Below are 128,042 nucleotides of genomic sequence, written 5' to 3'. Positions count from 1 at the left end.
GACTGCCTGTATTACAAAGCTAGAGTAACAATATCAAATGGCACTGGCATAGAAATGGGTTTATAGACCAATAGAACAGAATTGAAAACCCAGGGATGAATCCACACATATATGGTCAAGTAATATTTTTAAGGGAGCCAAGGTTAGTCTCTCAGTGAATGGTGTTAGGAAAACTGCATGTTCACATGCAAAAGAGTGAAATTGGAGCCGTATCTTACACCACTCACAAAAATTACCTTGAAATGAATCAAGGACTTGAACATAAGACCCAAAACGGTAAAACTCCTGGAAGACAACACAAGGAAAAAGCTCCCTGACATTGATCTTGACAATGGTTTTTTAGATATGACACCAAAAGCACAGGCAACAAAAGCGAAAATCAGCAAGTGGGACGTCATCAAGCTAAGCAGCTCTGCACTTAGAATCAACAAAATGAAAGGCAACCCACAGAACGGGAGAAAATATTTGCAAACTATACATCTGGTAAGGAATTAATATCCAAAACATATAAGAAGCTCATTCAACTCAAAAAAAAATCAAATATCTAATTAAAAATGGGTGAAGAATCTGACTAGACATGTTTCAAAGCAGACATACGAGTGGCCAACAAGCACAGGACAAGGCCGTCCACGTCACGGTCACCAGGTGAGATGTCACTTCTCACCTGCTGGAGTGGCATCAGAGACACCAGACAGCAAATGCTGGCCAGGACGTGGAGAAAAGGGAGCCCTCGTGCACTGCTGGTGGGAATGTAAATTGGTGCAATCGGTGAAAACACCATGGGGCTTCTTATAAAATAATAAACCAATTAATAGAACTACCATATGAGTGAGCCATCCCACTCTGGGTATGACGTATGAAGGAAACAAAATCAGTGTCTCGAGGAGCTGTCTGCACCCACATAGTCATCGCAGCGTTGCTCATATCAGCCAAGATATGGAAGCAGCCCAGTGTTCACTGACAGAAAAATGAATAAAGGAAACGTGAGCTACACACACAACACACAACAGAATACCATTCAGCCACAAGAAAGATTCAGTCACATTTGTGACCAGGGGATGGACCTTGAAGGCATTATGCTAAGTAAAGTGAGTCGGACAGAGAAAGAAAAATACTGTATGATCTCATATGCGAAATATTAACCAAACTCATAGGAACAGTAAATGCAATTGCCAGGTGCTGGGTGGTGGGGGAAATGGGATGTTGGTCGAAGGATACAAACTTCCAATTTCATAAGATAAGTAAGTCCTGGGATGATGTACAACATGGTGGCCATAGTTAATAGCATATTGTATACTTGAAAGTTGTTAAGAGACTAAATTTTAAATGTTCTCACCACTGTCACCACAATAAAATAATAGCAATTGTGTGAGATGATAACAAACCTATTGTGGGAATCACTTTGTAATATAGATGAGTATCAGGTCACCACATTGTACACCTTAACCTTACACAGTGCCATCTGTCAATTACACCTCAGTAAGCCTGGAGGGGGACAGTGGTGTGGTGCTGACCTGTGGGTTTACTTACAGGGCTAGAGGCATGTAAGGAATTTGGGGTTAAGATGCTTATTGCTGTGGCTGACATAGGGGCAATATTCAAGGTTCTGAGGCTTCCCGGACCCAGAGGTGTGTTTGGAAGGTCGAGCAACCCAAATGCTAGCAGGTGGGATCTCAGTGGGGCCGGGAGGGGTTCCTATTGCAGCCAGCCGGAGCGGGAGCAGCCTCTCCGTGGGCTGACTATACGCAATCTATACATCCCGGCGGAGGGCAAGTTGAAAGCCTGTTGATATAATCCTGACAACATGTAGACCATAATAAATGGGGCAGGCCAAGTAACCAAGGCAAATAATTCTACACCTGAACTTGAAAAGCATATCTTACCTTATAATAGACAAATATGCAAATTGACCGCACCTTCGCTATGCCCAAGCCACGCCCACCAACCAAGCCACGCCCGTCAACCACGCCCACCAGGAAACCGTTGCAGGGACGCTGGGGTGCGGTGGAGCCCAAGGCCCGGAAAGCCGCCCGGGGCTTTCCGGGCCTTGGACGCCAGCCGGGTGCCTGCTCCGATTGCAGGAGCGAGCCGGGTCGGCTCGCTCCTGCGATCGGGTCGCAGGGACGCTGGGTGCAGCCGAGCCCAAGGCCACCGCCCAGGGCCAAGCCGGGACCCTGAAAGAAGGTAGAAGGCGGTGGCCACAGCTAAGGCCTGGGTCCCCAGTGCCGGCAGAAAACTGGTGCAGGCAGCCAGGTGAATGAAGGTCTATTGCACGAATCTTCGTGCAAACGGGCTACTAGTTCTAGGTATATAAACATACAAAATACACATGTTTATAGGACTGCAACAATGACAATAATTTACCCACTTTTCTTGAGGACTTAAGAAAATAAATTGGGTCATCTTTCGTGTTGTTTTTGGTAAACATAGATGTGCATAGATAAATATACAAGTATTTGCGGCAATTTGAGGTTTGCTACAATAGTCGGACTCTGTAGAACTTACGGTGGTTCTGCCTCGAGGGCGGCATATTTACCCTGAGATGGTGTCTACAGGAATGCATCGGCGGGGGGTGGGGGTGTGTGGGGGTGTGTGGGGGGAGGCAGGGGAGCAGCATATTCTTCAATAGGAGGGACGCCACCCACTTGGCCTGGCTCTTAGGTGTGTCGGTTCTTCCCGAGACTGGGGACATGGACCCGTGAAGCCCTCTTCCAGGGCAATAAGAGCCCTCTCGCATGTGATCGTCTTAACAGCTGTCACGTTTGGAGACGCCATTTAAGACAAGTCTAATAGAGCTGGTTTGACCCAGTTTCCAATAATGGTAGAAGAGTTCCTTGGAATTCATGTGGTTCTTCAGAGAATTAGTCTGTTTCTCTGTTAACTCACTTTCTGTGGATTACCCAGTATTTCACTTCTCCTCTAAAACCTTTGAGAAGTTGTCCCTGATGTGTATCCTCTATCAGCATGCTCATTCCCAAATGAGGTCGACCAAAATGAAGAGTCTGAGGTCAGCTTCACTCGAGTCTAGGCTCTGACTGCACCAGCAGGTAGGAAGGACCAGGGCCTACAGAGAAGGTTTGGTTTAACTGCCTGAGTCTGCTGCTGGAAGCATCAAGCCAACCAGGCCTCCGTCCCCATTGGAGGGACCGTTGCCTCAGGGTAGACGCGTCAGGACGAGGATCCTGTGTGCAGAGCTGAGGACTGCAATGCCCTGGCTTTCCCCGGGCCTGGAGCCCATGCTCTCTAGGGAGGAGGAAGCCCAGGGATCTGGGAGGTCCTCGGTGGGGTTCAGGGTTCTCTCTGGATGCACGGAAGTCGACAGTCTGATAAAGAGTGCTCACTTCTCTTGAGAGACCCAGCGTTGCCTTGTCTGGCCTCAGTCCTTTAGAGCAGGCGTCCTCAAACTACGGCCCGCGGGCCACATGCAGGTGTTTTTGCTGTTTTGTTTTTTTACTTCAAAATAAGATATGTGCAGTGTGCATAGGAATTTGTTCATAGTTTTTTTTAAAACTATAGTCCGGCCCTCCAACGGTCTGAGGGACAGTGAACTGGCCCCCTGTTTAAGAAGTTTGAGGACCCCTGCTTTAGAGTCAGTGCGCAGGGACGATTGACGAGCCTGCTCTGAACCTTGGGTAACAGGCTCCCAGATAAAGCTGATGCCCGTCAGGAGTCTCTCTTACGGCAGCTCTTCTCGCTGGTCCTCTCACCTGCGGAAGGCTTGCTGTCCTCCCTGATTCTGTCCCTGCTGGTCGGCCAGCTGGCGCCTCTGTCCTGGGCTACAGCCTGTCCGGGACACATGCCCTCCGTGGACCAGCTCATCCAGGTGGCCTCGATGGGCGGGTCAGCTCTTTTGGATACTTTCAACCTAACAGCTTCCGCGTAGCTCTGAGTCCACCCTTGACTGACAAGGGGTTGAACCAACCAAAAGGAAGAGCTAAAAATTCATCTATAGGATCACACTCAAGGATGTGAATAAGGTTTCTCAGTTAACTTAAAACACACATATTTTCACATTACAAAGAAATTATTTATTGTCCTCTAAGGGAGAAATTCTAGATTGTTCACACTCCTGAACATCACTGGGTAAGGATAACCAAAGGGGAAGGATTCAGTAGGTCCCTCTCAGCGGCTTCTCTGGGCATCTTCAGTCACCCCACTGCCTCCTGAGAGCTTGTTCCCAAGGAAACACTGCAGGGATGGTCATGCCTTCAATGCTAACTTACCTTGAGGTTGCCCACACGAATACAGCCACCGTGGAGTAGAGAGCTTTCTCCTAACAAGTTTCCATTTAGTGAGTGAGGGAAGAAAGGCATTTGGTAATTGCTAGTCTGGTTCTCATGAGGTCTAAACCCTTGAGCTCAAATGTCCTCTTCTTACCTCACATGGTCTCTCTGTTCTGTTTTGTTATGAAATGAAGACTGTGCTAATGAGCTTCTAATTGTGGGGAAGTTCCGTGACCAGTAGGGATGTAGAAATGGCTTTGGTAGCTCATAAGAGTTCTTATTTATAAAGCCCGAGCCTGGTGCCGACAGAAGTCCTCCCTCCACCCGTCTCCCCACAACTCTGGGAGGGGTCCTGTTTTCTCTGCTATCAGCCAGCCAACTGCGGCCCAGAGCAGATAGAGAGAACCTCGGCGGTTGGATAGCTGCTGAGTGGCAGTCACGGGGTTAGACTCCTGGTCGGTGCCAGAGCCCAAAGCCTGTGTCCTTACCCCTCTCCTTGTCGGTTAAGCCATCACTCCCCACAAGTAAGCAGGGAAGAGCCCCCAACCTCCCAGCCCGCAGTGTTGTGGCGGCCACATGGATGGAGTTAACGTGGCTAACCTGGAGTTTGCCAGGGCCGGGGCACCCCTCACAGAAGAACCCCCAGCCAGGGAGCGGAAGCGTTAACGGGAAGAACATCAGCTCGAGGAGGTTTAAGAGCGACGATGAAGATTCCTGTTTGGAACCCAGCACGCTGACACATGGTCCTGGCTTCAGGCCCCTCCCCAGTTCCCACATGGCTGAGGCTTCTTCAGCTGCAGTGACCACGTAGAGATTTGCCCTGTTCCAAGTGCACTGTGAAGTGGAAAGTGTGTGGGACCCTCCCCCGCGGCCCCCCTGCCCCGCCTCATCCCCATTACCTCCCTTTTTCCCCAGTCCTGGCCCAGGACATGGGCAGGCGTCATGGCCACCAGAGCCAGCGGGTATCTTGCCGGGGTGGCCGTGGGCAGAGGCCTGGGCTGTGTGAGAGCCGCGGGGACGTGGGGCGGGCCCAGTGGCGTGGCTGGCTTCTGCGCCCTTGCAGACCCTTCGCTCTTTCCTGCCTTCACACAAGGCCTGCCCGCCGTCAAGCTTGGATGCAAAGACACAATGGGAGGAGAAGATACGAACAAAGCTTAGCTCCGGCTGGGGTCTGGCTGGGTCTGCCTTCTCGCATTCTGTGGGGAGAGAAGCCACTCACTGAGGTTCAGGCAGGAATGTGCCTGAGGCTGACGTGCAGAGTCCCTGGGAGGTGCCGCCAGGATTTGCTTTTCTTGCTGAACCTTCACTTTGCTCTAAGACTCATGTGTGTTTGTGAGATTTCCGTTCTCAGCATGTGTGTCCTATAAAGCCCACCTCACCTGTTCCCAGGCTCGCGGGGGCTTCTCTCCAGGGTCCTGGTGCCCCTCCTCCCGTGTCCAGTCCAGCCGTTTCCTCGAGTTCAGTGAACCCGTTCACCTCTGTGACTTCCTGCTTGTGGTGCCCAAAGACTAAACACACAGGAGAGAGAGAGATACAAGCATGGACATCAATAAAAAAATACGACGTTTTCAGTCTTTAAGGCTGGGTGTTTTTGCTCCCCAAAAATGAATATTCTGTTCTTGTTATTGTTGTCCAGTTAAGGTAAAAACCGAGATTCAAGTGTTTCCTTATTCAATCAACATATATTCAGCATGTCAGCCTGTGTTCTGCCCGAGGACACGTGGACACACGCCCGGACTGGCCTGGAGGGGGAACACACATGCAGGCAGTAGAGGAAAGGCATGCCAACAGGGAGCCCGCGGCCGAGGCTCCCAGCAGCGCCCACCCGTGTCCGCGTGCGCCCCTCCGCCAAGAGGTGGGACCGTGTCCTCCCTGACGCAGGGCTGCTGGACTGGCCGGACCCACGGGCGGTGGCAGAAGTGATGACGTGCTCCCGCTGAGCCTGGCCCTCAGGGCCCCCAGCTTTCGTCTGCACCCTCTTCGAAGCCAGCTGCCAGCTTAGAAACTCAGGCCAGACTGTGAGTGGTGAGAGGTCACAGGTCACAGGGAAAGAGAGGCCCGTGGATGGGAACTGAGCCACCGCACTGACACCACGTGAGGGAAGATGTAAGCTTCTCCGACGGGTGAAGTCCTGCCCACACTCCCCAGGCACGGGATCGCGGGCAGTGAGGCGGCTGGGGTTTTGAGCCCCTGAGTTTTGGGGGGTTTGTCATTGAGCAAAAGATGACGGAAGCAACAAAGGTGCTGACCTGTAAATGCGGAGCGAAGAGAAAATGCAGCTAAAGCTGCTGCAGCACCCGGGGTGGCGGCAGAGGCTGTGTCGTGACAGAGAACCGCCTCCTCACAGGGTTATTCCCGAGCGCCCAGCTCAGGGGACAGGCTCCTGTGCAGCCACAGGGACACCCGCGTGACGCTATTCCACGCCAGACGCTGCGCCTACACTCACTGACTCTTCAGCCTCACCACCAACTTCTGAGGCGAGGGCGCTGTTCCCAGCGGGGAAACTGAGGCTCAGAGGGGTTGAGAAACTTGTCCAAAGTCGCACAGCCAGTGTGTGGCGTTCTGTCAGTGGCCCTCCAGCACCCGTTTGGGCTTTCGGCCTCCACGTGTCTCTCTGCCGGGAGCCAGGGTCAGGGAGGAGCCCGGCTTGGTCCCTTAACTATTAGAATACTGTTGGGGGGAGGTTTGGCTGATGAAGACGCTGGGAAAAGCACAGCCAGCTGAGGGATCAGCAAGGTCTGGCTTCTGCAATTAGATTGGCTGCGCCCTTGGACCCGACCACCCCCCTCCCTGAGCGGAGGCCTCCTCTCCCCCCTCCCTTTCCCACGCCGGCCTGGCCCGTGTACAGCCGGGTCACCCAGTGTGTGTGGCACCCTCATGTAGGCAGGAGTGGGGACTAGGCCTCTGCCAGTGATTTGACCTTTACATATCCCACCAAACCAGGAAAGAACCGTGGCTGCATGCAGCCCTATTTTGTATTTTGAAGTTTTATTCAGATTTTTCCAGGAAAAGGTAATTTTTAAAATTTAAAACATCATTTTAAAGTTGTTACATGCTTAGAAGTTTACTTTTAATTATTCAGGGACCATATCCATACTGGCCTGTACAGTTAGATAAAATTATTTACTTCTGAAGATCATACCGACTCCACGGAGTGAGGCATCCCCACGCACACGTGTGTTCTCTATAGTTCACACCCAGTAGAGACCCTGACTCAGCTGAGTGCAATCGGCTACACAGCTTTCCTTTCTCCTCGTCGCCTGGAGGCGGGTCCTCGGGGAGACTGCGGCCCTGCCTCGCCCGGGGACCAGGGTTGAGAGGCTCAGTCTCATCTGAGGCTGGTCAGGGGCCAGGCAGCCCGGGGGCACTGGGGTCAGCTCTGATGCCAACCCGGGTCAGGCCTCCTTGCACACACACGTGAACACCGCCCCCTTCTCTTTAGGGTCCCCGCCTCCTCCCCGCTCTGGTCCTTCCCCCACGTTCCTGCGGCGATGGGCCGTGTCCTGTTCCCCATTAGGCTGCGGCCGGCGGCCCTCAGATCCTCGCCACCATCTCTGCAGCGAACCAAGAAAAACAAACCTCGGTTGGCCCCGGGCCGGACCTGGGCTCTGGAAAGCAGTCCTGATCATCTGACCCTTCACAGCATGAAATTACCCTCCTGCTTGCCTCAGAGTTTCCTCCTACACTGTACTTTGTTCCGTAGTCACAGGCCACCTTCCGTTTTCTTTCTGACGAGTGAGCCTGGTATGTCTTCGTCTAGACTTTTACTTATAACTTAGTCGTGTCTTTATTATTAAAGCCTGTCTCTTGTAGACAGCGGGGAGTTTGGCCCCACAGCCTCCGCCTTGCAGTGCGGCGGGTCCCTTCTGAGTACTCGACCCAGTGCCCGAGGGGCGGACAGGGCCCGAGGGGGGACAGGGCCCGAGGGACGGACAGGGCCCGAGGGACGGACAGGGCCCGAGGGACGGACAGGGCCCGAGGATGGACAGGGCCCGAGGACGGACAGGGCCCGAGGATGGACAGGGCCCGAGGGGCGGACAGGGCCCGAGGATGGACAGGGCCCGAGGGACGGACAGGGCCCGAGGGACGGACAGGGCCCGAGGGACGGACAGGGCCCGAGGGGCGGACAGGGCCCGAGGGACGGACAGGGCCCGAGGGGGGACAGGGCCCGAGGGACGGACAGGGCCCGAGGGGCGGACAGGGCCCGAGGGACGGACAGGGCCCGAGGGACGGACAGGGCCCGAGGACGGACAGTGCCCGAGGGGCGGACAGGGCCCGAGGGGCGGACAGGGCCCGAGGGGGGACAGGGCCCGAGGGACGGACAGGGCCCGAGGGGCGGACAGGGCCCGAGGGGCGGACAGGGCCCAAGGGACGGACAGTGCCTGAGGGGCGGACGTGGCCAGTGGGGTAGAGAAAGGGCTTCCTTACACATCCGGTTAACTCCGGGCGCTCTCCTCGCATCGTTTTGGAGCTTCTTTTCCTTGCCTCTTGTATTTTTTCACCTGCACGAGTTGATTCGTTCTTTGCTGAATACTCAGGCATACTAGTGCTCTGCAGACCTACTAGGTCTCTCTCTTTCTCTCTCTCTCTCTGTGAAGTCCTCTCTCTCTCTCTCTCTCTCTAGTCCTCTTTCTCTGAAGTTCTCTCTCTCTCTCTCTCTGAAGTCCTCCCCTCCCCCTCCCGTCTTGCATTTTCACTGTGAGCTCTCCCTGCCTTGATCTCCCTGGACTTGAGCTCCAGCCTCTTCACTCGGGCTGGCTCCCAGCCCCATCCAGGCTCCCCTCCCTGACCTCCATTCTGGAGACCCGGGCAGTCAGCTGGGGCAATTGTAGGCCTTTCTGCCTTTGTTTCCTATTTCTCAAGGGTCACTGTCTGTCACTGCCCGAAGCCCAGAGTCCTGGAAAACATTTTCATATGTTGTTTCTGTTTATTAGTTGTTTGAGGCGGTGGGTGAATCTGTCCCTGTGGATGTGGGCATCCCGAGACAGGGCGGTCCCTCCCCCTGGAGTGAGCAGAGGCCGAGCGCAGAGGGCAGATGGTGAGCCTGGGAGGGGTTGATGAGTCCCCACTCTTCAGCCGTGAAGAGCATATGCTCTTACTTTTTAAGCAAGTCCAACGGATTTATAAATTAAATTAGGCCACTTAGTTATTAACTATTGCCTTTTCTTAGGCTTTTCACTCTCTGATTTCCTTTTCTGTGGAACTTAAAGATATAAAATCATGGGAAAATAAATTACTCTTGTATACAATTGCCAACAAACAAACTAATACATAAAACCTCAAGGGTATTGGGCAAACATGTGGGCCAATTCTGGGCATCTATTTTCACCTTCTAATCATGAGTCAAAATCATTTTTAAACTTGTAGAACTGCTATCATACCTCACAACAGAACGAATCGCCTCATATAATGCTGAAGTGAGGGGACATAACTCTGTTGTCAATTTTCTTTATAAGGACTACCTCCAAGTAGAACACATACAGCTAAACCTTTCTGCAGGAATAATAGAAACTAGATTTGCTGCGGGTTTCATTCTTGAAGGAGAATGAAAATGTTTCATGATTTTACCAGCCTGCCACTGACAAGGTCACAGGACCTCTCAGACCAGGGAGGCGTCAGGCTACAGACGCTCCACAACCTTCTTGAGAGGCCAGACAATATTCCAGTGAGAGAATTCCGAGGTCAAGGAAGGAGGAGCCTGAGACATTGGAAATGAGGAGAGTCTGTATTGGAAGAAGTGACAGGAAACCCGAGAAGCAAAGACTGAACTCTCAGAGGACTCCCGAGCTTGCTGATGGCAATGAGGCCCAGACGTCCGATCTCACTCACTCAGTTTCCTTTGTTGTTAGAAGAGAGACATGCAAACACAGTGTCTCTAAGGGTGTTTTAATTGCTCAGAACATGTGTTTGATTTAATGAGGCACCGGAACCCGGACATCTTCCAACAGCCTTCCACAGAGGATGCTGTTCATACCACGGATCTGGCTCACTCATTTCAGGCCCAGACAAAAGAAAAGATCAGAGAGTGGGTGGGACTCAGGGAGGTCTTTATCTGAGAGGGAGGGGACATGATTCCAGCAGGCAAATACTTCCTGTTATCTGTTGTTTATCAATATCCAAGACAACTTCCTTCCCTGCCCTACAAAATACAGCCAGAACTCTGCATTTGTAGAGGCCAGTTCTAGATAGAGAGGAAGCAGTTTTGGAGGGGTGCTTTACCTTTAAATCTTAAAAAACAAAACCACGAGTGGCTGGAACATTAAAATAACTACAGGGAATTAAAAAGAATCTGTTTGCGGGTAGATTTTCGATTGCATTAGACTCCTGGAAAAGTCTCTCTCTCTTCCTGGCAATAGTAGTATGTGTTACCTTGAGCTGCTCTATGCTGGTTCGGTAACAGTGGGGATTTGTAACCTACCCTACCATTTTTATTTATTTATTTAAATATATTTTATTGATTTTTTACAGAGAGGAAGAGAGAGGGATAGAGAGTTAGAAACATCGATGAGAGAGAAACATCGATCAGCTGCCTCCTGCACAACCCCTTACTGGGGATGTGCCCGCAACCAAGGTACATGCCCTTGACCGGAATCGAACCTGGGACCTTCAGTCCGCAGGCCGACGCTCTATCCACTGAGCCAAACCGGTTTCGGCTCCCTACCATTTTAAAAAATATATATTTTATTGATTTTTTACAGAGAGGAAAAGAGAGGGATAGAGAGTTAGAAACATCGATGATAGAGAAACATCGATCAGCTGCCTCTTGCACAACCCCTACTGGGGATGTGCCCGCAACCAAGGTACATGCCCTTGGCTGGAATCGAACCTGGGACCTTTCAGTCCGCAGGCCGACGCTCTATCCACTGAGCCAAACCGGTTTCGGCCCTACCATTTTTTTTTTTTTGAAATATATATATATATATATATATATATATATATATATATTTTATTTTTTGAAAAATATATTTTTATTATTGATTTCAGAAAGGGAGAGGGACAGAGAGATAGAAACATTAATGATGAGAATCATTGATCGGCTGCCTCCTGCATGTCCCACACTGGGGGTTGAGACCACAACCTGGGCATGTGCCCTCACTGGGAATTGAACTGTGACCTCCTGATTCACAGGTCAACGCTCAACCACTGAGCCATGCCTTCCAGGCCCTACCATTCTTTTGACACTGTTTCTGTAAATGTGGACTCTGACTAATATGTAGCTTGCAGATGAACATAAGAATCCTAGGAACTAACTTTAGAAGATGCAGGCTCTGACTTTCAGTCGCCCCCGTCCCAGGAGATTTGCTGACCTTCAACAGAAAAAGCAGGATGACCTTGGTTACGGCTACAGTGCCTTCAGAAAAGCTTCCAGATACACCTTGTTATGGCTCGCCCCCCACCTTATCTCCTCCACCTGCTTTTGCTCCTAAATGTTTGTCTGCAGAAGTGGTTAATCCACAGGCAACCACCTATCAGCACCACAGCCAGGCACCACCAGCTGCTCTCGGAAGCAGCGCTCCAGTAACTCCTGCTGAACTGGGCGAGAGCCGTGCTCGTCAGTGTAATAACAGCTCATTTATATCTGAGCAGTTCAGGAACGATGGGCCAGGCGTAGAGGTCCAGGAGGGAGAGCCCCAGGCGCCTAACGACGGACAAACTCCGAGCCCGTGCACAGCCACGCCCTGAAGCGTGAGCCCCCGGGGAGAGGAAGGCTTCGCTGCGTTTCAGCTCCAGGCCCAGCAGAGCAGCAAGACCAGGCAGGGCGGCGCTACGGCTGACATTAGGACCAGCTGCACTGACTAATGACCCCCGTGCCGACCAATCAGTGGAGACCACGACCCCGAGGAGACACGCCAGGAGAGCTGATGAATGTTCTATAAAAGCCCCACGAGGGCCCAGCTGCTGGGGGGCAGGAGGTCAGCCGTTTGACTCCCGTCAGGGTCCATGTCCGGCTTGGGGGCTGCAGCCGCTCGATGATTCTCTCTCATCATTGATGTTTCTGTTGCTCTCTCCCTCTTTCTCTCTGAAATCAATTTTTAAAAAATTTACCAAAAATAAGCCCTCAGGATGGAGGACCCAGCTTTCCTTATGGAACACGCTAGCGCCTTTTCCCCCTCCTTCTTTCCCCAGGGGTGCTCACCCCCTCCCCGCCCCTGCGACTCCCCAAACCTCTCCCTCCATCTCTCAAGGCCCATCTCTCTCCCTCCTTAGCTCCAGGGCCCTTCTGCTGAAACTTGTTCCTGAGCTGGTTTCCTCTACAGCTCACTTCTTCCTCTGTGACTTTCTAAATAAACTCTCTCTTATAATTTGCGTCTTGGCCCTGAGTTCTCTCTTAGCCAGAACTGAGAACTGAGGCTGCTGAACCGAGGCTGACAGAAGGGCTCCCCTCATTCCAAGTCTGAGCCGCTCCAAGTTCATCTCTGTCTAGACGGCGCTGGGCCCTTTAGCCCTGCCATCAGTATTTGTGCACGTGAATTGCTCTTACGAAATAGGCCTTGCCAATTATTTAAGTGTTTTTTAAAAGTAAAGTCTTAAATTTTAAGACATGTTTTACTTTTTAAATTTTAATACCTCATTTTAATTTCCCATCAAGCACCGTTATTCAAATGCCCGAACAGCCACATTTATGAAAAACTCACAGCACACTTCGTGTTGGTTTGCCTTCTGGGCCGTAACAAGCCGATACCAATGGCCGGCACGTGCAGTAAGCCGCCCTGGGCGCTGTGGGCAGAGAGAAACCTGCCTGCAGGCCCTGAACAGGAGCCCCCCACACGGCCCCGCACGGCCGCTGAGGTCCAAGAGGCCACCGAAGCTGGTGTGGGACCCTCTCTCCCGGCACAGCCGCCTGGCCGGCCGCAGGTGGGGGTTCTGGCTCCAGCAGCCGCGTTGGCGGGAAGTGGGGCCTCTGGGTGGGTTGAGGGGCCCCATGTAGACACGATCCCGGGGAAGCCCAGCGAAGAAGGCCCGTTGGGGGAGAAACGTCAGTGTGTGTTCCCTCTTCTCAGGCATCGGGAGGAGCAGGGGCCTAGAGGACCGAGGGTGGGAACAGACAGATCTAGAATGGAAGGAGCTGAGAGTGGAATCAAAGCCAGCGAGGCAGAGAGGGGGGGGAGGGGGAGCGGAGACCACCTGAGGCCGCCTGAGCTCTCCGGGCAGAGGTGGGAACCTGGGCGTGAGGGGATGGCACGTGGACCGGCCTGGGCAGGGCCAGAGCAGACAGACGGGGTGCTGTGCCCACAGTGCTTCTTGGTCCCCACCGGCCCTCCCCCGGCCACCCCCCACGTGGAGATCCTGGGCCCCAAGAGCTGTGCCTTGAAGCGCACTGTCTGGCGGTGCTGGGTGGGCCCGCGCTGTCCCGGGGAGCGGGGAGCAAAAGGCCTTCCTGCCCGCGGGCTCCGAGTCCCCAGAGAGAAGCAGAGCAGGCACAGCGCCCTCGTGGGTGAGAAGGTGGCGTCCGGGCGGCTGGATGGGCTGTGGGATGAGGGAGAACAAGGCCACGGCTCCGGGCCGGGGGCGGGGGCGGCGGAGCTGGCCTTGGGGGGCTTCAGCCACAGGCCCTTCTCAGGCCCCTGGTGCCCGGTGGGGTCGGCCCCAGAGCAGGCCCCGCAGTGACAGCCTCCCTCCCGCCCCGGGAGATGGCAGGAGGAGAAAAGCAAGACTGACGGTGAAGGAAGAAGCCCGTCAAGTGAGAGCGGCGAGAGGCAATGGTCGTAAAGAACCACTCAAGTTTTCCAAATCACGGGATACGCTTTCCACCCCTTCACACAAGCGTCCCCTCCTCTGGTGGTGCGACAGGACGTGTCATCGGCCCGGCTCAGCGGGCCACACAGGGCGATGCTCCCTGCCCCGAGGACCGAGCTCCTGCCTTGCAGCCGCCTCTCGCATACATCGGTGGCCCTGCCGCTGACCGCTCCTCCGGTGCCGCAGCCCCTCTCTCCTTCAGAAGCGCTCCCACCCTCCCCGTCCGCTCACACGCGCCTTCGCCCTCCCTGGCCGGGGTCCCCCTCCGGTCCGTTGGCCAGCAGTGTCCGGGGTGTGGCCTCCTGCATTGGAACACGGGCTCTGGGCTCCCCTGTCCCATGGCGCGGGCAGCCAGCGGCCGGCTAGGCCGTCCAGGGAGCGGGCGGTGGCATTCCGCTGCGAGTGGGGACCCCCAGTACAAACTCCCCTTCTCAGTGTCACGCAGCTCCTCAGAGATGCGCAGCTCAGCTGCAAGCCAGGCTCCTGAAAAGGCTCACACCTGCCAAAGCTCTCAGCTTTTATGCTGTTGTTTCTAATGGTTTGACCACTTACCCAGCACGTGATGTTCCTGTAACTCTACCCTGTGCCCCGAGAAGAGGGTGGAACATCTGCCAGGCCGTCAGGAGAGTCCGCCCGCTGCATCAGCCAGAGCTTTATGGGACTCACTTCCTGTTCAGGGGCCCACTTAGCACATTTCTCCTGTGTTCTCAGATTCAGACCCTTCTTTTCCCACTCCCTCCTCCCCTCCCTCCCTTGCTTCCTCTTCACCAGAAGATATGTGTTCATCGATTCTTAGAGAGGGTGGGAGAAGGCGAGAGAGAGAAACAAATGTGAGAGAGAAACATCAGTCAGTTACCTCCTGTATGTGCCCCCACCAGGGAAAGAACCTGCCCCCTGGGTAGGTGCCCTGACTGAGAATCAAACCCGAGACTGGTGCACGGATGACGCTCCAACCCATGAGCCATACCGGCCAGAGCAAGGCCTTTCTTTTATCCTGACGTCTCATTCCTGATTTTTCCCTGGGCCGGAGTACATGTAGGCTCTGACTACACAAGGCAGCGTTTCCAGAAAACATCTTTCTAGCCTCTGTTCATAGGGGGTCTCCCGCGGAGAGGCTCTGCGCAGGCTGCCGTCCATCCTGCAGGACGGGGGGGAAGTTCGAGTTGTTAGCAAAGTGACGGCCCCAGGAAAAGTGCATGAAGTTCTAGCAAATTCCAGAACTCTTTTCTCGGCTGCTGACCTCACTGTGCTCTTTGGCCAGGGAGGCTTGCTGTGCAATTACTTCACTTTTCTGTCCTTCTCAGACTAGAACCTGGAGCTCTCGGGTGGGAAAGCCAATTTCATTGACTTGACCTTAGCCCTTCAAAGAGAATCAGAAATACTGAATGGCCGCAACACGCTTCAGAATCAGTACTGGGGTTTTCCTTAGATTAGAGTGTTTTCTCACTTCCGTGCCAAAACTAAAACTTGATGGCGACTTATTTTGATTTAGAGGCATGAGTTCTTAAAGACAAACTGGTGCTTAGACTCCTCTAAAAGCAGGACTGGAACCCAACACTAACCCCCAGGCCCTAAGAGGCCACAGCATTCCCTGCCCCTGGCCTTGGCTCGTGCAGCTGCCTGCCCAGACCCTCCATCCGCCAGGGCAGCATCTGCTCGTCTTCCGAGGCCCCCTTTTGGTCCCACCGCATAGATTGGGTCACCCTGTCCATTGAGTCCCCACCGCGTCCCCACGATCCCGGTTCTGTCACATGCTAACACTTGATTGCACGTAGAGTCTTACACATGATTTCACTTTCCCAACCAGGGTTTCTCAAACTCGGCACTGTTGACATTGTGGGCCAGATAGCTCTTTGCTGTGGACTGTCCTGTGTGTTGTGGGATATTTAGCATCATCCCTGGCCTTTACCCACTGGATGCCCCCAGCACACCCCTCCCTCCAGGGGTGACAACCAAAACTGCCAGGCAGATGTCCCTTGGGAGGCAAATGGCCTCTCCTGAGAACCATTGTTCTAGACTCTAAGGTCAGAGGGTGGTGACAGGTTATATTACCTTTAACTTCCTAGCACCTAGCAGAATCCCTGCTCTGAGAATCAAGTGAACCAATACATGTCCATATGGTATTAATATTCAGTAAATGTTAACTATTCTATTAAACTCTGCTCTCATTGAGTTTTGGTTGAGTGAAGACAGATAATAACAAATAATCATGCAAATCTACAATCAGCCGCCAATTCTATAGCAAAGTCAGGGAAGGCTACCTGAGGAGGCAATGCTTAAGCTAGTACATCCTGAAGGACAAGTAGGAGTTCACTAAGCAAGTGTAAGCACACATAGGCAGCTTACAACTTCCTTCTTCGTAGGAGCTGCTGCAGAAACTCAAGTGCAGGAGGTCTGAGGCAGCCTGGGAGGGGGTTCCTAAGGCTCTGTCCATCGAGACAGCAGTCCATGGGGCTACAGCATTGTTAGCATTTCGGGGTGGAGTTCAGACAAGGAAATGCAAGTTAGAGAAAGTCTGATCTGTTCTCCAGGTCCAAAACCCTCTTCCTGAGCTGGGAGCCCAACATATTACGATTCCCTTGGACTCCTCTCCTTTTAAAGAGAATTCTCATTTAAAATAATTTCTAATGCTCCTCACCTCCAGCTCAAGTGAGTGCGCCTGACATTGGTTCCCAGTCCGGCTGGATGTTGGCTAAGCTTCTTTGTCCTCATGTTCTTTTTGCTGCTTACTAGGGTCTGTGTGAGGCCCTGGGTCCCCTATGAACAATCCACTTTCTTCAGAAACATAAGAGCTTGCAAAATTGTGAGTTTATACCAGAAGGGATGTACCAGAGAGGTCTCGTTAGCTATTTATGAGTGAGCGATCAAAAAGCAGGATTTTGTGAACTGATTTAACTTGTCTTCTTCACCTTGTGTGAGTTCAGTTTCAAATCCAGCAAGACTGAATCATAAATGGGATGGTGTAAAGAACCTGTAAACACTCTCCAGCAACCCCCTAGCTGGTCAAGGCCTGAGCAACTGGAGACCTTGAATGCAAGAACCAAATCACCAGACATCTCCTATGCTACCATTAGAGCACAAACCTTTATAAGTACACTAGAGGCCCGATGCACGAAGATCTGTGCAAGAATAGGCCTTCCTTCCCCTGGCTATTGGCACCGCCTTCACTCTGGCCAGAGCCCCCTTCCACCTCTCACCTTGTTGCGTCAATTTGCATATTCCCTTCTTATTGGCTGTGGGCACCGCCATCTTTGTTGTGGAGTTATGGTCAATTTGCATATTCTGTCTTTATTAGATAGGATATATAATTATATATGATTTAAAGGAGGTAGCCACACAGTACGTTTCAGAGGCCCTGACTCTTTGATGGCCCAGTGAAGTGCAGGATCCAACGAGTCTGTTTGTGGCATTATAAATACAGCCCCTGGAAGGTCTTCTAATTTGTTTTTGAACTGGTGTCAAGAAGAAAATGTCAAAATGCTAAAGACAGAGTGAACTTACAATCTGGCCTCCAAGTCCATTAGAAGATTATTCATTCCTCTGATTTAAATACACAGAGGTGACCGCAGCCTGTCACGCGCAGTGGGAGCAGAGGAATATGAAAACCATCAGATGGCTACACAGAAGGTCCAATATGGGGACCTCATGAGTGAGTGTGTGGAGGTGCGGGGCCCACAGCAAAGCAGAGGCCTGATCATGTGCTCCATCTGCTCATCTTCCCCTCAGACCCAGGAGTTCCGGAGTTTGTCATTGCCATCATGCCTGGCACACTGTATAGAGTCGGATCTAGCTGATTTATGTTCATTAACACATACAGAGTTGGAACAGTACTTAAAGAACCTCTTGTTTAGTTATCAAAATGTGTTCCTTAATTGCTAACATTCCTTGCAGAAATTCCAGAGGATTCCATAAGATTGGGGCGGGGGGGAGGCTGAGGGGAAGATAATGGGGGTCAGGGCCAGGCTCCAAGCCTCATCTTCAGCCAGACACTTTGCACTTTTATCTGTTATTTATATTAGGGTGCCGAATCCAGATCATTTATTTAAAAATGCTGTAAAAACATTACACTTCCTAACCCATGGTGAAGCTCAAGTGCACAGAAGGGTTGAGAATTGCCCAAGATCACATGATTAATTACTGGAAAAGTACAATGGGAGCTTGCTCATCTGAGTCTCAATACACTTTGCAGATTTGGAAATTACAGTCTCCATTTCAGATTTCAAAACTCTCTCATTAATCTCCCAAATGCCTCTTTGTAGTCCTGTGTATAAATTCATGCTTGTGAGTCGACTGGAAAAAATTCAGTAAAGATTCATTTTCTTCTAATTCATTCTCAACCATCAAATCCTTGAAATTACCAAGCTACTCTGTTGTCTTAAGCACAGAGCCTACAGACACAGGCCCAAGCGAAGTTCTCCCATTTTGGAATCCATCTGAGCATTTGTGTAATTAATTCCAGGGATCGGATAAGGGCCTCAGGTACCAGACCACTGCTAGTCGCTGGGTAATGCTGACTGAGGAAGATGCTGGGACTCCCCTGCCACAGAGCTGAGGCAGCGATGACCCGCAGTGTCTGCCATGGACATGGCGGGAGAGTGTGGTGAAGTTGCTCATCTTTATCGGCCCTGTCCTCTCCTCATCACGTGCTTTGGCTTAAAATTATCTTAGATTTCCCCCTCTTCCCACTTAGACTCTGAGTTTTCAAATTTGGGGACTGGGACTGAAATGCCTAGCAAATTGCTATATCTATAAATGTAGGTATTAATAAGTGTGATGGAATTTAGCTGAGTTGAACTAAATCAAATCAAATTGAATTAAATGGTTTATCTCCAATGAAACATCAAAGTAAACACTCAGCAGGGAACACACATCCACTCAGAGGCCAAAACTATTTGCAGCAAAAAATAAAAACATTCTAGAGTTGAGACTATCTCCCAACAAGTTCGTTTAAATTGGCACAGGGTTTCCAAAGAATTTCTGTCTGTAGGGTGTCAAAGCATAGGGCCTTGGAACAAAATGAAATCTAAGCAAAATGAAATGTATTCTGTGGTTGTGCTGTCCTTGGCTGCCGAGCTATCAGCATCATGAAAAGCTGGGAAAGATCATGAGAAACTGATCCTCAGACACTTGGAAATGGACGGTTAGAAACAGGAACGAATTAGCTCACAGAAAGGAGCTGGCACCACAGAGACCTGCAAGCACCCCGCGGGCGGGGTTTCTCTCCCCAAATGTCATTTTTGAGTTAACTGTCTCTCTCCAGAGCCTTCGCTCCCAGATCTCCTCCACAGCTTCCTCGTCTCCACGCAAAGCAGAGAGGAGAATGTTTTGGAGTCTGCTCTGGCTGCTCAAGCAGAATCCCATGGACCTGGGGCTTGAACATCAGACCTTTACAAGTATTTCTCACCGCCTGGGGGCTGGAGGTCAGGGTGCCCATGTGGTCGGGTCCTGGTGAGACCCTTTTCCTGGTTCAGCCGCCTTCTGACTGCGTCCTCGCATGGCAGGGGAGGGAGGGAGCAAGCCCTCTGGTGTCTTGTCTTCTAAGGGCTCCACCCTCATGAACTAATCACCCCCCAAAGGCCCCGTCTCCTGACACCTTCACCTTGGGGTTTAGGGGTTCAACATATGAACCCTGGGGGCATACCCACAATCAGTCCGTGGCCGAGTGTGGGAAGAGGGGCAGTCTAGCCTTCCTGGCTCTTTTGAAGAGGGGACATCAGCAAAGGAGCGAGGTGAGGTCGCAGAGCTGAGAGTTAATCACAAAAGTCCCTCTTGCCTCTCAGCTACCCCAGCACCTTCGCTCACTAATTCAGCCCTTAAGACATCGGGTCCATCCACTCCCATGTCACTCAGCGCACACTGTTGCCATCTGGTTACCTCTCTTACTTGGGTAACTAAGAATTGTGTTGGGGGAGCCCCAGGGATGGGCAAGTCTGTGACTCACTGTTCATGGTTTTCCTAAGTGTATCCGTCACGGTTGTTTCTGTTTCAAGTCTCAAAACCCTTCAACTTGATGCATGCTCAGAAGCTCGGTATTGACCTGCGTAACTGCAAATGTGAATCATTAAATGTAAGCGCCTAGAAAATTCTCCCGGTGCCCAGGCCCGGCTGAATGCGGGTTCGCAATGTTGAAAAAAGGTATACAGGCAGTCTTCACTCAGGGTTTCCTCCAAAAGACTTGTATACCAGCAGTGAAGTTGATTTTCCTGTAGAAACAGGCGTATGTAACGTTATAACTCCTATCTTATATGCATACACTTTATTCCCTCATGGAAGAAATTTAAGAAATCACTTTATGATGGTGTCACAATTCAGGGGTTTGCTTTGAGGAGGTCCCATCAGCCACATTTGGTGAGACATTGGGAAAGGCCTTGGAGCATCTTGGTGGCTTTTGGGGGGAGTGAATCTAGAGATGTCTGTATTTGCACCAGTTATCGTAGCAGAAACCAAGGAAGTGGGAATATTTTATAAACTGAGGGCTATCCCTTTAGGCCCAGGTCAGAAGCCCCTGAAAATTAGTGAGTTTAGAATTTCAGGCTGAATTCAGATTTTTGTTACTCCTCAGTTGCAAAAGTGTGGCTTTTGCTTTTTTTCACAAAGAAAAGACAGCCTTCTTGGCTCCAACTGAATGGAATCCTAGTCAATGAGATATAGAAGGATCATCAGGGTAGGGATCCAGTTTCTATTAGTAGGTGGATGGCACTGAAATTGCAGAAAGGGGATGTGTAAATGCACTTGAATTTTAATCAAACCCAGAGCATATGAACGATGTTTTCTGAATGATTCATGAGTCCATAACAGTCTAAGCAGTTCATCCACCATAACATGGCAAGTAAAGGAAACCGCATGCATTTATGAACATGTGGTCGGCTCTTCAAGACCAGAGAACTGAGATACACTGTCGTTCATCAGATACTAGTTGCAATTTATTGAATATTGACTACATGCAGGCACTAAGTACTTTAAACAAATTACCTTGCTCAATCCTCACAATGGTCTTCTGAGTAATTATCTCAGTTGCACCCCTTCCTGCTGTGTAACTCTGGGAGTGGATCTCTCCTGTGTTGGGTTTAGAGCATGCACATGGCCCAGAACGGAGTCTGGCATTCCCTGACCTGTGTGCTGGACATGGGTCCAGGCGCTCAGCACGCCACATCCCCGACCTCTCGGAGTTCCAATTTACGTGTCAACTTGACTTGGCTTTTGGCTAACATCATACTTGGTGTTGAAAGACCAAAAGCTTTCCTTCTAGAATCAGGAACAAGGCAAAGATGTCTTCTTTCATCAATATAGCGAGGTCTTTGCCAGAGTGATAGGCAAGAAAAAGAAATAAGATGCAAATGGATCAGAAAGGAAGAAATAGAACTGTCCTTTTACATGACCATCTAGACAAGGCAAAAACAGAGACAGAAAGCAGATCAGTTGATGACAGGTGTGTGTGGGGGGAGGTGCAGGGGAGGAATTTGTGTGTGAGTGTGTGGGGGTAATGGAACTGTTGTCCATTTTCATTATAGTGGTGCTTACATGACTATAAATTTGTCAAAATTCAGGAGTGTACACTATAAATCTTGTGGTACACACACACACACACACAATGGAATATTATTCAGCCTTTAATAAGAAAAATCCTGCCAATTGTGACAATATGAATGAACCCAGAGGACTGAGTAAAATAAGCCAGTCACAGAAAGACAAATATCACATAGTTCCACTTATCTGTGGAATCTAAAATAAACTCTGGAAGCAGCGAGTAGAATGGTGGTTGCCAGGGGTTGGGGAGGGGAAGGGCAGAGGTGTTTGTCTTGGTCATGCATGACGAGGAAGGCCTAGAGGTCTGCTGTACGCGCAGGGCCTGTAGCTAACAATGCTGTATCGCACACTTAAAACCTGCGCAGAGGGCAGGCCCTATGTTAAGTGTTCTTATCACGTACACACACAATAATACATTAAGAGGGTGGGAAGAAACTTTTGAAGGTAATGGGTGTGTTTCTGGTACAGATGGTGGTGATGGTTTCACAGGTATATACTTATCACATTGTACACATTGATTATATACAGCCGTTTGTATGCCAACCACACCTCAATAAAATGGTTGGTGTGTTTAATTTTTAAAAAAACACACCAAAGAGTGAATCTGTACTCAGAAGGGTCCCTGACACTTAGGAAGGACTTAATAGTTGTCTGTTACAGATGTATATACATGGATGCATTGATAATAACTGCCTTGTATTTGAACTATGAACTACGATACAGTTATTTTCCACTCCATCATTCCACGTTACTTCAGAAATCTCCCTGCTACAGAGAGAGCCCTAACTGTACACCGAGAGGATCTTCCTACTAGTCAACAAGTTCCGTACCTCTCAGACCACCATCTGTTCCTCATTAACTGGAACATTCCCAAAGGACAAACAGCATTTTCCAATTCAGCATCAAAAACGAACGGAGCTGTGGTCACCAAACAAATATTTCCGATACAGCGAGGCAACCAGAAATGCTGTGAACGGAACTGACCAAGTCTCAGAGCAGCTGCGCTCCGGTGAAGCCGGAACAATAGAGAGGCCAGCACACAGCGCAGCGCGCACACAAAGCCCGCCATGCAGGCCTCGTTCCCCAAGCTTTCCAACACGCCAGCTTCTCCAGTGCTGGTTTGGTGTAGGCTGTGACCGCTGAGGTGCACGTGGCTCTGCGTATTCCTCAAGTCCGCACGCTCCCTGGCACGGAGGCCACCGACAGCTGAGCACGTCCAGGAAGGGTGGAGAGACGCTGGGCCAGAGGAGAGCCTGCGTCGCTTCCAAACATCCCCACGTGCTGAGGGCACGAGCTGGCTGCGTCCACTCTCCCCACCTCCCCTCAGTCTGCGTCGGAGCCCACAGGTGCTGAGCCACACTGGACCCGTGGTGCCGGGGAGCTCCGTGCACCCCCCCACCCCCGCCGCCCTTCATGAATCTCGAATGTTTTCTAGAGCAGACTAGTTCCCAAACAGAGCTTTCAGATCCACCTTTGAATCGCCACCCCCCCTCAATGAAATCCTCCACTTTTTAAAAAAAATATATTTTATTGATTTTTTTACAGAGAGGAAGGGAGAGGGATAGGGAGTTAGAAACATCAATGAGAGAGAAACATCGATCAGCTGCCTCCTGCACACTCCCCTACTGGGGATGTGCCCACAACCAAGGCACATGCCCTTGACCGGAATCGAACCTGGGACCCTTCAGTCAGTAGGCCGACGCTCTAGCCACTTGAATTCCTCCACTTTTTTATCCTGAGGCATATCCATAAATTTCCAAACGTAACTCAAGTACGAGGAAAGCCAACATCTATGAAGTCCCATGTGATGTGATAGTCTTTAATTAGGACTTTGCTTAAACCGTCTTTGAAGCCCAGCAGAACGCTAACCTAAGGCTGGGCACACTTTCCCTCCCAGGGTGAGATGGTCAGTATTTCAGGCCTGTGACCCACATACGGTTTCTGTTGACCACCACTGGGTTTTTGCTTGTCGGTCTGTTTGGTTTCGAACCCGTTAAAAAGCCATTCCGGGCTCGCAGGCCCCGTGAGCAGAGGCCGCCTCCAGGCGCGGGCCCGGTGGTTCCCGTTCTCTGGCCTCTCGGTGCGGACACCTCCCTGCTCTCCCCGGAGGCGGAGGCGCGCTCGTCGCCGTGTCGTCACGTGTTCTTTTCCTTTCACTCCCACACGTGCTACTTCCGCCTCCAGAGCTGGCAGAGTCGCTGCTTCTTCAGAGCCTTTGAAATGGATGAAACGGCCCATTGATGTCCTCCTGACGCGACCGGAGTGGCTTTCAGGCCCATGGCGTTCCTGAAACGCGGCCTCCTGAGCGGACACGGGGCCAGGGCTGGATGTGGCCACGAGCACTCATGTGAACCGTGACGTAACCACACTTGGACAGAATTTGGTAATAATACCACCCTGGCTTAGAGCCGGTGTTTTTGTTGTGGCTGCTCTATCATCTGGGGTTTGTAGTAATTTCCATCAAAACTTGCAAACACTTTTTTGTTGTTGTTAATCCTCAACTGAGGATATTTTTTCCATTTCTTATTTTCTTTCTTTTTCAGAGAGTGGCAGTGGGGGAGAGTGGGGGGCAGAGAGGAAAAAAACATTGATGTGAGACAGACACACCTATCAGTTGCCTCTCACATATACCCCACCGCCGGCCAGGAATCTGCAACCCAGGAAGGTGCCCTTGACCAGGAATCAGACCCACAGCCCTTTAGTGCGCAGGCTGGTGCTCTGACCACTGAGCACACTGGCCAGGGCACAAGCACTTCTTTCTAATGAAAGTCGATTCCTATAATGAAATACAGCCTAAGGTATCACAGGGCTCGGTAGTCATGGCGTGAGTGAGGGCCAGGGATTCCATGTGTTTCTGAGGAGAGGAAGCCCTTTGGTGTGTGGCAGGGGCGCGGCACACGCCGTGGGGTTGTGAAGCGTGCGGATCGCCAAGGAGAGGCCTGCTCCTCTGTGCTGCCGGATCCCCCTCCCCCAGAGGAGGCCGGGGCCAGGCCGGCTGTGGGACAGCCCAGCACTCCGGTCTGGAGCGCACTGATGGCTAATGAGTGCTTCACACCCGAGGGAACACGCAGGAAATTGCAAACTGCGGGCTCTCCCAGGGGCCTCAGCTGGGAGCCTCTCTCTCTCCGATGGCGATGGTGATGGCCGGCTGGGGGGTGCCCAAACCAGTTACCTGCTTATTAGGAAAATTCACTTTTACTGAGAGATCTTTATTGACAGAAGTATGTTTGAGTGTCAATAAGAGTAAAATATAAGGTGTTTTTAGACATCCTTCTTTTGCAAAATCCCCCTTTCATATACAAGAGCCCCAAAAGCTACCTAAAGATTCCTGTCACTGCATGGGAGAACACATTTGCCAATGTTATCTCCAATAAGGGTTTAATCTCCCACATTTCCAGGGAACTCATACAACTTACCAAAAGGAAAACAACACAATCAAAAAAATGGGCAACAGACCTAAATAGATACTTTTCAAAAGAGGACATACAGAAGGCCAAGAGACATATGAAAACATGCTCAAAGTCACTAATTATCTGAGAGATGCAAATCAAAATAACAATGAGGTACCACCTCACACCTGTCAGAATGGCTATCACCAACAAATCAACAAACAACAAGTGTTGGTGAGGATGCGGAGAAAAAGGAACCCTCGTGCACTGCTGGTGGGAATGCAGACTGGTGCAGCCACTGTGGAGAACAGTATGGAGTTACCTCAAAAAACTGAAAATGGAACTCCCATTTGACCCAGTGATCCCACTTCTAGGAATATATCCCAAGAAGCTAGAAACACCAATCAGAAAGGGTATATACACCCCTATGTTCACAGCAGCACAATTCACCATAGCTAAGATTTGGAAACAGCCCAAGTGCCCATCAGCAGATGAGTGGATCAGAAAACTGTGGTACATCTTCACAATGGAATATTACGCTGCTGTAAAAAGGAAGGAACTCCTATCATTTGCAACAGCATGGATGGAACTGGAGAGCATTATGCTATTTTGCAAATGAACATGCGAGTAGCACGGGAGCTGGGCGTCTGGTCTGCCCTCCTAAGGAATTCTCTATTCTCCCAGCCGTCTGCGTGCTCACACCGTCTCTACTGTTGTTTACTGTGCAAAGGGGATGGTGGGAGCTGAGGGAAGCGTCCATCATCACAGCCCCATGCAGTGGCCTGCAAAGTTACTTGTTTGCTTGTAAGTTCGACCTTCTCGCCTACACGATACACCGGCTTCCCCTCAACACAGCGCCGGACCACACTGGTTGGCTCCAGGAGCCTGACTGCATCCCGAGTGACATCCTTCACATGAGGGTAACGCCAGTCCACCTCTCACCCATCCCCAGCCCTGCTTTTCTTACGTGTAAACCTGCACGAGACAAGCCCTTCATTGCCAGAGCTGCTGGGGACACGGAGGAGCACATGGAACAGACACCGTGTTTTAAATAAACTCACGTGTGCTGCGGCGAAGAGGGGTAAGGTGCTTTATTTCAAGAAGTCGACACTGAGATGGGCAGGAAAGGGAAAGGAGTTTCTTTAAGACTGGATTTTCAAATCATTTGGGACCTAAACTCTGAATCTGGAAACACATGAGGTATGTCCCCACAGAGACAGCCGTGCGTTTCCACACGGGCGTGGAAGAGAGAAGGCACTCGGTCTGCAACGAGTTTGCCATCCGTGCGGCAGTATCCCCGCCACTCACAGCTCAGCAGCACTCGCAGGAAGGAGGCGTGGCTTTCCACTGCCGAGTACGCATGCTCTGGACACTTCGGTAAGATGTTCGTAAACAGCACCTGTGCTCCACAAGTCCCACCCACGTTCATCTAGTAAACAGGTACAAATTTAGCGATTTCAATCAACGTTCTTGCAGACAAGTGGGATATGTATATGCATATATACATATATATATATCAAAATGAGAATTTACAAAGATTTGATACATTTGGTCTAGCAGTGGGTGAGTCCATGGGATAAATCTTAAGTGGGATATATTTCCTTGGGTGATGATTTGAGTAATCCAGTTCTACTGCATAGAAAGAGACCAGGAGCATAACGTCAGCTGGTCTGGGAGGAGTCCGATGAAAAAAGAAAGTGTGTAGCATTCCATGAAGCCAGCTTCTGCTGTTCTCTGGAGACACCGATGGTCTGGATACTGTGCCTAAGAAGTGTGAAAATCGCCCCGAATCAGCGGGCATCCCTGGTAGCCGTGTGCTTTGATTGTCTCTGGGATGTGCTATGATAAGCAAAACGTGTGGAGAAGCAAACTGAACAGCAACATTGAATCCCATGTGTGGTCCAGGCCAGGAAGTGGGCTGAGTCCGGACTGCAGACGCCCCAAATATCCAGTGTCCGCCTCGTGGCCTTGCTGACACGGGGCAGAGGGGCTCGGGACAGACACGTCCTCCTTCTCCTGCTCAGGCCGCAGTGCAAGTCAGTCAGGGGGCCGGGCAGGGCGAGCTTTCCGCATGCTCGTCCCCTGGTTACCACTTCCCTGGGATGGAGACGCCACACTCATACCAGCCCACGTAGTAATAGGGGGTCCCGAAGCCAATGTTGCCAAAGCGGACGGGCTCCTGGCGATACTGGCGGTAGTAGCCTGGAACAGGAAAAGGAAAGAGGAGAGACAGGTATCTGTGATACTGCGATTTACAGTAAGAAATACGTATTTGGTCTTCATCCCTGTTCCCGGCACAGAGTTCCTAAAATCCATGGGATTTCCTGAGTGCTAAGAGTAATAAAGGAGTCCTGATATTGGTAACAAACCCGTCAACCACACCTGAGGTGGTGTTAGTAAGGTGGTTTTGGAAAAGCACTTTTATACCCGTATAAGTGCTTACAGGGTGTCTCCCCAAAATGCATACATGTTTTAACAGCTGAGAGCTCGATTTTGAAAATGGAATGTATTTTAATAAACACTGCCTTTATAATTATTCAAAGTGTGTGTATACATTTTTTGGGACACCCTATATTTAGTATGTTTATTTTGATGGTTAATTTTCTGTATTCAATTTGGCTAGGGGCTATGGGACCCACATATTTGGTCAACTATTATTCTAGGTCTTTCTGTGAACATGTGTTTTTAGATGAGATTAACATTTAAATCGGCAGACTTTGAGTAAAATAGAGTACCCTCCGTATTGGGGGTGGGCCTCATCCAATCAGTTAAAGGCCCTAAAGAAAACGACTTACTTCCCGTGAAGAGGACAGCGTTCTGCCAGGGGACTCACACTGAAACACTGACTCTCCTGGGTCTCTAGCCTGCTGGAGCCCCTGCAGATTCGGGGCTTGCCAGCCTCTACAATCATATGAGGCAATTCCTTGAAATAAGCACCTCTCTCTCTTTTTCTCTCCCTTCCCCACACTGGTTTTGTTTTTCTGGAGAACCCTAATACACTTATTTTATTGTTTTGTGTATTTTATTTCTTTGAAAATGAATATCGTATTTTCCGGCGTATAAGATGACTGGGCATATAGAAGATTTTCCTGGGTTAAAAAGTCGTCTTATACGCCGGAAAATACAGTAATTTTGTACCATTTTCCCCCCGAGCTAAAAATGTCAATGGATCAGAAAACATCTCATGTCTTGAAAATGCCAGATTGCTGAGAACTGAGTGCATAATGGGAAAAGTGCTGACTCCGTTCAGTTCTGATTGTTTGTTTGTTGGGGGAGTAAGTAACATATTGCAAGGTGTTCACATTTGAGGTGAGTACACTTGTCTCACCTTACAACAGCCATAATCAAATAGCTGATACACTGTCTCCTGAAGCATGTCATGGTTGGTTGGCACTTGTTTATCTTCCTATTCTGTTCCTGCCATTCTCCCCCCGAAGGCCCTCCAGTCTGTGCGTGTCTAGGCCTCTTTTTGACTGTCTCTTCCGAAAACCTTCCCACAGCGCCCGATGGCTGGCCTCCCTCACACTCAGACAGTGGCTGTAATCTGCTCCATCACCTGACAACAGGACGACCATGTGACATAACTCTTGTCACTCTCTACAGTTTAAGTTGTACCTGTTAGTTGCCTTTCAGATACTTAGCTTCTCTTTCTGCTCATGGACCATCTTCCTGAGAGTAGGGATGAGGTCTTATATTCATTCCACTGTATCCCTACCTTCCCTAGGCTCACCCAACTCCAGCACACAGTAGGTGTATTTTGTTCATGTTTGATTGTCATGAGCTATAATGCTGCCAACAACCTGTCTTCAATCGGTACACCAAAGGCAGGCCCACAGCGAATTTTCTCCCCATATCAGCCCTCCTCTCTCACCCCCAGTGGAATATGCCAGGTCTGTGTTCTCATTACCTTGAATGCTGGGGAGGGCCTCTATGTAGGACTGAGGCCCAGTTCTTCCATCCAGATGTGAATCCACAAATTGGCAATGGTCTTCACCTCTTCCCCAGCTGTCTCCGATGCTGTAGAATGTGTCTTCACGAAGGAATAAGATAAGTCAGTGACTGTTCAAAAAGTGCCACAGCTGGTTTAGGAGTCTGCACGAGCTTTGGAGACTATTTGAAGTGGGTACATTACTAAACTCTGTGTGTCATACTTTCCGCGTTTGAAACCTGGTGATAATGGCGCCAACCCATAGGTGTTTAAGGTGTCAGAGATCATGTATGCTAAATACTTAACAAGTGTTCACTAAATGGAAACTATTAATATTACAGGCAGTTTCAGACTATAAATTGTATACTTTTTTAATCCTTGGTTTTTTAAAAAAGGACAGATGAAAATAATCTAGTCTAGAGGCTGCATTGTGAAAGGCACAAAGATCTATACAAATAGAAGAACCTATTTTCATGTATAACTAGCAGAGCGTGTGTGTCTGTGGCCTGAGGCACTGTCCGTGGTGCTGAAACACAGCTGCACAGTAGGACAAAGTTGTTTTTCTCAACCCTGGGATGCTGAAGGCTGTGCACCTCTCCTAGGAATTCGAATCACAGGAGAAGGGAGAGAGACACAGACAGTGAGTGTTGGGAGAGGCATATACACTGAGAAACTGCCAGAGTGGAGGATTGTAAGGAAGATTTTGTTTTGACATTATCTTGAAATGATACCACTAGCAAGAAAAAACAAACAACAACCAAAAACCATAATAAAATATAGACCAGATGAGGAAAAATTGAAAAATGTATTTACTAAAAACTGAGCAAATTTTGAAATAAAAAATATTGGGGTCTGGGTGGAGGCAGGCAAAGGGTGGGGAAGGGGACATCTGTAATAGTGTCAACAATAAAAAATAAAGGGAAAAACTCAAAAACAAAACCAAAAAAAGTAAATAAAAACAAATTTGCATAGGTGAATGAGGCAAAGCCAGCTGGGACAAAATGGCATTTTGAAATGTTTGTAGGTCAAGGTGTGTATGTTATCTTTTGTTTTAATCCCCACCCACGATGAATACAATGTAGTTTTTATTTGGACAGCGAACAAATGGTACTGATGATGTATGTTTACCATCTATGTCTTTTTCTCTGTAAAGTTGTGCCAGTAGCAGGAAATGAAGGGAATGTTCTCCTCACTACTTCCAGCTTATACTCATACCCGTTATTGAGTTAACAGCAAAAATTGGCCTTTAAATTTATGTCAGAATTTTGGACTTCATTTCTAAAAGGTAGGAGATTTAAAACATGTATCTTTCTGGGTGCCAGTGTAGGAACTAACCGCCCTAAAACAGAGCCTGCCAAGCTGGTTTGTATTTGAGCTAAACCTAAATATATCCTCACACACCTGCTATGTCAAGTGAGTAGCTCATACAATAAAAATTTTTCCTACCCTCCCACAGCCAGCCAGCCTCAAACACCTACCTTTCAGGTTGTCACTGAGGTAGATCTTGTACCGCAGTGAGTTACAGAGAATGACGCCCACAAACTTTCTGTACCACGTCCGCTTCACATACTGCCGGCCGTGGCAATCCGTGTAGTCAGGATTGTATTTGAAAGCAAATGGGATCCAGATGGGCTCCCCGCCTTGACAACAAAAACACACCAGGGCACGGCGTGCCAGTGTTTATTCTTGCACCAAGTACTAGAGATCTGACTTATCTGCTGGGCCTCCTTTTCTCAGGGCTTCTCTGAGCGAAGCTTTCCCACCTCCCACTGGGCATCCTCTTTCTCTTTCCTTTGCCTTCTTAGGACTGAAACACAGTTGTGGAGTTCCTTTCACTTGAACGTAGTTAAGAGATTCTCAGAGCAAGAAAAAGGCATCAGGCCTCAAGGGAAATAAGCTATAGAGGCAAAGTTAATCTTGCAAGGCATGCCATCCTACCCCCACCAGGTCCCTCTGCATAGACTCCTACTGTTCTTGTCATTTGTAAGACCCGTCCTGAACGTGAGCAATAGAGCTTTCTCAGGTTATTTAAAAACAAAGTAAAATTTTGTTACATGCTAATTCATTTTGCTACCTTTTCAGCAATTCAAAATATTCAAAAGGGGTTGAATGAAAATAAACTTATCTATTCTCAGAGATATTGGCCACCCATAATGGTTTTTTATAGATATTGGCTGCTATTAAAAAATTCCCAGATCACTTTTCCCTGGATTAGGATGAAGGGAGCAAAGAAACCACCGATGTTGTCATAATATTATAAAAATGCAAAAATGGTCCAGCACTTGTAATTGTAACAATCTCACAGTCAGTATTCAACATGATTACTAAAATATTAAGTTTATCAAGAAGACAGACTTACCCGGTGGCCTCACAACAAGCAGAGGGTTGTCTGTAGAATGAAAAAAACAAACAAAAAGACTTCATTATCACATTTCACAGCCATGAGAATACTTAAATGTTTATTATAACCAAGATGGCTAACCCAACTGGAGTAGCAAAGAAAAAATATACGGTTTATTTGTCAGAGGCCAACTTTTTTTTAGTTTTTATTTTCTGAGCACTTTCTTTTGAGAAATACTTCATTTGATTTTTATAGAAGTTGTGGGTCTCTGAAGATAATACTTTGACACTGGGTACCAAAAAATAATGAAATACTCATTATGTTTTAAAACGTGTCCATCGTGGGAAAACAGTTTGGTGGTTTCTTAAAAAGGTAAACATGCATCTACTGTACAATCCATCCTTTGTGGCCTTGAGAACTTATCCAAGAGAAATTAAAACATGTCCCGGCAAACACTTATTCATGAATGCTCACAGCAGCTTTATTTTTCATAGTCAAAGAGCAGATACAGCCCAATGTCTACCGGCAGGTGAGTGGAGAAGCTCACTGGTGCAGCTACTATGCAAGGAATGCTGCTGAGGAATAAACGAGAACGAGCTACACGTGTACCTTCCTACGCTCAGATTTCAGACATCAGGTTCTTGATAGACGCTTAAATGTGAATAATTTGGTTTTCTTCCTATAGATTTTCATGTTGATTCTGAAAGTTGCCAAAAGTCCATTTTCTTTTTAGGAAATGCAGCCATACACATAGGCACATTCCCTACGTTAGCACCTTAACCACTGATAATGGCTTCCTCTTACTCCTTCTTCTTGATTACTAATGAGAAACACACTTCTTAGATGAAATAGTGAAAATGCTGTTGAGGTCCTTTGCCTACATTTCCAATATACAGCATATTCTCACAAAGATTTCATTTTCTTCCCCACATTTTGATGCAGTAGATTTCAAGTCATTACATTTAAAAATATCTTCCAATGACATATGCTCTGGGACAAGCTACATGTAGGAAATAACAGAACCAAATAGAAGCTCGAGTTGTTACTTTGGTGTGCAGCCGGCAGGCTGAGTCTAAAGGTGGCCTCAGGTCCCCGGCCGCCAGCGTGGCTTCCCACATGGAGAGGCTGCGACCCAGGAACTGTCTCCAGGGCCGGCTCTGTGCCCTTCAGACCATGAACCGGGCACATTTAATAGAAGGGCCTCAGAGCTCTGCACACCAGCACTCCCGACATAGGGACACCCTCTGAGTGACGCTGCTTGTAAGGCTGAATAGTATTTTATTTATTTGAGAGAGAGAGGGAGAGAGAAAGATCTATTTGTTGTTCCACTTATTTATGCAATCATGGTTGATTCTTGCATGTGCCCTGACTGGGGATTGAATCTGCAACCTTGGTGTATCAGGACGATGCTCTAAGCAACTGAGCTACCCGATCAGGTTCTAAATAGTATTTCACTAATTAAACTCCCCACGTCAAGTAAGGTCATCTTCATCTCCTGGTTTAAAAAAGCGTCTTCGTCCTAGCTGGTGTGGCTCAGTGGATAGAGTGTTGACCTGTGGACTGAAGGGTCCCAGTCAATTCCGGTCAAGGGCACATGTCTGGGTTGCAGGCTCAAACCCCGTTAGGGGGCATGCAGGAGGCAGCCGATCAATGATTCCCTCTCATCATTGATGTTTCTATTTCTTTATTCCTCTCCCTCTCTGAAATCAATACAAATATATTTTTTTAAAAGAAAAGAAAATCTCAAAAAACAATTAAATAAGCATCTTAGAGACGTAACTCATTGTTAGAGGCAGCTTCCTCTCAGGCCTCAGGCCAGTTATGCTCTTCAGCTGTTTGCAATGAAAAAATTACCTCTGCAACGAAATCTTTTGCAGCTAGATTCAGATTCTCTCCTGCGTGGCTGAGAAGTAGATTTCCCCCTCTCACTGGAACCTGACCTTTCCGTTTCCCAGGCAGTTCCAAAAAAGACTACTTTGAATATTATTGTCCAAGTTTTAGCCTCGCAGAAAGTGATGTTTATTTAATAAAGCAACAGCCAATATGAATTCATTAAACGGAAAAGTTAGGATTCTCATTTTCCAGTTTTTGTTCTATTGCAGTCATTAATCCAAGTTATTTGTTTTGGGAAAAGGGAGAAATGCGAAGTGAGGGCAGCCGTACCTGACTCCGTGACAAACGAGACGGACGGGCTGATGGGTCCATAGCCCTGCGGGTTCTTGGCTTGAACTTTGAAATAATACCTGGAATTGGAAGAAAAGGCTTTCTGAGAGAGACGCCGTTTAAGTTCTGTCATCACTTCCCAACTACTTACTCTGTGGCAGACTTTGAGTCCTATTTTTTTTTTTTTTTAACTAATGCACACATCCCTGCTATTTCTTCATAGTTCTCTGAACTTTCTCATTTTCTAATAACTTTTCACAATAATACAATGAACAGCATAGACCCGTGGCTCATGGGAGCCGGCGGGGCGTCACTGAGAGAGTGTGTCCCCAGGGCACCCGGTGGTTCTGCCATGGAACCTCCTCGTGTCCTGCTCTGGAGGAGCAGGCGGCGTGACCCGCAATGACCGCGGCGGAGAGGGAGGACCGGCCCAGCGGCTGGGTCCTCGGGGAACCAGTGTCTTTTGGTTGCATGACAAGCACTGTGGTTGGCTCCGAAGCCTTGGAAGAGTTTCGGGCTTCTGCGCCTCAAGGAGAGAAGCCAGTCCAGGACGGGGTGTGCAGCAGGCCTGGAGAGCTTCTCGAGGGTTCTCCTCGGTCTTGGAACAGAGAACGGGCAGCAAGAACACGTCTGAATCAGCTCGTCCGCCTGGAGGGAGGCTGCTGGGCCCACGGGGTGGGAGTCCCGGGACATCTTGCTTCGCTCTCTTGGGAGCTACAGGACAAAAGCGGTGGCTGCAAAGACTTTGTGCCCAGCGCCACGCGGTACCCGCTCCATCTTTGTGAAGCTCTGTGTCCCTCCCCCGGGCCCTCCTGTCTGGGCCTCTGCAGGCGAGGAAGGGGTACATCCTGCGCGTGTGGCTCTCCACCACTTTGGAGAGTTCATGGCGAGCCTGTGCCCGTGGCTCTGACCAGAGGAGTCACACTTCAGTTCCAGAATTCTCTGTCAGGAGCACAGATGACATCGCTGAAGAAAAGGCACTGGGTTTTAAAGGCGAGTTACTGACATTCAGAGCAAAGGCCATGTCCTGGCGCCACACCTCCGAGCACCTGCGATCACCCAGGAGCCGCGGCCTCACCATTATGGCAGGACGTGACTTTGTGTCTGATGAAACAGCGGGTCGCAATGGCTGAGCTGATGAAGCCATCCAGTGAAATTAGTCTTCTTTGAAGCCTTTCAAGAAAGTCAGTCCCATCTCATTAGGAAGAGAGTCCTTTCTAAGATTTCATTTGAAAACAAGATGCACAATTGAGAACACGGGTCTCCAGATCTTGTGTCAGTAGTTCACGCTTTCCCAGCGGCGTCCTTTCCTGGGTCAAGTGGCGGGTCTGGCTATGTTATGATTCTGGTTAAACTTTAGATACTTTCTTTTTTCCTTAAGGAAAAGGAAATCCAAACCTAAGGGATGACACATTCTGAGGCTACAGGGGACATTTCTCCTGGCCGTTTCTCGAGCCACCACTGGAGCCGCCTGATGCCTCTTCCCCAAGCGCCGCGCTCAGCTGTGCACGGAGAGGCCGGCCCACAAACAGGAGCTGGTCCAGGCTCTGCTGCATCAGCGGGCCTCCCTCTGGCACCTCAGCATCTCCAGACCCACCGTCCCGGCGCATAATCACTCCATTCTCGCAAAGCCCACGTGGCCTAACTCCAAAGACATGCTTCCACTTGAACTTCACCTAATGTGTCCAAGTAAATTTAAATACGCTGCGCTGAAAAGCAACCTGGAATCATGAAAAAGAAAGTGAAGTTCCTATTTTCAAAACCACACGAAGCTTTTGCTCTGAGCTGAAATATACCTGCATACTCTGAAGAGGGTCTGCCTCGCCCAAGTGGCAGGTGCGATCCACGCCTTGCCGCCTTCTATAGGCTCTTGGCCCTGCTTTTGAATGGACCCCAGTGACAAGTCATCGGACTGCGAGTGTGGAGTGGAATATGTGCGCTCCAGAAAGTGAGCTGGCAGAGCTGGGTGAATGCACCCACGCAAAGTCACACCCAAGACTCGGCCATAAAGAGCCACAGCTGGATTTACACTCCGGCTCCTCTGCATCATTGGCTTCTTGTGTCTCCGATTCGGGGGACCCTGAAGGTGGCGTCTGGAAGCCTGGGGACGGCGATGAGGTGGAAAACCCAGACTCCCTGGAGGATGCATGTGGTTCCTAAAGGAAGTCCCCAGAGACTTGCTAGTCCCCTTTCTCCTCCTTCTCTTTAGGGTCACGCAGGGGGAAAGCATTATCCCATCACAGCGTTTCCCTGGCCCGGAACGTTTGGCAGCTGTTCAGAGCGGTTTTGGGGAACCCATGTGGGAGGAGGCACAGTGCTCGCATCCTGGGGAGCACTCCCCATCAGAACGAACCACCGGGAAGGCATCCTGGGGAGGCCACCGTAGCAGCTGCTGTTCCCGGTCTGTCCACCAGGCAGCTGACCGTGGGTGGACAGGAGGACAGAGCCCCCAGGGGCGCCGCAGGCCCTCTGGGACCAGCGCCGAGCCTCCAGCCTTCTCACCCCTCCTGCCTCACCGGCCTCCTTTCCTCCCTAGAACGCACTGTCTTCTTGAGCAAACTTTCTGCCTGGAACCACCCGGCCTTGCCCCCCCACCCCCTCCTCCTCCTGGTTAACGGCTTCTGAAGTCCGATTGGTGAGGCACGAGAGCCATGGCCCCGGTGGGAGCACTGCAAACACCAAAGACCGGGGAACGTTGTTCTCCCCAGAGAGCTGGTTTTCAAGCGCACCGCTGCTCCGCCATCCCGTGCTCGGTGCTCCACCGTGTTCACCCGCCAGGGACGCTTTCCCCATGGTCATTACCTTCAAAACCAGATCGTGTAAAAGCAGAAATGCGTACCCCCCCACTCTGTACCCGGGAGTACATTTTGCATTTTCCCCACTGAGCGCTGTAAACTCTGGCTCCCAGATGGCCCTCTGCCCAGCCAGCACTTGCCGGCTGTAGGAAGATGTGGCTGTCACCTATTTTAATGTATAAAATGCATTTCCTGGAATGATCTAAACCTCTGCGTCATAGAGTTTGAGTACCAGTGAATTAAAATGTTTAGCAATTGCTGCTCCACTAATGTCGCATGTGGAGTGTGTGCCGTCTAACGCCGCCACGCGGGCGACGACAAAAGGATCGCTTCCTTCTCAATCAGAACAACTTTTCTGACCCCGTGGCAGGCAGCATGGAGTCTCTGGAAACCAGGGAACAAAATGTCAACACGACAGACTAACAATTCCAGTACACACAGCAACTTCTTCCAAGAAAACTCCATGTCCTGTGTGAGGGTCCATGGAGATGCTGTGAGCACTCAACAGGATGCAAAGGGAATCACGGAAACATTCCGATGGAGCTTTCTCCTCTGCAGCCCAGGGACACCTGTCGCTGCACCCACGGGTCTCGTTTGGTTTTCCGTGGCGGCCGCCCCTACCTTGTGTTCGGCTTCAGGTTCTCAATGGGCAAATGCGTGACGGTGGAAGCCTGCGTGGACCACTTGTTCCGGATGAAGTCCTCATAGGACGCGCTGTAAACCAAGTAGCCTGCGGTGGGGAGAAGGAAGGACCCAGTGAGCATGAAGGAACACGCGACGCAGAAGGGGTACCCCGTGGAGGAGGGGGCGGTGAGGCCACAGTGTGCAGGCCGCTCTGCGGGAGACGTTCCACAGAGCTTGCTGCGTGCTGGGTGTGGGTGGGGTGAATGTTGGGATCTTCTGGTGAATCCAGATGCAGGTGACAAAATTAACGACACTTCCTGAGACTTGCTAGTCTCCCACTTGTCCTCCTCCTCCTAATCTCCCAAACCCCCTGACCCCCTCATCTCCTCAGAAGTAACCCACCTCATCTTGACTGCAGAGGAAAAGCAGAGGAAGAGAGAAGTGATGGCCACACAAGTCGTTAAGATTATTTCCTGGTAGAGACACACACAGCCGTCCCTCACACGAAACAAAGACACTGTGGAATGCCATGTATGCGTGTGTGGCTGAAAGACCCCGGAAGCACTGAGGTCTCACCTGTTCAGTGAAGGCTCCCCTGTGATTTCTCGTGCTGAATACCTGTGCTTGCCCTTGACCTTGATGTCTAATGACAGCAGTCAGGCAGCTCTTCTTTCTGCCTCATCGCTATTCACAGACCTCAGAGGGTGGGCCCTCGGCCCTGACACCTGCCCAGGCTGCCTCAGAAGGCCAAGTGAAGTTCGTGGCACAGCTGCCCACATCCTCTGTTCTAGATCTCTTATGTTACACACAAAAGAAACCACTTGTCAAGCACTTCCTACGTGCCAAACATGATGCTAAACACTTTCCGTTTTTCTCTGGTTAATTCTCCTGGGGCTACCACATGGGTATTACTAGCCACACTTGGACATGAGAAAAGTGAGTCTTGGAGAGGGCTAAAATCTTGTTCAAGTTCATTCATGAATTCATTTAACAGGTATTTATTGCATGTCCACTATCGGTCCGACACTAGACTAAGTGCTGAGGACTCAGGGAGCAGTAGAGCAGACAGCCAGCCCGAATAACACAGCTGTGACTGGAGCTATGAAGGATCTGTCCACGTGCTCCAGGGGTGTGAAGGGAGACCTAGTCATGGTGGACATGGAGAGCTTCCCTGGGGTCCTCAAATGGGGAGATCACTGAAGGATAACTGGTAACTCTCATCCTTCGGCCATGTTTCTCACGCCCCAGGGCTCAGGGAGCAGTGGTATACTTATGTTAAGTAACCTCTGTTGTGCAAGAGATCAAAAGCTAAACAGTGTAAGGTAAGGTTTTCAATTATTCTTCTGTATGTTTGCTTGTTTGATTTTCAAAATTGCCCTTCATAAAACCATAGTCAATGAGGAAAAGAATTTTCTGGATGTTTTGACTGCAAGCTTTCCTTCTTCCATTGATTTATTGCTTCCTATTAGAAGCATGTTGGACTTCATAGATACTGGCTGCAGCAGCCCACGCAGCATGCACACTGGAGTAACCAGCACTGTTAGTGACACCTGAGGCTCAGACTCCTTGATCATGCACCATCATGTCTCCTCTGGCCCTGCAACCTCACCTGGCACAACACCCGGGCCATTCTTTTTTTTTTTTTCTTTTTCTTTTTTAATATATTTTATTGATTTTTTACAGAGAGGAAGGGAGAGAGATAGAAAGCTAGAAACATCGATGAGAGAGAAACATCGACCAGCTGCCTCCTGCACACCCCCTCACTGGGGATGTGCCCGCAACCAAGGTACATGCCCTTGACCGGAATCGAACCTGGGACTCTTCAGTCCGCAGGCCGACGCTCTATCCACTGAGCCAAACTGGTTTCGGCCACCCGGGCCATTCTTTCCTGTGTCCCTCATCCTGGCTTTTGCGCTACTGTGCAAACTCCGTAAGAAAAGTTGCTTTTTGGATGTTCTTGAATATTTTTTTCCTCATTTTAAGAGGTAGTATTAGGGACATTAAGCAAAAGTACTATAAGTTTTGACTTTGATGAACTACATTAGCATAACAGTGACAGATAATGTCAAGCTTTGATTTATACCACCATCACCCACCTATCCCCCCCCACACACACATACATATCCCTTAATCTTATACAACTTGCAGGCTCAGAATAAATCATTCACAAAGGAAGGGTCTCTTCAAAGAAAATATTCTCTTCTGTAAAAACTTATTTCAATATATTTCTCCTCAAATATATCCTTGGCAGAATCAGATGAACTCATGATCATCTCACAGGCCAAGAATCTAAGAGGCTAAAGATGCCTGGGCCTTTTTCCATCGCATCCAATTCCCACATAAGGAATTCAGAAGCACTAAGACTGATCTGGAAGCACCCAGCAGGCATGGAAAGATGGAAGAGGCAGAGTCACAAGGTAGCACATGGTAGGAGCTATTCATCATCCATCCTACTGCAGGATCTAATCCTACAAGTGGCTACAGGGACTCCCTGGCCATTTTGCAGGATTACAGAATGCAAAAGATGTAACAATATTTTTCAGAAGAGGAAACAAATGTCCAGGGAGATGAAGTAGGTAGCTCAAGGTCATGCAAATCTATCTTGGACTAGGATTCTGGACTTCTGACTTCCATCCAGTGCTCTTCATACTGCCCCACAGGGCTTCCCTACTTGCCTATATTTCATCCTTTGAAAGAAGACATCTGCATTTATCCACCCAGTCCACCCATGCACCCACTCATCCATTCATCCAATCCACCCATGTATCCATCCATCCATCCATCCATCCATCCATCCATCCATCCATCTATCCATCCATCTATCTATCCATCCATCCATCCATCCATCCATCCATCCATCCATCCATCTGTATACTCATCCTCATCTGTTCATCTGTTATTATCTGTATGTCCCACCTACATGTTGATGGGAACTCTGAACATCTGCCTTGGACACACCTGTTACCACATCTCCCGGGGTGGCTTTGTCCCAGTCCACAATGACAAATGAGTGGCAGCCTTCCATAGCAACAATAGTGATATTGCGGGGTGCATGCTGAGGAGGCAGGTCATTCTTCCTCATGTCAGTCGGAATGATTTCATCCAGGCTCTCCACTTGGAAGTGATCCAGAGCATCGGTCAGAGAGCAAGGGGTTGATGGGTCTTTATTTAGATACGTCACATAAGGAGCTGTAAAAGAACACAGATACCCAATCAGATTGCTGAAGGCTTTCTCTGGAGGCAGAAACGTAAGGTCTGCTCCATGGAATAGACCAATCATTCAGTCTCCCTGCTAGACAGAGGTTCCAAGGTCATCGGCCCTGATCCCAAACCCAGAAGCACACCCCTAGCTCTCCTTAATGGATCCACCCATTTATATGTTAATCTCATGGTTTCAAAAGATGCTATTGCCGCATGAACATTGATGACTATGGCCTCACAGCTACTTTGAAAGATCCCCAAACTGCAATTCATTTAACATAAGTTAGATCTGCAGCATTTCACCATTCCTATGCCCAAACATTTGGAAAAGTGTGAATCAGGCCCAGAACAAAATTTATTCCCTGGACAGTCTTGGGACCAAAAAGTAATATACACTGATCCAGATATACAACCTCTATCATAGTCCTGGGAGGCCCTCCCTAGGGCTTCCGTGACCCCCATACCCATCTGGAATGTCTGCAAAGGCCAGGCCTAAACAGCCTTCTACAACACTCTGCTCAGCACAGTAATAGCTACCCACATTTAGGAACAGGTTCGAGGTTTTTCTACACACATCCCAGTGGGTACAAGGGCATCAGGAATAAGGCGGGACTTGGACTGATGTCCCATGCCCTGCTGAGTCTGTTGACACTGATGAGGGAGAGGGGGCAGAAAGAAGGGCCCAACAGGAGGCTCTCCCTCCAGCCCACAGCTTTTTGAGATGCACGCTCTGTAAGAAGTTGGAAATGCCAGGGAAACAGGGTCAGGCTTTATACACACAGGCTCCAGAGTGCTCTCATTCTACTACTAGTAGTTTTTCTTTTGTTAATCCTCACTCGGGTATATTTTTCCATTGATTTTTAAAGAGAGTGGAAGGGAGGGGGAGAGACTGAGAGAAACATCTATGTGAGAGAGCCACATCAATTGGTTGCCTCCCACATGCACTCCACCAGGGCCAGGGATCAAGCCTGCATCAGAGGCATGTGCCCTTGACCAGTATCGAACCCAGGACCCTTCAGTCCAAGGGCCAACGCTCTATCCACTGAGCCAAACCGGCCAGGGCTCTAGTAGTTTCTAAATGTTCCATTACATCTTTTGGTGCCGGTTCTCATTCTCAGTGGCCATTACGACCAAAAGCAATTTTTAGCTCCTCTATTTTCCAATAATTTGTATAAAATTGGGCCTTTAGGGCTTGTCCATGGATCTCTTCTGGAAGTTTTGGAGAGTAATCAGTGCTGTATAGATTACAGACACATGGACTTAGCCAGACAATGGTAGCCTCTCGGTCTTCAGCAGAGCTCTCTGGGACAGCTGACAGCAGTGCTGACAGGAGTTCCGAGTCTGGCCTGCAACTAGAGAGAGCGTCCGATTTGGTGAATTCGGCCGGCTGCCGAATGCCACGGGCCAGCACTGGCATTCCCCGCAGGAAGGCCGCTTCACATTAATTGCTCTCATTCTTCAAGTGCGTGTAGTCGAGACACTCAGCGCTACATCTTGGCTGGCAGGAGCCGTTCTCTGCTTATAGCAGAACATTTGTTTTGGAAACAAAAAAGTGTGAGATTAGTTTAAGCCATTGCCAGTCTACTTAGTCATATATTGTTTTTTTCCACTTAGTAAGACGTTGATCTAAGTGCCTCGTTAGTGAAGTTCATTAAGGACGTGGGAAAAGAAGACTCCCAGAGGGAGTGAAACACGGTTTAGCAAAACAGAGTTTCCACTCGAAACTGTCTCCATAACTGCCAAAAAGGAGCAGGAGAAATTCATGGGTCCCATGGCCGTGAGGCTAATGAAGAGATAGGCAGTGACTCAGAGAGACGGCGCTGGCTCTGGGACGCCATCAATCAGTCGGCGCTCATCTCCGGGGAAGGACTGAACGTGCAGGCGAAGCCCCAGGAAGTCTCGTCTCAGACGTCGCCACGACAAAACACTCGTGTTCCTGACCTGACGCTCCCTACGTGTCCCTCACTCTCAGGCCACACAAACCAGCCATCTCTACTCTGTCGAATTCCAAGTGTCCCCAACATGCGCCCCTCTCCTGCTGTCCGCAGAGAGTCCCTGTGGTCTCAACAGGAGCGACTCACTGATCGCCCCAAATGGAACTTCACTCCGGGCAAGTTTCTGCTCCAAACGGGCCTCCTCGGCCAGGCCAGGGGTTGGCTATGCTCGTCTTCAGAGGGCACACGCTAAGACCCCGTTTCTCAGGTTAAGGAAGTTCTATTTACCAACAAACCGCTTCTTCCCAGCCAGGTCGAACTCCTCCTCGGGAAAGGAGCTGATGGTGCCTTCCGCTGGGACCACGGCGGGCGTGGTGGCCGCGGTGGAGGGCCTGGTGGAGGCCGGTGGCCTTGAGGTCTCAAGTTCATAATCTGAAACGGGATGAAGGTGTGTCACTGGGCACCTGCCAAGGAGCGCTGTTTGCAGCCAGAAGAGACCTTCCTACGATCCCACTCCAGACTAAAGCGTGCGCGCGCACCCCACGATCAATGCCGTGCCCAGACATAATTTGTTCCTAATAAAACAGCATTTCCACCCATTTCAGTCCCCTCAGAAAGCAGCTGCAGAGAAAAGGGAGGACGGGAAAAAAGAACCACAGATGACCAGAAAATATGAAGTTTTTGAATCAAAGCTGGAGAGAGCCTTAGAATTCACCCAGTTTAGCACGGGCCTGGTCCTTGTCCAAGGCCAATCTCTACCTAAATTAGTTCCCCTTCTAGCGCATAACAGATTCCCATCACAAAATAAACTTGTTTTTTTCCCCCATTTATCATCTTTGGCTTTTTTCTGAGGCGGAGGTGGGATTAATTCCACTAAGAGAAATGATCTTTTTTAAAGAAGAAAATAAAACTGCTCCCTTTCAGCTGCTCAGAGGTACTGGGAAGCGGCATAGCGTTGGCAAAGGTGCTAAGAAACCTTCCTCTTCTTTCTGACACCTGACGTCTGATGTTGTACGTTCATTTTTGTTTGCAAGATTCAACCACTGCATCCACCTGTATTATGATCGCAGCAAAGGAGACATTGCTCCCACATTTGTGATTTCAGACCACTGGAGCGATGGCTAATAGCAGGCAAGGTGAAGGGCAAGAGTGAGGACCTCTGAGTGTCAGAGGCTGGCACCAGGGTGGGGACAGGATGCCGACATGGATTTCTCCAACTGCAGAGGCAGCTTCAAAAGCTCACAGAGTCGCAGGGCCGTCAGTAGAACAGCACCACTGTTCCCATTCATTGGGAAACGGTTCCAGATGCTTCCCGCGGCATGTTGTACTCTTAATCTTATAAGCTTGCCCTTACTTGAAACGATTCTGTGATTTAAAAGGTCAACACATCCGGAGCACTGCATTTGTAATGGAATCAGAAACAGAGAGGAAAGGGAAGAATGTGAAGAGCCAGGAGAGGAAGTGGAGATGCCGGTCAGTTTTACAAAGAGCGGAGGAGTGGGGGGCTCAGACCGGCAGCTCCAGAATTTCTGGAGGAGGAGGAGCTGAAGGGAGAGGTGGGGAGCAGAGGGCCCTTGTTTGGAAGCTGTATTTTCAACCAAGCACACTTTTTCTTTGGATCAAATATGGACTGGGGGTCACTCAGAAGTGTGGGGTACAACCACCTCCCCCGAGTTCTGAAGGAAACGGCAATTCAGAACATCTACTTGGTGATTAGAAGAAGGCCCTCCCACCAGGAAAGGAATTATCCAAATAACGTGCTTAAAACCAGTTAGTACCTTCATCATAGACGACGTAGGCCTCTTCCGTGGGTGTGGCTGTGTCCGTCTCCAATCCGGAGAAATCATCTGGTGAAGAGGGAGGGAGAAGGGGTCACCCAGGCCCCGGGCTTTCTTCCCAGGCGGCTCAGGATGCTGTCCAGGGCACAGTGGTTCTCCCCCCGTGGCCGGTTCATGGGAGTAAGTCCTCAGAGTCAGGGCCCCCTGCGCTTGCTCAGAAGATACACGCAAGGACTTATACCCACTTGGCAGCCACGGACACCAAGGATTTACAGTGTGCCTGGGGTCCCACAGCTGGCGAAGGCAGAGCTAAAACTGAATTTGAACTTCAAACCCTCTGGCTCCAAAGACTGTGTACTTTATCCTTCATAAACCGTCTCCACTTTTTAAATGTTCAACTAAGTAATGAAATGGCTTGTAAACCTTAAGCTGCTCCATTAGAATCACCATTCCACAGCTTAATAAAGGCGCAGCTGAGTAGAAAGTATATAAACCCCCTTCCCTAAAAGATTATAGGCACCAATTTGAATTTTTCTTTGTTAGAAAATCATTGATCATTCCCCAGGATTCCGACAGAGTCATCCCCCTGGCCTACTTTGAGGCTGGTTTGGATAACATCATGAATGCAACGGCGCCAAAACAAACCCCACCAGCGGACGACCTTGGCCGCTGGCCCTTCCGAGGAACACAGTGCAAAGCCCGAAGCCACCGGGGCCTGGGGGACGCCCAGCACCCACTTCACCGGCTCGGTGCTAACACTGGGCATGCTCTGATGGGGCCCATGGTGCTAACACTGGGCATGCTCTGATGGGGCCCATGGGTGTCCACAAGAGAGAAGTGAATGATCTGCCCTCATGGCTCACAATGGTCGTTTCACGAAAAACCATTAGACATGATTTCCCTTCGGTCATTCCAATGTCAATATGCCTGGATCCAAGAGGAATTACTCCTGGGCTGGGTCAAGTCGAGCAGTTTTCAAGTTCAGGGCACCTAGCTTTGGAGGCCATCCTGCCATTGTTTCCAGGAACGCGCCTCTCTTCCCCTCATCCATTTAACTGTTAAGAACATAGTCTTGTTTGTCCTCATTATCGGTTCAGACCCGTTTCTTTTCACTGTTATTTTTGGCCAGGTCAGGAATGAATAAATCATACAATTTTTGCATCTCAGAGTGAACAAGGAAAGGGAAAAGTGTAGGGTTTCCTTCGTGGATTCCCAGGGTGAAGTACAATTCCTGGAGGCGCTGAAGTACCCCAGCCCAGCAGCAGGTCACAGAAATGGTGGGGTCACCTCTTCAGGTGAGCGACAGTTACGTCTTCTGGCAAAAGTAATCATCATATTGAGCAATGCAGTGCTCCTTCTTTAAGAACAAACAAAGTCAGGCAGATTTTTCCAAAATAGCACCATCTTGATTCCAAGTAAAAGTTACTTCCAAGGTGGAATGAAGTGTATTTATTTTTTTAAGCTGACCATCAGAATTTGCGTCAATGTCAAAAGCCCCCACTTCTTCATATAAAAGTAACTGCCAGCCACCAACCATGGTGGACGGTTTATTCTCTTGAGTGGTTTACTCAAATGGCCATAAAAAACGAGTGCAAAGTATCTCCAAAAAATGAGGGCCTTCGCTCCAGAGCTATTTTTGAAGACCATAAAAACTATTCCCAGGGCAAGTTCAGAGAGGAGGTGGATGACAGTCGTTTGAAAGCAAGGACATTTGCCAAGTGTACGCTGGTCCAGCGCCAGTGAAGTTTTTGTTATCCTCTTTGTCTCTTCTGTCTTGGGAGCGAGCCGTGGCCAGTGGGGCCATTCCATCATGACGGCTTTTCTGAAACAGGCCCCACAAATGGTCAGAGATGCTCAGCTGGCGCCTCCCGTTTCCAATCACGTGACCTCATCAGACCCGCTGCAGAGAGGGGACCTGAAGCCCAAGGCCCTTCCTCCACAGGCAGAAACGAGGACGCCTGTCGCTCTAGGTGTCGTTTACGCCGAAGATGAAGGATCAGGTACCGTGAGGAAGGCACTCTCTCTACTGCAAGGACTTTAGTATCTAAAGCCAGAGCAAGCAAAAAGGATGTGTGTGTGTGTGTGTGTGTGTGTGTGTGCGCGCGCGCGCATGTGGAGAGAGAGAAAGGAGCAGAGAAGTGAAAGCAGCAATATGCTGGAAACAAGCGTGTCATCTGCATCCACGCCCACAGGGAGATACACGCAAGGGCGGCATCCATGACAAGTGCAGAAGGACAGAAACACTCGTGCATTGCTGGGACGGCTGAACGACACAAGGTTATTCTGTATCGGGGGCTAATGGACGCAGACAACAGGGGTGAGGGTGAGGGCAGGATTGGGAGGTGGGGGACAACGGGGGGATAAGGACACATTGTAGTACCTTAATCAATAAAGGGAAAATAAATAAATAATAAAGTTGGAGGGCTAGAAACAAAACTTGAGGACTTTGCCAATGGCAAATAATGACAACTGTCCGCCAGATGAGGGTGGGGGTGGGGGCTTGGATGAGCAGATATGTGTTCACTGATGACTAATGCTGGTCCTAAATCACAATTATCACAACAATAAGCATTTCGGGCTACGAGGCTGCAAAGTCGCTTGGTAAATACTAACTGTGCCCACATGGACCCCAGGCCTTGGACGTGCGCAGTGTATGCTCAATACAATAAGAGAGAAGGGGTGTGAGAGAACACAGACTCGGAGCAGAGGACGAGGAGGGAGCCGGGCGGTGGCTCTGCTGCCATCAGAGCCCCTTCTGGAAGCGTCTCTCCGCTGAGTCAGCACAGCGCGCAGAGTGTTTGGCACATCGAGGCCACTGCAAGGTGTTCAGCCAAGAGAGGGAAAACGGCTGCATTTTATAGACGATGCGCAGGATTTTCTAGAGCAGTGGTCAGCAAACTCATTAGTCAACAGAGCAGCAAACCGCGGCTCTCGAGCCGCAGTTTGCCGACCACTGTTCTAGAGTAACTGTGACCTGATTTTCAAATTGCAGTTGATGCTTGAGCAACGCAGGGGACAGGGGCACCGACCACCCATGCAGTCAAAACCTGAGTCTATTCTGACTCCCCCAAAACGTAACTACTAAGAGCCTACTGTTGACCGGAAGCCTTATCCATAACACAAACGGTCTATTAACACATATTTTGTATGTTATATATGTTATATACTGTGTTCTTATGATAAAGTAAGCTAGAGGAAAAAATGTTAAGAAAATCGTAAGGAAAATACATTTATTGTTTTTACTGAAAAAAAATCTGCATATATAAGTGGACCTGTGCTTTCAAACCCGTGTTAAGGGTCAACTGGTTTTTTAAAGGAATGAATTATAATACATTGTAATCTTGTTTGAAGATGATGAACTTTTCCCCTACATTTAATTTTTTCCCAAGGCTTTGTATTTATTTGTACTTATTTTGAAAATGCTGCCTAGAGGCAAGTTATTATTGACACTTGAATATTAGGGAATCAGAAGAAGGGACAGGGATGCAGAAAAGAATATACGTACAGGGGTGGGCAAAAGTAGATCTACAGTTGTAATACAAATAAATAATACATAAGTTAATAATATAAGAATAAACAGTGTTTTGTGTACTCACAATTGTAAACCTACTTTTGCCCACCCTGTATATATATATATCATGATTTGCAAAGAAAAGGAGAAACAACATGCCAAGAAAAATATCCACTTTCATGCCAAATAAGAGGCCAAAAATACAAAACAAATGAGGGAACATCAATAAAGCCTATATAAAAGTAGCAAAAGAAAATTCAAAATATTGATAATGGCAATGAAAGCAAAATCCAAAGTAGTCACTCTTCTGCTTACACCTAATGATTAAGTAAACACTCTAATTATAGCTCAAATTTTTAAAAATAAGACGCTAATGCATGTAGACGAGGTCGGGGAACGTACATAATACGCTGGTCCCCGGCATCCGAAGGTGAGTCTAACTCGCATTCACGGGGCAAACGGACAGCGAGGTCCCCTCCTCTTCCTCGGGTGCTTCCTGTTCTGGGGGTGAGCTTTTCAGGTGGGAAGTAGTCCGGGTTATTTGGAACTTGTTCGTGAAAGACTGACTTCCAACAGAATGCCCACCTCGGGTACGGCACTCAGGTTACACTGACGGGAGCTCGGCATGGTCAGCGATGCTGTGAGAACTCCAGGTCTGCGAGTGATGGCTGAAATGACGGTCTTCCCTCTGCAGCAGCTTACAAAGACATAAGCTTTGCAGGCCACGCGCACTTGCCCTCTCCCTGCGGGGAACAAGAGGACTCGGCCTCCTCCAAGCCTGACGCAGCGCGGTGACCGCGTCCAAAGCGGCGGGATGACGGCGTCTCAGCTCCACGGGCTCCATGCGCCCTGACCCCGCGGCCCCGTTGTCAGGAGGAAGACACGCACGGGCAGGGGACGGCCCGAGTGGGTGTCGCAAAGCAGGGAGCTGGTGTCGCCCCCTCCCCCAGGGGAAGCCCCTCCTGCTGATCAGTGTTCCCTGCCAAACGTGCTGGGGAAACAACTTTCCCCGGAAACGCACAAGGAGACTGAAAAACGGTCCGAGTGGTCCGACAGTGAGACAGTCATTTAACCTTGGTTAAATCGCACAGCTAATCACAGAACCATGTGCATGTAGGCTACGTAGCTCTACCTGCCTGTGCGTCCGTCCGTCCGTCCATCCATCCATCCATCCATCCATCCATCCTTCTAACAAATACTAACCTACTGATACGCAGGGGACACACTTCGGAAATGCTAGTCCAAACTAATAATGCCCCACGTTTTAGCTGATTTTTTGACTTGGGCTGTGGAAAGGGCTGCCAGATAAAGCACAGGATGCCCAGTTACACTTGAATTTTAGGTAAATAACAGTGATTTATATTGTGAGCATGTCCTGTGCAGGATCTTTGTTTGCTAAATTGGACAACCCTGGCTGTGGCGCAGTGCTGCTGAACAAACCTTGGAGGGTTAGAAACACCCTAGTTTCTGTCCCCTCGCACCCGCTCCCTCCCCTCCCTGCAGCCTGTGGGACCCTCCGCTGACAGGCAGCGAGGCAGTGGCGTGGCCACCGTTAGATGAAGACGGTTACCTTCCTCAGGGACGCACTCCGGGGCCCCACGGGAGCCCGTGATCAGGTTGCCGTCTTCGTCATGCCGCTCCAGGGTCCCAGGGGGACAGGTGGGGACGGGCGTGGTGGGCTCGGGGGTGGTGGTGGTGGTGGTTCGGATGGTGGTGGTTGGGCGCAGGGTGGTGGTGGTGCGGCGGGTGGTGGTGGTGGTGGTGCGGCGGGTGGTGGTCCTGGGCCGCAGGGTTGCCGTGGTGGGCCGAGGGGTAGTAGTGGGTCTCTCGGTGGTGGTGGTGGTGGTGGTGGTGGTGGTGGTGGTGGTGGTGGGGGCCCGGGTGGTTGTTTTGACGACCTCCAAGCCCACCAGAGGCTTCCCTCCAAGACTCAAAATGGGCTTGTCCTGGGCACTGGCCAGGGGTTTGCCATGTCGCCCCTGCCCGAAGAGGGGGAGCCCGTCGGGGCTCACCACGGGGGTCCCTCCCAGATCTGAAACAAGATCAAATACAGTCTGTGCAACGAGGGGACACAGTCAGAGGAAGTAGAAAGCAAGTGGAAATGTCTCCTGAAAGCTTATTCTTGTCTTTTAATCAGTAAAAAGGCAAAGGAAGGGTCACTGAAAGGCTGTTCTCTGAGGCAGACATGCCTGCTGCTCCCAGACATCCCGGGCTCCCCATCTTGCCCATCACTCTGTGCTGCTTCATCTAAGTTAATAAGAGTCATCCACCTGCCCCGGCACCCCGTACAACGCTCAGTCTTTAGTCAGGAGAGCGGTTCCCTCCTCTCCGCCCTACACCGAGGAGGAAAAGTGCGCCTTGGGACCCGGGTGGCAAATGCCTTCTGTAACAAACCACAGAGGAAGCACTTCAAGTGTTATGGGCCAGACTCTGCCTGTTGTGACCACTCAGCTCTGCCCTGCCGGGGACAAAGGCCACAGGCAGCGCACAGACGAGTGCTCCTATGTCCCATGAGCCCCTGGGCGTGAACACTGAAGTGTGAATGTCATGTAATTTCCACATGTCACAGATATTATCCTTCTTTGATTATTTTTGCAATCATTTAAAAAATGTGAAAACTCTTCTGAGCTCACAGGCCACACAAAAACAGGCAGCAGGCAGGGTTTGGCCAGTGGGTCGGAGTTGGCTGACTCCTGCCCGAGGCTGCCAATTTCCAGAACAAAATTGAGTGCCACCTTTCCTGAGAGGGTGGGTTCCATTGGAAATGTTGCTGACAGTTCCATCCGAGGAAAAGCATGTGGCCAAAGGTAACTAGACCGGGGGCACCCACTAACAATCAGGGCGAGGAGGAAAAGAGGTTGTTATTCCACAGCGAGGCCAGGGCACTCTGTTCCTGAAGAACCATTCTCACTTACCCACAATGGTTCGACCGTCTCCTCCTAGTTTAACCCGAAGAGGATTGCCGTGGGAATCTTGGAGGTACCTTCCTTCTGCGTTCAATACTAACCCGCGATCAAGATCCACCACCTAAATCCACGACACAGATTAGAGACCATATTGGACATTCAAAACGGTCACATTCATCCGACTGCAGGAATACATGCATGAAGTTCCCACTGAAGTGAGTAGGAAACACTATTTTTGTCAGCATCCTTCATAAGGTTGGATGAAAATAAAGTGTAAAACAATTGTAGTTCCTATTATCATTGCTTACCCAGGCAGCATGTCAATTATTTTGTTTCTAGAATATACAAAACATGTACAAACTACCATTGAGTACGATGTATGTGCTGCTGAAAAGTAGGAAACTACCTAAGCGTCCACTGATGGAGGGCAGAGATTAAAGACATCATGGCATATCCATATAGTGGAAGGCCATGCAGCCAGTGAAAAGGATTGAAAATTCTACATATATTGGCATATCCTGATATAAATTCAGATTACAGGGATGATTATTTTTCAAAAATAAAAATATAATCATTTGTGTCTATAAGCTTAAAACCGCAGCGAAAATAACCTAGAAGGCTACATCCCAAACCGCGCACAGTGATGACCCTTGAAAAGGGATTTGGAGCGGCTTCTGATATTTTCCATGTATTTCTGAATGGTTTCCACCTCTTGCAATGAACATGCATTGCTAATACATTAAAAACATGATACGCTTCTACTTTTCTGTTAATGTGAAAAATTAAGGTTACTATAACAAAAACAACTTAATTTGGAATTAAATTGCCCCATATAGTATGTATGCAAAAAGCTAATACCCTAAAGAATTATAAAACTTGAAAAAAACGGTATTGCTATCTCTATGAAGGAACAAACTCATGCTCCACACTAGTGGTTCTCAAAGTATGATCCCAGGCCAGCAGACTCAGTGTCACCTGGGAACTTGTCAGATATGCAAATTACCTGGCCATACCTGAGACCATATTTGGTAAATCCCCAGGGATTCTGACACTGAAGTTTGAGAACCACGACTGTGCATGACCGGACCAGTAAGGAGCCCCGGCCAGCAGGCCACTCTGTTGGGTCCTGACTCAGTAATTAAAATAAGGCTCATTGATACAGACCCTACTTTTGAAATCTATCCATACAGTTCAATTCAAAACTGTTTACATGACATTTGCTTTAATATGTATTTCTTCCTAGAATAAATATCAGTTCCTTTGAGAAATGAGAAGATCTATCTTTTAAATAACCTGTACTGAACATTTCATGAAGTCCAATATGTTTTCCTAAACCTTATTGCTATAAATGGAAAGTGTTGACTGGGAATTCCACCGTGAATATTTTTTTGATTCTTTGAAAAAATATTTCAAATCTCTGAATATTATAAAGTGTTCTTCCCATTACCCTCAAGCCACCTAAAATCCGTAAACATTTATCTTAAACCCAAGGAGTTAGTCATTTAACTTAAACGTACATAAAATACTGACACCTATTTGTTATTTTAGACAAACAACAATTATTGGAAGATCCAAAAGGTTATCTGATAAAAATTGCCTGTTTGATTAAGGGTTTTCTTGCTTGTTCACTTATTTTCACTCTGATTCCTTTTGACAAAGGGTTTGAGACAATTTACAGAAAATGTGTGTACTCAACTAAACAAAAAACCAACTGGGAAAATAGTTCATTTGAGAGGCTGTGCCTCAAGTTCTGTGTCACGGCTGTGGTTAGCCATACCTTTGTCTGAGTGCCCTGGCCTCATCTTATTAGCTATGAGGAGAAAAACTAGTCACTCGGGACAACCAGAGATCTCTCTGGTCGCTGGAAGAATGCCCATAGTGCAGCATATTGACAGATGAGTGGTTAAAACCAGAGAAAAGGAGGAAAAAGACTGCTTTGTGAATGTTCCACAATGCCCACCATTTTCCTCTTCCCAACAGCATGAGAACAACCGAGATGTGTAAAGAAGTTCACCCTACCCACTTTGTTCCTTGAGGGCCATTGATAACTCTCTGTCCGCTCGGCTTTCCATTCGTGTTGGGCAGTCCTCTCCCCTCCACACTGGGCCTGCCACTGTAACCTGCCCAGGAAACAAGCAACAGCCTGGTCAATGCCACAGGCCACGGAGTTGGCTTCCTGCCAATCTATGAGCGGTACCATCACTTCAAACAGAAACACGAACAGGACTTTAAACCAACAGCTCATGTCCATGAGATGACGATAGTCTAAACTGTGACTTCTACGTGACAAATACGAATGTCAAAGCACAGTAAAGTCACGGCTTTCTGACTGAACTGGAGGAATGGGAGTGTTCAGAGTAAGTAAATTATCCAGATGAAGATTGCAGGCCGTAGTCGCTGTAGCTTTAGTTTAACCAGTTGGAAGTTGGCGAAAACTGTCTCTGAAATGTCTAGCTGCTGTCCTCCTCTCCTCAGCAGGTTTACTCGGCACAGCTAGTCCTGGCCGACTCAGTCCCCACCATCAACCGCCAAGTACAAATGCACGGGCTGACTCAGCTTGCTGAGCTCTGCCGGCCGCCTGGGAAGTACCTGCTCGGAGAGGAAGTACAAGGTCCCGCCAGCGGCCCTCTCGGACGCTGTGTCCGCCTAGTCCTGCCTCCTGCCCTTCCTCTCTCTCCTGCCATTTCTCAGCCGCAGTTCCCCTCGCTCTGCTGGGCGCACTCTGTGGTCCAGCCCCCACATGGGGTCAAGGGCTTGGGCTCCTGACAACGACTTGCAGGCCAGAGACTTATTTCTCTGGCGCAAATGGCTAATGAAAATTTAACATTTACTGAGGGCTTTGTACAAGGGCATGTGAGGGTTTTTTTGTTACCAGGGTCTCGGGCTGGCTTAAGACAGTCCATTTTAACGGAACCTGACGTCAACGTGCGGCACGGGTTCCGTCTTTCCAGTGAGCTAGACTAACCATACCTCGTCCAGATGAACAAATACCAACTGTTCACTCGGAGCTGCTCTGTCAAGCCCTATTCCACGCGAGGAGAGGGCCAGGTGCCACTTCCCTGGCTGCAGACTTGGGAAAACTGTACTTAGGCCCTGCCCTGGGGTCCAGCTAGACTCCAGTTCACAGTTCATAGCTGTCGACCCTCGTCCTCAGTGTAAGTCACACCCCCTCCTGTTCCAACTCCAGGTGACAATTGTCTTGAACAAGTATTTCCTGCCAGTTTTAAACAGCATCCACTGAGCGCAGCGTCTAAGCAGTTCATGGCCAAGACACCTGAGTTTGCCCCGAGTGTTCAGTTGAGAGCTTTGTGTGCAGAATCAACAAGAACACGACCCAGGCCCACAGGAGGTGCATGTCTCACTGACGCCTTAAATGTCCGGGGGCCCCGGAAACAGCTCACAGTGGCCCCAGTGCAGGAACCTGCCTTGGGATCCTGCTTTCCCCGGAGCAGCAGAGCCTGTGCGAAGGGGGTCAGAGGCGAGTGGGCCAGGGCGGCGCCGGGGCTGTGGGACTCGGCGCCGGGTTAGGACACCGCTCGGCCCTCCTGGCGGTCTGACCTGGGCCAGCCGCACAGACCCCGCAGCCCCACCGCCTCCCCGGAAACCAGGAGAAACCCCGAACACCCTCCGAGAAGGTCAGGAGGAGGACACCCATCACCTCCGCAAAGCTGCTGACGGGGGCCTGCGCCTGGCAGACACCGGAGGACACATCGCTACCAACAGCCCCGAGCAGCACCGTGCGGAAGGGCGAACCCCGTACCTGGTCTGAAGGAGGGCCGGGCGGGCGCGCGGGAGAGAGGGTTCCGGAACCGGGCGTGCATCATGCGCTGGCGCAGCGACAGCATGGGCGTGGTGGCGGCGGCGGGCGGGGCGCGCGTCGTGTGCCGGGGCCGCGCCGGGGTGCCCACGGGGGCGCTGGCCGCGCTGGGGCCGCGAGGCGGGTGTCTGGGCGGGAGGTGCGAGGCTCTGGGGGCGCTGCCTGGAGGCGGCGGCCGCTGCGTGGGGCTCTCCCCCCGCGGGGCGCTCCCTCGGGGGGCGGCGGGCGTGCTGGCGGAGGCCGTCCCCGCGCCGCTCCGGTCTGCGGATGCACCGCCCCCGGGGACGGAGGCGGGGGGCCACTTGGAAACCGAGGACAGCGGGTCCCCGTCCTGCCCTCCTTTCAGGGACCACGTGTCCTCCTCCTCCTCGTCCTCGGCCGAGACCGACTGCGGGGACTTGGCGGTCAGGGCCTCGTTCCTGGAGGCCGCGTCCTTCTTCCCCGCCGCCCGGGGCCCTGCGCGCCCGGGGGCCCTGGTGCGGGCGTGGGCGTGGGGGGGCCCGGGCCTCGGGGGCGCGCCTGCGGGTCTGCGGGGGAGGCCGTCGCCCGCGCTCCCCGTCGGGGTCTCCGCGCCTGTGCTGCCGCCGTGGTCCCCGCCATGGCTGCGCTGGGAGTGCTCGGGGCGGGGCGGCTGGCTGCCTCGGGACCCGTAGGCGTGAGGGTCCCCGTGGGGGCGCCCCGCCTGGGGGGCCGCGGGCTTCCTCCTGGGGGCGCTGGACCCGGGGTGGTGCTGGGACTGCGCAGCGGCCCAGGCCCCGGCGGACTCGGGGTTCCCCGCCAGCGGGTCCCCCGGCTGCGGGCTCGCCCCTCGCGGGGGGCCTCGTCTCAGGGGGTCGCCGGCCCGGGAGGCGGGCTGCCTGGAGGAGGAAGGCACGTGGCCCCGCACCGCCGTGGCCGGAAGTGGCTTCTCGTCTTCCGCTTCGCTGTCCGAGCCCGGCCCGAGGTCAGACGCGGGGTGCGCTTGGGGGGTCCGGGTGGGCGCCGGGGAGCTGGGGGGCTGGACCCGGGGGCCTCGGCCGTAGCCAAACCTGCCGGGGTGCCGGCCGGGGGCGGCGAAGGGCCGGCTTCTGGGCGCACTGCCGGGTCCCAGGGGCCGCGCCCGGAGCGTCTGGGCGGTGGCCTCGGCCGGCCTCCCCGCACCGTCCCTGTCCCGGTCCCCGTCCCGGTCCCCGTCCCCCTCCGCCCTCCGCGGGGCCTGTGTCCGGGGAGCCGGGCGCGAGGAGGCCGGTGAGGACTTGGTGGGGCGCGAGGGCGCGTGGGCCTCGGCGGCTGGGGCGTCGTGGCCATCCGTCCCGGCGTGGGGCTCGGGGGGCAGCAGCCGGGATGCCCCCCCGTGGGGCGCCGAAGGCCTCGTCCTGTCCTCCGCCGCCTCCGAGTGGGGCGCCCTCCGCGCGGGCAGCGCCGGCTTGGCGCCCTGGGGGCCCCTGGCGCGCGGGCCGTGGGGGTGGCGGGGCCCCGGGCCGGGCCGGGCGGGCGCGCTCTTGGGCCGCGGGGGCTCGGAGGCGGCGGCTTTGAGGTCCGGGGAGCCCGGGGCCGGCTCGTCCTCCTCTCCGTCCAGCGAGTCGTTGTCGGCGGGGCGGCGGGAGCTGCCCGCGGTGGGCGAGTGGGGGGCCCACGGGGCTGCCCCTCGCGGGTGGGAGGGCGGCGAGGAGCCGGGCTGGCCCACCCCTTCCTGTCGGGGCGGCACTGGCGCGCGGACCCTCCCCGGAGTCCGTCCGGCCAGGCCGGGGTGGACGGGTCTGCCCGGCGGCCTGGGCGGGCGCTGCGGGTCCTGGGTCTCGGAGGGCGACGTCGGGGGGTCCCCCTGGGGGTCCAGTTCCTCCGCATCCGGGAGCTCTGCCGCCTGGGGTTTCCTGGGCACCCCCCCGTGGGCCAGGATTTTGTTCTTCAAGTCCGGAGGGTCCTGGGCGTGCCGGCCCCGGGGAGGCGCGGCCCCGGGCGGAGAGGAGGGCGGCGAGGTTTCCTGTCGCCAGCTGTCCATCGCGTCGGCCTCCGGGGTCCTGGCTGCAATAGATGGGAAAGAATTTGCCATCAGAGACGAGATTCAAAAGCTTTGCGACACCAAGCGAGTGTCAAAGATGGCAGCGGAGGCGTTCAGATCGGAGATTTTAACTGACAACGTCTCCTTCTTCGGAACGTTGGCCACTCTTCTCAGTTACAGCCATCGCTTCGAAAGGCCTCTTTTGCTCTAAGCCGTAGACATAGCTCTGAACATGTGTGAGGATTTCTGTGACTGCAGTTAGGTTACTCACAGCTTAGTATTTGGAGGAATTCCCAAGTGAGTACTTTGAAGGCGTCCATTGGTTCTGCAAAAGCAGGATCTTCCCTAGGACTTTGGTAATAAAACGACTTCTCAGTGTGTTACAGATGCGCCATAGCGCTTCCTGACAACTCAGGCAAGGAATGTATAGGAACCTGGTATAAAATGTTACATGATCTCTACACATAGAGGCGTGGGATGTGTTGCATGCCTGGGAAGTGACTTGGGTGAGCAAGAAATTTCTAATTTTTGAGCATTACAAAGAGTTCCCTATCCTCACTAATATGTCCTTATTTGCTTTCTCCTTCTCAATTAAAATCTCTCTAGTAATAAATACATTTGTAATTCCAAAATAGAGCCAAAAATAAAAAGGCTCCTGAGGTAGGCAAAGCATTAGGTGTACCCTGTGATTTACCCTTTGTTGAGAGCAGAACTGAATGAGGAAAGGGGTGCGGTCGGGGCGGGGAATCTGTATAGCAAAGGGGAAGGCAGCCGGGAGCAAACATCTATTTCATTTCCTTCCAAGACAGACTGTGTGACTTTGGGGTGCCCTGGGGATCCTCACAGCACATCATGGAGGAGAGAACCACCAATATGGTGTGAATGGGGGAGGCAGAAAGGAGTCACCATCCAGAACCAGTCCGCTCCATTTCTGGGTTCTGATCCCGATCAGATAAACAAGGTACTGAAGTTCTTCTGAGCCAGGCTGCACTCCCAAGTAATGGAATACAAGCCACGCATTTCGAATGCTGTTTGGAAATTGAAGAGAGCTGACAACTAGAAATGCCACAGTACACTTGTAAAAATGTTCTTCCCCTGTCATCATAACCCCAAGTTACACAGCGATATAAGATTAATCACAAAACTCATACCCTCATGTTTGTGTAATATCGAAAGAGTGATTAATGTTATTAGCAATCAATAACATTTTAGTCCTTGGGGTGACTGCTTTCTAAAGGGACTATCAGATGTTCTATAAATCACTGTGCAAACCCAGCCTGAAAAATACCATGAAAACCCAAGCAAGAGCCATGATTCATAAAGAATGCAGCACGGGAAACAAAAAGCGGGGAGAGACACACGCAATGCTTACTTGTCGGCATGGCGACGACGAAGGCTTTGGAGTGAGGCCCCGTTCCCCTCCTGTTGGCCGCGCGGATTTTGAACAGATAGCGCTCCCCGGGCTGCAGGCCGTCCACGCGGGCAGAAGTGGTCTCTCCGGGGAAGGTGAGGGACTTGGCTCCGAAGGGCTTGAGCGCGGGGGCGTATGAGAGAATGTACTCTGAAATGATTTGGAAGGAGGACAGTGAAAACAGTGCTGTGTCCCCAAGACGGACCGGAGGGGCAGGAGGGACCGGAGGGGCAGGAGGGACCGGAGGGGCAGGAGGGACCGGAGGGGCAGGAGGGACCGGAGGGGCAGGAGGGGCCGGAGGGGCAGGAGGGACTGGAGAGCATCACTAGGTGAATGGACTGTAGGGGTAGGAGGGACCGGAGGGGCAGGAGGGACCGGAGGGGCAGGAGGGACTGGAGCGCATCACTAGGTGAATGGACTGTAGGGGCAGGAGGGACCGGAGGGGCAGGAGGGGCCGGAGGGGCAGGAGGGACTGGAGAGCATCACTAGGTGAATGGACTGTAGGGGTAGGAGGGACCGGAGGGGCAGGAGGGACCGGAGGGGCAGGAGGGACCGGAGGGGCAGGAGGGACCGGAGGGGCAGGAGGGGCAGGAGGGACCGGAGGGGCAGGAGGGACCGGAGGGGCAGGAGGGACCGGAGGGGCAGGAGGGACCGGAGCGCATCACTCGGTGAATGCTCGGCAAGCACGCCAGGGCAAGTCGGAGCAGAAAGGCGCCGGGAAGGGGTACTGTTGGGCCAGGTGCGGACAGACTACCCGTTAATGAGCTGGCGTTGCCCGTTCTCAGGACATTCCGCGTAGGGAACCCGAGAGGCCAGTCTCCATACAGTGTACCTAAGACATTTATGTTGTGCTTGGTTTTTTTCCATCGGAGTTCTATGCTAATTTACTGTGACAGAATTATATCCTGAATGGAAGAAGCCGTGGGAAAAGAAATGACAGCTGCTAGGAACTGATTTCTGAATCGCTGCTGACATCTCCAAGAGTTCCCGTGAAGTCATCTGGGCAATTCTGGTTTAGTTTAAGCCAATTAAATTTCACATTTCATATTTGGAATATAATTTCACTTTTGCAGGGATTATAAAAGCTCTCAATATATGCAGACAAGGATAGTTCACAGTATTTAAAACTGTAAGGAAAAGTTGCTAAGTAATAGATTCATGCATCATCTAATGTTTCTATCTTTAATTGGCTACATCTATAAACATTTAATGCCCTTGATTGGACATCATAGCAAATTCAGTCCAAGGATCTCATGTATCTCTATGCTTATATGGAAATACTGTCCCATAAGGAAGCCATGTTTTAAAGCACAATATTCACCCTCAACTAAAAACTGTCCTGCCTATTTCCTCCCAATGAACTCAAGATCTACAAAGCTTATCAAATTAATATGACTGGGAGCGAACAAAAAACTGAACTACAGAAAAACCAAGCAATTGTCATACTTCCTATGGAGGCATGGAAAAGCTTTTCTTTTACCTATGAGCTAATCTTTAAAAAGTGTTTTTTAAAGCATTTGTAGGAAGAAAAGAAGTGTTCTTTCTTGTTGAAAATGAATAAACTGGTCATTTGTGATGGTCAAAAGTCAAAATTAAAAGAATGCCTGTCTATGAAATTTGGTAATTCAGATATTTTTTGGATTCACTTCATTTGGAAAAAAGTTAACCATGTCAGAATATATTGTGTTTTATATTTCTCAGACATAAAAAAATTTCCTGGTATAATTTTGAATTTTCAACCCCATCACCACACCTTTATGAAAATCTGTGAGTTCTTTTGGACATAACTCAGTAGCTATTATTATTTCTGATAATATTGAATTGACTATCCGGGAGCTTCTTTCACCAAAAAGAGAGAAGTATAAACCAAGACGTGGGAGAGGGAACGAAAATAAAAGCAGCATGGTAATAATGTCACTGAAGGAGCAATGATGGATGGTTTTATAACTAAAAAGGGTAGTCGGCCCAAAACTGTCCTCATTCACTTCCCAGCATTACAACAATACTTAGTCCAGAAGGAGCCAATGTTCAGATTTTTATAAAAAGAATTATTTAAAAGGGCCAACTAAACATTTCTTCATTTGTTTCTAATTTATTCCACTAGAGAAAAAATGAGTAAGAATAATACAATATTTTCTTCTTTAAAAAACCAGAAGTGGAAAAGCCTCAAGTTTAGAAAAGACTACCTCATGTCTACCTTCCTTCTATTGTCCCATGAAAAGGTCCTTACAGGTCAACAAAGGTAACGTACAGTTGTGTACAAAAGAGAACAAGTCATTTATTTCAATTAAGAAATTCTCAAGGAAGATCAGTGGTCATTTTCTGGATTTCTTTAAGCTTACACAAACTTTCCATAGTTTCTGGACACGAAGTTTCATAGTTTCTGAAGACTTAAATTTGTCTCCCAAGATTGTGTAACAATAAAAAGTACCCTTAGGGTACATTTGTATAAGTGATGTCAAGGGAAAAGTTCAGTACGCCCCTCCACAATATCTCCTATGGACTTCTGGAAGGTTCTTAGATGTTTTTACATTGAAAAGAAAGGATTTGTGCTTTTATTTAGTATTCTCAACAGACATTTTTGAATTTAACTATTTGTTAATATTTTATCCTATTTGTAAATCTACAGTATTGTTATTTTAAGGTCATATTTTCCTCAACTCCCCCAAAGTAATTAATTTTAAAAGCTGACAAATAGGAAAAAAATTTTCCATTTGATTTTGTTACTTGAGTTCTCAATCCCATTAAAAAGATTTTGGTCCCATTCAAGACACTCGTGGTCTCCTGGGGCTCCTGCTCACTCCCACTTTCCGTGATCTTACTGGCACAACGAGAAGACCCGGAACATGAAAAACAAGGGTCATCCGTGTGGGTAAAGGTTAGGCTGTCACTCCCATACAATCAAAAACAGACACCCTCCGATGGCGGACCCAGGTCCTCGCGCATACAGAGGTGGAAGTCATCTTCACGACCCCCTGGATCTCACCGGCAGTGAGAGCCCGGCGTGAGAGCCCTCGTCTGTTGGGTTAGCACCGCACAGACGTGTTGCTTCCCTGTTCCTAGTGCAGCCACCAGGCCCGTGATGAGACCCGGTGCACGGAGTCAGTACAGTGTCTGGGGGACGTCGCTCCGGGTGCACCTCGTGCCCTCAGCAGCCAGCTTCCTACCTTTCACTCTGCCCTCCGTCTCAGGCAGGGCGTCCCACGCCACAGTGACAGCTGTGGTTTTGCCATGGACTGGCCAGACTTTTAAGTTCTCCGGAGCCGTAGTAGGAGCTGCAAAGCAAGGTCAAGGGTCCAAGGTTTGAAAACGCCCTCGTGCATCTTCTAGCAAACGGCACGCGGTCCTTACGTGCCGTTACTGCAGAGCCGCCTGTTCACTTCCATCGTAACGAGAGGAAAGTCTACGTTTGCTCTCGGCTGGCAGGGTGACTTCTAGGTTCCTCCAACCCAGAGAGTGAGCTTACAGCTAGCGAAATGCTTTTCGGAATTCGGAATTTCCTCTTTGCTCAATATTGATGTATTCCAAGAAGATTAAAATCAAGGCTTTTATAAAATAAAGACAGTTTAAAAAGACGTAATTATAACTTTCTCGCTAGTTCCTCTGGCCCCAGACTCAAATACAGCCTCAGCCTCAGGAAAGACCTCTCCCCACACTCAGGGCCACGGACGGCTCCCGCGTGCACGTCCAGCGTTCACGTCCCGCGTGCACAGTGCTCCACCCCGGGGGGTCACAGTGCCCCACGCCGGGGGGTCACAGTGCCCCACGCCAGGGGGTCACAGTGCTCCACCCCGGGGGGTCACAGTGCTCCACGCCGGGATGCACGGTGCTGCCCGCGGCAGGATAATGAGTGCATGGGAACCGCCAGCGAAGGATGGGCCATGGACCCAAGGAAATAGTTGCTCAGCTTCTCCGTGTTCATAGGTACACACACCGCCAAGATTTAGGGCTAGTTTCACTTTTGAAAATGCCTCTGCTGGCCTTTATCACTGCTGGCTTCTTAAAGCGTCTTTGAATCTTATTTTAGGGGTGTTCCCAAATGGACCATCCAAAAGCCATTTCGATACAGACCGGATTCCGGAGTCCTCTGGAAGACGGAGGTGCTCCACTTGCCGTCTCTGTCCCCCTGCGAAATGCGGACTGCGAACTCGTACATGGTGTCGGGGAGCAGCCCCTCGATCAGCACGCGCCGGTGGGAGACCTGCCTGTAGTCCCAGCGGGCCAGCTCCCCCTTTTCCCGGTAGCGCACCGTGTACTGCCTGCAAGGAGACGCGGGCAGCTGAGCACCGGGGCCCTTCCCCGCCACGGAACACGAGGCTCCTTGATGCTCTTCCTTCCCCGGAAACGATGACTTTGCGAGGGAAACGGGGAAATCAGCACAAAGACCTGCACTTGGGACTGTGTTTTGGGCTCAAAGGTGTCTAAAGCAGACAGGGAAGGTGACTTTTCACCACTGGAAACTCATACCGCTCAAAAGCTGAAGCAGAGATGCAGAGGGGGGAGGGAGGAGGTGGCTTTGATGAGGCACATGCTTTATCAGGGGGGGTGTGTGCACGCGTGTGTGTGTGCAGTGTGGAGAGGGCAAGGTAAGAATCAGAACTGGCCCGACGTAGCTTGGCTTTCCAGGAAAGAAAGACAAAAAGACTCGTTTCCTGCCAGATCAGGCATGTTTCCTCGCGGTGACGGGGAGGCAGCAGGGGTCTTGAGTAAACTTACTGCCATGAGAAGGAGCAGCAGTGTGTCACAGGCAGAGCGGATGAGGAGGATAAACAGACCTCGAGTGTGAGGTTGTCATGGAGAGAAACACGGTGAGCGAGCGTTCCCTAGTCCGGAAGGAAGGCATGCTCGGCTCTGGGCGCTGCCCCGGAGAGGTCTTTGCGGACCCTGTGCAGTAGGAAGCACTTGGTGCATGAAACGTGCTGGTCATTGTGACAGTCACTAAGGCAGGATAACACTTCCGGTGCAGACGGCACACCAGGGGACACGGGAAACTCAGCCCTCTTTGTTCTCATCACGATGCTGGACATAGAGCCCCGGGAACCGGGAGCCGTGAATGTTGAGGAGGCCAAGGGCAGGGAGCGTCGCTATGAACCGCGAGAGAGTCCTGTGAACCTCGGAGGTCTTTACAGGAAGCAGGTGTCTCTTTTCACTAGCAGGCAGACGGAAACTCTAGCTCCGTCAAATAACAGTATATATGTTGCATATATTTCTCAGCATTATGTCTCATTCGTTTTATAAAGTACATTCACTTTTCCTGGTTGCAACAGGTTCAAAGATTAGTACGTAATGACGAGCCACCAAATCTGTGGCTGTCTCTTGGCTGTATAAACTATTAAGTCACGTGACTTACAGCATCTTTTGGTGACTATATTAATCTACCACTGACTGGAACTGGTGTTCACCAGTGGCCTTTTTAACACAAAAGTTCTTTTAACTTCATGGTTGGTTTTTCTTCTATTGCTATTGCAAACAAATATAAAAATCAGAATAGCACCAGGTCGTGGCTTGAGAAAAAATACATTCATCTGCTATGCACAGTGAGCTACACAGGAGGCAGGGTGGTGCTTGGAGACGTCTAAAGAGGAACTGCTGGCGCGAGGGTTAGACGCATGCCCACCTCTCTCATGAGCGCCTTCCTGCTGCCACTCTTCACGGGTAACGGAAGGAAGGGTCAGGCTCCTCCTCAGATGGGCCCATAGCTTCTACACGTGAATAGATCATTAATGCCCGGCCGGTGTGGCTCAGTGATTGAGCATTGACCTATGAACCAGGTCACGGTTCAGTTCCCAGCCAGGGCACATGCCCAGGTTGCGGGCTTGATCCCCAGTGGAGGGCATGCAGGAGGCAGCCGATCAATGATTCTCTCTCATCATTGATGTTTGTATCTCTCCCTCTCCCTCTCCCTTCCTCTCTGAAATCAATAAAAACATACTTTTTTAAAAAATAGAGAATTAATAAGGCACAGCAAAGCAAAAGGGGGCAAAGAGAGAAATAGGATCTAGGACATTTGCAGGCAGGAGAAGGCGGAGAAGGTGAGATGTGAGGTCCCGCCCTGTGCATCACACACGAGGCCCTGGTAGCATGTGGCCTGTGGGGAATGTGGCCACGCTCAGGATTAGCTGCATTGCCACAGGACAGTCTATTGTCCAGTTTCAAAAAACACCAGCGCTCAAATGTGTCAGGAAATCAAATCCCTCAAGTCAATGCATGTCTCTCTGGGGCCACAAAACCCACACCTCACACACACAAGAAAGACAAAGACGTCAGGAAAGTACCTGGACGCAACAACTTTCTTCTGTTTCTCCACGACGGGGTCCACCCAGGCCACAAGCACAGACTGGGACGACATCACCCGGACACTGATGTCCTCAGGGACGTCCAGCTCGTCCTCCTCTGAAATGACAGTGGGCGCGTGGGAAGGCTGTCCCGACAGTAGACTCCACCCTGGTTCCTCTGGCCCCGAGTTTAGTTCACCCGGTGCAGTAAATTGCTCATGCGTGATGTCGATGAAATGAAGTGAACAGGAAGTTTAGCAATGATTTGATTGGTCACTGGAGAGAAGCCTGAATCTCTACGCTTGCCCTTCTCAAGTACAGTCTAAGACAGTGATGGGCAACCTTTTGAGCTTGGTGTGTCAAACTTCGCCAAAAAACTGAGCATAACTCGGGTAGTGTGTCACTTTGAGGAAAAAACATGATTTCGCAAATGTTTCATCCTCAGGAGCAGCAAATGTTTCATCCTCGGCATGCGGCCGCCTTAGCGGCCGTGTGTCATCAGAAATGGCTACGCGTGTCAGTGCTGACACACGTGTCATAGGTTCGCCATCACTGGTCTAAGACATGGGTAGTTCACTTGCAAACTGCCCAACCCAATGGACACAAAGCACAAAAGGGAGGCTGTGCCGTGGTCAGAGACACTCCCAGTAACTCTGTTTCCTCAACATACACTGGAAGTTTCCGAGAAATAATACAGTTTTTACAGGAAGCAAAACTTTAAGGGAAGAAAAGCTCAGGGAATCATTTCCTTGGCAATCGTGGCATGAATCGAAAATTCTGGTGCCAACAACAGCATGAATCGCGTGGGGCTCCGGGTCCTCACATTTCAGAGCATGGGGTGCCAAGGCAAATGAACAGGTATATTCCGGAATAAAAGAGAATTCAGCCTGCGGTTTCCGATAGAATACATCACAGACACAGGCTTACAGTTCTGTTTGATCACTAACCAACTGAAACTCACAAGATGTCTTCACTTTGGCTTTTGAGTCTGTTAGGTTTCTGGGGTGTTTTTGTTTGTTTTTTGTTGTTGTTGTTCTGTTTTTTTGTGGCTTTAACTACAAGTAGGAAAAAGTGGAAATATTTAGCCTGTTAGGAAACTGATATAGTGACTTCTTGGAGAGCAACTAATGACTAATAAAGGTGAAACATCCTGTTTGTGGGCCTGCTGTTATGCAATGTAAAAATTATAATAATATAACATATAATAACATTGTGTAATATAAAATTATAATTAACAAATAAGTTCATGAAAATAATTATGCTATAGGTTACCTCTTTAAGTAAGGCCCAGGAACCAGAAAAGGTATATGTAATTTGTTATATATGAGTACTATAGAAAATATCTGTGAACAAATGTGGAAAAAATATCTTAGATCAGGCTATCAGCACACCATCCCTACATCTTCTCTCACTCTTCTCACTGCCATTGTTACTCAAGTTTAGCTGAAATAAAGTTTCCCTGCATTCTTGCATGCTTCCCCATCCACTCCTCTCTCTCTGTTCACAGTCTGTCACCAGGGGATGTTTCCTTGTGGATCTCACTGTGCCCTTAAATGGAATAAATGTTTGGCTGCTCTTATTAGGGCAAATCTGTGGCACAGTAAAGACATAAAGAATATACAGAGAAATATAGTTCATCACAAGAATGCCTTACCCTCTGAGTAGAAAAGAAACACACTAGTATCCAAAATGTGACCAAGTCCGCCTGCTGTTTCCTTTACCCTCAAGAAAACCCATGGAATTCGTCGCCTGGCCAGCATCATTTGGGAACAACACTGAAGTCACACTGGACCATGGCTGACCGGATGCATCCTTAGAAACATACCTGAAATCTTCCGTTTCGTGAGGGCGGCCCTGTAGACCGGCTGACTCCGTCCCCGGGAGTTCAGGGACTGCAGGGAGACCACGTACACCGACTCAGAGGCTGTGGACGAGGCGCAGGCAGTGAGGCTCTGCGGCTGGTTTCCCGGGACACATCCCTCTGTCCTCGGCCCCCTCCCCCTCCCCCTCCCTCCTCTCAGCTCATCTTTCTAGGGCATTCCCCCTTCTTCCGGACAAATAAATTTGAGCCCAAGCATGGTAGGAACTAAACTCAAGAAGAACACAGTTATGGTAGGATATGTGGAGGTGATTTTCACCAGTTATTCCTGGAAAATGGGTTTCTATCTCATGAGCATCAAAGAAAGATGAACAAGGTTTTAAAAAGAATGGGATTGCATATATGCCCACATAAGTCCCCCGATTTCCTCTTATTTCTAAATAGAGACAAGGGGTGACTGTCTTTAACTGCCATTAAACAGAAGGGAGAGGAGACGAGAGCAGCCACAGTGCCAGGTCAGCGCCTGGTGGAGGACTCACTTCAGATCCCTGAATGCCTTGGTACCACTGACAGTGGAACACGCCAAGTCATCAAAGGAAGAACGCTGCCATTTATCTCCCGATCCAGGGACGTGCCTACGTAGCTAAGCCTGGAGGGCGGTGACCCAGCATGGATCAAGAACCACCAAGAGTCCGGCCAGAGTGGCTCGGCTGGTTGAGTATCACACTGTGCACCGAGAGGCTGCCGGTTCGATCCCCGGTCAGCACATGCCTGGGTTGCAGGTTCAATCGCCGGTCGGGGCGAGTACAGATGACATTGACGTGTCTCTCTCATTGATGTCCAGGCCTGTCAACCACCAAGGCAGCAAAGGCCGGGCCTTGACCCAGCCTGGAATGATGCACAGACCTGGTCACGGCGACTGTCCCCTCAGCTTCCACGGCCAGTGCTTCCTTCCCCCCAATAAGGCTTTGCGAAGAGGGAGGACAACAGGCCGATTGGCCGGCTTCATCAGCTGCCCCCACATTTCATCTCGCGGGGCCCAAGGCCCAGTGTCCTAGGATCTCAGGCAAAGCTTAAGGAGCAAGACGGTGAAAGCAGAGCCAAGAGGCAAAAAGCATGAGCGCCCGTCCCATGTCCAGGAAAAGGCCCCAACTCCAGGGATTGTGCTGCAGGCAGGAAGCAGCTGCCGGTGAGCACGCAAAGGCGGCCGTGTCTGCGCTGACTGCAGGTTGAAGGGATGGGGGCACAGGCGGAGGACAGGACAGAACAGAATTCTGAATAACTAATACCTGGAGAGTAAACGGTACAACTGAGCTGTGACGTCGGTCATGAGCGAGCTTCTGAATACGAAGTGATGGGGAAGCTCATCGAATACTGAGCACCAGTTCACATCCAACTCACCCAGCTTTTTGATCTCATGCGTTCGCTCATCTCGGGCCAGTGGAACGTAATTCATCTTCCGGCCACTTGCCCCGTAGCCCAAAAGGAAACCCCGGGATCTGCGTGGGCTCTTGGCTCCAGACAGGCGTGGCGCCTTCCACGCAACGGACAGCCGGTTGTCTGAGGATCGGACTCGGACACGCAGGGGCTTGTTTGGCACTTCCTTTTCTTAAAGAAATACGACACAGAAACTATTAAACAGTATACCCTCGGAGTCCACCAGCGGGTACGTAAAGTCTGTCCAGAGACTGAGCCACAACAATTAGGCAGCTGGGTTTTAAACATCCATTTAGGTAAGCAATTCCAGAAAGAACATTGTCCCCCCCAGGGCGCCGACCCTGGGTGCACGTGTTCCTCCCGTATTTCAGGCCGAGAGGCCTGAGGACTTCAAGTGGAAACATACCATGCGTGAGACGGCCATCCAGAAGTCTTGAGTGTTTTACACATGTTCTTTTTCATCTACTTCCTTTGCCCCTTTAAGTCCAAAACTATATATTCTCTGGTGAGAGCTAGAGGTCGGCATGACAATTCAGCAAGCGCACAGGAGGTGCTGCGCTGACTGCCCTGCAGGGAGCCTCCTCGTAAAGCTGGGAAGGGCTTTCCTGGCCTTTGCGGTGAATCACTCCGGCCTACACAGTAACTGGCTTCTGGTTTGGATCTTAATTCTTCTGACATGTCTAATGTGCCCTCCAGACAGACCTGGGCCTGCCCCGCCATTGCTGCCATCTGTCTCCGCTGTTCCTTCTTCTACATTTTGAGAAATCCTCTTGCTAAAACGATCAAGCTCAAGAAACACTCTCACTGTTAGCTTTCTCAAAGCAACACACTCTGGGGCCAGTACTTAGTGTTTAAAGCTTTGCTTTTACATCGATGAAGAACTGCTAAGTTTGGGAACAAGGGCCACAGACCATGTGACAACTACATTGTCCATTGCTGACAGCGGACCACATCCTAGTCATATTTGGGGATCCCATTAGGCCAGTGAGAGAATCTCTAGTTATGTAAGCCAGGGACTTCCCCGGCATTCTTCCTCCACTATATACATTAACCCATCATCAATGCTGCCTAATTGTATTAGACTGGAAAATTCCCAGGAGGCTAAGATAGAAGAACACAACCTAATGCCACGGGTTAGTATGAATTCCAGTGATGCAATAAGTAAATCAGTAGCCATTGGAGATGGCTCTTCCGAAAGCAGGACACCTGGTTCCAGTTCCGGATCTGCCAAAGGGAACATCCCTTTGCACATTAGCTGGAGCCACTGGGCATCCCGTTCCTGAAGCTCCTCGGAGCATGCCAGGGAGTGGCCCAGCAAACGTTTCCCCACTGTACCACGTAGGACTTAGTAAGGTTTTTGGTTTTGAGTCCCATCGTGTAGCCAATGGGCCACCTGTCTACAACTCTCCTCGCACCTGGGAGTGTAGCCACTGGCACTGGGTTCTACGAACTGATCTCAGTTTTGTGCTCAGGTTCCAAGGTGAGCGCTCCCTTTCAAGGTGTGGTTTCTATAAAAATCAAGGACCTCCAAGTGATTCTGGGAATGACAGAGACGCTCATTCACACAGTTCAAGAGAACAAGTCCCTTCCCCATCTGGGCTATCCATGCCGTCAGACATCTTCTGTGGATCTGTTACAGCCATCTGGTAACCCTCTTTAAGCTGATGTGCACACTAAGAAAAACTATCCAGATGGTTCGAATTCACTGGTGCTGAGATTTTTTAAGTGTTTGTCTAAGCCAAATGGAATAGCCTCGCGGAAGGCTCCTGAAATTTTCTAATAAATCCCAGGGAGTCTTTTATCTGGAAAACAAAGTCACAACTGCCGGGAGCAATCCCGTTCTCCCGAGTGGACTGCTGAGTGGACTCTAACGTGGCAGGACGCGGGACCTCCGCCGCTCTCGGCACGGCACCAGGTGGGCCTCACTCAGAACCGGTTGATACCATTAATTACAGCCGTCCACTCGGAGGGTCAGCAGAGAAAACAAGGGCCGTTGAGATTAGAGTAGACTTCAGAAAGCCAGACACCCATGTCTCCTAAGTTGTGTTGTCAGCTACACAAACTGGCAAATATTCTTAAATTGTACAGAATCAAAACCTGTTCTTGAAAAAAAATCCCAAATTCAGCACGATGCTTTGTCCGTTTAGGGTTACAATTCGGTGCCCGTTAAGCTTGGTAGCTTCTGGTTTGGGCTTCCACAGGCTCTCAAGTCGGATCCCAGTCTATTACCCGCTGGCTGCGTGACTCTGAGGCTCCCACTGACCCCCATTTTCCTCCCTTGGAGCGTGGTGTGTAGCGTGTTGTGTTTTGTAACATAAGTCACGTAAAGCATATGTGAAGCACACATTAACCCGGTGCCTCACGGATGCCTCTAGCAAAGGATCTGGTCTGTGGCACCTGGCGTCACCGTCCAAGACTTCCTGCCACGGGTCCCCACTTACAGGAAACGTCGGCTAAGTTCCCCGGGGCCAGGAGCTCCTCAGGGGAGGTCGCCCACGTGTCCCCCAGATCCACCATTGCTCGTCCCCTGACCGTGGTCATGCTTCAGGGTCCCAAGGCAAGACCATCTGAGGAAGAGCCTGGTCAGCCACGCGATGGCCCGGCTGCCTGACTGGGGAGCAGGAGCAGAGAGGGCTTACTGGACGCCTTTGACAATCCAGCATGGACTCACTGTAGCATGACAGTTCCGTCAAGTGCCGTGTCAAGACTGAGATTATGGAATGGGGCCCAGAGGAAGGACCCAGAATACCAAAACCACAGGTCTGGACACTTGGATCAGGACTCCATCTGGACACCACTGTGAGGGAACCCGCACCCCCACTCAGAGCTCCAGCCATCCAGCGCTTGAGCGTGGCTGTACCAGGGTCACACTTGGAGCCCTGCCGGACCCCACTGCCCGGGCAGGCCGCCACTGCCACTGCACCCGCTTCTGCACCGCGGACACCGCCCGGGGCCAGGACTCCGAGCGTAGACCTGACTGTGTAAACGAGTCCTCTTCACGGCCCAGCCAGCCTGGAGGAATTCCAGTCCGCAGGGGCAGTCAGCGCCGCTCCTCAGCCAGGCCCCAGTGACCAGAGGCAAGAATTAGGATCTCAGGTGAATGAGAGCAGCACTCAGTGGCGGACAACCTGGCCTGCCCGGACCACCCCGGCATCAGCAGCTGACCTACAGGTGACCCTGACCTCTGACACGGCCCTGCCTCGCTCAGCACCCAGCTCGGGCCCACACACACTTGCCCGGCCGGGGCACACGCAGAGGAAGCAGCCTCCGACGCCTTTCCACTAAACACGTATTGAGCGCATGCCAGGTGCGTGTCCCCGGCCCGGGAGGCGGAGATGAGTAAATCTAAGAGACCGGCCTTTGAGGGGCTCACCATCCAGGCCATGAACAAGAAACTGAGTTTTGCTCTCCAAATTGCATACGTAATAAAACTTAAAATTGCACAAGGAAATAATGCCACAGACAATATTCATTCCCCATTGGCCGAATACCTTAATTACTCTGTGAAGAGAGGACACTGTCTGATTGGTAATTTGGCTCTCGGCGGCCCCATGATCTGGCCCCAGTATTAGCTGAGGATGCCCTGAGGCAGCGGTATTGAAACTGCATATGATCCCAATGAGCCTAAAACTTCCCAGGGAAGAGCTGGGTGAAGGCAGGCGAACTGGCTGCGTCCTTGGCCGTGGGAAGCAGTCGGGCCTCCTGGCTCCGCCTCCCAGTGCCTGTCTCTGTGCGTAACAGGTTAGCTCAGATCCAGGAACAGGAGAAAGCTAAGGCAACCTCAGAAGAGAAGTCTGCAGGGAGGTCAATAATAGGATCCAGAACCTGAAAGGACCTGGACACCTCTTTCCTGGGACAAAACAAAGGGATGTGGATTTGCATCTCGAAGGGAGCTGTGTGCGTCTTTGTGAATGTTTGCTTGTGTGTCTTCGGGGGTAGAAACCTCTGGAATACACTTCCTGTCCCATTTTACACACGGCCTCAGTGTGCCACCTTCTGACTGTCTCACTGCCAGTGTCTTCCCAGCTGTGCTCCTCGCCTTCCGCTCATCTCTCCTAACCCTCGCCCTCATGTACCCTCTCTCCTCCAACTCTCACTCCCGCGTGCCTCCTAAAGCCAGGTCTGCCTCGGACTTCTCTCTTCCAGCGTTCATTCCCTCCTCAGCAGCGCTACAGGCCTCTCCAGCACAGCGCCCCACGCTCACCTGACATCCGGCATATTTGAAGAACATATCACCCCTCCTCCGAAGCCAGTTTCCTTTTCTAATGTTTTATTCCTCCCTCCTTTTCCACATAAAAAGACTTTGAATGCTGCCCACACACACCAAATCTTAACTGAGAAGCAGATTAGAGTCATTGGTTTTAATATACTCACCTTCCTCTCAATAGCGTAAGATTGATGTATTTAAATACATGGTTTATGAAAATAAAACACAGCTCCTCTCCCTGTTGCCTCGAGACAGTAGCCAACATACTCGAAAATAACTGCAGGCATTTTGCATCATTAATTAAATATATTCAAGGAACACACAGAAATGTCAACACTTCTCTCAACAAATAAAACCACATGATTAGACAACACCAACATCCAAATGATAAAACATACATATACAAATATGGAGCAGAGATGGAAGGCAGGTCATCTAGCATATCACCAACTAGCCCATGGTTTTAAGAAAAGAAGGACTTGCTGCAGCGGATTAGCCAATAAAAGCCACCGTTTGGTGGGTCCCATCTCCTCATGCCATCCACAGGTCACAGAGCTGCAAACATGCCCATCAGGCCAGGACTGCCATCTCCGCCACCACATTTGCCTGTTAATAGCACAGGGTACCCCAGATGTAGACACAGACACCTCCCCACACCAGGACACGAGGGAACAGTGAGAAATGAGCGACACTGGCTGCGGGCTGGTCCATTGGGTGCACGGCAGATTGACCAACACTGTGTGGCGTGTGCGTTAGTTCAGCGATGGGGACTGGATGAAGGTTTGTGAGCACATGTGTGTGACAGAAGCACAACCCTCTTGCGAGATGGTGCTTCAGTGAAGACATGAACCGGATGAGCAAATAGTACCTGTGACGGTTTCATTAAATGGTCCTGGACCCTTAATGGGGAAACCATCAATCTGGATCCATTCACCTCCTAAATTAGGAAAATGCAACCTGATAGTTAGAAACGAGGACCAGAGAAGCTTCCACATTTCAGAGCATCCCTAACTGTTCACAGCATCCCTAACATTGCTCTAAGTGGCCTTTTCAACAGCTTGAAAGGGATCGCCTCAGGCCATTTTAGTGACAGCACCTAAGCTCTATGGACAACACATCCTTTTAGTCTTTTGCACATGACTTATTCTAGTGAGCACTCAAAAGTTTAGGACAAAACGCTAACAACCTACATTAACTGACTATGAAAGAAGGGATAAATCTCTCCTAGTTTTTAGTCTGTCAGCTTGTTCTATAAATCTAAAAATACTGTTGTTCAGGAACTCTTTAATGATTCTAAACTTGTATTGACATGAAGAAGCAGGGAGGGATGTTACTCCCAATCTTAGTAACAGAAATACAGCCTCCAATTCTAGGTGAGACTTACCAGGCAGGCTTTCCGCTCTGTACACGGGCCGGCTCACTCCACTGTCGTTTTCTGCAGTAACCAGCACAAAGTACACTACCCCCGGCTCTGAAACACACGGTTTGGATCAAGCCCCGTTTCAAATCTCCAAGAACGACAGCTTGATTCGCTGTCTTCCTTATACCAGTTACAACCAAATATCAATATTTGAATTTAGTGACAAGTCTAACTATAGCTTTCTCTCTTTATTTTTAACCAAAATACTAACATTCCTCCCATGCAACTAAAATATACCTGACCAGAGAACACAACATTTATTTATTACAAAATACATGGCATGTGAAATAAACCTGGATTTGTGAACAGTCAACAGAAAAGCTTTTAAGCTTTTAATGTGACATTAATGTAGGAAGTAGGAACACACTGTCCACTAAATCCATGTTTCAACCGACCGTGTCCGTAACTACAAACAACATTTTCTCATGAAAGCCCCAAATGGAAATCTTCAAAAATAATTAGAAAATGTCAACATAACTCATAAAATTTAGCACCTGGGGAATCTTCACTGCAATCAATAAAGCTTCGTGAAATATGTTCCTTCTCACAATTAAACAGCCCCCTTGCTGTGTCTGCATGTGGTCTTTGACTCTTTCAACAAATACCTAGGAAAAAATATTTCCGGGAATCTTGGAAATGCTAATCTTGAAATAATTGGGCTTCACTTTCTGACTTGGATCTAGGGGTCAAGGTCAAATGGCAGTGGTGTCTCTGGCTGAGCTGCTGGAGTTGTTGGGATGCGGAAGGGAACCAAGACACCAAGTTAGGACATGAGTGTGCCCTGAACTTGCCACCTTGAAAGAAAACTCTAGTGCTGCTGGTTTTCCTCAATATGAATTATTATCTTAAGAAAGATAAGTGGAAGAGCCAGCCCCTTGAAGAGATGGAAGCTGGCAGGCATTCGAGGGGATGGATGTTGGAGAGGTTTGAGTTAGTTCATCAAAGGCCATCCTGGTATGTGCATTCCTCAGAGTGAGGAGCGTTCCCCTAACGGCTTCAGTTCTCCAGCCAGAGCCCCAGGATACAGCCGCAAGGCCACACTGTTGGGGACACCTGCTGTGTCGGGACTGGTATGGCTTCTTTCTGACCATGGCAGGGTCTGGTGGCATTTAAGGTTTGGCACGACTTGCCGGACTGACTGGGAAATGCTTCAGGTTCGAACTGAATGTGAAATTATGCTCTGCCTGACACTTTCTCTCTTCGTCCTGAGCTTATTTGTATTTCAAAGAAATTTAATACACGTCTCTGCTTCCGTTGAGTTAACTCATCGGAGTTGCTTGGGAGACACTGCTGCTCAGTGAGCTCTGAGTCTCTCCATTTGCATGCTTTCCTTCTCGGCGGCAACCATAACAACCCAAGCTTTGAGCAAGCAAATGCGAGCCTGCACTTGCCTTTGGTCCAGTAGACCCTCCACTTAACCCACAGTTGGACTCTGTGGGGCCGGAGGGATGTGGGAGAGATTCAGAGGAATGTATGGAACCAGGAGGAAGGAATCTGACCTCCTGCCTCCCTCTATGCACCTCCTGCCCCGATGCCCAGAAAGCCTAATGTTGTAGCTCAGAGCGGAGAAGGAACGTGTGGCAGGCTGTGGCCAGGAAACTGGGGAGCACTGTTCATTCCGATCCTCTGGAGGAAGGCGGCAAAACGCTAATGTGGCTCGGGGACACCTGCATGTCACAGATGCTGACTTCCTCAGGGTGCATCTTGGGGATGGGCCATGAGGTGACTGGAGAGTAAATGGAGTTGCAGGCCCCTGGGACCAAAAGGGCCGAAGACAGAGGACCCCCAGGAGGCAACCCAAAGCTCACGTTCAAAACCGTCTACACCTGCACTTGCACAATGTACCTGGGCAAACTTTAAAATGCTCCAAACTTCCAGAATGAATTGCACGGGGAGAAATTTAACACCTTTGAACAGATGTGGCTAAGCACACACACCTTTACCGGGACGTGTCACCGGAGAAATCCCTGATTGTAAAATGGCTCATAACTGAGAAATCTCCAGATTAGTTGTCCAGTAGTCAAGTGTCCACGAGACAAAAAAGCACTTTCAGAAAACTAAGAATTGTTTCCGGCCTCAATGGGGAGAGAGGCCCAGGAACACTAGAGTTCAAGTGTAGGGCGGGAAGGCCCATGGCAGGAAGAAGGCCGTTACGCAACAGATTCATGCGCTTGGCTTCCCGTTCCCAAGGAGCCACGTGAGCCTGGCCACACCCTGGCTCACAGGAACCGGGAACAAGGTGCACCGTTAGCTCTGACTGGGAACAAGACCGGAGGGTCACTTACCCACATCCTCAATAAGGAAGGACTGCGTCTCCGCATTCACCTTGATGTACTTAAGGCTTTTCAGTGACTTCCCGTAGGCAATGTTGTAATGCTCCACGGGCCTACTGGTGGCATCTTTGGGTGGGTCCCACGTGACTTTCAGGCCCATTTTAGTGGACAGCAGTTTCACGTGCCTTGGCTTCAGTGGGTGGTCAGCTATGCAAACAGCGCAACTATCAACTGACGGGAATGGCAGGCGGGGGAAAGGAACTTTCCAATGTTCTCTGAATTGTTAGCAAGACAGCGGATGGCTTTTACTCTGATCCTTTAGACTTTAAGCGCGGGCATGTTTGGACATTGTTACAGTATGACAGCAACGCAAACATACCAAACCCACAAGCTTTGAAGTGTTTCTGGATGACTGTGGGTGGTAAGTTTAAACCAGAGTGAAACAAACCGAAATCAACCCTAGGCCTTCTCCGCTGGCTTATGTTGCCTGGCTGGTGCGAGAATACCGAATTGGTCATTTGACCTCTTCCCCAGAGGCATTCATATATTCAGTGACTTCTTATAGCTAATAAGTATGTTGCATGGGGCCGTGACACAGCCTTTGCAGCGCCTCTGAGGAGAAAGACAGGAGCTCCTGACCGGGAAGCTAACTAAGTGTTTCCTGTTTTGTCACAGAAGAAAACCAAGTTATTAACAAGGACATTACATTTTTATCTTCAATTGTGAGGTTCTAAAAAAATTTTTTCTTAATGTTTAAAAATTAGCCAAAATGAAACACAGTATGTAAGTGATGTTGCAATGCCACATAACATAAATAGATGGTAAAAATTCACACAACAGTCAAATTTGGGGCAAACCGGGATCTGAAACTGATTATTCAATGATGAAAGGCATTGTCAGGGGGTGGAGAGGGAGTAAAAAAAAGAAAGAAAGCCAGAACCCGTTAAACTTAGTAACATTAAGGAAAATGAATGTGGACACTCGTGGAAGGAGAAAGGGGAGGGAGGGTGTGGTGATGACACACAGGGTGGTTAGTACGGGGTTTAATTCTGCACGGACGTCCTGCCCAGGGCACCTACGGCTGATGCTATGCCCGTCGGGTACCCTTCCCACAACTGCCGGCCCCTCTAGAGTGAAGCATGTGGAAACGGAGAGCACTCCTGCGGCCTCCCTGCAGAGAAACTCAAGGAATGAAAAAGAATGAAAGAAAAAAGTTATGAAAATGATTTCAAAGCATCAGAGACAGAAAGTGCCGCGTTGGAGCCGAAAGCGCGGGTGGAATCCACGTGCGGTCCCCCCAGCCTCAGCAGGAGCTCCTGGGGCCGCGATGGGGGAGGCGCGGGCGGTGGGGGAGGCTCAGGCGAGGAAACCACCTGTCGGGAAGGGTGAGGGAGACCAGGGGGACAGCAGCGGGGTTTCTGGGCACAGCAGGTGAGCTCCACGGCTACTCTCTATTCGCTCTCGCGGACCTTCCCGGCCCATGAGGACCTGCAGGGTTTTCTCTGCCGGAGAACAGGGGTGCCCCTTCCTCGGGTCCCTGTGTCTCCCCTGAGGCTCCCTAAGAACTCCACCTCCTCTGCCCCTGTCGCCTACCTTGTTCTAGTTGCCATCAATCCCTATTTCCCGAGACAGCAGACATCGCTCCAGGATTCCGAGGCTCCACACCGACCCAAAGACAGCGGCGACAAAGCAAGTCTCCGAAACCACAGAGCGACTCTCCCAGGGGAGGAAATGAGTGAATGCACGAGCAACGCTTTCCTGACGGTTCAGCTTCCAATCTCCCGAAGAAGCTGTGGCCCACACTCTGCAGTGAGGGGGGACCCCCGCCTCCCATGTTTTCCACGGGGCAAGTGTGATCCAATCTGCGCACAGCGGCCTGGGCCTGAGAACCATCTACTCTTATCACTGACACCGGAACAGACACCCTGTAAATACTAGGGCACTCAGCGTTCTCCCCGCAATGCTTTGCATCTCTCCTGGGACACGACACAGAATAACTTCTAACTCACACAAGAACCCACGCTGTCATGGCTGCATGAGCCCGGCGTCAGGAGACGCAACATCTCACCCGCTGCAATGAGATGAACTCAGGAGGAGGGCAAGGAGCAGACGCCGCCAAAGCCTGATGTCTGTCAGTTATTCTGCTTCCCCGCCCATCTCCATGTGTGTCCACAAATGAGTTTGTTTGTTCTCCTGCTTTTATTTTTTTTATGTTTTTTAATCCTCACCCGAGGATATTTTTTCCATTATTTTTTTTTTTTTTTAGAGAGACTGGAGGGGAGGGAGAAAGGAGGAAGAGATAGAGAAACATCGATGTGAGAGAGATACATCGACTGGTTGCCTCCCACATGCACCCCGACTGGGCCAGGGATGGAGCCCACAACCAAGGTACTTGCCCTTGACAAGAATCAAACCCGAGACCCTTCAGTCCTTGGGCCAACGCTCTAACTACTGAGCAACTGGCTGTTCTCTGACCAGTGATCAAGTGCCATCAAGCAACATCTTAATTCAGTATGTGGCTACACCAGCATTCAAACATATTTTTAAAAAGCCGGATGGTGTAAAACTAAGTACGTAAAAATGGGCGCGTGAAAGACAGGAAAGGGGTCTTCCTGAGTGCCTCCCGCCTAACCTTACATTGCGGGAGGTGCTCACAGCACAGCAACTGCGAGGAGCTGTTGGTCCCTCGGGCTGCAGGTGAGGAGCGCAGGGCCTGCAGCAGGGAGGTGAGCGCTGCCCCGAGCCACGCGCTGCACCAGGCAGGAGCCGAGGCCAACGCTGCTTTGCCCAACTCCCACAGCTCACAGTCCTCCCGACTCTGTCCCTGCTCATAAAGGACCAGTGACCACACTCCCTGAATATGAATTAATCTAGGAAGCCACTGCTCTCCTAGAGCCAACTGGGAAACCCATGGCTGTGTGAGCCATTTCCTCCACCGTCTACCCCAGCTTCCCCCTCCACTCTCCTCTCCGGGGGGCACTCCTGCACCCCCCCTAGTTGCCTCCCCTGTGCTGGTGTCCTCACCCCTCCTCTCTGGAATACATGGAGTACGTGACTCGTGCCCTCTCGGGTATCTGCATCCTTACAGCAAAACCTCAGCACGAGGCATGTCTTCCCAACATAAGCATTTGAGGCCTTACACAGGGACCCAGTGAAGGCTGATTTTTGAACACAGAGGCCTTTGGGAGACCCTGAAATCATACCTTCGGGGCAACCTTGGGGTCAGTCTCCTTATAAGTTCTAAATGTAGGTTCTCTGAGGTCCTTAGGCCAATAAAGCCCCACACCTCCTCTCGCCATAACCCCAACACCCACAGACGGGGCCAAGTAAAAAGACACTGCAGTGACTTGTGTAAGAGGTGCTTGCATTCCTCGGCTTCCCAGTGACTTTGATATTTAAGTTTGATATCATGATTGATGCTTCCTAGTAACGGTCATCGTTGCCATACGCAGAGAGGACTGGACAAGAAGAGGAAGGGCCAATGTGCATGAACTTGGATTCCGAAAGCTAATTCTTGGGGCTAGAAGCATGACAATACGTTCTACTCAGAGTCATACTGTGTAGGCCTCGTGACCTCATCCCCTAAATGTGAAGTGAAGGCATAAGGAGATGAAGGCATAAGGGGCTGCGGGCTGCAGGCTGGATTCTGTGTTACAGGATCCACACTCTGGGAGCTAAAGGTGAACTATGACAACGTGGTCCCTTACTATGCTCACGTGTGCTCAGAAACTTACAACAGACCACCTTCTCTGCTGGACAAACGAAGCCCATGACCTTCTGAACAGTGTTCAGCATTCTCATCCTTAACGGGTACAATCTGCAAAGCTCTGTTCCCATGAACAGCCTCTCTACAGATAAAAAGGACAAACCCGAAGTCAGTGCCCCAGGAATTAAAGGCCCAAGAGAGATCACTGGTTCCTCACAGAGCCCACATGACAGGTTAGGGCCCTGGCAAGCGGTGTTTTCACCTCCACGGGATGGAAAGTGAGGAAATGAGCTTCAGCTGCAGCCAATGGATTTGGGGTGAAGTAAAAAGAATTTCCTGTCCGTGTCCTTCCCCGCCTTTCCCCACCCAAGGCTGTCTTTGATGGGGACAGGTGCCGAGGTGCTCCAGACAGAAGGAGGAAACCACTGGGTCTGCTGTGGCTCAGGCCATTTCATCCCATGACAGAGGCATTGCTATGCTTCATACAAGTGACCTTTATCCACATTCAACAATATTTTGCCAGGTGCCGAGTGGCAAGATGATATTCTGGTGACCTTTCTGATACCTGGCAACTGCCACGCGAGACGGCTGCATGCCACGGCTCCCAGGAGGCCTCTGCCGGTCTGTTGGGGAACGGGACATGAGGGTGCAGCCAGCGCCTGGTTTTCACTCTGACCCAGCTCCACACTCCAGGTCTTAGCCACGCAGGCCACTTTGGTTCAAGGTCGAAGTGTGGGTCTGCGTCTATGCCAGGATGGAAACCAAGATTCCAGTAGCTCTGCAACATCTGTCCCCAGAGGGTCCTCAGCTGCTGCAGAGCGGCCTCAAGGGGTCCTCCAAGGCTGACAGCCTCTCAGAAGCCTGAGTCCAGAGCTAGGTCCCCAGGGCCAGCCTGGCCTGACCAATATCTTCATGGCCCATGCATCATGGTAGACAGGGGCACATACCTCACCTGCCCCTCCCTCATCTTTACACTCTGGCATCTCTCTTGGCACCCAGTATGCCCACATATCTGGTACTCACGTAAAATGCTGATGGACTCAAGGAAAAAATGTTAGGAGGGTTTAGACTGATGAGGTCAATGGAGGGTCTCCAACCCAAACACCTCCAAGGACCAGAAAGATCAAGCAGATGAGTGAAGACATATCAAGGCATGTACACTCCATCGAGAGGCATGATCTCGGTTTTTAGGCACCTTTGACAAATACCTCATGGAGGGGACGGACTGAGGGATGAGGACAGATGGACGTTTCCTAATATCCCAGCAGGCTGTGCCCTCACACCCCTAGGCATGACCGTCAACCTGAGGTCATGTCGTGGCTTCCCTTCAGAGCGAGGACCAGGACCACCTGCCTCTCCTTCCGGGGCCTCCCCAGTACTAAGCACTGACCCGCCAAGTATCTTCCTGAGTGGGGGTTCCCCTCCCCGCGCCCCCAGTTTCAAAAATGAGAAAGACTCATTCTTTAGCCAACTCCAAAGCCAAGTTGACATCTAGGCAGAAAATCCATTCCTGGCCTGTCCCATTCCAATCCCAAATTTTGCCCAGCTCATGCCGTCCACAACAGCCCACCAGAGTTTCAGCAAGGAGTTGAGATCACAGCACAGAGAAATCCAATAATACAATAGCAGCCACAGAGCAACGTCCTCGTTTCAACAGAAGTCCCTCCCATGACAGAATTCCCAGGTATGTTTCAAGTCCGAGGGTGAAGCCTACTCGGTCTTATGGCTTCATTTCAATCTAAAGAAATTAACGTCTACATTTCTTTCCTCTCAAATGGATTCTGTTTCTCCTCAGCCAGAGAAGACCCATTGAACTGCCCAGATGGGGTCTGGGTTCTCTCAGCAAACCCGGTCTCCACCACCTTTGCCTGGACTTGGTGTTGAAGCTTCAGGATTGCCTGGAGTAAAATAACTGAATCCATAGCCTCCCACTCGCCTAAATTCTTACAGCCCGAGATGCTAGAGTCTCTGTGAGGCAGCGAATCCAACATGTGATGTGTGCAGGACACATCCTAGCTTCATCTACCAGCAAAGCCCTGGTTCGAGGCATCCCCGGGGCCCACTCAACCCCTGCACTTTCCAACACGCAGCTCCAAAGCCAAGAAACTCTGGGATTTAGATTAGTTCAGCTTGGGTTTTTGCCACTCAAAGTCAGACCCTAACGGACAAAGAGACTATTAATCAAGATCTTCTATGAAAGTCGAAAATAACATTTTGAAGCAACCCCGGCAGCCAATACGTTTGGTCCCAAAAGGCTGCCAGTGCCGACACACCCAAAGAACCGAAGGCACGAGCCAGCCCAGCGGGGACGGCTGCCATTCCCAGCCGAGCGCCCGGGCAGCCCACCCAGGCTACCATCGCTCGGGAGCAGGAAAAGCCAGCCTCGGTTAAGAAGAAAACCCCCGAAGGAATGTTAAGGGCTTTTGAAATAAGCTAGACCCTTAAAACCCCAAAAATTCAAAAATCATTTAAGTATTCCAAGGATTGCTCTTTAATGCAACAAACCCTCGTGTTTATGTAAGTCTCCCTGCTTCATCTTTGTTTGAAATTCTAGTTTTACTTTCCACTGGAAACCGCCAAATACTTCCCAGACCCTGAAATGAAGAAAACACAAATCTCAGTGAAACCGTGAGTGTTTGACCAAAAATCCAGTCAGTCGGCCAGGAAAGGTCGGGATGTGCTAACATCGCAGGACAGCTCAGGGATAGGCATCAACGTGACCTTCAACTTTGAGACGGATTCCGAGGAGAGGTGGGAAAATCCAGCTATTGTCCATAAGACACCAGACAGCTCAGGAAAAGTCCAAAATGTAGGCCAGCCACAAGGTTGGCAACATGTGGGCAAAACACTGAAATGACTGCGTTTTAAATAATTTTTCAAATGGATGTTGGGATCGTATTTGCCAAATAATTATGACCCTTCCCTTAAAAAAAGAAAGAAGGAAAAGAACAGAAAGTAGAGGTTGTTTTGCAACCTGGTGGAAGAGCCTGATCCCAGTGAAATGTACAGCTGTGAGCTGGGGGGCTGCTCGGGGAGACGGGCTGAGGACAGATAATGCCTCCGCTGGCCTTTCTCAGGACGCCTGGGGCTCAGGGGAAGTTTTCCTCAGTTGGCGTGGCTCTCTCGGGGTAACAGAATAAAGAATGAAACCAAAATCTAGGTCTTTGGAGGCTTTAAACTTAAAAACCACTCCAGGGAGCTGAAAGAGCTTTGCAAACAGGACCTGTGACCCCACCACGGGAGGCCCCACAGCACGGTCCTCCCATCAGAGATGCACACCAAGGCCAGCAGCTGGCCCGGTCTCTTGGGGAGCCGGGGCGCAGGGCTCTCCAGACTTTACCCCTAGTCCACAGTCCTCAAAACCCAATTCATCGCCCCGTGTCACGGTGACTGACTGGATTCTACCCCCATGCCCCGTGTGCTGTCCTGTTTACCTGGTGAGGGGGTAAGCCAGTGCAGTGAGAACCTAGAAGATGTCAATGCCCCAGGCTGCTGGGTGTGGCTGGGTACCAGTCCCTCACTGCCCTCAGCGCTTCCTGCTGAACAGAGCTGCCAGCTGTGCCCTGCCCACCTCTGCCACGGCCTCCTCGAAACCTGAGTTCCGTGGTTGTTTCCCACCCTCAGGCCTTCTCCAGTATTTTGCTAACAACAAAGCATCATTTATTCTCACTAAAAGGCCAAATTAGCATGCATACATGCCAATGTGCTTAAAAGGGCCTTGCCGGCCACTGAATACAATGGTGATCACATCTTTCCCCACCAGCTCAAAGAAGCCAAATGGTAGAGCCATCAAAATCTCCCAGTCGTTAAGTGCAGCTTGTCTGAATCCATTTCTATTCTCGCCAGACTGCCAGCGCCACCGCCACCCTCCTCCGCCACCCTCCTCGGTCTCTGTGAGTGTCTCCACCTTGAAGAGTCTCAGGGGCCACGCGTCACAGAAAGAGGTGGGCCTTGCCCTTGGCTTCAGTAAACTGCTCTCCCTGGTGCTGCTCACAAGCTGGCCCTGCCCAAGGCCCCCAGGCACCCTGGAGGCACGTGGGAACCTCCCAAGGAAAGAGCCCTGATGGAGCCCCGGCAGCACTTTCTCTCCTCTCCCCTTCTCCTCAGGAATTGGCCCCAACCTCCCACCCAAGGCACCCTCGACGCAGCCGCCATCCTGTGATGCTGGTAAACAAAGGCTGTGGTTCAAATGCCATACTGTTACCTGAAGGGGAATGGCTCCTTATGGACAACGTTTGCTCAGAATGTTCTAGATTCTAGGTTATTTGTATTTGGGGAAAACAGGTGAAGAGAGAAAGTCCAAATATTTGTTAATATAGTTTACCTCACATTATTCCCCTTCTTTATCTTTTCTATCTCCACCCTCCCCCCAACATGGGAAAGATCCACAAAGCAGAAAAACACAAACATGGAAAATAAAATGAAGCAGCAAGAAATTCTGGTTCAAAATAACAGTGGAAAAACTGAAATCAAATTCTCAGGCCCAAAGGTTACTCTAAAAACGAATCTGCCTTCCTCCTCAAGATGTTTTCTGAGACAATTAAAGTTAAGTTTTTTATTGGTCTCTTTAGTCAAGTTTACCAACTGATTTATGACAGTTTAGCAGCTTGCTTTGAATTCAGACACTGCCCTGGTAGACACTGTGGGTGGGTACCCCAGAGCCATCCCCAGCTTCTTCTTCTTCCCTTGCCTTCTTCTACAAGAAGCACCCTCCGCATCCCTTGCAGCTAGGGGTGGCCGTGTGATCAATTCCAGCCAATGACACCTCTGAGGAAGTGACTGCTGCTGCCACTACCAGGAAAGCATGATAAAGGGGTCAGGATCTGCTGTCACGTGCTTTTGGCCTTTTCTCTCTTCCTCCTTTCCCCGCTCTGGGATGTCAGCATGATACCTGGACGTGCAGCAGCCATCTTGGAACATGAAGTGACGAGTCTGAGAGGGATGACCTGGCCCGGGATGCAGGAGCGGGAAAATGGGAAGGTCCGGAGTCCCTGACAGCCTCTGCTCCCCGGCTTATTGGTGAGTGAGAGAAGCCATCCCCTGACCTGTTCGGCCACCGTTATTAAGACATTGTGTTCTCAGCAGCTCCGTCCATTGCCACCTGGTGTCACCATCTTTGAATCCATAAAATCGAGTCACCGCTCTTCTTGATTTCTAAGTGCAAGCTGCTTTGTTTTAACTTGAATTTCTTTCTGCGTGCTGTTTCTAAGGGGTTTGGTTTTGACAATGTCAGTGCTTTCTTTGTTGCTATGCCATGGACTTGAGTAAGTACATCTGTCCAGAGAAGGATGCGGCCAGAAATTAGAGCGAGTTTCACCAGCAGAGCTGGAGGAACCTCATCATTAGGATTTAAGGTTTTTAAGCACTTGGCCATTTTATTCAGGAACCAATGTAAGCAAAAGCTACTGTTCCAAAGAAAAAACAAGGGTGTTTCCCATGTAAGTCATGAGCTTCCTGAATGGTTTAGGGCAGTGGTCGGCAAACTCATTTGTCAACAGAGCCAAATATCAACAGCACAACGACTGAAATTTCTTTTGAGAGCCAAATTTTTTAAACTTCTTCTAACGCCACTTCTTCAAAATAGACTCGCCCAGGCCGTGGTATTTTGTGGAAGAGCCACACTCAAGGGGCCAAAGAGCTGCATGTAGCTCGCGAGCCGCAGTTTGCCGACCACGGGTTTAGGGAAATGAAATTGGAGGAACTCCACAGATATATTTATTTATAACGACGATGAGGAAACAAGGGCCCCTGAAGAGAAGATGCCTCTGGTGGGCAGGGAATGACGCGCTGCTGTTGAGCGTCAGAGACCTGCACACAGAAGCCGGTCCTTCCCAGCTTTTGGGGATCTTTTGCACATTCTCCAAATTCAACTGCAGCTGAGCAATCGTTTCTTCAAGAACTACCATTGCCTGCTGGTCCGGCTTACACTCAGCCTGCTTATAAACTGCTTGACATGCCCGCCAAAAAAAACTCCCGAAAAATTCATTCCTTTTCCCAAAATGTGAAAGTCATTGTCTAACTATGTTAAACGCTTGGGCATTACTGTCGTTAAAATCACACTCCTCCTCCCCAGAAAGCTCCCTGAGAAACAGCCTTAGACAGCAGGCCAAGCCAGTGTTGTGGCGAGGTAGGTATGACACAGTAAACGAAGCAGACGTGGCCAGAAGCCACAGGCAGATGCTTCAGTTGCCTGTCCATCAGGAAGGAATAGGAGGAGATGGGGGCGGGGCAGAAAGTGGCATTTAAAGCAGCGGGGCCAGGGCATCTGCCAGCGGAGGCAGCGTGGCGGCTTCCCCCGCGTAAGAAGTCAGAGGGTCAGGCCTCTGTGGGAGAACGAGGCTGCTCCTCGCACCCGCTACAAGTCTCAGCTGGAGGAGAAAATCTGGAAAGAAAGGCAGAAATATTACTGAAAAGGAAAAAAAAAAAAAGGCATAGGTCAGTCAACATCCAAGTGCGCCCTCCAGGCAAAGCCCTCAGACAAATGTGGGTTCTCTCGCTGACCTTGGAACTATGGGTCCCTGTGTGAAGCCTCCAGGGCTGAGCACTGGCCACACTCGCCACCGTGATGCCGTTATCCGGCCACGTGGGTCCCAGTGTCTTTATTAAGTGTGTGTGGCCTGTGCTCCCAGCGGGGCAGTGGGTCGCCCACAGCAGCTCCGAGTTGATGGCCATCGCTCACGTTATGGATGAAGGCTCTCGCCAGGCCTGAGCTGCGGACGGGCCCGCTGGATGTGCGTGGACTCTGGGACTTGGGCTGACAGTGCGGCCCACGTTGTCCCACCCAGGGACTCGCCCAGCGCCGGGAGCCGGTGAACCCCTTCACCCACGCACGGGGAGAATGCTGGCTGGCATTCCACCTGTGATGGGTGAATTGTGCCCCCCCCCCCAAAGGATACGCTGCCAGGACCTGGGGATGGGGTTTTATAAGGTGTCAGCAAGTTAAGATGACCTCATGCTTGATTAGGGGTGGCCTTAATCCACCAGGACCAGAGCTCTTAAGACACGGGGAGAGCCGGTGGGAGGCATGCGGGATCGCTGCGTGATTTCTTACAATTGCATGTGAATCTTCAACTATCTCATAAACTTTTAAAACCATTTTTAAAATAGCCTTCTATAGTTATGGGGACGTAAAAGCGCTGGCCCGTGTGCCCGGCAGAAAGGAGTGCACCACGGTGGGCGCCTGATAGATGGCCACGTCAAGCTTCCTTGAAACTGAGCCCCAGTGAACGCAGTAAGCCCGGGGCTCACAGGGCCCCGCGGCCCTTGCCTGGCCCGGAGGGGGTCCCTCCTCTCACGCTCCTGGGAGGCCACACCCGACCATTCGGGCCTCCGGCCTCCCTCAGCCTGCCCAGCCCCGGGGATCCTGGCCACGGGCGACTGACTGTCCATGGAGTTTCCTCTCCAGACCAGCTTGGCGTCATCTCAAGTTAGGAGCCACAGATACACACTCTGGTCACACTGTTCACTGCGATGCTAACTAGTTCCAGCCTCAGGGCTGGCGCTAGGGCACCCACTGCCCACCCTTCTTCCGAGAGCAGCACAGCCTCGTCCCCGTCTGGGTCTGCGGGCTCTAACCAGCCACCTGTCCGCGACGAAATGGCTTCTGAACCTTGAGAGGAGTCGATGCTTAGCGGGCCGTCAGAGCGGAGCGTCTCTCTCCAGCTGTAAACACCTGCATCCGTTCTACCCACTGCTTTCCTCTCTGAGCCAGTGCCTTAGCACGTGGGGTTTTAGCAACTCCTACAGCTACACAGCTCTTCCCCTTACAAACCATGTGGAATTCTGTCCACAGGCCCCCTGGACTAACTGCTCAGCTCTCTTTAACTATACAGTCTGCCCACGTGCCCGCCTCGAGTGCATGGCACACCCAGCACCCTGGGACCCGCTCCAAATGGGGCCTTTCTGGAACACGTGAGCCATTTCAGATAGGGCTGAAGGTGAAGACCGTCACGTGGTCCATATTGTAATGAAGAACCCCCCAAAGCCCAGGTGAATAAGAAGATATGACAGAGCCCGCAGCGCCATGCTCAGAGGCACCATCGCCCCTCTGGCCTGCCTCCAGCGCCCTCCTCCGCTCAGCTGCCATGCGGCTCCCACGGGGGGCGGGGAGGGGGGCAGGGGGGCCCGCACTGCGGACACTCCCCCGATGGCCATGCTTGCTTTGGATTATGGCCAAACTCCAGGACCTTCCTGAGCTGGTGGTTGCTGACCCTCCAACCCTGAATGCCACTGTAACCCCGGGGCCACCTTGCCGGAGCCACTGCTAACACTCCTGTTTCCTCAAACATGTCACGCAGCTTCTGGCTTCTGTGCCTTCCCACAGGCAACGTGGTTGTTCCTCCCCCTGAAATGCCCTTCCTTGCCTTCCTGCTCTAACTAATGCCCGGCCGCTGTCAAGACCCAGCTCCGGACAGGAGACCCAGGAGGGAATGTGAGTCATCCATGCAGCTCTCGGGGGTTTTGCTAGTTATAAACCTGCCTTGGGATTTGCATCACTCCCCCAGATACAAAAAGAATCCACGGAGGGTGGAGGGGGGATATGGCACGAGACCGATTCATCAAAACTCGCTCAAAACTGTCATTCCTGCCCAGAGGCGGTCGCACCCCTCGGGTGGCCCTGGTCCCTCCTCCGACCACCAGCGGCTGCAGCTTTGGCAGGAACCTGCTGACCAGCGTGAGGTTTAGGCTTCGAATTCTTTCTCACCAATGGTCAGCGGGAAATGAATAACAAGTGGCAACCTTGAAAAAAAAGACAGACACCAGGGGAAAACCAAAGCAGATAACTGAATGTTTGACCTAATTCTCCTCAATGTAGCAAGCCACAGCTCCTGGGGTCAGCGGGCGGTGGGAAGGCCGCCGGAAGGCCAGGAGCGCCCTCTGAGGGCCGAGGGGCGCAAGCGCCGCCTTGCCTGAGCCAAGAAGACAGGAGCTAGGACAAAATGTGGTAGAAAATCTGTCTTCCACATGATGTCACCTACCACTCAGTGGCACAAAAATGCCACATTCAAAACTTCTAAATTTTAACCCTCTGCACTATACTGGGGAATGTTTCTTAGTAATAACACAACTCCCCAAATTTGAATTAATTCATATTCCTTGTAACTAAAACAAGGACAACTTCTAAAAGGAAAAGAGAATGTTTGCTCATATGCATAATCAATACCTCTAGCACATGTCTACTAAATTAGTAAAAGGAAGAAGGAAGCAACATGCCTCCCAGCCCCAGCCACCCAGTCCTCCCCTGAGGCACCCCGCTCCGTTTCTGGTGTGTCCTAACATAAATATTCTTATTAACAAGGAAGTACTTGTACACATATGTTATTTTATCACCTACATTTGTATGCCTTTAAATACCCCCTCTATATTTTCTCACTAAAATAAAAGCTCCTGGTTTAATTGTCGCTCAAGAAATCTCCAATTTGCCCAAGGAGCGGTGAAAAGAAGTCTGCTCCCCAACCAGCACAGGTGATGGGTTTCCCTTTGAAACCCTGCCACAGCAGAATAATGGCCCCCAAAGACGGCCTGGCCGCCTCTCTGTAACCTGTGAACATGTGGCCTCCCGGGGCAAAAGGGACTTCGCGGTGTGATTAAATTAAAGGTCTGGAGACGGGGAGATTGTCCCCGGGTCCAATGTAATCACAAGGGTCCTTGTACACGGAAGAGCAGACAGGAAGGTGGGAAACCTATGACTATAAGGAGAGTGATTGCCGGCAGGGCTCAGAGTGGGGGCACATGGCACCTCTAGAAGCTGGGAGGGGGGCGCTGGCTTCTGCCCTGGAGCCTGCAGAAGGAGCACAGCCCTTGCTGTTAGCCCACGAGACCCTTCGAGCTTCTAAGATGATACATTTGTTTGGTTTGAAGCCACCAAGTTTGTGGTAATTTGTTGCAACAGCAATAGAAAGTAATGCAACCTGCCACTCCCCTGCCTGCGTTCAGGGAATGGGCCTTTATGACTGAAATAAAGAGATGAATGGTCTTGGGAGGATGTATTGATAATGCTCTGGAACCGTCTGGTGGTGTCTTTCCAGGGACATGAATTGTCTCTCTCCAAGCCTGGCACAACCTCTAATTCCACAGTCATGAGCCGTGTGCTCAGCTGATGAGTAAAGCAGGTCTCTCACGTGCGTGGGCTCCAGGGCACAGGTCCCAGGGAAGGTGTGCTCACCCCTCCTCTCGAAGAAAAAAGAGCAGACGGAGGAGGGGCCCGCTGCAGAGCTGGAGGCAGGCTGGCCACAGGAGAGCCCCTGAGGCCTCCACAGACATCGCTTGGGCTAGTGGAGACTGACTCACCGGCCGGGGCCACGCAGCGGGTGAATGAGAGCCCGAGGCTCCGGCCCGGGCGTGCGGCTGCTGAGCCTACTTCCTGCCTATAAGCCAGTGGGCATCAAACTTTCTGTTCTCAGAGCCCTCCTGCTCCTAAACAAAGTCGGATCTTACAGAGGCTGTCCACGTGGGCTTTATCTACCGATAACACTGACCAGAAATTAACACTAGGAAGAGGTTAAACTCTGTGTTGATTTATTTTTAAAATAGCAATAGTAAACCGTTACATGTTGACATAAAAACACTGTATTAGGAATGCCCTCGGCGGTCCCGGATCTGTCTCCTGCCTCAACAGTGTTTGGACGGAACAGGCCCAGGGACGCCCCTTCTCCGGCCGCCGGCCACCCTCAGCCTCTGAGACCAGCCAACACAGTTTTCTGTTTTGTTTTGTTTGTTTGTTTGTTTGTTTACCTTACTTCTCATTGCTGAACCACCATGAGCTCCCAAATTTGTCAGAATTCTCCCACCGAGGTGGAGGCTGCCGTCAACCGCCCGGCCAGCCTGCCCCCGCGGGCCTCCCACACCCCCCTCTCTCTGGGCTTCTATTCCCAGCCCCCCACCAGGATGCTGTGGCTCTCCAGGGCGGGGCCACTTCTTCCCAGCAAGGGCGCCCAGGTCTCATGAGATGCAAAACGGGGTGGCCGAGTTCTCTTCCAGGACACGCTGACGCCTCCCGAGATGAATGGGCAGAACTCAGGGCGCCATGGAGACGGCCCTGGCCTTGGAGAGGGACCTGACCCAGGCCCTTTGGGAGCTGCAGGCCCTCATCTCTGGGACTTCCTGGAGAACCACTTCCGGGGTGAGGAGGTGAAACTCATCAAGGAGATGGGCGACACCTGACTCACCTCCGCAGGCTGCCGGCCCCCAGGCTGGGCTGGGCGAGGATCTCCTCGAAAGGCTCACCCTCCAGCACGACCAGGAGCCTGTGGCGCCCAGAGGCCTTGGAGGGGCCCCTCTGCATCCCCTGGAGTCTGGCTTTTGCCTGAGCCTCTCCCCGAAACCACTGGCCATTCTTTTAACCACCCTGGAGCCCTCTCCCAGGCATTGGACCAAATGAAACAGTAAAGCTTTTTGCAGAAAAGAACAACTATCTTATGAAAAAATAACTGCTTTCTAAACCAAAAGGAAATAGTGAGCAGAGATTGTGCATTTTGGCAAATCTCTAATAGAAGACGGCAGGACCTCTGTCCACTATCCCTCCAGTCCACCGCAGCCTGCTGTTTTGGGGGAAGCATCTGAAAAAAAATCTAGCCTCACAGCGATACGTAGTTGGAAAAGCACTGTAACAGCCTTATGGGTTATTCTGGAAAAATCTTTGCTACTACCCCAAAACTCATCAAGTAGAACTTTCTTCAAGGTTAGTTGCAATGTGGGCTCTGGAACCATATAAAGAAAATGCTTACATTTGGTCACATTAGAAGTCCTTTGGGCTCCTGAGTTTCGGACGGACTGTTGAGGCAGGCAGGCTTGGTAACACCGTGGTAACACCAGGTTCGCTTGGCTATGCAGATCAACTACAAGCTGACATGCTTTCTAACAGTATCTCAACGTCACACCCATTGATACCGCCGCGGACCTTGCTAGAAAAGGTGTTAAGTATTAAAAAGCTCCTAAATGAATGATGTTGGAGATGGCAACTCTAATTTCCACTGGAAAGCTCGGATGCTGCCCCTGGCAAGACACCCCAGCAGTTGTGTCCCTGCAGTGCAGGCCCCCCTTCATTCACTTCTGAGGAGCTGTCTGCGGAGACTCCCGTCAGAAAAGCTGGATGGTCTGCGGTCATTCTTTCTGGTGAGGGTGGTGTTCTTGGGGGCGCAGCTACTTCCGGTCACAGCTCACACCACCGCGCCGGTGCTGGTCCGGGATTCCCGCCCAACGCGGTTTCAGCAGAAGCGTTTTGTGTGCCTTTCCTCCCTCTTCACACAGAATAGCAAGGGCAGAGACTGGGCCAAATTCACAGTTCTTACTGTTGCACCGAGGACATTCTTAACTGAAACTGGCGTATCTTCCCTCAACTTCAGAGGCTGGACACGCCATGACTACCAGTTCATTGTGGTGCCAACGCCTGGATTCGCGCTAAAGCGCCGCGGTCTTACCCACCAGGCCCGTGCGCCTTCCCGGCAAATGCAGCGGAAAAGGCAGGCGTGTCTTAGCATCACTTTGAAAATAGTTCTGATCTTGCGGGTTCCCTGAAAGGGTCTTTAAGCTTTAAAGAAAAAATTAAAATCACCCAGAGCTCCCCTAAGAAAACCACTACAAATGTATGTGAGCATGTGTATCTCCGTATGTTTTCAGAAAAAGGTCTCCTGGCAAGCACCAGCGTGGCGTGTGTGCGGGAGTAGGGGGGGGGGGGGGTGGTCACTTGCTTGTTTTGTGTTTTAATTGACCACCAAGTTGAAGGGCTTATTTAGACCCTCAGTGCGCCCTGCAAACCACCTCTATCCTCAGGAAAGTCCCTCAGAGCTGTGGTGTCTGCCACTGTTTACGTGGCTCTGCCTGTTTCATTGGAGGGATTCTGGCCCCAAAGGATTGGGGGGGCGGGGAGCGCCTGACTCCAGCAGCTTGCTGGGCGCAGGCACTGATTCAGCCAGAGAGGGCGGCCGTGGCCAGGCCTTGCTGTCAGACTCAGCATACAGACAGGACGCCTTCCAGAGGAACACATGAAACACATTACGTGCCCCCTGATCTCTTTCCCAGCCCGGAGCTCGCCACGGGCCCGGCCCGTCTGCTCCTTCCTTCCTTCCTTCCTTCCATCCTCCGTGTGAACGCAGGCAACATCTACTTCAGACTGCGCGTGTCCCCCTCTGTCCCTGTCCCGTCTGGGCATCCTTTCACTGCAAACTCCACGCACGGGAGAGAAGTGCCAGCCAGGGTTCCAGCCCCGGCATTTCTCACTCAGCCCCGCGGAGCCCACGGCCAGGGAAGGAGATGCCGGGCCGCCCCCACCGCAGACAGACGCACCGGTCGGCGCCCTGGGCAGGTGGCAGCGGAATCTGACAGGCACAAAGCCGGAACCAGCACGAAGCCAGCCTGGCATCGGTTCCATTGCCGTCCGCCTTCTGACACAAAAACTCTTCCAACACTCAGAAAAGGTTCCTTGAGGAGCGAGAAAAAAGCGTGGGTCGTAGGTGGAGACGTCGAAAGTCTTTAGTTTTATTGTTAAACACCGAGCGACACACTCAGCGACGGCTTTCCCAGAGATGGCTACCAGAGAGGAAAGCAGCACCCACACCTGGGCTGACTTTTATGAGAAAAGTGGCACCTGGCACCCCAGCCCTGGGCGCACACCCCCGTGCAGGCTGCGCCCTCCGCAAAGAATCCAAAGGCCCTGTGACCCCAACCGGCTCCCTTCCCCCGGTAGCCAGAGGCCACAGAGACACCGAGCAGCGTCCTGTACAAAGGAGCCCGCGTGGGGATCGGAGTTTTCACAACCCCGCTGGGAGGGAGCAGTGTGGACAAAAAAAAAAAAAAAAAGCCGACTTGTTGGATTCCTGCAAACGGATGACACGAATAAAAGCCGCACGGCTCCGAGCGTGACAATGCCCGCACAGGAGGTGGGAACAGGGCCGCCAAAGGCGCGGGGATAAACCCAGAACACCCACCGCAAACCTGTCTCCCGGGAGACGGGCCAGAAAGCGGACAGCACCCCCTGGCATTTGCTGAAACGCGCTGCTCACATCTCAGTCCCCAAAGAAAACAGCCACCACCCGTCCCAGCCTCAGCCTTCGGGGAAAGGGTGAGCTTCTCCGGAGCCGACTCGCCCCTGCCTCTCACCGCGCTCACGACCAGGTCCCCCCCCGCAGCTCCTGGGTTCCCGCCGGGACGCGCGGCTTCCCCCGGGCGCCCCGGCACCCACCGCCCGCGGCAGCTCGCGCCTTCCTCCGCGCGCTTCTGGGGCGGCCAGTCCTGCCTCTCCGCCACCAGCAGGCACCCCAGCCTTGGGGCAGGTGGGCGGAGGGGAGAGGGCGCCCCGCAAAGGAAAGCATCGCCCGCCCCGCGGCAACTCCAAGAAGTGGCTTCCCCCCCGCGCCACGTTTGCTGAATCTCCCGGGAAGCTGGCTCCGGGCTCCCGACTCCCGGGCGCGGAAACGTCGGTGTCAAGGATGAAAAGGAGGACCGCTGGCGCCGACGGCGTCCCCGCTCCCTCCTCCTGCGCGCGGGACTCCGGGAGCCCAGAGCCCGCGTCCCCATCCGCCCCTCCGCGCCCTGGCCCGCGAGCGATGAGGACGCACAGGTTAGTGACACGACACGCAGCCAACACGGAGCGGGGCGGCGGTCCCCAGAGCGACAGGCGGGGGGCGGTGTGTGGAGGTGGACAGAGAAGCGGGGAGGAGGCGCGGAGAGCCGGGCAGCCCGGCCCCGGCTGCGCGTACCTGGAGCTCCCGCCGCGGAGACCGCGGGCACCAGCGCCGCCAGGAGCAGCAGCGCCGCCCAGGGCAGCAGGCGCCGCGCGCCCGGGGGCGCCCCGGCCTCGAGCGCCATGGGGAGCCCGGGGTGCGCGGCGGGCTGGGCGCGGGGCGGCGGCTGGTCGGTGGGCGCTGGGCCGGAGTCAAAGCTGCGGAGGCGCCACCGTCGGGTCCCGCCGTTCGTGCAGGTTTGTGCGCTCTGCGCTGTGCCCGCCGCGCCCCTGCCCGCGCCGATCTCTCCCCGCCCGCGTCCCGGCCGCCCAGCTCCGCACTGAGGCCGCCCGCCACCGACCGCGCCTTTTAGTCGCGCGCGGGCGCCCCCTGCCGGCGGCGGGGCGATGGGGCTGCTGGGGTGGCGGGGGCGGCAGCCCCGGCTCGAGGTGCTGATAGCCCCGGAATCCCGCTGGGCGTTTCAGAAATTGGGCGATTGCTGTGCGGGACGATGTGGCCGAGGAGGTTCCGTCCATTGTCTAATCTCTGGTTTTCTGGCTCGGAAATGGTCCGTTGCGTCCAGTTGCTGCCACATCCACAAATGCCCCTTGTCCCCCTAAATAAATACCTCTGATTTCAACGTTGGGGACAGGGGACAGGGGACAGTCCCCTTCACCTCCATCCGCACGTTGTGGTCTTTCCTTCGGCTCCCCCCTCCCCCTCCCCCCTGCACCCCCCCTTCCCGGGCCTCCCCCTCCCCCCTGCACCCCCTTCCCCGGGCCTCCCCCTCCCCCCTGCACCCCCCTCCCCGGGCCTCCCCCTCCCCCCTGCACAGGAGAGGGGTTTATTATCCTGAGATACCGCGCCTCCTGCTGCCGCACCGACTGGTCTGAAAGGCAGATCTCTCTGCGCGAGGAGCCCGGTGCGCGACGCCCGGCCTTGCTTCCTCCAGTTCCTGCTTCGTGAACCCGCCTGGGGTCTCCCTCTTGGGGATCCCACCTGCCTGCGGCCAGCTCCCGCCTCGGAGCCTCGGGCCCTCCGCGTGGATTGCAGCGCCCCTGGAGGCCACGGGGACACCTGCGCCCCGCGGGCCGCGTTCTGGCGCCGCGCGCTGCTGTCCGCCCGCCCGGGTTTCCTCGCAGACCTGGCCCGGCTGAAGCTGACGGCCTGAAGGGGAGTCAGCCCTCCGGCGGCCTGACAGCCCAAACGGGAGCAGATCTGTCATCCCGCGGAGAGCGGACGGCCGCTCAGGGACCTGCAGCCCGGGAGACACACGCAGCCCCGCTCCTCTGCAGCAGCAGCGCAGCATGCCTCAACCCCCAGCTGAGCGCTGGCCTGAGAGCATCCACACAGCGCAGAGCCCTACAGCCTTCTTTTCCAGGAACCTCCCTCCTGGATCCCAGGGAGGGTCCGCTCTCCATTCATCTGATAAAAAACTGACAAGGTGTCACCACTTTTAGGCCTAAAAGACTCCAAAAAACCTGACCTAAAAGTCAGTCATCTGTCCTGGGCCTGGCCATCTCAAAAACATACCAGTAAGCTCTCCGAAGTTCTCTTCCTTTCAAGTCCATTCTTAGTCCACTCGAGCGTCACTATTGTCCTGACAGACGTTACCATTTTCACATGGTTCCTGAAGCTCCAGGTTGTTGCTTCTATTTTGTTTATCAAAACCAGAGTGGCCCTAACCGGTTTGGCTCAGTGGATAGACTCTATCCGATAGAGCATCGGCCTGCGGACTAAAGGGTCCCAGGTTTGATTCCGGTCAAGGACATGTACCTTGGTTGCGGGCACATCCCCAATAGGAGGTGTGCAGGAGGCAGCTGATCGATGTTTCTCTCTCATCGATGTTTCTAACTCTCTATCCCTCTCTCTTCCTCTCTGTAAAAAATCAATAAAATATATATTTTTTAAAAAACCAGAGTGGAAGTCGTCAGCATTTTCGTTGTGACCCTTCCCTAGCCTGCCTCCCGGTTATTCCTGTGGTTTATTCCCAGCTTCATGTGTCAGTCTGTGATCACACAGCATCTCTGGTTCTGGTTATTTTTTTTTGTCACCACACTCGCCATCCATGTGGGCGTGGCATTTCCAGACGGTGGGGCAGATTTGAATGCCAGTCTCGTGTTTCGTGTGGATAAATGGAAACCAAGCACAAATGGCCAGGAGAAACTCCGGCAGAGTTTGAAAGCGCGTGTCTCGTGCCATCATCCGACATCAGATCCTTTTGTCCTGTGCTCTTTACGTCGGGTTGAAGCTCTGCATTTGAACATGTTGTATGTGGGGACAATAACAGGACATTAGACAAGACTCCCACACAGCGGTGGTGTGCACTCAACTTTTAAAAGTCCGAGTCGAGTGGATGAGCGGGGGTGCCCACCGTGCCTGAGTGACTGGGGGTGATCATTAATTCAGATCCGGAGGAAAACGGTCGCTCGGATTCCATGAGCAGAGGGGAAAGGGAAAGGGAAATAGAGGTAGGCGTGTAGACTTCCCCTTGACACGGGAGAAGGAAGATCGGGATTGCTTCTCACCAGCCATAGAATGAAAGAATGTTTGCCAAACTTTTCCTGCACCGTATCCACTTTGCCCTGGTTCCCACAACGCCCTCAGAGGCACTCGTCTGACTTTAAAGAGAGAAAACCAAGGCTCCGGGAGGTTGTGTGGCTCTTCCACCCCCCGGTAGGGACTGCTGAGGGTGAGTGTCCAGTGGGGACCATCTGACGCCAAGTGCACGCCCATTTCCATGGCAGCGTGGCACCTCTGAGCATCCCCCGTCTGATGTCCAATGGCAGCACCGGGGTCGAGCCGAGAGCCCCAGTACGTGTCACAGGCCCGGAGCCCAGTATAGACATATCCGAGGCACCTCCTCACCCTCCACGTGGTGGGCGATCCTTAGCAAACCGTTGCACAAGACCTCAGTATCACATCACTCATCTTCTCGGGGTTTGGGAGGTGTGGGAAAGAAATGATGCTCCTCAAAAAAAAAAAAAAAAGCCATAAATCCATCATTGCGGCAACGAGCTTCCTGTGCACAGAAGTCCTGACTTGTTCCGCTGCGAGGCAGTGCCAAGGCAAGTCCCCTTGTGCAAATACCCTGGGAACCAGCGAAACCAGAGGATTAAGGTGTCAGGTGCCCAGCCCAGCATGTGCATTGTTCAGGACTCGAGCTGAGACTGCTCCTGTGGCTGTGATGTGGAAGCCCACAGGCCTGCGTGCTGGCTCTCTGTCCGGGCCCCAGGCCTGAGAGACACTGCAGCAGAAGCAGCTACACCTTCCAGTTCTATCACCCACCGCTTGTCCATGGGCAAGGGGCTTGAACCTCAGCGAGAGGAATCTCTCATTAACCTCTCTGTGATGCAACCTGACAGAACACCTATTTTTGTGTCGTGTAATGTGTTAGGGCCTGGGGATACACGGGGGACTGAGACTCAGGCAGCTCTTGCCTCAAAGAGCTCACGATCCAAGTAAGAGAAAAACAAATGAACAAAATTACACTCCAGATCGCCAAGGTAGTTAGGCCCTGGCCTGGCCAGTGGGGCTCAGGGGTTGAGTGTCAACCTATGAACCAAGAGGTCACGGTTCAATTCCTGGTCAGGGCACAGGCCCAGGTTGAGGGCTCAATCCCAGTAGGGGGCGTCCAAGAGGCAGCCGATCAATGATTCTCTCTCATCATTGATGTTTCTCTCTCTCTCCCCCTCTTCCTCTCTGAAATCAATAAAAACATATCTTTTAAGTTATTTTTATACAAAGAGGTTGATGGGAATGGTTCTAAATGTTGCCTATCTCTTCTCTTACTTTCTTTTTTCCCCCAGGAGGGTTTTTAACCGTGAGTGTACCTACTTCTGTCGGCAAACATCAGGGTGCATTCACACTAATGCTGTGGACTTAAAGAGCCCAGTGTGGGGAGGAGGCGTTAATAAATCAGGGTGGGACGAGATCTCAAAAACGTACAGTCTTCAAGTTGCAGTTGGCAGATTTAGAAGTTGGCCCAGGCATTGTGCTGGGAAAACACGCGTCTGGCTGCCCTCCAGCCTGCGTTGGCCTGGCCGCCCACCCTCTGTGGAGAGCTGGGCCCTGCGGCTGATGGGTGGGTCTCCGGAGGTGGGCACCGAGCTGCTGTGCACGGAGCAGGTCCCGCCAGCCACACGCGTCTTGGACCGCGCGCACTGACAGCGCTGCCATCCGCGCTCAGTGGGCTGCCCCAGGCAAGGCTCCGACAGGCCTGGCGAAGTCCTGGTGCCCGCAGGCCCTTCCTCCCCGAGGAACCCCGCCTCCGGCTGAGCAGCGCTGCGTGCACCGCCAGCCCGGGGGAAGGTGCTGAAGCCAGTGTGTCGGTGCCCCCCCCCCCCGCCCCTCTCCTCCTGGGTGGTGTCCTCTCTCATACACTCGCCGGGCACGGTCCCCTTCGGCATCCTGCCTCCCCGCCCAGCAAACATTCCTTCCCGGGACGATCTGATCGCCTCCTGCCAGCTGAGATGGAGGGACTGATAGGGCTTCGGTCCTGGGTACTCGGAGCGTGTGCCAGCCCCCGTGCACAGGGCAGGCAGAGCAGAGCCAGGGCCAAGCCCGGAGGGACGCTCCGTTTGCAGACTCGGTGCTCTCGGCGTCGCAGGCCCGTGGCAGAGCAGCCCCCTGGGGGAGGAGGAGCGGCAAGGCCGTCAGCAGGGCGGCATGTGGGACTAAGGTCTCTGTGTACGCTTGGCTTTCCCTGGCTTTCCAAAAGGCACCGTTGTCCGCATCGGCATTAAAACCAAGCCTCCGGGGCCACATCTGAGCAGCACAGGAAGCCGCTCCCCTCCCATCCTTTTTTTTAAAATATATTTTTTATTGACTTCAGAGAGGAAGGGAGAGGGAGAGAGAGATAGAAACATCAATGATGAGAAAGAATCATCTATCGGCTGCCTGCTGCACGCCCCCCACTGGGGATCAAGCCCGCAACCCAGGCATGTGCCCTTGACTGGAATCGAACCTGGGACCTTTCAGTCCGAAGGCCCATGCTCTATCCACTGAGCCAAACCGGCTAGGGCTCCCCTCCCATCCTTTACCATCTGCGTGACACCCGGATCCAGGAGGAAATGGTCCAGGATTCCGTGCCCATCAAACCCCTGTGCTTCGCTAACAGAACCCCCGCGTCAGATTTTGTGATTTTGTCTGTGACGCTCTCAGGAAGAAGGTGCGTGAGCAGTTCTGTAGGTCCCCAGGGAGGGGACCCTGTTTCTCTGTCCCAGCGTCAGCCCCCGCATAGCCAGTGACTGGCCGCTCAGCAGCATCCGGCCCCCACCTCTTCCCCATTCTGGAAGCATTCTCTCCTTTAGGAGCCTCCTAGCTCTTAAGAATGAAATCCACTGAGAAGAGGGCACAGAGGGGGTAAAATGTAATGGGGAAAATAAATAATAAACATTTTAAAAAGAGTTAAAGCCCATTGAAGCCGCCCACTGACTCTCCCCGCGGCAGCCCGCGCCTCCATGCAGAGAGGCTGCGGGCCGCGCCCATGCGGCTCTGACCACTCGTCTCCCAGGGCGGTCTCCCCACGCTCCTTCCACACGCACAGGACCCTCCGGCCCATACCGCCTGCAGCTGAAGGGTCATTCGAGGTGGTGGGAGTGAAGGGCACAGGGGTTGGCTGCCGAGATGCAGGGAGCCGGCCTGACCAAGCAGCGTGAGCGCAGCAGGGGAGAGGGAGGGGAGCTCTGAGACCAAGTTCAGAGCAATCAGTACCTGAGGGGAGGCTGTGTGTGTGTGTGTGTGTGTGTGTGTGTGTGTGTATCTGTGTGCCTGTGTATATTTCTGTGTGTGTGTGTGTGTGTGTGTGTGTGTGTATGTCTTTGCCCTGTGTGTGTGCATGCACACACGCTGCTTAGCACCCAGGAGAGAGAGCGTGTCTAGCTGAAGAGGCAAATGGAAGGGTCAGCATTTGAGCCAGACTTTGAAGGGAGGATAGGCCAGAACATGACGGACATGCTCATCAGAGGGACCAACAGAGGAAGGGGCGGGAGAGGTTTGAGAAGCTCAGGCTGGACTGGGGGTGCGTGAAAGGGGTCAGCAGGCGATGTGGTTTAAAGGTTGAAGGAGCGGGTAATAGAGGGCATAGAACAGCCCTGGGAGATTGGATTTGCTCTGAAGGCAGAGGAGGCCCCTGAAAGGTACCTTACAGACTATGTTCTCTCATCATAGTGCAGAAACCAGAAGCCAAAATCAAAATGTAAAATTTTAAATATATTTTTGGATATGAAAGATTAACAAAATCATAACAGAAATTTTTAAATGCTCAGAACTGAACAATAATAAATCTCTTCATATCATAACTTGTAGGATGTTGCAAAGGTGAAAAATATATACTCTTACCTACTTACATATGAGAAAAACACATAGCCTAACACTTGTGTTTAAAATCATAACATTGAAAATAAGCTGACTGTCCAATTAGCAGTTAGGACAAGAACAAGAGAATAAACTCACTAAGGAAAAAGGACAGACATAATAAAGACATGAATACACATTAATGAAAAGGAACACGAAGTTACAACCAAGAGCAAATCCTGAGGGGGAAAAAAAAGGTTTTTAATACATACAATAACCAAATCTTTAGTGAGATTTATCAAGAAAAAAGGGGGAAAGGCACAAATAAAGAATAACAGAATAGAAGACAGATATAACTGCACAAACAGCAGGTATTAAAAGGAAAAGAAAATATTATGAATTGAGAACTTATGTGAAATATAAATTCCTGGAAATTTTTGACCTATTTAAATTGACACAAGAAGAAAAAGAATGCCTGAATAGTCCTGCAGTTATTAAAGACATTTAATCAGTAGTTAAAAATCTTCCCGTAGCCTAGGCCAGTAGCTCAGTTGGTTAGAGCGTCATCCTGATACACCAAGGTTTTGGATTCAATCCTGGGTCAGGGCACATAAAAAGCAACCAATGAATCCATAAATAAGTGGAACAACAAATTGATGTGTGTTTTTCTCTCTCTCTCTCTCTCTCTCTCTCTCTCTCTCTCTCTCTCTCTCTCTCCCTCTCTCTCTTTCTCTCTCTCTAAAATCCATACATTTGAAAAGTGAATTTTAAAAAATTTTCCCATAAAGAAAATAGCAGGCCTAGTCAATTTTATGAGCAAATCCTACATAACTTTCAAAAAAATTGTTCCAATTTTCTAAAAGATGGAAAATGCAGGATTACTCCTCTGGTAGCATCCCATGAAGTTAATATAGCCTTGATGCAAAAGCTAGATAAAAATGGCATGATGAAAAAGAATTACAATCTAAGTGGTAAACGTTGATACAAAAATCCTTAACAACACTAACAAACCTAATCCAGCCAAGCATAAAAAAGAAAATATATCTTGCCCTAATTTTCTCTTTCCCAGGAATTTGGGGAGGTTTAACATCAGCATAAGTGTAATTTACCACACTAACAGTTGAGAGGAGAAAAGCCATATGGTCTTCTCATTTGATTCAAGAAATCCTACATAATAAAAGGCTAATATGCAAATCAACAAAACAGCGGACCGACCGGTCGCTCAGATGCGCACTGACCACCAGGGGGCAGATGCTGAATGCAGGAGCTGCCTCCTGGTGATCAGTGAGCTCCCACAGGGGGAGCGCTGCTCAGCCAGAAGCTGGCAAGCACACACAGCAGCGGTGGCAGGAGCCTCTCCCGCCTCTGTGGCAGCTCTAAGTATGTCCGACTGACAGCTTAGGCCCGTGGAGAGTGGGTCTAAGTCGTCAGTCGGACATCCCCTGAGGGCTCCCGGACTGTGAGAGGGCACAGGCTGGGCTGAGAGACATCCCCCACCTGAGTGCACAAATTTCATGCACCAGGCCTCTAGTATTAGATAAAATTCATTATCCCCTCATGTTAAAAAAAAATGTTTAGGACACTCAAAAAACACAAAGGGGATTGCATAAATTGATGAATAGTATCTATCAAAAATATATGTAGGGCAGACAGACACCATTCTTAACTGTGGAATGAAAGAAGCATGGACGTCCGTGCGCATCCGCCCGCCATTCGGAAGGCCTTGGCAACCAGCCTCGGTCTATTTCAGGCGCTTGGCAGTTTCTCCGGCTCTCGGCTGTCAGTTGCACTGCTTGGCACACGAAAGGCAATCTTTTCCACGTATCTTAGTAACAAAACAACACAACTTTATTTACTTAAGTAACCTTCCTTTCTAAGATCTTATAAAACAGGTGGTGGTAATTAATTTAATTCTGCTTTACATGATAATTTACATTACAATACTCGCTGTCAAATGTTTCGAATAGCACTCCTGCTCTTCCGGAAAGTCTCTGGAGACCCCTGTCCCAGCATCATCATTCTCTCTCCTCTGGCCACTTTCCACTCTTCTTTATTTCTCAGCAGGAGCAGGTCACCATCAAAAGTGTACACTGCAGGACGTGTGTCAAGAAGTGGGTGGTGGGCCCTGGCCAGTTTGGCCCGGTGGATAGAGCGTCGGCCTGTGGACGGAAGGGTCCCAGGTTCGATTCCGGTCAAGGTTATGTACCTTGGTTGCGGGCACATCCCCAGTGGAGCGTGTGCAGGAGGCAGCTGATCGATGTCTATCTCTCATCGATGTTTCTAACTCTCTATCCCTTTCCCTTCCTCTCTGTAAAAAATCAATAAAATATATATTTTTTTAAAAAAGAAGTGGGTGGTGGGCATGACTGCATTTCTCCATACTCTCCCTGGTACACACGATTTTGGGTGGTCGAGTGCTCACTGTCATTCAGCTATGTTTGGTTCCCATTGTCCGTACGTTACCTGGGCATGTTTCTTCATACAGGGTAATAAACCTACATGGTTCCTTTAGATGATGGCATTTCCCCAGAGGAGAATCTGAATTCTTTTCCACGTGCTTTTGATTCAAATCACATTGTTCTACTTTGACAGCTGGCTTTTCCAATGTGTATTTAAAGTGAGAATAAAGTCATCGGCAAACATGATGCTAAGGGAACTTTCTGTGGCGTGCTTCCCCTTCCTTGTTGCTGGCCTTTCACCATGACATCATTATTTACAGTTGCTAAGTGACCCTGTGAGGATACTCAGTTTGGGGATACTTGGAGTCCACGTTTGTGGCTCATATCCTTGTGAATTACTCCACTCAGAAATAAAATTAATTTGACACCGAGCCATTTCATCCACTGCCTTTGGCAACTTAATACAAACCAGTTATAGTCTAACAATACTAAATGAGTTATTAGACAACCCACTTTAGGAAATGACATTTCAGTTATTTATAAGTAGACAGAATCACTCGGTAGGTAGATGAAAGATAGGGAGACATATGTATCTTCCCTAGTGTTTCTGCTTCTCTGATCAAACCTTGACTGACATGAGGAACTTGTCAACATTATTATTGTCAATATCATTTTCCACATTATCACTGTCAATATTATTGCCAACATTATCTACTGAGAAAGCATTGGTTTCCTCTGGTCAAAGCCAAAGTCTTTACAAGGATTCATTTATTTTCTATTGCCTTGATAATTAGCAATGCAAATATCATCCTTCCCATATTATAGATAGCAAACAAAATTAATAACAGACGTTCCTTAAGAAGCAAGGGTCTGACACAGCCATCTTTCATTTCAAGAGTTACCAGGAAGGGAAGGTGAGGGGGAGTCACTAGCCTGGCAAACAGGCCCCCATCTTGTTTATCTTGAAAAGGTCAGGAGACCCCTTGGCTCTGGGTCAGATTAGGGACTCAGTAAACATGAGGCATTTATGTGCATAAAAATTAAGTCCCTCGGATGTTTTGCTTTTAAAAGGCTGACCTGTCCTGGGCGGTTTGACTCTGTGGTTAGAGCATTGGCCCTCGTACTGAAGGGTTGTGGGCTCGATTCCAGTTCACAACACGGATCTCGGTTGTAGCCTCGATCTCCAGCCCTGTGGGGAGGCACGTGTGGGAGGCAATCGATGTTTTTCTCTCTCTCTGTCTCGCCCACTCCCTGCCACTCTCTCTAAAAATCAACGGAGTAAATATCCTCTGCTGAGGATTAACAAAATAATAATAACAACAACAACATCAATGGGGAAATATCCTTGGGTGAAGATTAATAAAAATAAAGTGAACTCTATATAATAAAAGCCTAAGTGACCCTTACGGCGGAATGACCAGAATGACTGGTCACTATGATGTGCACTGACCACCAAGGGGCAGATGCTCAATGCAGGAGCTGCCCCCTGCTGGTCAGTGTGCTCCCACAGGAGGAGTGCTGCTCAGCCAGAAGCCGGGCTCACAGCTGGCGAGCGCAGCGGCGATGGCAGGAGCCTCTCCCGCCTCCGCAGCAGTGCTAAGGAGCAGCAAGCCGAGTGGTAAGGAGTGAGCAGGTGGGCCATAAGGAGTGAGGGATCCCGGATTGCAAGAGGGATGTCCAATTGGGCCTAAGCTGGCAGTTGGACATCCCCCGAGGGGTCCCAGACTGGGAGAGGGCGTAGGCCGGACTGAGGGACCCCCACCCAGTGCACTAATTTCATGCACCGGGCCTCTAGTAAATAAATAAAAATAAGAGGCTGCCCTGCCTCTGCTTTGTTAAGACTCCTCTAACCCACTCTGAATTGGGGGTGACGTGGCCTTGGGCAAACTTACAAGTAAAGCAAGTCAAAGCAAAGCGTAAAGTCAGGGTGTGATTTTTGCATAGGACTTCTCTTATTTATTGGTTTAACCAACTCTTCTACTTGCCTGGCAGTCTGAGACATTAGACACTTTATACAAGAAACCACATGCATGGCGGAGCCTCTCGGTCCCCATGAAAGTGTCAGGTGCCCACGAAACGGCACGGGGCTGCCGCCCGCTCCACCGACTGGCACTCACCTGTGTGCAGTGGGTGTGGGTCTCCGGTCTCGCTCTCTGTGCCTCAGCTGGGTTCCTCCTTTGACTCCCCGTCCCGCCAAGGTGAGAGCACCGTGACCTCAGTGCTCCGGGCCTCCCTCTCCCTTCCCGGGAGGTGCCTCTACATTAGGAAGCTTCGAGGGTGCAGAGCCCACTGGGCCCCCACTGCACCTTCACCCGGTCCCACCGAGACACCTCGCGTTCCTGACACGCCAGCCTCCATCCTGGTGGCGCTCCTGGGACTTCTGTGTCACACTTAGAACAGAGGGAACACCTGACTCCAGCTCCCACAGCTGGGGGAGGGGGGGGGGGGGTTGCAAAGCACGGCCTGCCGATGAAAACACGGGCTAATACCCTGCCCCGTGGATCAGTGAGCTTCATGCCTCCAGTCTCACACCCCCAAACAGGATCCGATTCCCTCCAGGACATCACTCTGCCTTCTCTCTCTACGTGCCCTTCCTGGTCGGCAGAGTTCCCACCGGTACATTTTTTAAAATATATTTTTATTGATTTCAGAGAGGAAGGGAGAAGGAGATAAACATCAATGATGAGACAATCACTGATCAGCTGTCTTTTGCAGCCCACAGCCGGGCACATGGCCTCTCTTCCCCCCTTCCTCCCTCTCTCCCGCCCTCTTCCCCTCTGTCCCTCCAGCAAACGGAGGCCTGGAGACGGAGGGCACTGCCTGCCTCGCGCTCTCCCTCGTCCCTCACCCGGTGCCAAGCCTTAGAATACGTGCCAGGACCTCGGGCGGGAGGGGTTTGCCAACAGGAAGAAGGTGATCTTACAAACTCTAGTTTCGAGATGATGTTAAAACCTCTCGTTTCTGAGCCCCCTCCTGCAGTGTCTGCGTCCTGCCGGCCCCCCCTGGAAAAGTCGGCCACGCTTTCCCTTCCCGGCTGCTCCCCATTCCAGTCAGAGTTCACAGATGGACGGGGCTCACCAGGGTGCAGACACCGCTGCTTCCTCCTTTCGGGGGGTGGGGGGGGAGAGAGAAACAGGGGCGAGGGAAGGAGTCGAGAGGGAAACTGAGACGCGTCGGGGGAGGAGAGGATGGAGGGGTGGGCAGGTCTGTGTCACCCAGGAGCAGAGAGCAACATAAATCTGTCGCCTCGCCCCCCTGGCCAGGAGCACCCAGCACACTCAGTCCCTGGTGGGGACACCCTGCAGCCTGCGCCTCCATAAATCCCCGGCAGAACCCCAGTCCTGCGGCGGGGGCTGCGGGCCATCACAAACACATCTCGGCAGTGTCAGCTCTCGGGGTTGCCAGGATTCTCGGGCCAGATTCCATCCAAAAAGCTGAAGCTGAACCGCCTCGGCTACAAATTTTTCCGTGTGTTTTCCTTTGATCGTATAATTGGGATGAGAAAGGGAACTCCCACCGAATATCCACATGCACCTAAAAGGGAAGAGGGATTGAATAAATCATCCTTAGACAGGGCCATAAATCCATCCACATATTTTTCATTCTACGGTGTCACTTACACCAATAAATGCCGGGGGGGAGTGGGGGGAGGTGTACAAGTTTTTGATAAACTTGCTGGTGAAATTTCAAGAGTCACCTGAGCAAGAATGTGAGCGAGACTAAGAATAGCATCGAGGCAGCTCCCTCTGCGCGGAAGCGAAACGGGCGCAGCTGCCGCCGCTCCTGGCAGCCCCCCGGCTCCACGCGCCCGCTCCCCACCCCAGACGCCCGGGGCTCCGTGCCGCTTGGCCAGGGTGGCAGACCTGCCTCTGCCGCTCAGGGCACTGGCGGGGCCTGCAGTCACCCTCCTGGGCACCTGCCGGCCGTCTCCACCCACCACAGGGGCCGGCGGCCGGCGCTCGTGGCTTTACTGAGCCTGACACTGGGTCAGGGCACCCCGACTCTGAATCTAAGAGGGTGGGAGAGTGTTTTCATCTTCGCTCTTTGGATGTGGGCGAGTCCCAAAGAGTCCCAGTCCCTCGCTGCACGCCCTCTGCCACGTGACTCTGTGGCTCCTCTTCCCCTCACCCCCAGGTGGTGTCCACTCCCCCACCTGCCCTGAGGCTGGGCGTGGCCTGTGATGTGTCCTGGCCCAGGGGACATCAGCCAAGGTGACAGGCACCTGGTGAGGGAGCCCAGGCCAGCCTGTCAGAGGACGAGGGGTGGCATCGTCCACTGCCGGCCACACCAGCTGGCCTACCCACCAGGGAAAGAAAGGATAAGACGCCCGCTCGGAAAGAAGGGACCTTTACGCTGGAAATGAATGGGGACCGTTCTGGTTTTCACAGATCCGGCACTTGTACACACGACTCATGTTATAGATCCGGGACGTGTGTACTTTCAAAGGACACCGCCTGGGTTACAGCCGATTAGCCTGGGGCTAGGACACACCTGTGTCTGGGGAGTTGGGGTGGAGTCACATTAGCTCTGAGAGTCCCAGCGGAGTCAGGGATACCCCGCCGCAGTCACGACTCTCAGGGTCCCCAGTGGGGCATCACTCGCTGCCCGAAACACCCACACCCTACCCCGAGCTGCTTCCCTCCCTACAGTGGCTGCAAACCACCAGGCCGCCCACAACCGTGCATAGGCATGTGCCCGTGTGCACACACGCATGGACACACAGGCGCACACACGTGCACACGCAGGCGCACATGCACACTCTCGTGGTAGCAATGCTTTTGGCATGTGCACCCCACTGGTGGGTGACAGGGCCGCGGGCCACGCACAGGCAGCGGGCTGCTCCTGGCCGGGGCGCCCGGCGGCTGACGGCTAATTGCTGAGGGAAGAAGTCCACCTCGGCCCGCAGGCCTGGCCTCTGCCCAGGAGCCTCATCGCAATCGTGTCTCGTGTGCCGTGTTCAGCAGAGGCCGGGCTCTCCTGGAGGCCAGTCGGGGGCATTCCCGCGGGGGCCTGAGCGCGCTCCCAGCCCTGCTGGGGGACAGGCGCGGGGCAGGGCCTGGGCAGCTCACCCGGGTGCCGAGGGGACAGGAGACTTTTCAGAAAGGTGACTGCTGGGATGCGGAGAAGGAACGCAGCGTTAACAGACACCTGGCGGGGGGGGGGGGGCAAAGGGTGCCAGGGAGCCCCCACAGCGTTACCTTAATTGTTTTAACCCCCCACACAGGTTCCCCCAGGTTTCCTTATAAAGCGTTCTCGGGCAAGAATCACGCTATGGTTTGCGGCGCTCAGAACAGTGCGCTGAGCAATGAGAAATGCATTTTGACTTGAATCAACATGGAACGCAGTAACATACCCCAACTACCTGTTCTTTTTCAATGATTACAGATCAGGTCTCCACCGACAAAGCGAAGCAAAGAGCAGGGCTTGTCTAAACCCACATGGGTTTTCCATCCAGATCATTCCGTGGCCCCGTGGCGGGAACACAGGCCTGCGAGGCCGAAGGCTCCTCGCCCCCTGCCTCTGTCCGGCCACCGACCGCCACGGGATGCTGCGGCCGCCGTCACGCCCCGGCCTGCGCTGCATCCGCTCAGCGTGGGCAGCAGGGGGCCCCTCTCAAGGGAGAATTTGCAGACCTGCCCAGTTGGGGTCCTTCATGTTTACTGTAACACATAAATGTGCACAGTTATGCGAGAAGGTGTAGTGTGATAGATCTTCAGTATCACCAAAGCACATTTTAAAAACATTTTAAAAATAAGTAATAACAACACTGCACACCAGTAGGACTCAACAGGGGAAAACCTGCATGAGAGAGGATGTCACGTGTCGGAACGCCCTGCCCCGCAGTGCGGTGCTGACAGGCAGGCCTTCAGCGTGGGGCTTGCTTACGCCGCGGGGTGCTGCCTGCGGTTCTCAGCCTGCACAGCCTTTCTGGGTACGGGGACCCCGAGCCTCGGGGGCCTCCCGTGGCAGTTGAGTCAGTAACATTGGCACCAGGTGGCCACAGCACAGACGCACAGGGGAAGACAGAATGTCAGGGTGGTGTGTATCAGAAAGTGGCCGTCCACGTAACTCAGAATAGGCTTACATTTTAGATCATCACCGAAATTCAAAGTTTTGATCCCACAGAGAATTCAGAGGTTTTTCAGAATTGGCCGCGATTCCAGCGGGAGAAACAACGGAATAAAAAAACCTCTACGGACCCTGACTGTCCATTCTATCTAACCTCATTGAGGCCTCGGGAATAGCCATGGCAGTGCACAGATCTGCCACCAGAGGGCACCAGAGATCCATCGTGGGAAAGATGACGGGACGGCCGGCCTCCTTCCTGTGAGCAGAGAGCTTGCTGCCACGGTGCCCCCGGAATCCAGACCTCCGCTATTTCCACATCTGTGTCCTTTCCTCTTCCCTGGAGCCCGTGCACTGTGGGAAGATCCCAACCCATGAATTTGGGAGAGAGACTCTCTGAGAACTGGCAACTCCACGCAGGTGAGACGTCTACTTAGAATCCCGTGGACGTTTGCTTCTCGGTGGCTCTTTCTTGCACATGGCAGGCACTCAACGTTCCATAAATACAAACAAAGGAGGAGAAACTAACAAGGAGAGAGACCCCTCCTGTTTTAGCAGAAGAGCGCATGTGCAGTACGTGCACAGCTGTCGTGTGGCCGGTCCGCTGTTTCGTCTTTAGGATCCGCAGGCAGAGCCACGCTGCGCCTCTGGGTCATCCCGGGTGCTCAGTGTGGGGTGCTCAGTGGGGGGTGCTCAGTGGGGGGTGCTCAGTGTGGGGTGCTCAGTGGGGGGTGCTCAGTGGGGTGCTCAGTGGGGGGTGCACAGTGTGGGGTGTTCAGTGTGGGGTGCAGAGTGTGGTGCTCAGTGTGGAATGTTCAGTGTGGGTGCTCAGTGTGGGGTGCAGAGTGTGGTGCTCAGTGTGGGGTGCTCAGTGTGGGGTGCTCAGTGTGGGGTGCTCAGTGTGGGTGCTCAGTGTGGGGTGCAGAGTGTGGGGTGCTCAGTGTGGGGTGCTCAGTGTGGGGTGCTCAGTGTGGGGTGCACAGTGGGGGTGCTCAGTGTGGGTGCTCAGTGTGAGTGCTCAGTGGGGGGTGCACAGTGGGGGTGCTCAGTGGGGGGTGCTCAGTGTGGGGTGCACAGTGGGGGTGCTCAGTGGGGGGTGCTCAGTGTGGGTGCTCAGTGGGGGGTGCTCAGTGGGGGGTGCTCACTGAGGTGGTCACCCCTCAGACTGGCCTCACCGAGCATAAGGCCTGGCCCGGTCAGATCCTCGCAGGAGGTGGGGTTCCAGGACCCTAGCGTGGCCTGAGCAGGGACCCGGGAGGAGCAGCAAATGGCAGCCACGGGCAGTGGACGGCGCGTGGCAAAGCCGAGTGCCCTCGGGAAGGGGGCACCTCGGGGACGCACGGCGTCTCCCTCACCCAGCCCCCCTCTGGGGCACAAAGCCCACCCGGCTCACGGGCACGGGGCCCACGCAGGAGGGGCCGGCTTCCCAGGAGGTACCCACGCCCACAGCCCACAGCCGCACCCGCAGCCGCCCTCCCGTGGCGGTCCGCTGGGCCGCACCACCCGAGCGTTGGGGGGAAGCCACGCAGCCAGGGCGCCGGGACTCCCTCGCCTTCGCTTGTCTTTTGAGAATGAAGGTCACACGGCTGCTGCCTGTGGGTGCCTTTGTGTCGTGAGTTTGAGTCACAACTTTTGGGAAGGGAAGGGGGCGGGGACAGGAGGGCAGAACGGCCTCGGGGACCACTGCAGACACAGCCCCCCCCCCCTCATCGGCCAAGGAGCTGGTGCTGGCAGAGACTGGTGCGGCCTCTCGGGGCCCCGGGGAGCAGGCAGGGAGGGGGTGCAGAGCGGGGGCCTGGGCGGAGCGAGCATTACCGATTAGGGGCTGGAGCGGCGCTGAGCTGGGACCCTAACTGGTCAGGACCCTCAGTCCCAGGCCGCAGGAGCAGAGCGGGGGAGGGAGCGATGGGAGCTCCCTGTCTTCCCCAGGCAGGAGGCCGCTTTCCCCAGCTCTGGCTCAGCGGGAAGCGGCCTGAAGCCAGGCAGGGCCCTGGCCGGAGGGGCGGGCATGCCAGGGCCCAGGCGTCTCCCCTCCACCCGGGAGAGGATGCCGGGCGCCCTGGGAGGAGGGAGGAGGGGGGATGGTTGAAAGGCAGCCGGGATAAGCATCTGCCTCCCCCGCCGGGTGATTTCCACGCGCGGAGCGCCCTCAGCGGTTAAAACTCCCAACAGCAGGCTCCCAGGCGCACGTGGCTGCTGACGACCTGCCCCAGGGAACACCCAGCGGGGAGGGACAAGGTCATGGTGGGAGCCGTTACAGAAGAGTCGAACCCTGGCCAGGTCCGAGGAAAGCTGCTGTCGCGGTGAATGTATGCGAGGCGGCAAATGAAGTTGAGGGTGTCTGTGCCGGGAGTACAGGCGTCACCTCTCCTCCGGGCCCCACGTCCAGGTGCTTGCACGCGCTGCTACCTGGGGTCGCTACTGGGGTCGACGAGTGACCTGCCTCAGCCGACCGAGTCCGCTCTCCTTCCTAAGACGTCTGAGAGAGGCCGGCTCACGGGCCAAAGGCCCTCGTTACCGGCTGCGTCGCTTTAGGAAACACCGAGTGCCCGCGACGGCACCTGAGCCCGGAGCCGCACACCCGGCGGAGGAAGTGGCCGGGGACCCAGGCGAGGTTCCAGGCCTCACCCTCCGTGAGCCTCCCCGGAGCCGCAGGTCACCAACCTCTCGGAAGGGCCTCCCGCTGAGTGCTCTGCAGACAGGAGGTGCTCGGTAAGTCGCTGACATTTCTGCCCTGGTTGTCATGGTGACGAGACCATCCAAAGGCCAGCGACGATGTTCATATGACACGTAGCGAGTCTGTGGGGACCAGGCTGCCCAGACCGGCTGACCTGACGTAGCGCAGAGCTGGCTTCATTCGGCTCCTATCGGCCTGGCTTCCAGACGGCACACACAGACTTACCGAGCGCCTCTGTGTTCCCGGCACAGAGCTGGGGGCTGGGGGGCAGGTGGGTGCACCAAGGCCCTGCTCTCGAGGGTTCCCAGCCTCATGACAGTGACGGGGTGGGAGCCGGAGCCAGGTGCTGGGGGCTGGGGAAGGGGCCCGGAGCCCGGAGGGCGGGAGCACGGGTGAAATCTGAGTTGGGTTCTGACAGGTGGAGGCGGCCAGGCTGGGGGGCCCCGCAGGTGGAGGAGGCCCCATCCCCAGGGCAGCGTCTGAAGGGCAGCAGGGGACCCTGATGTCTCAAGCCCAGCAACATACGATCACAAACGGGGGAGCTCAGGACCCCTGCTTCGGAGGTAGCCAGGATGTCCCTATAGAAGAGTGACGCTTAAACACTTGGGGACACGGAGCCCTCAGAGAATCTGATTTTTTAAAACCAGCTGTGCCCCTCCCCCACGAAGCCACCCCGGGACTCCGTCTAAGAAACCCTCGTGGGAGCCGGAAAGTGCGTGGAAGCAGGCGAATCTGCACTGACCCTCAGCCACAGCCACGGGGCCCCGGGGCTCCGGCCCCGCCTCTGCCTCTCAGGACCAGCCAGGTCTCCACCCCTGAGAGCTGCTGATGGAGACGTGGCACCCGGAGGGCATCAGGGGCAGGGAGCCGGGCAGCCAGCGGCGGCTCCCCGCGGTGTATCTCCGGAGCCAGGCGCCCCTCAGCCAGCGGGGTCTGCAAACAGAGCCTCCCGCCGCGGCCTCCTGCCCGTGACGGCTCTACCAGGGGTCCTCAAACTTTTTAAACAGGGGGCCAGTTCACTGTCCCTCAGACCGCTGGAGGGCTGGACTATAGTTTAAAAAAAAAATATGAACAAATCCCTATGCACACGGCACATATCTTATTTTGAAGTAAAAAAACAAAACGGCAGAAACAGCGGCAGGTGGCCCGCGGGCCGTGGTTTGAGGACGCCTGCTCTAGACGATGGTCTGTGAAGCGGTCACCAAGTAAACAGGCAGACGGGGCAGGCCGGCGTTCTCACTAAGGCTGAGAGTCTGGGGGCCTGGCCTTACACCCTCCTCCGCCGCGGACCCCTCTGTCCCTCACCTGCCCTGAGCCAGGCGGCCCCTCTGTGAAGAGGGCCTGAGGGTTCCCGCCCAGTCCACAGGCAGATGAGAATTAAAGCCCAGTGAGCTGATAGGCGAAAGCGTTTGAACTCTAAACCTTATTATTAGAAAAAAAAAATTAAAGGGCAAATGATAACATCACAGGAAAAAACTGGCAACTGTAACCCCAAAATAAAATTCTGACATTAAAATAATATAGGCCAGACACCCAGTAGAGAGAATAAACAGCGTCTGCCACTGGTTATAAGGCATCATGAATACTTTTATTGGTTTCGTATACGATTTGGAAAGGAGCAGGAAAGAAAAGGACCCTCGATGTAATTCCGGGGGAGAGTTCCTGGTCAGCGTTTCCTGGAGCACTGGCTGACGAGCATTGGTGCCCAGCGAGTGCTCATTTTCATCCTAAAAGAGCTGCTGAACTTGGCGAGACTGCTAGGATGGGGGGGGAGGGGGGCTGGGGGGGGAGCCTGGCCAGGCCACCCTGTAAGGGGGTCCTCCCCGGCTCCATGCTTTGTCTCTGGAGAGCAGAGCCCCAGATGGGGGCCGCTGCCCTGGGGTCCCACCGGCTGCTGCTTCTGCCCATCAGGCCACCGCCTGGCCCCGGCCTCACGGTGGTGATGGGGAGCAGCCAGGGAAGGACCAGAGACATCCAGGCGGCCTCGGCCTCGGCGGGAAGCAGGTTAAGCAACGCACACACAAGTTCAAGTGCGGTTCACCACCTCTGTGCGGCCTGCCTTCATTCACTCCTTGTGCCTCTCCCAGGTCCAGCTACTGGCTGGCTGTGAAGTGAATCTGCATGACAACAGAGGAGACTGACAGGCTAGCAGCCAATCAGCTGAGCGACTGCCTGCCAGGCCGGAGAAGGCCCTCACACAGCAGAGTCTCAGGCAGGCGGTGGGAGCACTGCAGGACTTAAGCCTGGGAGGGGCGCAAGCTTTAAAAAAAATTCCCCAGGTAGTTTTGCGAAGGATGGCAGGGGGATACAGAATTGGAAGAGTTAAGATGTGAAGCAAGAAACCATCAGAAACTATTCAAGTAATACAGGCAACATGCCCCCAGAGCTTGGAGCTTGAGATGAGCAGGAAGGGCAGGGGTAAGTGAGACGTATCTGGGAGACGGAATTCAGATCTGAGAAGAAGGCAAAGTCCTGCCTCCAGCTCACCGCTCTGCCACTTGATAGCTGTGTGAGCTGCAGAGTATGGGGCATCACTGAGCCTCAGTTTCCTCATCCATAAATGGGTCTAGTTATATGAAAATGCTGTGAGGGTTATAAAAGAATGGATCTGGCACATGGCAAGCGTCCAATAAAGGTCAGCTCCCTTGAAGGACATGGCAACTCATGCTATAGGTTGGAGTCAAGCTTGAAAATAAATAGTAAGAAAAGGGGAATGAGCAAAGGTGAGCTGCTGTGCAACCCTCGTGTTGGGCAACAAGGCCGACATGGACCTCAGGAGAAACCACATTAAAATATGACTGCAGAGCCCAGCCGGTGGCTCAGTGGTTAGCGTCGCCCTAGGAACCAGAGGGTCCTGGTTCAGTTCCAGGTCAGGGCACATGCCCAGGCTGCAGGCTCGATCCCCAATAGGAGGCAGCCGATCAAGGATTCTCATCATTGATGTTTCTATCTCTCCCTTTCCCTTCCTCTCTGAAATCAAATACATAGACAGACAAATAAGACGTGATTGCAGAGACAGAAGTGTGCCCGTGGCCTCACTCAGAGGACCCACCTCCGTGCTGCCTCTAACCCCGCCCCTGGGGAAGGTGGGCTCTATGCTCAGGCTCCTTACAGCTGAAATCAATTTGACAGCGCTGTTCCCAAGGTCACCAGCCATTCAGAGAGCCCCCAGATTCTTGGTCGCCCTCCATTCCTTTATGCCAAACCCACCGACACAGGAAAGGAGTTCAGGTCGAGGAAGCGCCTGGCGGGAAATGTGCCCTGCTCCTGTGAGCCGCACCTCGTACATGGAGCATGTCGACTCCACCTCCGTGAGGCACCCAGCAGCCCCCCCTTCCCTCTCAGGCCTGCTCCCCGAGCTTGTGCAGGCCACACGCTGACCCTGAAGATACTCGGTCATTTCCCACGTCAGGTTCTGGGGGAGCAGATTTGATGTCACTCGAGCGAGGCCAGCCAGCACTTTCACTATGAGAAGCCACATCCAGCGCCCCAGGCTGGAAATTCAGCACCACGTGGGAAGGCAAAGGGGCGATTATTTCCGTTCACCAGGTAGTTGCTACATCACTTGTTTCCTATGTCAGTGCGTTTCAAAAATTTCCCCCGGTGAGAGCGCTGAGGAGGCTTTGTTGTGAAATATGGTGAACACGGGTGCTTTCTTTTTCATGACCTCACTCAGATTCCTCTCTGGGTGTGGAACTAAAGCCCCAGCGGGGTGGGGTGCTGGGGGAGGGGTGGAGGAGGGGCGGGCAACTCTTCTGGGACCTCAAAGAGATGCAAAAAAAGGGGAGGGGGCAACTAGGGGAGGACAGCAGTGAAAAGAGAAGCGAAAGGGGGAAAGTGTCTAGACCAAGATTAAAGTGTGGAAAAGCACTTGGCGGAGCAGAGTTCTGAAGAAAGAAACTTTACTTCCTTTTACTGGTCATGGATTATCTGTGTCCATAGTTTTAAAAGCTCAAATGAATAATTCAGACTATAAAATAGATTTAGATCTGTTACTCTCAATATGGTTTATAAATATCATATTAAATGTATTCAAACATTTTGCCCAAATCACCAGAAGCTCTGAATCATCTGAATGCTTTCGTGTGCTCTAAATCTGCACATGACGAGATGAATTAGGCCAGAGGTCAGAGCGTTTCTCCCCGCTGTGTTGAAATAAATGCTTAGAAGTAGTTAACATTTAATAGAGTTTTGATTTAGTGACTTTTGAAATAATTGGCAGTAACACTGAGTGCACATTCATATGTGAGGCCAGTGAGCTGCCCCTCTGGACACACAGCATGGCTTCTGCCATTTCCCACAATCCCCACCACTCCCTACCACTCTCTTCACCCATTCACCTTTCCTGCCTGCCCCTCAGGTATTTGAGGGTGAAAATTCTGGGTTAGGCAATGTCTGATGGGTATAGATAGACAAAGTTGTACTCCAGTAGTCAATAATCCTATATAATAAAGAGGTAATATGCAAATTGACCCTCACACCCTCATGTCACAAGATGGCCCCCCACGTCATCACAAGATGGCCACCCCAACATCGTCACACAAGATGGCCGGCAGGGGAGGGCAGTTGGGGGTAACCAGGCCTGCAGGGGAGGGCAGTTGGGGCAATCAGGCCTGCAGGGGAGCAGTTAGGTGTCAATCAGGCCAGCAGGGGAGCAGTTAGGGGGATATCAGGCTGGCAGGCAAAGTGGTTAGGGGCAATCAGGCAGGCAGGCAGGTGAGTGGTTAGAAGCCAACAGTCCCAGATTGTGAGAGGAATGTCTGACTGCTGGTTTAGGCCCTATCCCTAAACTGGCAGTCAGACATCCCCTGAGGGGTCCCAGATTAGAGAGGGTGAAGGCTGGGCTGAGGGACACCCCCCCCCCAGTGCACAAATTTCGTGCACCAGGCCTCTAGTATTATAATAACTCTGTACCAGGCCAGGTGAGTATTGGAAATATCGAGGGTGGGGGAGGAACACTTTGTAAAATATATGGTTACCTAACCACTAGGCTGTACACCTGAAACTAATACAAAATAATGAAAACTGTAATTGAAAAAAAGAATAACAAAGTTGAACTCCATACTAGTGCGTTATAATCCTTTACGTATATGGATGGCATCTGGCATTTTCCCAAATAAATTCAGAGAAAACCCAAATACACTTACAAAGAGAGCAGGGAGTTCTAGTCCCAACTCCTCTATCCTGTTCCTCTCCCTGATTCGCCCCCAGGGAGCGTTGCAAACAGCTCACTTCTGAACCCCCCAGGCTTTCCTTGGGGCGCAGCACATGAGGACACCTCCTTCTTTTGCAAGAAACTAGGCTGGGGCAGTGGGAGGTGTGTGGTGGGCGGAAAGGTCAGAGCGCAGAGCGGCGCCAGAGCAGGAACTGCTCCTCAGGAGCTCAGCCCGGGCCGGGCCACACCACTCATTTCTGGAGAAGACCGAGCACCGGAAATGGTCCCGTTTGCTTTTAATAACAAAACCGTGTCCTTAAGCCCAACGCAGCTTTGGTCAAAGACCACATTCGAATTAACCAGAAGGTTCCCTGTCTAAGAGAGCTGCTGCCATGACTTATTGTTGCTGCCTTTACAAGGAAAGGAGGTGCACGTGAGCGGAAGTCTTAACAGCCGGCAGGTGGCCATCTCTAAGGTCTAATTCCAGAGCGCGAGAAAGGTCACTGCCCAGCCCTCCTTTTGCGCATGCTCGCGCGCATGCACACGCACACACACGCACAGCACGCACGCTCAAGTCCTCCGTCTGTGCCAGAGACAGGGTGAGTGACCCGGAAGTGAACCAGCTGTGAGGAAGCGGCAGGAAGGAGCTGTTCTGGGGTTGCGGGAATCGCTGGGAGACGATAGGGAGCCCCGCCGGGAACTATGGCCGCTGGAGCGGGAGCTCCGGGGTGAGGCGGGCGAAGCACGGCAGGGACGAAGACCCTTTACCTCGGCCTTCGCTTAGGTTTCCCAGCAGGACAGCCTCGGCCTCTTCAACGGTAGGGAGACTTCTCCTCAGAACGTGACTGAGGCAGTGCTTCCCACCCGGCGAGGCCCGCCACCCTGCGCCGGCCCTGGGGGTGCTGCACGCGGCCTCTGGGCACGCGGGTGGGGCGTCAATGTCGCCAGGCTGTGAGGCGTGTGTGCTGCCAAGTGACAGAGTTTGGGAAGCATGGCCTTGGGTTCAAGTTCTCACAGAAACCCTACATAGACAATAACAAGCCGTTATTAGCGGCTCCCTGAAGCAGGACCCCCCCCCCCCCAAGGTCTGCTCTTTATTGTAAATCCATTATTTATTTAAAGTTCAGGTTTTAGGAAAACAACCTGCAATTAGCCTCTTGGGTGTTTTCTCTGCTAATTTCCACCCAGTTAAGTCAAACTCGTGGCAGCTCCTCGCCTAGCATCCGCCCTCAGTCACGTTGCACACATCAGCGTGCTTAATCCTTACACCCACTTCACAGATGGGGAAGGTAAGGCTCAGAGAGGCTGCGGGCCGGCCCCGAGTCCTACGCAGAGGAAGGAGGCCGTCAGCCTGCACCCTGTTCCTCCAAGTGCAGCTCTGTCCCCCCCATCCCCCCTGCCCCCCCCAGTCAGGCACATCCCCTCTGGTCCTGGGGGATCCCGCCTGAGCCATGCTCCCAGGGGCACATAAACATCCAACAGGATCGCCTGTATTTCTCAGCAAGACATGGACAGGCAAAGGGAATGAATGTGTGGCAGCCTTCTGGAAATTTCACGCTGGCAGGACAAGCAGGGGGATAAATACAGGCATTAGGCTGTGCGATTCATCAGGGAAGTAGTGGGGCTCCCTGAGGGAAAGCTCTGCTGTCCCCCGTCAGCGGCAGGGACCTCATCCAAAGCGTGGTCCAGAGCTGCGGGAAGGAGGGGGACTCACTGTGCAGGGACGATGACAGCCGTGGAGGGGCCGGAACATTGTGCCGCTGTTTTGTTTTTGAAGAAGCATTTACAAATTCTTTTACACTTTAATTTCTCTTGAAACGTTCTATTTTAAGCTTTAGGGGGAAGTGTGCCACATTTTAACGAACTTCGCACACCTACCCACCATGATTATGTTTTTTAGAGGCTTAGAGATTTCAAAGAATTAAAACACATCTGGCATCCTCCCCCGAGATCCCTCCTGGCCAGGGATGTGTTGTTTTCAGAGCCCTGAGAAATCCCCGGAGACACAAACAGCCGCAGGGGAAATCCTGCCCAGCACATCCCGAGAGAGTGAGCTGGCCCCTTCCTGCCCGGTCTGCCCGGAGCGTGTGCTGAACCGCAGCTCAGTTTCGTCCCAGTGACACCCCGAATCCCTCCTCAGAATAGGCTGTACTCGCCCACAGTAAGGGACGCACGGGGAGGACAAGCAAGGGGTGCTAGGCCCACTCAGCTCCGAGAGCCCGGCGTCTGTTGAGAGCCACAGTCAGCGGTGAGCGCGCCACCTGCACTGAGGGGCGCTGTGGGCTGGCTGGAGGCACCAGGTGACGTTAGCTCGAGACCTCAGCAGACCTGGCCACCCCCTGGCTGCAAGGCCCGTAGCAAAGCCAGCGCCCCAGGCCCTGGACTGAGCATTCAGCCCACCGCTTCAAAAGGATAACACAGGATCCTTCTTTTCTGCTTCTCCAAAGGAAAACGAGGGTGCTAGCACTTTCTAGGAATGTTAGATGTCCACACACCCCATGGCCCAGCCCTATGACGCATCTTCATCCCCTGTAAGGGCCCTGGCTCCTCCTTGCCTCTGTGCCTCTGCTCCTGCTGCTCCGGCCACCAGGGAGGCACATTCCCTTTTCCCGTGGCCAGCTCTCACCCATGCTCGGTGCACAATCAGAGCACACACCCTGGAACTACACTGCTCAGAGTGATCCCTGCTCTGCCATTTACTAACTGCCTCAATTTCCTCATCTGTAAAATGGGATAAAAATACTATTTACTTCATAGGATGGAATGGGATAAGTGTTGAAGTTAGTAATGTCCAAACCCATAGGGAATTTTTATCAGAGTTGATGTGAGCCAAACTGATGACATATGCTGGGGATCAAGATCTCAAATAATAGTTTTGCAGCTTCTTTTACTGAATTGAAATTAAGGAGGGAAGGTACCTGGATGTGGGAGAGAGCAAGGCAGGAATTGGATTACAGCAGTGGTCGGCAAACTCATTAGTCCACAGAGCCAAATATCGACAGTACAACGATTGAAATTTCTTTTGAGAGCCAAATTTTTAAAACTTCTTCTAACGCCACTTCTTCAAAATAGACTCGCCCAGGCCGTGGTATTTTGTGGAAGAGCCATACTCAAGGGGCCAAAGAGCCGCATGTGGCTCGAGAGCCGCAGTTTGCCTACCACGGGATTACAGGCTAGTTGATAAAATTATGTACTGTTTTGAGGGTTAATATCCCCTTCAGGTATTTCAAAGATGCGTTGACCTAGATGCACAAAAACCATGGAAGGGCTGGGGCATGACTGCCTACCACACCTGCCCAGTTGGGAATTTATGGTCAGGTCACCCTGTGAGGTTACTTTCCATAGAACCCTTTTTGTGGTCCACAAAAGAAGGACTGCATGTACAAAGGGCCTGGCACATGGTAAGTGTTTACTCTGAAAAGGAGTCACTTTCTCTAGTGCTTTTCAGGAAGGGTTCTGGGGCCCCACCCCTGGCCCAAAATGAGAAGAGAAGGCTACACTCTGGTATGTAAGACAGAAGGTCCAGGCTCTCCAGGAGTTTATAATGAAGTAGGAAAGTTTAAAGTCCACCAGCCGTGATGGCCAAAAAAAGGAATGATGCCTAACTTATTAGTTTGTGTAATTTTTAATGCAAAGAGGGAAACTCCTATTTAGAGTACAATCTTATGTATGTTTGCAAGATGTACTTGGTACCCTATTCAAATATGTATAACAAGAAACGATTTAAAGATGTGTTAGTATATTTTTACAGGATTCCATGTCTGATTTTGACAGCATGTAGAACTCTGAGCCAGAGTTCTTTTCAGGCCTATGTGATTAGCATCCATGATGAAAATCAGTGATAGCCTCTATTGACAAGAACACACACACACCCTTTGCCTCCACAGCCAAAGGCAAATGCTTTCGGTTGCATTTTACTATAAATAGTATGAAACACAAAAAAATGTCTATTTCACAACATGCCCAGATGGTTTTGAAATGTCCTTTACCCCAAGGCGGTAGCAATACACAATGGCTATATCATTTGCAGAGTCGAGGGCAAAATGAAAATAGGAGGTGCTTTGTTCAAAGAGCAGAACCTGAAACCAAGCACAAGCGCTTTCTGGGTCTGGGGACTGTGTGCCTGCAAGGTCACATGTCCATGAGGTTGGCCCTGGCTGCCCCTCTTATGGATGTAACGTATTTTAACGTTATCACTCACGTATTTACGGATTTAAGAAATTTCCAAGCTTAAGGCCTTTACTTGACATATTTACCAACATTCATCAATATATCACAACATTTACTTCACTCTGCAAAAGGTCATTTCTTTTCCAAAAATCACATTTTAGAATAAAATAAATACAGCATCAACATTATTTTTAAAATAAAAGTTTTGTAAGTACATTTCTCATGTTTTCTGAATTAAAATAAATGGTTTTCATTGTTTCAGTCTGAAATGTGAGTTCAGCGTAGATTTCACTATGCGCTCTCATTCACACGCTGTCATAGCCCATCCCAGCACTCCTTTCACAAGGGCTACACTATCGAACAGCAGGCTGTAGAGGAATTTAGGTTACCTTTTCTGTTGACCAATAGATACCTGTTTATTCCCACACCTTGGGAAGTTTTCCTCATCAAGACTTACCCAAGGCAGCCATTTAAAAAGAGAAATTTTCGGGGCTGGCCCAAAGAGCAAACCTGCTGACTGTTGCAAACGTAACAGTATGTGCTCACTTTGTGCCAAGCACTGGCCTAAGCCTTTCCCTTGTAGTTATTCATTTAGTTCTAGAAAAAATTCCCATCAAGTTGGAAATGACATCCCATCACTTGTGCCATAGTCTGTTCTTAGAAGCAAGTTAACAAGTCCAGCCCACATTCAAAAAAAGGAAAGTTCAGCTTCACCTTTGGGGGAAAGATATACCAAAGGATTTATGAACAGATTTTTTTAAGCCATCATATTAATATATTTAAAGGCATGAGACCAGATAAAATCACCAAAAAAGTGACTGTGAAAAGAGAGAAGAGACCAAGGACTCTACCCTTGGATGCTTCAACACGGAAAAGTTACTCTGTTTTATAGAAACGCATGGAAGTTATGCAACTTCCCACGGTCACTGAGCTGTCAGTGATAGAGGGGCCCCAGGACCAGGCAGGCAGGTTTCAGAGTTTGCATTCTTTATTACTCTGCTGCTCAGAAGGAACTTCAAAGGCCCAAGTTCAGCAAATCAGCAAACTAATGAAGGTGTACAAATTGATATTTGTCATTTGATCTGGTGTGTAAGATCCATCAAAAGTATTGTTTCTTCTTAGGTCTTGGCCTTGATGTGTCTGCCACCAGATAACAGTGCTAGTTACCTAACTGTTCATTTAGTGAACATTTTGAGCATCTCTGTATGGCAGGCACTTGGGATAAAACAGACAATGAATTCTGCTCTTACGGAGCTTTTGTTCTAGCAAGGGGAGATAGAAGATAGTCAAACATGTAAGTGATCTAGTATTTTGGAAAGTGGTGTGTGCTTATGGGGGGAAAGTGGAATTGGGTAAAAGGAATTGGCAATTCATAGCGAAGTAGGTTTACAGTTGTGAGCGCATGAAACAGTTCATTCTTATATTATTATTTATTACTTTTTGTATTCTTTTCCATATGAACAAATTTAAACCTACTTTTGCCTCGCCCCTCCCCCCTCCTGAGAGAACTGAAATTTGGGCAGTGTACTCGGTGATGGGAGGTCATTGGTAACCAGAGGAAAACATCTAATTAGTGATTTAAGATTATCTAATTGGAGTTTACTATGAGGCATAAATCAGCACCCTTCTCATTCAAAATATATTTGTAATGAAAATTATGAAAGAGCTAGTTAAAATATTAACTAGTATTAACATAAGATATTAAATAACATACTAAATTGAAGTCATATTTTAAAAATCTCAAAAACAATTAGTTCACTAAGTTTTAACTCTTCTCAGTCTCTGTTTGATGTAATCAAAAGTAGTACTAGAATTTGAGTACATAGCTTTAATCCAAACTCTCTTTATGAATTAGGGATCTTAGAGAGAAAAAAATGGCCATTATAATGCTACAGAATCAATAGTTCTTCATGTCGTTGAAACAAAATAATGTGACAAACTGGCCAAAAGAACGTCTTCAATGTGATTCAAGTAGATAAAATAGAAACAGACATACCAGGATTTTTACTCATTCAGAATTATTCATGAAATGCATTTCATTTGATAAATATAAAATCTCCCATGGCTGTCCCTGCTCTCACCTTCTCTGCTGGCCACTTAGGAAGGAATGACCCCACTGCACCCATCTCCATTTAGCTTGTTATTTACTTGGCCCTCACCGGGGCCCAGATGCCCTGTTTATCACTTTGCACGTCTTCCTCCTTTAGGTGCCCCCAGCAGCTCTGTGCAGTTGCACGGTCCCTGTGCCCCCCCTGCATACCTGCTCTGGCCACAGAGCTACCACACTGCCTCACAGCGCATGGCCAGTTGGCAAGTGACAGTTACTCGGGTGAATTATGAGCCTTCTTAAAAGCCAGACGCTGGCTCCTCTTGGGCACTGTTAAGAAATGGGAAGGCCAAAACCGGTTTGGCTCAGTGGATAGAGCGTCGGCCTGCAGACTGAGGGGTCCCAGGTTCGATTCCGGTCAAGGGCATGTGCATTGGTTGCGGGCGCATCCCCGGTGAGGGGTGTGCAGGAGGCAGCTGGTCGATGTTTCTCTCTCATCGATGTTTCTGGCTCTCTATCCCTCTCCCTTCCTCTCTGTAAAAAATCAATAAAATATATATAAAAAAAAGAAAAGAAATGGGAAACTGACATTAAGTCTCACTTTACTTAACTGGTGTTAAATATTCCTTTCTTGCGTCATTGGCTTCATTGAAAAAGTAATCTCCATGCACAGGAATAGGGGGTTATCTGAACTGCTCCGGTGAGCACTGGTGAGGAAAAAGGCAATAGAAATAAAAGCTATTTCTAAATTCTTTATAAGAGTCTCTGAAATGAGTAGTGTTCTCATTTTTGCTAGCAGAAACTATGAAGTGGTTGTATGATAGAGGATCCTACTTATAGGTATCAGCCCTCTGTCTGTGGGGCTCTATCTGAGGAATCACCCTGGGGTCATGACCATTGTAGGGACATCTGGGTGCCTTTCACAAGAGAGTCACACGCTGGAAAAAGGAGTTAGGAAGCCAGGGCATGACAGAAGATTTGGAAAGACCAAAATCTAATTCACTGAGCCGTTACTGTGTGATGAACACGAAGCCCTTTACATACTGTTAACTAATTTTGTCTTTACAATCATCTCAAACATCAGGTACTGTATTAGTCAGCTAAGGTCACAAAAATGACGCAGAATAGATATCTCAAAATACAGTAGCTTAATGGAAACAAGCATTTACTTCTTGCTCATGCATCTGCAGGTCATCTAGTTTCTGGTTGGTCTAACTGGGCTCAGCTGAGCATGGGCATCCACCACACAGGTCAAGTTCATGCATTTCCCAGTGTGAAGTATTCTTCTGAGACCTTAAAGGTTTGTGCTTCTAAGGATGATGGCAGAAGTGTGAAAGGGCACACCCAACCTCACAAGTTTGCTTCAAGCCTTTGCTTGCCTCACACATACTAACATTCTATTGTCTAAACAAATCCAAAGGTCAAGCCCAAAGTCAAGGGTCCGGGATGTACACTCTGCCCACCAGGCGGCCACATCAGGAGTATGGATGTGTAATACTACTACAAGTGGAATGAAGATGAGGCCAAAAACCGAATCCCGCACAGGTGCTATTATTATACTCACCTTAAAGATGAGGACACCAGGAGAGGCTAGGAGACGTGCCCAGCGTTCCACTAATGTGAAGTGGAGAGGCTGACATTTAAACCCAAGCAGACTGACCCCAGAACCCAAGCTTTTTTGCAGGGCAGCTTAGTGGGGAGCAGGAAAAAGCTCCTGTGGGCTGGGAAGACACATGAAAGTCTGACACAGAGTGGAGAGAGGCCAGGGAAGGGGACTCTAGAGATCACTTACCTACCTACAGGCTTGTCCAGGGCACCTACTCCAGGCCAGGGGTGGAATCAGAACTTGTCAAATACCCCCAAATAGAGGTTACTCCCAGAATCTTTATAAAATCCCACTACTTATCCAAAACTTTATTCTCTTTATATTTTTTCTGTAGTTTCGAATTGTCTGCAATGAGGAAAAAATACAACTTCATAATTATTATTTATAATTAATAGTTTTAAATATAACTAGAATTTTCCCACTGTTTGAGAATTGATTCATGGGAAGTTTTTCTGTTATACTTTGACTATGTTTAAATATAGTTTGAAATATATATTTTTTAATTCATGGAATTCCAAAGATTTTACAGCTATTGAGTATAATTTTTGAGAATTTTTATCAGAATCTACAAATCTACTCCATTTGCATGTATAAGGAATAAATTTCTAAGACTGTTTTCTATATTTTGTAACCAATTTTGTAGGCAATGGATAAAAAAGTAGTGAAATCATATAACTTTTAAATTTTTAATAGCTGTACATTAAGTGCTTATAACAAAAATAAGATGAATATAATTAAGATTAATGAGAAAAGGGTTTTTTTTGTCCTTAAGTAATTTTTTTTCAATTATAGTTGACATTCAATATTATATTAGGTTTAGGTGTACAGCATAGTGATTAGACGTTTATATCACTTATGCAGTGATTCCCCCTGATAAGTCTAGTACCCACCTGGCACCGTACATAGTTATTACTATATTGTTGACTGTATTCCCTATGCTGTACTTTACATCCCAGTGACTACCAATTTATACTTCTTTATCCCTTTAACTTTTCCCAGATCCCAAACCCCATCTCATCTGGCAACCATCAATTTGTTCTCTGTAACTATGAGTCTGTTTGTATTTTGTTTGTTCCTTTATTTTGTTTTTTAGATTCCATTTATAAGTGAAATCATATAGGATTTGTCTTTCTCTATCTGGCTTATTTCACTTAGCATAATACCCTCTAGGTCCATTCATTTTGTTTCAAGTGGTAAGATTTCATTCTTTTTTATGGGTGAGTCATATTTCATTATTTATATGTGCCACATCTTCTTTATCCAATCATCTGTTGATGGATTCTTAAATTGCTTTCATATTTTGACTATTACAAATAATGCTACAATGAGTATATAAGGATTCATATATCTTTTTTAACTAGTATTTTGGTTTTATTTAGGTAGATATCCAGAAGTGGAATTATTGGGTCATAAGGCAGTTCCATTTTTAATTTTCTGAGGGAACTCCATACTGTTTTCCCCTATTTGCAATCCCACCAAGAGTATTCAAGGTTTCCCTTTTCCCACATCTTCACCAAAGCTTGTTATTTGTGGATTTATTGATGGTAGCCATTCTGACAGGTATGAGGTGATATCTCATTGTTTTAATTTGCATTGATGAGAAGGATTTTTTTACATTTAAAATTTTTGACATTTTGATTTTCTATAAGCAAAATGATTCAAATGTGGGCAGTCTTAAAATTTTAAGGAAATACAGTCATTTGTATTCTATCAATGAGTTTCTTATTCCTGACCAAATCAAATCATAATAGGCTAAAGGGTTACAAAACATAATTCAAAGAAAACATCATTAAAGGAGAAATGACAATCTTGTATTAACCTCAAAATAGATGAAGTTGTAATTACTTCATATGCAGGTGATGCAACATTAGTACTTTCATAGACACCAAAGTATTCTTATGACATGTCATTGCACAATTGAGATACACACCCTATATCTCACTTATGAAACTTTTACCTTAATTTCTATTCAGCTGCAGATAATTGCATGTATAAATTGTATCTTTGTTTTCAAAAACTTTAAATATAACTTTGGTAAAGTTCCAACTATATTATTAAAAATAAATTTATTATTTAAAAATGGGATCTCATGTTTTACTGTTAGATATAAAATTTTAAAACTAGCCCATGTTAGATAATATTTTATTTTAAAATGTAATTATTAAAATATAAAAGAGAGTCATAATATATGAATCAATCATTTAACTCAAAAATATAGAGAATCAAAATTAAAATACATCAAGGTGAGTAGAAAAAGAAAAAAATAAAAGTTGAAAATAAAAGTTTTTAAATGTAAAAATAAAAATAAGGAAAAATATCTAGTTTGTAGTAGCAAACAAAATCATTAAAATATAAAAATAAATATTTTTAAATGTTCAGACCTTTATAGGAAAAGCTTTAATTAAATATGAAATAAAAGAAGACTTGGATAATGGAGCACCATATTCATAAATGGGAAGACTCAACTGTGAAGTTATTATTTCTCCTCCAAATTACTGTATAATTGTTGTGCCAGTCAATATCCCCAGGGGATATTTAAAGTACAACTGATTCTTAAATTTTTTTTTGTCTTTTTTTAAAAAAATATATTTTATTGACTTCCCACAGAGAAGAAGAGAGAGGGATAGAGAGTTAGAAACATCGATGAGAGAGAAACATCAATCAGCCGCCTCCTGCACACCCCCCACCGGGGATGCGCCCGCAACCAAGGTACATGCCCTTGACCGGAATCGAACCCGGGACCCTCCATTCCGCAGGCCGACGCTCTATCCACTGAGCCAAACCGGCTTTGGCTGATTCTTAAATTCTTAATGTGCAAAAACAGTCAAGACAAGTTTTTGAAGACTATTTCTTCCCTTTGTGGAACATTATTAGACTAGCTCAGAGGAAAGAAGGGACTTTTCCTTTCTCAGAAGCTAGTGTGTGCACCCACAGCCCTTTCTGTGAGGGGAACCCCGTGACCAGTCCCCTGCCAGCCCACTGTCCCACTACCGGATGTGGGCAGTTAAGTGGCCCAGTGTCAACAAAGGAACTACTGTACCTCCTGCCATGCACAGATGGGACAGGCCTAAAGTTTAGAGGGGGAGGGGACGGGGGAAGCCCAGGGTTATTTTAGATGGGCCCCCTGCCTCTGGTGAGCCACTAATGTGCTGTTAAAACAGGACCTGAAACGCACCTGCCATGTGTCCAGCTCTGTGCTGCATGCACCTTGGCCCAGTCTGTTTCCTGACCACAAGGAACTGCGGCTGCCCACCTCTCTCCAGAGAGAATCTAAGTGGGGCAACTCTGCTGGGCCACGAGCCCTTTGTGTGCCTACCAGGGCACCCAAATGCTGCTGCCCATGAGCTTGGTTAGTATTGGTTGAATTTACTCTGTGTTGATTATATGCCAGGCTCTGTGCTAACGTTTTTATATTTATGTAATTCGATCCACACAACAACCCATCATTGGTATTTTTATTCTCAATTTGAAGATGGGAAAGCCAATGCTTGCGTGACTTCCCTGCCTAAAATCGCAGCACGAGTAGGCAGTGAAGTAAGATTTGAACCTAGTTTGCCCATCCCCCGAGCCTATGCATTCCTGCTGCATGGGGCCTCCTAAGTCTGGGCATGGATGTGACCTAGGCTTTCTTGATAGAGCTAGTAAAAAAACTGCAGAACAAAATTGTAGGAAAAATCTATACTAATAAAAGGGTAATATGCTAATTAGATCAGATAGACCAGACGTCTTCTGGATGTCCTTCCAGACAAAGCCACGGTGGTGGGGCAGAGGCAGTTAGGGGTGATCAGGCCGGCAGGGGAGAGTGGTTAGGGGCAATCAGGCCAGCAGGGGAGTGCAGTTAGGGGCAATCAGGCAGGCAGGCAGAGGCAGTTAGGGGTGATCAGGCAGGCAGGCAGAGGCGGTTAGGGGTGATCAGGCAGAGGGGTTAGGGGCCGTCAGGCAGGCAGGCAGGCAGAGTGGTTAGGGGTGGTCAGGCAGGCAGGCAGGAGAGCAGTTAGGAGCCAGCAGTCCCAGATTGTGAGAGGGATGTGCAACTGCGCAAGGATCGGGCCTAAACCAGCAGTCAGACATCCCCCTAGGGGTCCTGGATTGGAGAGGGTGCAGGCCAGGCTGAAGGACCCCCCTCCCCCCCCCGTGTATGAATTTTATGCACCGGGCCTCTAGTTATAAAATAAACTATTGGTCCCAGGAGGCTGTAACCCAGTTTTACCCAGGGTCTTTAAAGAGGCCTCTGAAATTTGCTTTCCCCTCCTCCCCATATTACAGTCCACATGTTCTCTGACAGCATCATTTTTAATTCTTGGTGATTCAAATGTTCTGGAAGAGAGATTACCCTTGAATTGTCCCAGGGTAATATTTCCTCATCGCATGTCTCTCACGTCTATTTCTACTAAGTACCAAATGTTTTGATTTTCTGCCAAACCATGAGCCCTGAATGCTAAACTCCATAACCCAGGAGAGCTCCCACAGCGCTGAGTAGGTGAAAGGTGGAAGGCAGAAAGGGAGGTGAAGCCACTGCTGCCAGTTGAATCCCACTGTCTCTCCAGCGACTTCCGACCAG

The 128,042-nt window shown here is 51.0% G+C and overlaps 1 protein-coding gene across 1 annotated transcript; it reads right to left on the bottom strand.

The window, feature by feature from the left end:
* Window positions 1-25,951: 25,951 nt before the first annotated feature.
* FNDC1 (fibronectin type III domain containing 1) lies at window positions 25,952-93,431 on the bottom strand. Its single transcript, XM_054721740.1, has 23 exons — window positions 93,101-93,431; window positions 74,711-74,905; window positions 72,390-72,476; window positions 71,874-71,942; window positions 66,763-66,969; window positions 65,368-65,466; window positions 63,543-63,660; window positions 61,339-61,526; window positions 60,435-60,542; window positions 57,229-57,417; window positions 53,819-55,879; window positions 52,078-52,178; window positions 50,068-50,179; window positions 48,723-49,184; window positions 43,642-43,710; window positions 42,152-42,295; window positions 39,687-39,917; window positions 36,726-36,834; window positions 33,310-33,389; window positions 31,165-31,194; window positions 30,284-30,445; window positions 28,785-28,907; window positions 25,952-27,079 (listed from the first exon to the last, which is right to left on the bottom strand). Exons 1-23 carry the CDS (start codon window positions 93,207-93,209, stop codon window positions 26,964-26,966), a joined length of 5,169 nt encoding a protein of 1,722 aa, XP_054577715.1. The 5' UTR covers window positions 93,210-93,431; the 3' UTR covers window positions 25,952-26,963.
* Window positions 93,432-128,042: the final 34,611 nt, after the last annotated feature.

Source organism: Eptesicus fuscus, chromosome 10, assembly GCF_027574615.1.
Source record: "Eptesicus fuscus isolate TK198812 chromosome 10, DD_ASM_mEF_20220401, whole genome shotgun sequence".
Classification (NCBI taxonomy): Eukaryota; Metazoa; Chordata; class Mammalia; order Chiroptera; family Vespertilionidae; genus Eptesicus; species Eptesicus fuscus.
Note: the sequence above shows the minus strand (reverse complement) of the source record. Positions and strands in the feature narration are given on the sequence as shown.

What these genes read in the sequence shown, in the direction of transcription:
- FNDC1 (XM_054721740.1), bottom strand. Translation starts at nt 93,209, where the DNA reads ATGGCGCTCGAGGCCGGGGCGCCCCCGGGCGCGCGGCGCCTGCTGCCC. An exon ending in AAGAAAGTTGTTGCGTCCAG is followed by an intron (nt 61,527 to 63,542) that starts GTACTTTCCTGA and finishes GTCTCCTTGCAG; the next exon opens with GCAGTACACGGTGCGCTACC. An exon ending in GGAGTGCGTCCCTGAGGAAG is followed by an intron (nt 43,711 to 48,722) that starts GTAACCGTCTTC and finishes CCTCTTCACCAG; the next exon opens with ATGATTTCTCCGGATTGGAG.